Genomic DNA, 144,179 nt, shown 5'->3' with positions numbered 1-144,179 from the left:
AAAACGTTTAAAGAAGGAGCCTCAACTGCTTCACTGGGCAAGGAATTCCAGAGATTCACAACCCTTTGGGTGAAGAAGTTCCTCCTACACTCCGTCCTTAATCTACCTCCCCTTATTTTGAGGCTATGCCCCCTAGTTCTGCTTTCCCCGACCAGTGGAAACAACCTGCCCGCATCTATCCTATCTATTCCCTTCATAATTGTATATGTCTCAATAAGATCCCCCCCCCCCCCCCCGCATCCTTGTAAACTCCAATGAGTACAGTCCTAGTCTACTCAACCTCTCGTCATAATCTAATCTCCTCAACTCTGGGATCAACCTAGTGAATCTCCTCTGCACTCCCTCCAGTGCCAATATGTCCTTTCTCAGGTAAGGAGACCAAAACTGAACACAATACTCCAGATGCGGCCTCACCAACACCCTATACATTTGCAGCATAACCTCACTAGTCTTGAACTCCATCCCTCTAGCAATGAAAGACAAAACTCGATTAGCCTTCCTAATCACCTGTTGCATCTGCACACCAACTTTATGCGACTCGTGCACCAGCTCACCCAGGTCCCTCTGCACAGCAGCATGTTTTGCCATCTTACCATTTAAATAATAATCCATTCTGCTGTTATTCCTCCCAAAATGGATAGCCTCACACTTGGCAACATTGAATTCCATCTGCCAGACAATAGCCCATTCACCTAACCTATCCAAATCCTTCTGCAGACTTCCGGTATCCTCTGCACTTTTTGCTTTACCACTCATCTTAGTGTCGTCTGCAAACTTTGACACATTGCACTTGGTCCCCAACTCCAAATCGTCTATGTAAATTGTGAACAACTGCAGGCCCAACACTGATCCTTGAGGGACCCCACTAGTTACAGATTGCCAACCAGAGAAACACCCATTTATCCCCACTCTCTGCTTTCTGTTAGTTAACCAATCCTCTACCCATGCTACCACTTTACCCTCAATGCCATGCATCTTTAGTTTATGCAGCAACCTTTTGTGTGGCACCTTGTCAAAAGCTTTCTGGAAATCCAGATATACCACATCCATTGGCTCCCCGTTATCTACTGCACTGGTAACGTCCTCAAAAAATTCTACCAAATTAGTCAGGCACGACCTACCCTTTGTGTACACATGCTGCGTCTGCTCAATGGGACAATTTCCCTCCAGGTGCCCCGCTATTTCCTCCTCAATGATAGATTCCAGCATTTTCCCTACTACCGAAGTTAAGCTTACCGGCCTATAATTACCCGCTTTCTGTCGACCTCCTTCTTTAAACAGTGGTGTCACGTTTGCTACTTCCCAATCCTTTGGGACCACCCCAGAGTCTAGTGAATTTTGATAAATTTTCACTAGTGCATTTACAATTTCCCTAGCCACCTCTTTTAACACTCTGAGATGCATCCCATCAGGGCCAGGAGACTTGTCTGCCTTCAGCCCCATTAGCTTGCCCAATACTGCCTCCTTAGTGATTACAATCATCTCAAGGTCCTCACCTATCATACCTTTATTTCCATCAGTCACTGACATGTTATTTGTGTCCTCCACTGTGAAGACTGACCCAAAAAACCTGTTCAACTCCTCAGCCATTTCCCCGTCTCCTGCTATTAAATCTCCCTTCTCATCTTCCAAAGGACCAATATTTACCTATGCCACTCTTTTTTGTCTTATATATTTGTAGAAGCTTTTACTATCTGCTTTTATGTTCTGAGCCAGTTTACTTTCATAGTCTACCTTACTCTTCTTTATGGCTTTTTTAGTAGTTTTCTGTTGTCCCCTAAAGACTTCCCAGTCCTCTAGTCTCCCACTAATTTTTGCCACTTAGTATGTTTTTTCCTTCAATTTGATACTCTCCCTCGCCTCCTTAGATATCCACGGTCGATTTTTCCCCTTTCTACTGTCTTTCTTTTTTGTCGGTATGAACCTTTCCTGAACACTGTGAAAGATCACTCGGAACGTTCTCCACTGTTCCTCGACTGCTTCACCATGAAGTCTTTGCTCACAGTCTACCTTAGCTAGTTCTTCTCTCATCCCATTGTAATTGCCTTTGTTTAAGCACAAAACACTAGTGTTTGATTTTACCTTGTCATCCTCCAACTGTATTTTAAATTCCACCATATTGTGGTCGCTCCTTCCAAGAGGATCCCGAACTATGAGTTCATTAATCAACCCTGCCTCATTACACAGGACCAGATCTAGGACCGCTTGTTCCCTCGTAGGTTCCATTACATACTGTTCCAGGAAATTATCCCGGGCACATTCTATAAGCTCCTCCTCAAGGCTGCCTTTACCAACCTGGTTAAACCAATCGATATGCAGATTAAAATCTCCCATGGTAACCGCTGTACCATTTCTACATGCATCCGTTATTTCTTTGCTTATTGCCTGCCCTACCATCTTGTTACTATTTGGTGGCCTATAGACTACTCCTATCAGTGACCTTTTCGCCTTACTATTCCTGATTTCCACCCAAATTGATTCAACCTTGTCCTCTATAGAACCAATATCATCCCTTACTATTGCCCGTTTGCCATCCTTAAACAACAAAGCTACACCATCGCCCTTCCCGTCCATTCTATCCGTTCATATAGTCTGATACCCTTGGATATTTAACTCCCAGTCGTGACCATCTTTTAACCATGTTTCAGTAATGGCCACTAAATCATAGTTATTCATGATGATTTGCGCCATCAACTCATTTACCTTATTTCGTATACTACGAGCATTCAGGTAAAGTACACTTATGCTGTTTTTTATGTCTTTGTTATGGATCCTAACACCTTGATCAGTAACTTTGCGCAATTTATTTTTCCTCTTACCCTTTCTCCTAATTTTCCTTGTCTTTGAACCCATATCTCTGCATAATAACCTGTCACGTAACCTGCTGCCTTCATCTCCATTAACCATTATACTGTCCATAGTTTTACACTTCCCTTCCCCCCAACTTGCTAGTTTAAAGTCCTTGTGACCAACCTATTTATCCTATTCGCTAGAACACTGGTCCCAGAGTGGTTTAGGTGAAGACCGTCCCACCGGTTCAGGTCCCTCCTGCCCCAGTACTGATGCCAATGCCCCATGAAATGGAATCCCTCTTTCCCGCACCACTCCTTTAGCCACGTGTTAACTTCTCTAATTTTCTCAACCCTATGCCAATTGGCACGTGGCTCGGATAGTAATCCAGAGATTATAACCCTGGAGGACCTGTTCTTTAATTTAGTCCCTAGTGTTTGATAATCCCCAAACAGGTCCTCTTTCCTAGTCTTACCTATGTTGTTAGTCCCAACGTGGATCACAACAACTGGATCCTCCCCCTCCCTCTCCAAAATCCTTTCAAGCCGATCAGAGATGTCCCTCACCCTGGCACCGGGCAGGCAACATACCATGCGGGACTCGCGATCTGGCTTACAAAGGATGCCATCAATCCCCCTAATTATAGAATCCCCTACAACTACCACTTGTCTTTTTGCTCCCCCCTCTTGAATGCCTTCCTGTACCACGGTGCAGTGGTCAGTCAACGCATCCTCCCTACAGCCCTCTTCCTCATCCACAAAGGGAGCAAGCACCTCATACCTGTTGGACAAGGTCAAAGGCTGAGGCTCCTCAACTCCTAAACTCAGGATCCCCCTACCTGCCTCCCTTGCAGTCACACCACTCTGTCCCTGACCACTGTCCGAATTAACAGTACTTATTCTACCGGGTGTGACTGCCTCCTGAAACAAAGTGTCCAGGTAATTTTCCCCCTCCCTGATGTGCCACATTGTGTGCAGCTCGGTCTCCAGCTCATCAATCCTGAGCCGAAGTTCCTCGAGCAGCCAACACTTGCTGCAGATGTGGTCACTGACGGTCTCAATGGGATCCACCAGTTCCATCATCATACAGCAACCGCACATCACCTGTCCAGCCATATTCAACTAGTTAATTAATTTAAATATATTTTTTTCTTTATAGAACCTCAAGAATAAACCCGAACACAGCCCTCTCTCGCCACTCACCCGAACTCAGTTACTCACCTAAACTCAGATGCACTCTGTTCCAATCAGCACTCAGTCACTCACCTAAACTCAGATGCACTCTGTTCCAATCAGCACTCCGTGACTAAAGGCACTCCTGCCACACCGTTTGTGCACTCACCTCTCCCAGCACTGTCCCGGCTCTCTCCTCCCGCGATTTTTAAATCTCCCGGCTCTCTCCTCCGGCGCTGTTTTCGCTGTCCCGGCTCTCTCCTCCCGCGCATTTTAAATCTCCCGGCTCCCTCCTCCGGTGCTGTTTTCGCTGTCCCGGCTCTCTCCTCCCACGCTTTTTAAATCTCCCGGCTCTCTCCTCCGGCGCTGTTTTCGCTGTCCCGGCTCTCTCCTCCCGCGCTTTTAAAATCTCCCGGCTCTCTCCTCCGCCGCTGTTTTCGCTGTCCAGGATCTCTACTCCGGCGCTTTTAAAATCTCCCGGCTCTCTCCTCCGGCGCTGTTTTCGGGGCATATACGTTCACCCGTACCACCCACACCCCCTGCAACCTACCACTCACCATCACATATCGACCTCCATTATCCGCCACAATACTCAGCGCCTCAAACGACACCCGCTTCCCCACCAGTATTGCACCCGCCAGTGGAAACACCCTGCCCGCATCTATCCTATCTATTCCCTTCATAATCTTATATGTTTCTATAAGATCCCCCCCTCATCCTTCTAAATTCCAACGAGTATAGTCCCAGTCTACTCAACCTCTCCTCGTAATCCAACCCCTTCAGCTCTGGGATTAACCTAGTGAATCTCCTCTGCACACCCTCCAGTGCCAGTACGTCCTTTCTCAAGTAAGGAGACCAAAACTGAACACAATACTCCAGGTGTGGCCTCACTAACACCATATACAATTGCAGCATTACCTCCCTAGTCTTAAACTCCATCCCTCTAGAAATGGAGGACAACCTTCCATTTGCACTCTCTGTCCATAAAGCGGTGGAAACTCACTAATACAGCCCTTGGCGGCTCGTTGGCTTTGGGTCTCCTTGCCAGGACCCGATGAGCCCCATCCAGCTCCAGGGGCTTCGGGAAAGCCCCCGTTCCCATCAGCGAATTGAGCATCATGCCCATATATGCCCCGGCATCCGACCCCTCCACTCCTTCAGGGAGACCCAAAATCCGAAGATTCTTTCTCCTCGACCTATTCTCCAGGTCGTCAAATTGTTCCTGTCACCTCTTGTGCAGCGCCTCGTGCGCCTCCGCCTTCACCGCCAGGCCTAAGATCTCGTCCTCGTTCTCCGAGGCTTTTTGCCGCACCTCCCGGATCGCCGCCCCTTGGGCCTTGTGGGTCTCCACCAGCTTCTCAATCGATGCCTTCATTGGCGCCAGCATTTCTGCCTTCAGTTCCGCAAAGCAGCGTTTGAGGAACTCCTGCTGCTCCTGCGACCACTGCGCCCACGCTGCTTGGTCTCCACCCGCCGCCATCTTGCTTCTCCTCCCTCGCACTTTCCGCTGCACCAAACTTACTTTCTTAACCGCTCCACTCCTGGTCCAATCCATACAGTGCTAGGGGAACTTTAATGTCCCCTTCCCACACTGGGAGACGTCGAACAATTGCCGTTGGGCCCCTCTAAAGAGCCCAAAATTCCGTTCCTGGCGGGAGCTGCCGAACGTGCGACCTACCTCGGCATAGCCGCATCCGGAAGTCGCTCAGTACATTTCTGAACGTGACTGCACCTATTGGTTAAAGTCGAAAACACAGGTGGCATGTGGCACAGTGGTTAGCACTGCTGTCTATGGCACTGAGGACTCCGGTTCGAATCCCGGCCCTGGGTCACTGTCCATGTGGAATTTGCACATCCTCCCAATGTCTGAGTGGGTTTCATCCCCACAATCCAAAGGTGTGCAGGGTATGTGGATTGGCCACACTAACTTGCCGCTTAATTGAAAAAAATAATAATAATTAGATACTCTAAATTTATTTTTTTAAAGTAGTAAACACAATCTCTTTCAGTCATAACTGAGAAAGGATGAATTGTAGTTTGTATAGAAACATGGTCCTTCTTATTCAAAGGTTTAACTGCAGATAGCATTACATACACAGATACAAAGATAAAACGAAACATGGCCAGTACAATCATTACAAAGACAAGACCTAGGGTAACAAATGATGTTACAATGTTAAGTACAATGATAATTGAAGCAGGGCTCAGTGTAATACTGCGGAACACAATGTGTCATAAAATATAACTAAAGACGTAGTTTAACTACAGTAAAAACTCAAGTAGAGTAAATTACAGGGGGCACATGATCTAGTGTCTTTATAACTGTTATAATATCAAAAGATATAAACGCTGAGAGGGTATAATTTAGAGAGAAGTGAGAAAGGACCTATTTTATTTCAAACCGAGATATGGGGGAGTGCGGTAATAAATGAAATGCAACCCATTGCACTCTTAATAATGGCATTGTATCGCACAGTAATAATTAAAACAATCTGTAGCGCAACATTTACAGGCACAGAACTGGCATTAAATAAACAGAGCCGGAGGTGTACAGGAATTACTAAAACTGGGGGTTGATTAATACAAGTGGAGACAGTGTAGTGCAGTGTATACCGACAAACCAGGATTCATTACAACTGGGAAAGTGTTCTAATGCAGTGGTTACAATTGCAGGGTGTATATTCATAATAACTGAGACAGGGTGTGCAGCAATGATTAATGGAGGGAAGTCCAGAATAAGGGACACAGTCTAAGGATATCGGGCATACCATTTAGGACTGAGATGGGGAGAAATTCTCGATCACAGGAAGCAGTTGAGGCCTAAACATTGTATGGTTACAAGAAGGAATTATATATAGCTCTTGTAGCTATATGGATCATAGGATATGGAGGGAAAGCGAGAACAGTATGTTGAGTTGGATGATCAGCCATGTGATCATAATGAATAGAAGAGGGGGCCGAATGGCCCACTCTCGCACCCATTGATTATGTTTCTATGTAATGCCACAAATCCTAAAATATATCTAAACTGAAACAGGGACTAGTGCAGTAATTCCTCATACAGGGTCGATATTAATTTAAACTGAGACAGGGCCGAGGTCAGTGATTACTGATGGGGGAAGGGGTCTACATTAAGGTAGATTTGGACAGGAGTATAATGCACTAATTGCTGATACAGGGTCTAGATTAATATAAACTGAGTCAGAACCGGGTTCAGTGATTACTGATGGCGGAGAGGGGGGGGGGGGGTCTAGATTAATGTAAATTTAGACAGGGGTCTAATGCACTAATTGCTAATGCAGGGTCGAGATTAATACAAAGTGAGTCATATTCTATGTGGTAATTAATGCTACAGGGTCTAGATTACCGAAAACCGAGATGAGGGGCAAAATTCTCCCCCAACGGTGGGATGCCCGCCGACTGGCGCCAAAGCCGGCGCCAATCAGACGGGCATCGCGCCGGCCCAAAGGTGCGGAAGTCTCCGCATCTTTGGCGGCCTAGCCCCAACATTGAGGGGCTAGGCCGACGCCGGAGGGATTTCCGCCCCGCCAGCTGGCGGAAATGGCGTTTGTGGCCCCGCCAGCTGGCGCGGAAATGCGGCGCATGCGCGGGAGCGTCAGCGGCCGCTGTCAGTTTCCCAGCGCATGCGCGTGAGCGTCAGCGGCCGCTGTCAGTTTCCCGCGCATGCGCAGTGGGGAGAGTCTCTTCCGCCTCCGCCATGGTGGAGGCCGTAGCGGAGGCGGAAGGGAAAGAGTGCCCCCACGGCACAGGCCCGCCCGCGGATCGGTGGGCCCCGATCGCGGGCCAGGCCACCGTGGGGGCACCCCCCGGGGTCAGATCGCCCCGCGCCCCCCCCCCCCCCCCAGGACACCGGAGCCCGCCCACGCCGCCTGGTCCCGCCGGTAAATACCAGGTTTGATTTACGTCGGCGGGACAGGCAATTCCTGGGCGGGACTTCGGCCCATCCGGGCCGGAGAATCCAGCGGGGGCGGGGTACCGCCAACCGGCGCGGCTGGATTCCCGCCCCCGCCCAATCTCCGGGAGCGGAGACTTCGGCGGGGGAGGGGGCGGGATTCACGGCGGCCAACGGCCATTCTCCGACCCGACGGGGGTCGGAGAATGACGCCCGAGGTCTAATGCAGTGATTACTGATTCCCGGTATAGATTCGCACAAAACGAGACATGGTCGATTGAAGGGTCGGCCCAAGATTAATGTTGATCAATATAGGGCTGAGTGTTATGCTCAGCCTTACAGGGTTGAGATTATATATATGAAGACATATGTTGTCTTTTTCTGTGTGTTTGTGTGTGTGTGGACATTTTCACACCAAACTCCTGTAGAAACACACAAATAATTCCTGTGTTTTATACACCAATTAATGCGACGGAGTATGGGGAACTGAACTCTCTACATAACCCCGCGTTTTTCCTGCCCTGCAAGTATCTGATGGTGCGGCAAAGAGGAAGCTTTACTATGTTCCTTACATGTGCTTTACCTGTCCTTCACATGTTAGATAGCGGATGTTGCGAAGAGTGCTTTCCTCTGTGCTGTACCTGTCCTTCGCGTGTTTGAGGGGAGATTGTCAAGGGCAGTTTGCTCGGTAACTAAATCTTTACTGTTGGTGCCCTGGGAGTGTATAATGGGACAGGTTTCAGGAAGCGTTATTTTTGATCGAATCCTGTGATGTATTTGGCCTGAGAGTGTTTGCTGGTTCAGTGTGCAGGAAGCTTTGCTCTGTATACAACCGCGTGATGTACCTGGCCTGCGAGAATTTGACGCGATATTTTAGACAAGAAGAGCGTTACTAAATCTGCCCTTGGAATTTTGACGGGCGCGGGAAATGGAGAAGTCTGGGACCATTGCCTTAATGTCCGTGTCATATCTGAAAAGTGAGCAAAATTGATGTTCATGCGATTAAATGGACAGTGGAAGAATATGTACAAAAGTGGCAGGTATCCAACTTTGGGCACAGCAGAAAAGAGGACAAAATGAGAAGGGGATTGTCAACGCAGGACAGAGGGCGTTGTACCTAAATGTGTGCATCATACGGAACAAGGTAAATAAACTCATTGCGCACATTGAAATTAGCTGGTACAGTGTTGTGGACATCACAGAGACGTGGCTGCAAGGGGATCAGAGCTGGGATCTAAATATACAAGAATAGGTGTCCAAACGAAAGGAAAGGGAGACGGGCAGAAGGAGCAGGTTGCATTGTTAGTATGGAATGAAATTAACGCAATAGCAAGACGCAATATAGGGTCAGAAGGTATAGAATCTCTGTGGGTGGCGTTGAGGGATCGCAAAGGAAAAAATACCCTGTTGGGTGTTATGTACAGGTCCCCGAGCAGTAATCAGAATGTGGGGCAGAAAATAAATCAGGAGACAGAAAATGCATGTAAGAAAGGCAATATTACAATAATCATGGGGGACTTCAATATGCAGTTGGACTGGGGAAAATCAAGTTGGTAGAGGATCCCAAGTAAAGGAATTTTTGGAATGTTAAATAGATGGTTTTTTGGAGTAGCTTGTGACAGAGCCTACTAGGGAACAAGGAATTCTGGATTTGGCATTGTGTAATGAGGCGGACTTGGTTAGGGAACTTAAGGTGAAGGAACCTTTCGGGACAGTGCCCACAATATGATAGAATCTACCCTCCGGTTTGAGAGTGAGAAGTTGGAATCAGATGATTAAATGTCACTACGAAGTTATGAGGGTGGAGCTGACCAGAGTTGATTGGAAAATTAGCCGAGCAGGGAAGACAGATGAACAGCAATGAGAGGAGTTTGCGGGGATTATTAGCAAGGACAACATAAATTAATCCTAAAGCGGAGGAAGCATGCAAAGGGGACGACAAGGCATCCATGGCTGACGAGGGAAGTCAATGACAGCATGAAAGCAAAGGAAAAAGCATGCAATGTGGCGAAGATTATTGGGAAGCCAGAGGATTGGGAAACTTTTCAAAGCAATCAGAGGACAACTAAAAATCAATAAGGGGGGGGGGGGTGGAGATTAAATATGAGTGTAAGCTAGCTAATAATATATAATAATATTGCTGAAAGATTTTTTTCCGATACATAAAAGTTAGAAGCGAGACAAGAATGGACCACTGAGGCTGCAGATGTAGTAATTGGGAACAAAGAATTGTCAGGGGAACTGAATAGGTACTTTGCATTTTTCTTTACAGTGGAAGACACCAGTGGGATACCAGATCTTCAGCAGTCAGGGGGCAGGGGTGAATGAAGGGGCCATCACTAAGGAGCAAGTGCTGGGGAAACTGAAAGGTCTGAAAGTGGATAATTCATACGCACCGGATGCCCAGGGTTCTAAAATAGATCGCTGAGGACATCGTGGAGGCATTGGTGGTAAACTTTCAGGATTAACTGGCGGTAGGGACGGTCCCAGAGGATTGGAAAATGGTTATGTAACACCCCTGTTTAAGAAGGGAGGGAGGCAGGAGACAGGATATTATAAGCTGGTTAGCTTGAGTTCGGTTGTTGGTATGGTTTTAGAGTCTATTATTAAGGATGAGAGTGAGGGAACCACTGTGGCGTAGTGGTTAGCACTGCTGTATCATGGCACCAGGGACCCGTGTTCGATCCTGGGCCCGGGTTACAGTCCATGTGGAGTTTGCACATTCTCCCCATTTCTGTATGGGTCTCACCCCAATAAACCAAAGAGATGTGCAGGGTAGGTGAATTGGCCAAGCTAAATTGCCGCTCAATTGGAAAAATTAGGGATGAGATTTCGGAGTATTGAGAAATGCATGATGAAATAGGATTGAGTCAGAATAGATTCTTCAATGGGAGATCATGCCTCACAAATCAATTAGAATTCTTTGATAGGTAACAAGGAAGTTCGACAAAGGAGAACCAGTGGACGTGATCAATTGGGATTTCCAAAGGGCCTTTGACAATATGATACAGGAGGCTATTAAATAAGATAAGAGCCCATGGTGTTATGGGAAAGATACTGGCATGGAGAGAGGATTGGATGATGACAGAAGGTAGAGAGTGTGGATTCAGATGATACAAAGGTATGTAGAGGGACAGGTTGTGTTGAGGAAGCAGGGAGGCTGCAGAAGGACCTGGACACGCTCAGAAAGTGGGCAAAGAACTGACAGATGGAATGCAACGTAGAAAAGTGTGAGATTGAGGTTGTGCACTTTGGTTGGAAAAATATTGGCATAGACTATTTTTCAATTGGGAAAAGGCTTAGCAAATCAGAAGCACAAAGGGACTTAAGAGTTTTAGTTCAGGATTCTCTAAGGTTTGCCAAAGAGTCATTGGACTCGAAACGTTAGCTCTTTTCTCTCCCTACAGATGCTGCCAGACCTGCTGAGATTTTCCAGCATTTTCTCTTTCGTTTCAGATTCCAGCCTCGCAGTAATTTGCTCTTAAATTCTTAAGGTTAACATGGAAGTTCAATTTGCAGTTTTAAAGGAATATGCATGTTAGCATTCATGTTGAGTGGGCTAGAAAACAAGGGCAGGGATGCACTTCTGATATAAGGCTCGGGACACATCCCATTTGGAATATTGTGAGCAGTTTTGGTCCCCGTATCTAAGGAAGGATGTGATGGCCTTTGAGACGCTCCAGAGGAGATTCACAAGAATGATCCCCAAAAGAAGGACTTGTTATATGAGGAACGGCTGAGAACTCTGGGTCTGTACTGGATGGAGTTTCGAAGGATGAGGTTGGGGTGGCGGTGGGGGGAGGGGGGTGGCGTGGGGGGTGGGGGGGGGGGGGTCTGCTTGAAATTTACAGAATACCAAAAGGCCTAGAAGGAGAAACGAGAACTATAGGGCACGGCCTCAGATTTAAGGGAGGATCCTATAAACAGAGATGGGGATACATTTCTGCAGCCAGAATCTGTGAAACTCATTCCCGCAGAAGGCCGTGGAGGCCAAATCACTGAGTGTCTTTAAGACAAAGATAGATAGGTTCTTGATCAGTAAGGGGATCAGGGGTTCTGGGGAGAAGGCAGGAGAATGGGGATTAGAAACGTAACAATCATGATTGAATGCCGAGCAGACTCGACGGGCCGAATGGCCTAAGTTCAGCTCCTATGTCTTATGATTTTATGGTAGGAATACCATAATTGGATGATCTTAGAACAGATAGATGCTTGATTGCCATTGCAGATACGGTGGGTGGAAGGGCATCTTTCTGTACTGTAAAACTCTAAGAATCCATGACTCTATGACAGGGTCTAAAGCAATGATAACTGATGCAGGGTGTAGATTAACCTAAACTAAGATTGGATCTAGTGCAGTGATTACTGATAAGTGGTCTCTATTAACATAAACTGAGACAAGTTCTAGTGCAGCGATTACTGATACAAAGTTTGATTAACCTTAAATGAGATAGGATTGAGAGCAGTGATTATTGATGCAGGGTCTAGAATATTATAAACTGAGGCAGGGTCTATTACAGTCATTCCTGCGGCAGAGTCTCGATTAATATATGTGTAAAGAGTTATTAGGACAGATTATTAAAAACGTAGTCGACGAGGCCGGTTATGGGATGATTTTAATAAGGGAATTGAGCTACAGAGGAGTAGGGAGAAACTACGAGAGCTTAGGACTGAGACATATGAAGACATCGCAAAGTGAAACAAATAATTCTGAACATAACATTGCGTCTTGATCGATTGCAGTTCCAAACATTTAGAACAATGTTTTGTATATACACCTACACGAATGCGTTTTTGCAGTGATTTTAGTTGCTCTTCTTAACCAGATGAGTGTTTTATAGTTGGGCGGACATATATCCTATGTGTGCCCATCTGGCGATAATGTGAGAGCACTGTTCTGTCTAACACTGCCAGTGCATCAGGTGATTGGTTTTAACATAAAACGAGGCAGGAAAAAATCTTCACCGTGAAAAAAACTTTCCAATTGATAGTGTATAACATAAGAGTAAATTCGTAATTTTGAACAAAACAGAGATTTCCATTAACGTTTGGAAATTGCAGTGCACCGGTGTTCCCATGTATACCTGTCCCTCAAGCCCAGTTCATTACTGGGACGTTGGTAAAATATTCAACTCAATCTTGTCCACATGATAGCAGAGCAAATACAAATGTCATACAACTGATTAACAAGAATTAACATAATCTCCAAATCAACAAGGATTGCCCTTGTACAAACAAGCAAATATATACAATAATTTTAATATCGAGACAGACAACAGCAACATGGTCTGGTGTAATATGAACAGAGACAGGTCCTGGTGTGACGTAAAGAGACACATTCCTGTGGAATATAAAAGAGGCGGATTTAATGTAATATAATCCAATGTATGGTTTTAGCGTAGTATTAATTGAGTGTAGCACAAACAGAACAGCGTAGCATAGACAAGCACAGGGTTTACTTAAATATAAATAAAGACAGGGTCTCATTCAACATGAGAAGAAACAGATTTGATGTAATACAGTGCATAGAAAATAGAGCAGGAGTGGACCATTCTGCCCTTCGAGCCTGCTCTGCTGTTCATTCTGATCATGGCTGATCATCCACCTCAGTAACCTGTTCCCACTTTCCCCCATATCATTTGGTCCCTACAGAATTTTGATCCCCAAGAGCTTTATCGAACTTCCTCTTGAAAACATACGATACTTTGGACATAACTTCGTTCTCTGGTAGAGGATACCACAGATTCACGACTCCCAGGGTGAAGATATTGCTCCTCATCTCAGTCCTAAATGGTTTACCCCGTACCCTGAAACTGTGACCCCTGGTTCTAGCTCCCCCCCCCCCCTCCACATTTGGAACATCCTTTCTGCATCCGCCCTGTCTAATCCTGTTACAATTTGATAACTTTATAATCAGAGGGGGAAATTAATATTTCAGTAAATAGTATCTGCTGATTTCTGACCCTCCTGCCAGTGAACGACGTTTCTTCCTAATTAATCAAACAAAATCCTTCAGAATTTTGTACGTCTTTACCACGCCTGCCCATAAACTGCTCGGTTCTTAAGAAAACAATCCCAGCTTCCAACCGCTCTGACCGTGCAGCTGATGCAGTGGGAAGATCAAGTTGTATATATGTTTCTGCCTTGCTTGTGTTCAGATGCTATTTTTGGAATTACTGACATTTTATATGGAGCCAGTGGAATTCCCATTCACCATTACCATCGTGTCAGAACAAGACTAATAAAAGACCAGCCTCTGAAAATTAAATTAAAGAGTTTGAACTTTAGATACACTAAGCAATATTTCAGAATGTAATTTCAAAATGCAAACCATGATAGGTAAACAGTGTTCTTTTAGTAGAATCAATATCACCTCTCACAACAGGTTCTTAAGCCCATGATCCAGACCTGTGATCCAAAGCAGAAGGAGCGTTTTATGTTCAGTTGCTCCATCTTTTGGATGTGATGATATTACAATCTTAGGGATGCTTCGCAATATTATTACTAGACTGGTAATCTGGAGACCTGAGCTATTGCTCCAGAGGCAGGAGTACAAATTCCACCAGGGTATACTGCAATGATCTGAGCAGTTTTGGACTCCTTACCTAAGGATAGATATTTTGGAGGCAGTCTAGAGAAGGTCCATTTGGTTAATCTCGAATACGGATGGATTTTCATATGCAGCTGGAATTTCACAGCACAGAAAGGGGTCCTTCGGCCCATCGTTACTGCGCCTGTCATCAAACGGAGAAGAATCCGGCCCTAGATGGTCTTGAAGCACAGACCTTTCGGTTTACAGCCAAACACGTTGACCAATTGCACCAAAGAGACTAACATGAGGGGAGGTTAATTAGGTAAGGCCTACACGCATTGGAGTTTAGAAGAATGAGAGGCGAACTTACTGAGATATTTGGTATTCTCAGGGCGCTTGACAGTGTGGATGCTAGTGGTTGTTTCTGCTTGTGGGAGAGTCTAGGGCCAGAGGGCACAATCTCAGAGTAAGGTGTCACTCATTTCAGACGAGGATGAAGAGGAATTTATTCTCTCAGAGGGGAGTGATTCCATGGAATTCTTTCCACAGAGAATTGGAGAGGCCGGGTCAATAAATATGTTCAAGGCTGAGACAGTCAGATTTTTCATCAGTAAGGTAATCAAGGGTTATGCGGATAAGGCGGAAACGTGGAGTTGAGGATTTTATCTGATCAGCCACGATCTCATTGAATGCCAGATCAGATTCCATGGGCCGAAAGGCCAACTGAACATATAACATCCAGTGCAGAAGGAGACCATTCGGCCCATCGAGTCTGCACCGACCCATATTAAGACCTCACTTCCACCCTATCCCCGTAACCCAATAACCCCTCCTAACCTTTTTTGGACACTATGGACAATTTAGCATGGCCAATCCACCTAACCTGCACGTCTTTGGACTTTAGGAGGAAACCGGAGCACCTGGAGTAAACCCACGCAGACACGGGGAGAACGTGCAGACTCCGCACAGACAGTGACCCAGAGGGGAATCAGACCTGGGACCCTGGCGCTGTGAAGCCACAATGCTATCCACGTGTGCTACCGTGATGTCCCAACTGCTGCTCCTCCCTCTTATGGTTTTATGGCACCCGGGGGAACTTTCAATTAAATGAATTAATAAATCAGAAATAAAAATCGTCGTGTCATTCATAATGCTCATGAAGTTATCGAAATTTCCCAAAGCTCAGCAGGTTCACCAACATCCTTCAGGAGAAGAAATCTTCCCTCCTTACCCTGTCTGGCCTATATCTGACTAGTTCAGCAGTGATGTGGTTGACGCTTATCTACCTCTGGTATTGCCGAACAAGCAAGTCAGCCGAAGAGAAGCTGCTACATAAAGTCAAATGTGAATTCAACCGTCCAATGTGCCCCTTATCTAAAAGGTGGTTCACATCCGGCTTCTCAGGATGGACAGTTAATGCTGACTTTACCAGTAACAGTCATAGGCCGAGAATAGATGTTAAAAACTGGGCAAAGTGCTGCAGATTCCGGAAATCTAAAACAAAAACAACAAAAAAGGCTGCTCAGCAGGTCAGTGAGCATCAGCAGAGAGAGAAACAGATTCACATTTCAGGTGGATTACCTCATTGACATAATTCTAAAGAGTCGAGCTCATTTTCCCGGTATCCTCGACCAATGTCCGTTCTTGAACATAAATCACAGATTAGCTGGTCACTTATCACATCTCAGTATGTGGGAGCTTGCTGTGCACACATTCCCTGCTCTGTTTCCAACATTACAGCAGTGACTAAATTCAGCAAAATATATCAGTGAGTTTTAAGGGCGTTGGGGTGTCCTGAGGTCGGGTAAAGGGTTTTACAAAAGCAAGCTCTTCCCAAATGTTAACATTTTAAAATGCAAGTTGTAATATGTTGAAGGATCTGAGATTACTGTGACTATCGGACACTCCTCTGCCTGATGTTTTAATTTATCTAGTTTAAATCGGTTACTATTTCAATCAAATTAACATTCAGTGGAATAACAGCCTGGTTAAAGATGCTTCATTAATTGAGGCGTCAGAACTTTCAGAATTAATACTTAATTTAAATGTAGTTTTTATTTCAATTAAGTAACATCTGTTCTAATGGATGTTTCTATACATTTTAACCAACTGTCAATATTCTTAAAATAAACTACTATTTTGAGTTGAAACTAATCAATGTGACTGTGTTTATCTCGTTTTGCTGACATGAACATTTAATTGTGACTAGTGAGGTGTTTATGTAAATAAACACAGAAATAGAAGTCTCAGATTAGATTATAGACTGACAAAAACATAACAACTATTTCCCCACCGACACAGCACAGAAATAGAGATAAAGATGTAAATAGATCAACGGATTCCAGTAGTGATTGTTTTTGGACATTTGTTTCTTTATCAGTTATATGAGAAAAAATTCATGATGATATCCATGTTCAGAATTAGGAAAGTGTCCCTCTAATCTCGAAATATAATGACATGCGAAATGTGTTCGTAGAGTTTTCCTGTCTCTGATACCTGTGTCTTTCTCCTAACTGGTTCTGTCTCATGTCTCTCCACAATGGGCCATTGCCTTTAATCGACAACTTGAAGTCAACATGTGCCCAATATATTCTCTCAGCCCAATCTCACCCCATTGGCTTCCAACTAAATGGATCGAATCCAATTAATTGGAATATATAGAGGGAGTTTTACTCTAAAATGTGGTTGGAGTATTCAATTACTTTGTAGGGTTTAATGAGAACTGTAGAGAAAAAATTACCCTGTATCTAACCTGAGCTGCACAGAGTGGTGAGCATTTGATGTGGCAGTGCCGAGGGATCTTTCCCTTTATCTAACCAGTCTGACAGAGATAGATATTTTTTTGATTAATTAGGGGATCTGGGGTTATGGCGAGAAGGCAGTAGATAGGCTATGAGAAACATAACAGTCGTGATTAAATGCGGAGCACACTCGATTGGTCTAATCGTCGAATTCTGCTCCTGTGTCTTATGGTTTTATGGTAGGAAGACCATCTATGGATGATCTTAGAATAGAAAGGTGCTTGATTGCCATCGCAGATATGGTGGGTGAAGGGCAGCCTTCTGTATTGTAAACCGCTAATTCTCCATGACTCTGTGAAAAGGTCTAAAACGATTATCACTCATATAGGGTGGAGATTAACCTAAGCTAATCCAATAATATTTTTGTCACAAGTAAGGTGACATTAGCACTGCAATGAAGTTACTGTGAAGAAATTCTAGTCGCCACATTCCGCCACCTGTTTGGGTACGCAGACAGAGAATTCAGAATGTCCAAATTACCGAACAGCACATCTTTCGGGACTTGTGGGGGGAAACCGGGGCACCCGATGGAATCCCACGCAGACACGGGGAGAACGTGCACAGTTGGGACTCTGGCGCTGTGAAGCAACAGTGCGACTGCGATTGGATCTATTGCAGTGATTACTGATGCAAGGTCTAGACTAACATAAACCGAGACAGGTTCTGGTGCAGAAATCACTGATACAAAGGTTGATTACCCTTAAATGATATAGGATATAGAGCAGTGATTATTGATTCAGTGTCTGGAATATTATAAACTGAGGTAGGGTCTATTGCAGTCATTGATGCTGTAGGGTCTGGATTAATATATGTGTAAAGACTTATTAGGTCAGATGATTAAAAACTTGGTCGACGAGGCAGGTTATATGGGATGATTTTATTAAGGGAATTGAGGTAAAGATGAGTACGGAATTCATACCAGAGATTAGGGCCAAGATGCATGAAGACATCGCAAAGTGAAACAATTAATTCTGAAGATAACATTACGCCGTGATCGATTACAGGTGCAAAACTTAAGAACAATATTTTATATAAACACCTACACGAACGGTCAATACCTTTTTGCAGAGAATTCACTTTCTCTTCTTAGCCAAATGAGTGTTCTATGATTGGGTGGACATTTATCCTGTGGGTGCCAATCTGGGGATTCTGTGAAAGCACTGATCTGTCTAACACTGCCAGTGTATCAGATGATTGGTGAATATAAAACGAGGCAGGAAAATAATCCTCGCCATAAAACAACTTTCCAATGGATAGAGTGTAACACAAGAGTAAATTCATCATTTTGAACAAAACAGAGATTTCCATTAACTTTTGGAAAGTGCTGTGCACCGGTGTTCATATGTAGACCTGTCCCTCAAGCCCAGTTCATTACTGGGACGTTGGTAAAATATTGAACTCAATATTACCCACATGATAGCAGAGCAAATACAAATTTCATAGAACTACTTATAGGTATTAACAAGAATGAATATAATCTCCAAATCAACAATGATTGTACTCGTACAAACAAGCAAAAATATACAATCATTCGTTATATCGAGACAGGCAACAGGAACATGGTCCGGTAAAATATCAATAGAGTTAGGCCCTAGTGTGATGTAAAGAGACAAATTCCTGTGGAACATAAAAGAGGCGGAACTTAATGTAATATAATCCTATGCATGGTCTAATGTAGTATTAAATGCGTGTAACAGAAACAGAACAGTGTAGTATAGACAGGGACAGGGTTTACTTTAATTTAAATAAAGACAGGGTCTCATTCGGCTTGAGAACGGATTTGATGTAATACAGTGACATAAAAAATAGAGCAGGAGTAAACCATTCTGCCCTTCGAGCCTGCTCCGCTTTTCCCCGTTTCATTTGGTCCCTTTAGAGCTTTGATCCCCAAGAGCTATGTCTAACTGTTTCTTTAAAACATGCAATACTTTCGACTCAACTTCGTTCTGTGGTAGAGAATTCCACAGATTCACGGCTCCCAGGGTGAAGATATTGTTCCTCATCACAATCCTAAATGGTTTACCTCGTATTATTAGATGGTGACCCCTCGTTCTAGCTTCCCTAACCATCGGGACCATCCTTTCTGTATCCGCCCTGTCTAGACATGTTGCAATTTGATCGGTTTAGAATTAGAGGGGGGGGGGGAATTGATTAATATCTAATTAATCAGTGTCCTCTTTTTCTGACCCTCCTGCCAGTGAATCAAGTTTCTTCCTAATTAATCAAACAAAACAATTCTTAATTTTGAACATTTTTACCAGGCCTTGCCATAACCTGCTCGGTTAAAGGAAAACAATCCCAGCTTCCAACCGCTCTGATCGTGCAGCTCATGCAGTGGGAAGATCAAATTGTACTTATGTTTCTGCCTTGCTCTATTTTTGGAATAACTGATATTTTGTATGGAGCCAATGGAATCCGATTCACCATTAGCATCGTGTCAGCATAAAACCCAAGACTAATAAAAGACCAGCCTCTGAAAATTAAATTGACCCATGTAAGACTGGACCCTGAGTTTGAACTTTAGATTCCTCGAGCAATATTTCAGAATGTCAAAAAGCAAACCATGATAGGTTAACAGCCTTGTCTCAGTAGAATCAATATCACCTCCCACAACAGATACCTGAGCACATGATCCAGACCTGTGATCCAATGCAGGAGTGTTCAATGTTCAATTGTTCCACCTTTTAGATGTGATGATATTACAGTCTTTGGGATAGTCTCGCAATATTATTACAAAACTGGTAATCTGGAGGTCTGAACTAATACTCCAGACACAGGAGTACAAATTCCACCAGGGCATATTGTAATGTTGTGAACAGGTTTGGTCTCCTTATATAAGGATAGATATTTTGGAGGCAGTCCAGAGAAGGTTCTTCAGGTTAAGCCCGAGTATGGAGGGATTTTCAAAGCTAGGTAGCATTTCACAGCACAGAAAGAGACCTTTCGGCCCATCGTTACTCTACCTGTCAGCAGAAAAAGAAGAATCTGGTCTTGAATCACAGGCCTTTCTGTAAACAGCCAAACACGCTGACCAATTGCACTTCAGAGACTGACATGGGCAGAGCTTAAGTCGGTTAGGCCGACACGCATTGGAGTTTAGAAGAATGAGTGGTGAACTTTCTGAGATATATAGTGTTCTTAAGGGGCTTGACAGTGGAGACTATTGGGGTTGTTTCGGCTTGTGGGTGAGTCTAGGGCCACAGGTCACAATCTCAGAGTAAAGTGCAGCTCATTTCAGACGCGGATGAAGAGGAATTTCTTCTCTCAGAGGGTAGCGATTCTATGGAATGTGTTGCTGTAGAGAGTTGGCCTGATCAATAAATATGTTCAAGGCTGAGACAGGCAGATTTTTCATCAGTAAGGCAATCAAGGGTTATGGGGATGAGGCGGCAAAGTGGAGTTGTGGATTTTAAAAAAAATATATATTTATTAAAGTTTTTTAACACACTTTTTCTCCCTTCCAAACAATAACAATAAGCATTCCATAGAATCACTACCCTCTGAGAGAAGAAATTCCTCCTCATCCTCGTCTGAAACGACCGGCACCGTACCCCGGTAACTAAAGAGCAAGAAATCACACGGAGCAAGATATACAGGACACGATGATATATTTACATAGCTTTGTACACTGGCTCTCTCCCGTACGTGCCAGTTTCCCCAACCCTTCATGTTAACTCTTGCTCGTCCACCCTCCCAGGCAGTCCCCCCTTCCTCCACGCCCCGCCCCCACCCCCCAGGTTGCTGCTGCTGCTGACCGACCTTCCTCTAACGCTCCGCGAGATAGTCTAGGAACGGTTGCCACCGCCTGTAGAACCGCTGCGCAGACTCTCTCAAGGCAATCTTAATTCTATCCAACTTTATGAACCCAGCCATATCATTTATCCAGGCCTCCACGCTGGGGGGCTTCGCCTCCTTCCACATTAGCAAGATCCTTCGCCGGGCTACTTGGGATGCAAAGGCCAGAATGCCGGCCTCTTTCGCCTCCTGCACTCCCGGCTCGTCCACTACTCCAAATAGTGCTAGCCCCCAGCTTGGCTTGACCCGGACTTTCGCCACCTGAGATATTGCTCCCACCACTCCTCTCCAGAACCAATCCAGTGCCGGACATGACCAAAACATATGGACATGGTTCGCCAGGCTCCCCGAGCACCTTCCACATCTGTGCTCTACCCCAAAGAACCTGCTCAACCTCGCCCCTGTCACATGAGCTCTGTGAACCACCTTAAATTGTATCAGGCTGAGCCTGGCACACAAGGAGGAGGAATTAACCCTACCTAGGGCATCAGCCCACAAACCTTCCTAGGTCTCTTCCCCCAACTCCTCCTCCCATTTACCCTTCAACTCTTCTACCAGCACTTCCCCCTTTTCTTTCATCTCCTGGTGTATTGCCGACACCTTGCCCTCCCCAACCCATACACCCAAGATCACGCTGTCTTGAATTTCTTGTGCCGGGAGCAACGGGAACTCCCTCAACTGTCGCCTCACAAAAGCCCTCACCTGCATATATCTAAAGGCGTTTCCCGGGGGTAACTCAAACTTCTCCTCCAGTGCCCCTAGACTCGCAAACGTCCCGTCAATGAACATGTCCCCCATTCTTCTGATCCCCACCTGATGCCAGCTCTGGAACCCCCCCCCCCCCCCGTCCATCTTCCCCGGGACAAACCGGTGGTTGCCCCTGATCGGAGACCACACCGCTGCTCCCATTGCACCCCTGTGCCGTCTCCACTGGCCCCAGATCCTTAGTGTTGCCGCCACCATCGGGCTCATGGTATACTTTGACGGCGAGAGTGGCAGCGGTGCCGTCACCAACGCCCCCAGGCTCGTTCCTTTACAGGACGCCATCTCCATCCTCTTCCATGCCGTCCCCTCTCCCTCCATAACCCACTTGCGGATCATCGCCACATTTGCTGCCCAGTGGTAGCTCCCCAGGTTTGGCAGCGCCAACCCTCCTCGGTCCCTACTGCGTTCCAGGAACCCTCTCCTTACTCTCGGGGTCTTGTTCACCCACACAAACCCCATAATACTCCTACCTACTCTCTTAAAAAAGGCCTCAGTGATCACGATGGGAAGGCACTGAAACACAAACAGAAACTTCGGAAGGACCACCATTTTGACCGACTGCACCCTACCCGCCAGCGAAAGCGGTAAAATGTCCCATCTTTTGAAGTCTTCCTCCATTTGCTCCACCAGCCTCGTCAGATTCAGTTTAGGTAGGGCCCCCCCAACTCCTGGCTATCTGGATACCCAGATACCGAAAACTCCCCTCTGCTCTCCTCAGCGGTAGGTCCCCTATCGCTCTTTCTTGGTCCCCCGCCTGTAATTCAAAGAGCTCACTCTTCCCTACATTGAGCTTACAGCCCAAAAAGTCCCCAAACTCCCTTAGAGTCTGCTTGACCTCCACCATCCCCTCCATTGGATCCGCCACGTACAGCGACAGGTCATCCGCATATAGCAAGACCCGATGCTCGTCTCCACCTCGGACCACCCCCCTCCATTTATTAGACTCCCTCAATAACATGGCCAATGGTTTGATCGTCAATGCGAACAACAGAGGGGACAGGGGGCACCCCTGCCTCGTCCCTCGGTACAGTTGAAAGTACTCCGACCTCCGCCGGTTCGTCACGACACTCGCCACCGAGGCTCTGTAAAGGAGCTTAACCCAACTGATAAACCCTCCCCCGAATCCAAAGCTATGCAGCACCTCCCAGAGGTACTCCCACTGTACTCGGTCAAAGGCCTTCTCTGCGTCCATAACTACCACTATCTCCGCCTCTCCCTCCACCGATGGCATCATCACCACGTTTAAGAGCCGCCGCACGTTACTGTTTAATTGCCTGCCCTTTACGATTCCCGTCTGGTCTTCATGGATCACCCCCGGGACACAGTCTTCGATCTTCGTGGCCAGCACTTTTGCCAGCAACTTTGCATCCACATTAAGGAGCGAGATCGGCCTGTATGATCCACATTGCTGTGGGTCCTTGTCCCGCTTTAGGATCAAAGAAATTGTTGCTTCCGACATTGTCGGAGGCAGTGTCCCCTCCTCTCTTGCCTCATTATAGGTCCTCACTAATAGCGGGGCCAACAGGTCTACGTACTTCCTGTAGAAGTCCACCGGGAACCCGTCCGGTCCCGGGGCCTTCCCTGCTTGCTCAGCTCCTCCAACCCAAATCGGCCTCCCCAAACCCTTGATCAGCTCCTCCAACCCAATTGGTGCCCCCAAACCAGCCAACTCTTGCTCCTCCATACTCTGGAATCTCAGCCAGTCTAGGAATTGTCTCGTCCCCTCTTCCCCCGCTGGGGGATGGGATCTGTACAGCTCTTCATAGAAGGCCTTAAATACCTCGTTTATTTTCGTCGCACTCCGAACCGTGGCACCCCTTCCATCTCTGACTCCCCCTATTTCCCTCGCTGCCATCCTCTTACGGAGCTGGTGTGCCAGCATCCGACTAGCCTTTTCCCCATACTCGGAGGTCGTCCCCTGCGCTTTCCTCCACTGTGCCTCCGCCTTCCCTGTGGTCAACAGGTCAAACTCCGCCTGGAGCCGTCGTCTTTCCCCAAGTAATCTTTCCTCCGGGGTCTCTGCGTATCTCCTGTCCACTCTCAAAATCTCCCCCACTAACCTCTCCCTTTCCATGCCCTCTATCTTCTCCCTATGGGCCCTAATGGAGATTAGCTCTCCCCTGATCACCGCCTTCAACGCCTCCCATACCACCCCCACCCGCACCTCCCCATTGTTGTAGGCCTCCAATAACCTTTCGATACACCCCCTCACCTTCCCACACACCACCTCGTCCGCCAGCAGTCCCACATCCAGCCGCCACAGCGGGCGTTGGTCCCTCTCCTCTCCCAGCTCCAGTTCCACCCAATGCGGGGCATGGTCCGAAACGGCTATGGCCGAATACTCCATCCCCTCCACCCTCGGGATGAGCGCCCTACCCAGAACAAAGTAATCTATCCGGGAGTGGACTTTGTGTACATGGGAGAAGAAAGAAAATTCCCTGGCCTGCGGCCTTGCAAACCGCCATGGGTCCACTCCCCCCATCTGATCCATAAACCCCTTAAGTACCTTGGCCACCGCCGGCCTCTTTCCAGTCCTTGATTTGGAGCGGTCCAGTGCTGGATCCAACACTGTATTGAAGTCCTCTCCCATTATCAGGCCTCCTATCTCCAGGTCCGGAATGCGCCCCAACATGCGCTTCATGAATCCTGCATCATCCCAGTTCGGGGCGTATACGTTTACCAACACCACCCACGTCCCTTGCAGCCTACTGTTCACCATTACATATTGCCCTCCATTGTCCACTACAATAGTCTTGGCCTCAAATGACACCCGCTTTCCCACCAATATTGCCACCCCTCTATTCTTCGAGCCCAGTCCCGAGTGGAATACCTGTCCTACCCATCCCTTTCTTAGCCTGAACTGGTCCGCCACCTTCAGGTGTGTCTCTTGGAGCATGACCACGTCCTGGAGCATGACCACGTCCGCCTTCAGTCCCTTTAAGTGCGCGAACACTCGAGCCCTCTTCACCGGCCCATTCAGGCCCCTCACATTCCACGTTATCAGCTGGATTGGAAGGGCTCTCACCCCCCCCTCCCCCCCGCCGACTAGCCATCTCCTTTTCTGAGCCAGTCCCGTGTCCACACCTCCCTCACCCTCAAGTCCCCCAGATGGGGACCCCCGCCCCGACAACCTCTTCTGTGTCCCATTCCCTTTCGGCCAGTGCAGCAGCAACCCTTTCCCCCCACCCCACTTCCCCCTCTCCCCTCCCCCCCGCTAGACCCCTGTCTAGCTTTTTTGCTCCCCCCATGTCACTCCCGTAAGTCAGCTGACACCTGCTGACCCCGGCTTCCCCCGGTGTCCCATTGACCTCCCCGTGTGGGAGCCCCCCAATCTATCTGCATTCCTTCGTTCCCCTTCCCGCCTTTCTTCCCAACACCCCGCTTTCCACAGCCCACTCCGCCCCCTCTGGCGCATCTCCTGTCGCGGCCTTGTCTCTCTCCCCCAGACCATGTAACATACCTGCGCGTGGTTGACCCCCTATATACACCAACCATTACACATCAAACCTCAAACGTCCCCCCCCCACCCTCACAAACCCTCAGTTAGAGTCCAACTTTTCGGTTTGAATAAAGGTCCACGCCTCTTCAGGCGTTTCGAAGTAATAGTGTTGGCCCTTGTATGTGACCCACAGTCACGCTGGCTGCAGCATTCCGAATTTCACTTCTTTCCGGTACAACGCCGCTTTTGCCCTGTTGAAACCTGCTCTCCGCTTTGCAACCTCCGTGCTCCAGTCCGGGTATATTCGGATCTCTGCATTGTCCCACTTACTGCTTCGCTCCTTCTTGGCCCATTTCAGGACCCAATTTCTGTCCGTGAACCGGTGAAACCTCACCACCATCGCCCTTGGCGGCTCATTTGCCTGGGGCTTCCTCGCCAGCACCCAGTGTGCCCCGTCCAACTCCAGCGACCTCGAAGGGGCCTCCTTGCCCATCATCGCCCCGAGCATCGTGCTCGCATATGCCCCAGCATCGGCCCCCTCCAATCCTTCAGGGAGACCCAGGATCCGCAGATTCTTTCTCCTCGACCTGTTCTCCAGGTCTTCGAGTCTTCCCGCCTACCTCTTGTGTAGCGCCTCATGCTGCTCCACTCTCACCGCCAGGCCCAAGAGCTCGTCCTCGTTCTGACTGACTCTTTTCTCTACCTCCTGGATCTTAACATCGTGGGCCTTCTGGGTGATCCCGAGTCCTTCAATTGCCGAAAGCATAGGCGCCAGCATCTCCTTGCGCATCTCCTCGCGCTGCTCCTCGAAGCAGCGCTTGATGAACTCCTGCAGCTACCCTTTGTCTCTGGCCGCCGCCATTTTGTTTTCTTTCCCTCGCTTCTCCCGCTGCTCCAGTGCCGATTTTTTGGCCGTTACACTTCTGGTCCCTTTCATAGAAGTTGGAGGGGGACCTCTCTCTTCCCTTCCCCACGGGTTGACGTCAAAAAAAGTTCCGTTGGGGCTCCTCTAGCGAGCCCGAAAGTCCGTGGTAGCGGGAGCTGCCGAATCGTGCGGCTTAGCTCCGCATAGCCGCAACCGGAAGCAGTTGTGGATTTTATCAGATCAGCCACGATCTCATTGAATGGCAGATTATATTCCATCAGCTGAATGGCCAACATCTGCTCCCCCCTCTTATAGTTTTATGGTAGCTGGGGGAAATAGCAATTGAATGAATTAATAAATCAGAAATAAAAATCATCGTGTCATTCATAATACTCATGAAGCTATCGAAATTTCGCCAAGTCCAGCAGATTCACCAATGTCCTTCTGGAGAAGAAAGCTTCCCTCCTTAATCTCTCTGCCCTATATGTAACTCTAGTTCAACAATGATGGGTTGACTATTAACTATCTCCGATATTGCCGAGCAAGCAAGTCGGTTGATGGGAAGATGCTACAGAAAGTCAAATGTGAATTAAACCGCCCGAAGTGCACCTTATCAAAAAGGTGGTTCACATCCGGCTCCTCGGGGTGGACAGTTAATGCTGACTGTGTCATTGATGGCCTTATGGCGGAAATGAATCCAAAACTGTTCAAAGTGCTGCAGATTCTGGAAATCTAAAACTAAAACAACAAAAAAGGCTGCTCAGCAAGTCAGTGAGCATCAGCAGAGAGAGGAACAGATTCACATTTCAGGTGGATTACCTCATTGACATAATTCTAAAGAGCAGAGCTGCTTTTCCCAGTATGCTAGACCAATTTCCGTTCTTCAACTAAATTCACAGATTAGCTGGTCACTTATCACATCTCAGTTTGTGGGAGCTTGCTGTGCACAAATTCCCTGCTCTGTTTCCAACATTACAGCAGTGACTAAATTCAGCAAAAATATATCAGTGAGTTGTAAGGGCGTTGGGATGACCTGGTAAAGCGTTTTACAAAAGCAAGCTCTTTCCAAATGTTTACATTTTAAACTGCAAGTTGTAACATGTCGAATGATCTGAGATTAATGTGACAATAGATCACTCCTCTGCCTTACGTTTTAATTTAAATACTTTAAACTGGTTAATATTTCAATCAAAGTAACATTCAGTGGAAAAGTAGCTGGTTCAAGGTGCTTTATTAATTGAGGCTTCATAACTTTCAGAATGAATACTTAATTTAAATCTATTTTTCTTTCAATTAAGTAACATCTGTTCTAATGGAAGTTTCTATTCACTTTAACCAACTGTCAATATTCTTAAAATAAACCACTATTTGGAGTTGAAACTAATCAATACGTGAATATGTTTATCTCGTTTTGCTGAAATGCACACTTAATTGTGACCAGTGAGGTGTTTAGGTAAATAAACACAGAAATAGATATCCCAGTTTAGATTGTGGACTGAGAAAAACAAAACAAATATTTCCCCACCAACACAACACTGAAATAGAGGCAAGGATGCAAATAGATCAACGGATTCCAGTAATGCTTGTTTTTCCACATTTTGTATTCATCAGTTATATGAGAAAAATTTCATGATGATATCCATGTTCAGAATTAGGAAAGATTCCCTCTAATCTCTAAATATAAGGACCTGTGAAATGTGTTCGTAGAGTTTTTCTGTATCCTATCTCTTTCTCTGCCTTTCTGATAACTCTCCACGATGGGTCATTGTGCTTAATCGACAACATGAAGTCAACATGTGGCCAATACATTCTCTCAGCCCAATCGCACCCCATTGGTTTCCAACTAAATGGATTGAATCCAATGAATTGGAATACGTAGAGTGAGTTTAACTCTAAAATGTGGTTGGAGCATTCAATGATCTTGGAGTGTTTAATGAGAACTGTAGGACAATTTTACCCTATCTGGGCTGGGCCTGGTGGCGAGGATTTGATGTGGCAGGGCCGGAGAATCTTTCCTTGTACTTCACCAAGCTGCCGTGACCTTGGAGCATTTGTTTACCCAGGGTGGAGCCAGCTTTACTTGCATGTAACCTGCACTAAACCTGCCCTGTGAGTGTTTGTTATGAATGTGCACAGGGAGATTTACTCCGTATCTGAACTCTGCTGGACCTGACCTGGGTGAGTTTGATGGAAGAATGCAGAGGTTTCTTTACCCCGTAACTAACCCCACTGTCAACCTGGCTTGGGGATCTCGGAAGGAAGAGTGCAGAAGAGCTTTTACCTGGTATAGAACCCTTGATTTCCAGGCCTTTAATGTGTCTAAGCGAGTTATGTAGAGGGAATTTCATTCCACATAATAATAATCGCTTATTGTCACAAGTAGGCTTCAACTAAGTTACTGTGAAAAGCCTCAAGTCGCCACATTCCACCGCCTGTTGAGAGAGGCCAGTATGGTAATCGAACCCGCACTGCTGGCATTGGTCTGCATTGCAAACCAGCTATTTAGCCCGCTGTGCTAAACCAGCCCCTCATGCAATCTGCAACTGCTCTGGGAATGTTTGATGGGGACAGTATGATTGAAGAAGTCCTGGCGACATCTTGCCTCCAACCAATGATGCAACTGTCCTGCGAGTGTTTGAAGGGTCAGTAGGCCTTGCCTCTGTATTGTACCAGGCCGTGAACCCACCTCTGTTTATATTATACTACCTCGTACCCGTGTCAGTTGATATTCAATAAGGATCTGTTTCTGATTGTTCATATTAAACTAGGCCACCAATTAGAGGACATGCCTTGATCAATAAGGAGTTCAGGGGTTATTGGAAGAAGGCAGGAGAATGGGGATTTGGAACATATCGGCCAGGATTTAATGGCGGGGCAGTCTTGATGGGTCGAAAGGCCTAATTCTGCTCCTATATCTTATGGACACATGGAACCTGTTTGTCTCTGTTTACATTAACCTAGAACCTGACTCTGTTTCTATTAATTTAAACCTGTCTCTGTATTAAATTAGACACAGCCTCAGTTCTGCATTGGGCCATATCTCTGTTCATATTACATTGGGCCCGGCCTCAGTATTTGCTGCGGTAAACTATGCACAATAATGTCGAAAGTGGCTGGGGTGGAAATTGTGAAGATAAAGAAAAACTGAGGTAACAGTAATAATGTAAAATTCTTCAGCGAGCAATGCTGATCTATGCCCAGATAAACGTTGCCATCTGTCTTGTCAGCACCCTAGTTGTGTGCACATACAACCGCAGATCTCCCTGATCTTCTTGCAGCCATTTCAAATTGTGCAACTTAACTTCTATTGCCTGGGCCTAGTGCAATAAACTAAGGGAATGGACCAGTTGTAATTGTGCAACATAAGCAAAGGACCATTAGATAAATAACTGAGTACTTAATGTTACAGCAACATTCATTCTCTTCACAACGGCCACACAGTAGCTGCAGTGTGTAACATCGACGGGATGCACTGCAACAACTCGCCAAGAATTCTTCAACAGCACCTTCCATACCCGAGACCTCCGAGAATCACAAGGGCAGCAAGCACATGGGAACACAATGCTCTGCATCCTCCTACACATACAGCTCTCTGGGGCAGAAATTGGTCTTGGGCATTGGCAAAGAAGAAATTCCAACTGAAATCTAATTCCGCTAACTGCACTGAAAATGAATATCAAATGTTGCATCGCACACACTGTAGACAATATACATCCCGTTTCAGGCTGTTGCCATATACTGATTTCTTGTCCAAAATATGTATTTAATATATTATATTTCCATCTCAAAGACATGTGGAATAATGTGCCCATAGTTAAAAACAGAGGCATCATCTGGTGCATTAATAAAAGTGAGCAGGTCTCGGAAAAAATAGGCAGATTCAGGATCAAATATAAAATCCCTATAGGGCAGAAGGTCACTCGGTCCATAGCATCTGCACCTACCTATGAAAGATCACCCTCCCCATCCCCTGCCCTTGCACCATGACCTGCGCAATGTAGAATGGCCAATAAACTTAACCGACTCATCTTTGGACTATGGGAGGAAACCGGAGCACCCGGAGGAAAGCCACTCAGACACAGGGAGAAAGTGCAATCTCGGCACGATAGTCAAGAATTGAACCCTGGAGCTATGAGGCAGCAGTGCTAACCTCTGTGCCACCATGCTGCCGGCACCATCAGCAGAGACTGGGTCTAGTGCAATCTAAACTGAGTTCTGGTCTAGCGGAGTGTCGACTGATACAAATTGAGACATAAACAATGCAGCAATAAGAAGGATATTGTACAATACAAGAATAACAGGCAGGGCCTAGTGTTATATAAACAGGGACATGGGCAGGTGTAGCATTAACTAAGGCAGGATTGACTTTATTAGAATCTAACTATCTAGTAGAGTAATAACTGAGACAGAACCACATGTGATGCAAACAGAATGTTGTTCCAGTTTATGATGCACAGATAAACGTTCTGATGCAGTAACGATTGTGACGCATTTCTTGCCAGATTAACCTAGACATGGGTCAGTGCGTCATAATTAATGATTTGTAATATAAACAGGGTGTGAGCTGGTATATTAACAACTGATATTCAGCCGAGTGCAGGAAAACTGAGACAGAGCCTGTTGCAATATGATAGAGACACGGCCGAGTGTAATGTAAACAGAGGCGGGGGCTGGGTGAATGTAAGCTGAGAGATATGTTTAAAATGATTTAATAGGATCTTGGCGTCACCAGTAACGTCAACATTTGATGCCAATTCCTAATTGCCCTTGAGAATGAGGTGCTGAGCCCTCTTATTGAACCACTGCATTCCATCCTGAGCAAGTGCACCCACAGAGCTGATAGGAAAGGATTCCAGGATTTTGACCAGTGACAGTGAAGGAACAGAAACATAGTTCCCATCGAGATGGTTCCCATCAAAAAAAAAAAAAAAAAAATTCTATGGTGTGTGGCTTGGCGGGGAACTTGCAAGGCCTGCTGTTGCAATGCATCAGTCGGGCCTGGTCCTTTTAGATGGCTGGGTTTGTGGGTTTGGAAGGTGCTATAGAAGGAGGCAGTTGCTGCAGTAGATCCTTGAATATCGTTCACGCTGCTAGAATTGTACACCCGTGATTCACGGAGTGAATGTTTAAGCTGGTTGATGGGGTGTTGTCGAGATGGCTGCTTTGTCCTGGATGGCGTCGCGATTCTCTCGTGTTGCTTGAGGGGCACATGTGAGACAAATGGAGGACATTCAGTTAAACTCCCGACTTCTGCCTTACGATGATGGATCTGGGTTAGGAAGTCAGGAGGTGAAATACTCACCGCAGAATTTCCAGCCACTGAGCTGCTCTTGTAGCCATATTATTTAAAAGAGTCTTCCAATTCAGTTATTAATCAATGAAAATCCAGAGGATGTTGATAGTGGGGGATTCAATCACGGTAGTGTCATTTAAAATCCAGGGGGGATGGTTAGAATCTCCCTTTTTGGGATGGTCATTGCCTGACACTTGTCAGCCCAAGCCTGAATGTTGTCCAAGTCTTGCTGTATATGAAGACAGACTGCTTCAGCATTAGAGGAGTCGAATATGGTGCAGAACATTTAGTAATCATCAGCGAACATCCCACTTCTGACCTTATGATGAATTGAGAAGCTAGGGCCGGGAACATTATGCTATGGAGACTATATGTGACAGGGTGATCCTTGACACTTCTCATGAAGTTGCTGATGATCGAATGCGGACTGACAGGGAAATAATTAGCCGGGTTGGATTTTTCATGCCTTTTGTGGACGGGTCATGTTTGGCAATGTTACACATTGTTGGGTGCATGCCAGTGCTGTACCTGTACTGGAGCAACTTATCTGGGGCGCAGCCAGTTCTGGAGCACAAACCTTCAATATTGCTGCTGGAATGTTGCCAGGGATAATGCATTTGCAGCGCCGTCTGCCATTTCTTGATATCGTGTGGAGTGAATCAAATTTCCTGAAGACTGACACCCATGATGATGCGGACCACCGGAGGAGGCCGAGATGGATCATCCTCTCGGCACCTCTGGCAGAAACTTTCAGTCTTGCTTTTTGCTCTGACCTGCTGGGGTCCCCCATCATTGAAGAGGGGGATTTTATTGAGGCTCCTATGCTGGCTTTTTGTTTATTTATTCAATAATATTCAGGACTGGATGTGGCAAAACTGCAGAGATAGATCCTGTATATTGAAAATAGGATCACATTGATTGTGTGATATAAACATTGACAAGTACTGGTGCAGTATTAATTTAAACAGACTGTTGTGTATTATAAACAAAGACAGAGTCTAGTCTGAGAAAAATACAGATGAAGTCCAATTTAAAATTAGCAGAGACAGCAGTAATTATTGAGGCAATGTCTGCTTCATGTAATGCAAGGCATCTCGATTTAAATTCCATCTGCTGGCCAAAATTTGCAATTTCAGTTACTGTGAAAATGTCGCTGTCAGGTATAATCTATGATGTTGATGTATCCATAATCCATTTCCACAAATGTAATATCACATCGCCTTCTGCGGGAGGTGCCAACATTTAAAGTGTAACTAATTGCAGGTGTCGCTGACTGATTCTCCCACATTGAGATCAGCACCAGAGCAAAGCGGCTCAATTCCTGGTCATGCATTTTTGTTCATCTTTGTTAAATAGAGAAATGTTTACCTGGGTGCTGGATGGAGTCTATGGGAAATGTAACATTCATCTGACAAACATAGTGTTGGGGAGAGTTTATTGATTCATTATACCACCTGGAAAATGGTTGGGGTCATTGTCTCCGAAGCTTCCCAGGAAGTTAACATGGGATTTTAATTTTAAAGGGGAAATGTGGGTGTGCGTGTAAGACAGAGAGAATGCGTGTGTGAGAGACTGTGTGTGTGTGTGTGTGTGTGTGTATTTGTGTGAAACACATGTTGCGTACAACTAAATTTCACAAAGGCCACGGCATACTTCTATTTCCAATAGATACACAGCAAATAGTTCCACAAATGTTGCACCTGAAGCTCCCAATTGTCGTTCTGGGTTGTCATTTTCTCGGTTTGTGTCTATTTTAAAGCTGCTAAATCCACTGGTCCTGGTGGTTCACACCAGCCCGCCGGAGGTGTCGCCATTATTTTCAGTTTGCAGCTGGTGACACCCAAGTGTGATGATCAATGTTTAGGTTTAGGGACATTATGTCACACTTGGAAGAATCATTGAAGCGGAATATCGGGCTTCCCACTGGGTGCGTAGCTCCGGCTACTTCGCAAAGTGGAAATTCCTTGGTCGTGTGACCATGTCACATTTAGGGACCATACTGGAAATGTGCAAACCACCTATTTTTAATTGTCTTGGAGAGACTTGGAAGCTCTGTCTTTGAGAGAACTGCTGCATTTCTGATTTTGTCCCGCCAGTAAATACCTATCATGCATTGCGGACAACAAAGATTAAACTGGCTGAGCTATTTTTCTTGACAGCTGTAAGTCGTTGTTTCACAGTCATACAACAAGGTTCTGCGAGCTCGGGCCTTATAAACCATCAGCTTGTTCCAAAGGGTCAGCTTGATGTTATTCCATGGACATTCAATAAGTAAAACAAAGGTCGGATCTGCTTTCCCCATGACAGCATCACATTCTACTTCAAGGCAGCCTCTCAGCGCGGAAATTCGGCAGCAGAAATTGCTCGCCTGCTCTTATTTTGCGTGACCATTGGCGAAAGTGCAACACCTTGTCCCAAGACCACGGTTTTCCTCATACTACTCATTGGTAAGGAAGAACAAGTTACAGGCACCGGAGACATAGTTTCTGTCGATGATGTTTTGTTTGGATGATTCCGCGTAGAGGAATTCTCTGTTGAGGATGTATTGTGATTATGTCTCCGTTTGATGACTGGCAGGTTGTAGAGGTTGCAGCCTGGCCTAGTGTGCAAGTGGACTTCATCCATATCTTCAGGGAAGACGAAGATCAGCAGGATGCTGCCAATAAAGTTGGGTGTGGGACACGGTCCTCTTTCATTCAATTATTCACTTAGAATCTGTCGGAAGTGGAATCATCAATCTGTACAGTGTTTTGCCAGGGAAAGAGTGAATGAAACAGTGGAGCTTTAGCAGACAGCCAAATGTCTCCAAATCGTATAGTCCCTGCTCTGCTGTCGAAAGTTTATTAAGATTGATGAAAGTAAGGTGAAGAGGTAGACGTGTGGCAGAGGGAGCAGATCATGTCCAGAGTAAATCTTGCGACATGAATACCGCACCTTGCTTCCAGCTACATCCGGCCTGCAAGCAGATGAAGTATTTAAAGTGTGAAACTAGCAATGGCCTTCCCAGTGCTGCTATGAGTGAGATATGTCAATAGTTGCTGCAGTTTCCTCTGTCCACTTTGCTTTCAGATATTGGTTATGATTTTGCATCATGAATCTCCTGTGGGATGGTTTATATTTTCCAGCAGAGAAGGAGAAGGCCATAAATGTTCAGAAACATAGTAATTATATTCACAGTTTTTCATTTATTTATGAACATAAATAATTAGATTCACCAACTACCATCGTTTCACAAAGATTACAACAGTTTTAAATTAAGTTATACGGTGTGGCCGTCGCAGGCTCGCCATGATTTATTGTCCATCGCTAATTACCCTTCACAAAGTGGCGGTGAACTGCGTGTTTGAACCTCTGCCGTCACTCTAGTGCAGGCACACCGACGATGCTGTTAGGGAGGGAGTTCCAGTCATTTGAACCAGCGACAGCGAAGATTCGGCGATATATTTCCAAGTCAGGGTAGTCAGTGATTTGGAGCGGAATTTCCAGGTGGTGATGGTAGAAATGAAAATGTCTGTACCTAATGTGACGTTAATGCACCTTTCAATCCCGATTTGTTATTACACTGTTTTGGAAAGTAATTCAAAGTCTGCAGCTGTCCACTGAGTTTCACGGTATTTCTGTTTTCACATTAATATATTTTTAGTCTGGTGTCTTCATTAATTTGGGTGAGGACATCTTGAGTGACTTATTGTACATGAAATGACCACATGTTCCAAATATTACCGTCCCTCCTCAACGTAATCATGTGCCCGCTTTCTGTCATTGAGATGAAGATTCACCATCAGCAGAGAATAACACCAGCACCACAGGAGTATCTCCAGTTTCCTCCTAGTAACGTCCAGCTGGTCTGTTCCCAATAGTCTGGGGATGGAATTCACCCAGAAAATCTTCAGCCACCGATTGTATCATTCTGACGCAATTTATAAAGGACCAGCTTTAATTTGTGAAGTCATAAAGCGCAAAACTGAGAATGTAGAACAGCATCTTTCAGGACCATCTATCCATCCATCCATCAACCCCATTCACTGATTCCTCAATCAACATATTTAGGCATCCAACCAACATCCATCCCTACATCAAAGCAGTAATCCTTTTATCTTTTGGTTGGGTGGTGGGGGAGTATTAATGCCATTGAACCAATAATGCAAAGGCTCAGGCTAATTCTGTGGGAACTCGCGAACAAATCCTACCATGGCCGGTGGGGGAATTTGAGTTCAATTAATAAATCTGGAATATAGACTAACTGTGTCCATGGAATCCCCTCCGCTTCACCAATGAAGGAAATGTGACATCCCTCCCTGGTCTCACCTACATGTGGCTCCAGTCAGACAGCAACATGTCTGACCCTTCAGTTCCTTCTGAGCTGCCCCAGCAAACCACTCAGTTCAACAGCAATTAGGGACAGGGAATACATGGTGGTCTGGCCAGTGAGTCCCACATTCCATGGAAGCATGTAGGAAAAAATAAAGAATATCCATGTTGATCTGTTACAAATGTCTGATAGTCTAATTGTATTTCTATCCATCATCACAATGTTATGAGATGTGGGAGAGATCTCCAGCCGGCTGTTGTTGCTAAGAGGGACAAGAAAAGCTGGATAACTCTCCTTTCCTGAGATGGGAACAGTTCAGATAGGTTCGCAATTTAAAACGTAAAATGATCTCCAGTACTGTTGCTGGGTAGATGTGTTTATAAATAGTCCTCATTGACAATGTTAAGAGTTTGAAGTTGGCTTGCAGCCAAACGGTCAGTACTGAGGAAACAGATCTCTGAAAAAAAATCCAGATGCTTCCTGCAAACAACTTTGAACATTCGAGCCTCCCTGCTGCAAGCGGCTGGATTGCTGCCAAATACTGTGTGGGGTAGATTAGCCTGAATATGAATGGATAAAATGGGATTTATCCATTTAAACAATAAATGTTTCAGTCGCACATGAAGTAAACGTTTTAAATGGTGATCCATCGAAATAAATATATTCAGTGAATGCTGTGATCACGCTGAGGTTAGACGCGATCGGAACATTGTAAACTGACCAGATGCTATTTAATTTATATTAGTTCTGAGTAAAGGTCACTGTAGTTATTGAAGTCCGTTTGTTAAGAACCTAATGAAGTGAGAGTGAGTGGTGTTGATGGACCCAATCCACAAGCCCAATAAGACGAGGTACTTAAATAAAATCATAAAACTGCCTTGAACCCGCCTGGATTCCTGGAATATTCTCGGAGTAGTTCACTTCATATAAACGGAGGCGTCTCTTATACCTGATTAACACCGTGTTCTGTACAGTTTAATTTGTGCTGATTTCCATTATTTAACAGTCCCTCTCATTTCTGCCAATGAGTGGAGAAATGACCAGTTCATGACCTGCTTCAGTGGAAGATAAAACATTTATTCTTGTTATATTGTGTAATATTCCGCAAAATCCTGATATCCTGTGTTCCCAACATAGCGAATGTTAGACAGCCGGTCGTCAGTGAAATTAGCGGCATTGATTTGGATGCTGAAGGATAACTTTGCTGATCGCCCTGTCCGTTCTGATTCATTCTGTCAAATGTTAATGTCAATTTTATGTTTGCAAGCGGGTTTCTTTTACCGCTAATTTTCAAAGGACTGTCTGAGGCTCAGGGGCAGTTCCAGAAATGTAAGGAGAGACGTTGTGTAATGTTAGGAGTCTGCCTTGTCTGCAGACCCGCAATGCTCAGTGATAGCCATCCGCATTGGAAATGGAATCACCTTGTTCATTCCCGCATTCCGACATAAACCGTCACCAATTAGAATCATAGAATCATAGAAGTTTACAGCATGGAAACAGGCCCTTCGGCCCAACCAGTCCATGCCGCCCAGTTTTTACCATTAAGCTAGTCCCAGTTGCCCGCACTTGGCCCATAACCCTCTATACCCATCTTACCCATGTAACCATCTAAATGCTTTTTGAAAGATACAATTGTACCCGCCTCTACTACTACCTCTGGCAGCCCATTCCAGACACTCACTACCCTCTGAGTGAAGAAATTGCCCCTCTGGGCCCTTCTGAATCTCTCCCCTCTCACCTTAAACCTATGCCCTCTAGTTTTAGACTCCCCTACCTTTGGGAAAAGATGTTGACTATCTACCTTATCTATGCCCCTCATTATTTTATAGACCTCTATAAGATCACCCCTAAGCCTCCTACGCTCCAGGGAAAAAAGTCCCAGTCTATCCAGCCTCTCCTTATAACTCAAACCATCAAGTCCCGGCAACATCCTAGTAAATCTTTTCTGCACTCGTTCTAGTTTAATAATATCCTTTCTATAATCGGGTGACCAGAACTGCACACAGTATTCCAAGTGTGGCCGTACCAATGTCTTGTACAACTTCAACAAGACGTCCCAACTCCTATATTCAATGTTCTGACCAATGAAACCAAGCATGCCGAATGCCTTCTTCACCACCCTGTCCACCTGCGACTCCACCTTCAAGGAGCTATGAACCTGTACTCCTAGATCTCTTTGTTCTATAACTCTCCCCAACGCCATACCATTAACTGAGTAGGTCCTGGCCTGATTCGATCTGCCAAAATGCATCACCTCACATTTATCTAAATTAAACTCCATCTGCCATTCGTCGGCCCACTGGCCTAATTGATCAAGATCCCGTTGCAATCCTAGATAACCTTCTTCACTATCCACTGTGCCACCAATCTTGGTGTCATCTGCAAACTTACTAACCATGCCTCCTAAATTCTCATCCAAATCATTAATATAAATCACAAATAACAGTGGACCCAGCACCGATCCCTGAGGCTCACCACTGGTCACAGGCCTCCAGTTTGAAAAACAACCCTCTACAACCACCCTCTGCCTTCTGTCGTCCAGCCAATTTTGAATCCAATTGGCAACCTCACCCTGGATCCCGTGAGCTTTAACCTTCTGCAACAACCTACCTTGCGGTACCTTGTCAAAGGCTTTGCTAAAGTCCATGTAGACAACGTCTACTGCACTGCCCTCATCTACCTTCTTGGTCACTCCCTCAAAAAACTCAATCAAATTTGTGAGACATGATTTTCCACGCACAAAGCCATGCTGACTGCCCCGAATCAGTCCTTGCCTCTCTAAATGCTTGTAGATCCTGTCTCTCAGAATACCTTCTAGCAACTTACCTACTACAGACGTTAGGCTCACCGGTCTGTAGTTTCCAGGCTTTTCCCTGCTGCCCTTCTGAAACAAGGGCACAACATTCGCCACTCTCCAATCTTCAGGCACCTCACCTGTGGCTGCCTATGATTCAAATATCTCTGTTAGGGGACCCGCAATTTCCTCCCTAGCCTCCCACAACATCCTGGGATACATTTCATCAGGTCCCGGGGATTTATCTACCTTGATGCGCTTTAAGACTTCCAGCACCTCCTCCTCTGTAATATGCACACTTCTCAAGACATCACTATTTATTTCCCTTAGTTTCCTAACATCCATGCCTTTCTCCACCGTGAATACCGATGAGAAATATTCATTCAGGATCTCACCCAACTCTTGTGGCTCTGCACATAGATGCCCTTGTTGATCCTTAAGAGGCCCTACTCTGTCCCTAGTTACTCTTTTCCCCTTTATGTATCTGTAGAATCTCTTTGGATTCTCCCTTGCATTATTTGCCAAAGCAATTTCATGTCCCCTTTTTGCCCTCCTGATTTCCCTCTTAACTCTATTTCGACAATCTCTATACTCTTCAAGGGATCTACTTGATCCCAGTTGCTTATGTACGTCATATGCCTCCTTCTTCTTTTTGACCAGAGTCTCAATATCTCGAGTCATCCAGGGTTCCCTACTTCTACCAGCCTTGCCCTTCACTCTAAAGGGAATGTGCTTACCCTGCACCCTGGTTAACACATTTTTAAAAGCCTCCCATTTACCAGCCGCCCCTTTGTCTGCCAATAGTCTCCCCCAATCTACCTCTGCAAGTTCCTGTCTGATACCATCAAAATTGGCCTTGCCCCAATTAAGAATTTTAACTCTTGGGCCAGACCTATCATTCTCCATAGCTATCTTAAAACTAATTGAATTATGGTCACTTGTCCCAAAGTGATCCCTCACTAGCACTTCTGTCACTTGCCCTTCCTTATTTCCCAAGACGAGGTCAAGTTTTGCCCCCTCTCTAGTCGGTCCATCCACATACTGAATGAGAAATTCCTCCTGAATACACTCAACAAATTTCCCTCCATCCAAGCCCCTAATGCTATGGCTGTCCCAGTCAATGTTGGGAAAGTTAAAGTCCCGTACTACTACCACCCTATTATTCTTGCAGCTATCTGTAATTTCCTTACATATTTGCTCCTCAATTTCCCGCTGACTATTTGGGGGCCTGTAGTACAGTCCTACCAAGGTGATCTCTCCCTTCTTATTTTTCAGTTCCACCCATATAGACTCAGTGGGCGAACCCTCGGATATATCCCCTCTAAGTACTGCTGTGATGTTCTCCCTAATCAAAAACGCCACTCCCCCTCCTCTCTTACCTCCTGTTCTATCCTTTCTATAGCATCTGTACCCCCGGAACATTGAGCTGCCAGTCCTGCCCCTCCCTTAGCCATGTTTCAGTCATAGCTATAATATCCCAGTCCCATGTGCCCGTCCATGCCCTGAGTTCATCCGCTTTGCCCGTCAGGCCCCTTGCATTGAAATAAATGCAGTTTAATGTAGAACTTCCTTGCTCTCTGCCCTGCTTTCTCTGGTCATGCTTTACACACTCTCCCTTCCTGCCTTTTGTCTCTGTCCCCACTGACTTCCTACATCGGTTCCCATCCCCCTGGCACATTAGTTTAAACCCTCCCCAACTGCACTAGCAAACACCCCCCCGAGAACATTGGTTCCGGTCCCACCCAGATGCAGACCGTCCGATTTGTACAGGTCCCACCTCCCCCAGAATCGGTCCCAATGTCCCAGGAATTTGAAACCCTCCCTCTTGCACCATCTCTCAAGCCACGTATTCATCCTAGCTATCCTGTCATTTCTACTCTGACTATCACGTGGCACTGGTAGCAATCCTGAGATTACTACCTTTGAGGTCCTACTTTTTAGTTTAACTCCTAACTCCCTAAATTCAGCTTGTAGGACCTCATCCCGTTTTTTACCTATATCGTTGGTGCCTATATGCACCACGACAGCTGGCTGTTCACCCTCCCCCTCCAGAATGCCCTGCAGCCGCTCCGAGACATCCTTGACCCTTGCACCAGGGAGGCAACATGCCAACCTGGATTCTCGTTTGCGTCCGCAGAAACGCCTGTCTATTCCCCTTACAATTGAATCCCCTATCACTATAGCTCTGCCACTCTTTTTCCCGCCCTTCTGTGCAGCAGAGCCAGCCACGGTGCTATGAACCTGGCTGCTGCCACCTTCCCCTGGTGAGCCATCTCCCCCAACAGTTTCCAAAACGGTAAATCTGTTTTGGAGGGAGATGACCGCAGGGGATCCCTGCACTGCCTTCCTACTCTTCCTCTGTCTGTTGGTCACCCTTTCCCTATCTGCCTCAGTAATTTTAATCTGCGGTGTGACCAACTCACTGAATGTGCTATCCACAACTTCCTCAGCATCGCGGATGCTCCAAAGTGAGTCCATCCGCAGCTCCAGAGCCGTCAAGCGGTCTAACAGGAGCTGCAGTTGGACACACTTCTTGCAGATGAAGGAGTCAGGGACACCAGAAGGGTCCCTGACTTGCCACATCTCACAAGAGGAGCATGACACGGGTCTGAGCTCTCCTGCCATGACTTAAACCTGAAGTTAAATTTGAACTACACTACACAGCTAAGAGAAAGTCAAAGAGAGAGAAATCACTTACCAGTTACAAGCCAATCACTTACCTGCTGGCTGTGATGTAATTGCTCCAGAGACTCCCTCACAGGTCTGCTTCTCTGCACCTCCTTCAGGTGAGCACCAAATTCCCTTAACTAGTTAATTAATTTACTTAATTAATTTGATTTTTTTTTTGTCACTCCCCTCTTACCCGAACTCAGCCTTACCCAAACTCAGATACACTCTGTTTGCCTTCAGCACTCTGTTTCTATAGGCACTTCAGCCACACCCTTTGTATCCTTCCTGATTTACAGTCAGCCAATAGGCCTGCTCCCAAAACTGATCTCTCTCCCAAACAGCTGACCTGCAAGGTAAGGAAGTGGTTAAGCAGTACTTACCTCACCCACGGCGCGCCCTTTTAAACTGTCCCCTCTGCCTCGCAGCTCCCGCGCTTTTTGAAACTCCCGCGCTGTTTCCAAGGTCCTGGCTCCCTCTCTCTCCCGAACAGCTGACCTGCAAGGTAAGGAAGTGGTTAATTCCTCTGATAAATGATACATTTTTACAAATGGAATAGAGACCCGGAGTGTTGCAAATCAGACTGACATACAACCTATTCCCTGACAAAATAATTAGTCTTTTTAAGCTCATCTCAATATATTGGAGTAGAAATAAAGGGACTGAATTTGCAATGGAATCGTTATTTTCTTAACAGATGAGCAGACGTAATTTCGCAATGGGGACATTATAAAGAATCAATTCAGACAAACAAATATCCCGATACAGATAAATGTCTATTTTAACAATAACCTATAGTAAATCTCCGGGTCCATCCTGTTGGGGTGGGGGGTGGGGTGGAAGGTGGATCCAGTCGCCGCCTCCACCAGGGAATCAACAGGCGGCGCCTGGAAACCCGCCCCTTCTGCCGGGTATTTAAATGCCGCTCACTGGGACCCGAATCCAACAGTCCGGGAGCTGGTTTGTTCACTGAGTTCCTGACACAACCATTTCCCCCAAATGACCAGAAGGATGAGGTGGGCCATTTCTCTCAGTTTGTTGCTGACTTTCTTATCCCGTGAGTAGTTTTTATTGTCCAAGTCTCTCACTGTTACTGTCTCAGTGTTAGTTTCTCTCTGGAATGTTCCAGAGTCACCAATCATTTCACCAGCATTAATCCTCGGCCTTTTTGATATATTTTTACAGGTGTCCAGTCGGATGTTGTGTTGACTCAGCCCGAGGCAGAGAGCGGGCGTCCCGGAGGCTCCCTGAGACTGACCTGTAAAACCAGCGGCTTCGATCTTGGCAGCAAGAGCATTTACTGGGTCCGCCAGGTTCCCAGGCAGGGGCTGGAGTGGTTGCTTCAGTACTATAGTTCATCCAGCAACAACTACGCTCCAACAATTAAAGATCGATTTACTGCGTCCAAAGACACTTCAAACAACATCTTCTCTTTGGCCATGACGAGCCTGAAGACCGAAGACACCGCCATCTATTACTGCGCAAGAGGGTCACAGCGAGAGGAACCAGGGCTGGACCCGCACAAGAACAGCTCGAGAGGGAATTCAGCAACTTGCACCTTAACCTGAAGGTCAGTACTTGATTCAAATGTAATATTGATGTCAGTGATCAGAGTCAAAACACAAGCTGCCTCTTACATAACTGACACAGGGAAAATTAAATAGTGAAACCGAACAAACAAATCGATCTGAAAATATTAGCTTTTGTCTGTTGATGTTTACTGTTAACAGTTTCAGTAATTACAGACCTGGATATACTCATCGTTGTATTATTTCTGATACTTGGAGAAAGTCTATGTACATTGCGTTTTATGAACTGCTGTCTAAATTGTAAATTCGATCAGATGTAATCGTCTATTTGAAGTGAATATTGAGCGGCAGGACTGAACAGAGAGTGAGTGCAGTTTTTGTGCGGGTGTCTGTCACTGTGACTACACCAGCGGGTCACAGTGCTGTCCAAAGCGACATCCTCATACAAAAACCTCAGTGAAAGAGTTTGCTCAAATTGGTGATCAGGGCCACAGCAGGATTGTCAACGTAAATGAGGCTTAAATAAAACACAATATTAGTTTGTAAAAAGGTATAAAAATCTTCCACTTTATCATTGTTGACCGACACGCTAAATGTGCCCAGAGGGTTTATAAGTGTTCCGATCCTCTTTATAAATGTAATGACCAGGACAAGCTGAAATAACTCACAGATTCGCTCTTGGAAGAGACAGAGTTAGTTTTTGAGTGAACAGTGAAATTAAATCTCTGTATTTTACAGTTAACAGTCTGCCGCAGTATTTGACACGCTGTGTCTCACTGTGATAACTGGAAGTATGAGCGACTGGGGACAAGGCACCATGGTGACGGTGACTGCAGGTAAGAACCATTCCATTATTTATGAACTGTTTTATTTCAGACTTTGTTTTATTGTTTTCTATTTTAACAATTCAGTTGTTCAGTGAAACCTGAGTTTGATGGATTCTGTATTGTGATTTTGTTGCAATGTTTCATGTGATTCTGCTGAAAAGGGTTATAGAATTACTCTGTCTCTTGACAAAAGGTTCTGCTGAGGGATTCAGTCCCTGGGTGTTGTGATTTGATGTTTATTTGCTGAGGATACTGTGTGGCCCGGTTACTTTAAATATCTAGTGTCTGTTAAACAGTTTGGCGTTTCTGAAATGTTTAATCTCGGTGACATCTGGTGGCTGTGCCTTTTACCTGCACATGTGTTAGAAATCGAACCCAACATTCACAAACTATGCTATAGTTTATGTGTTAATTTATTGAACACTTTCTGCTTATCCACAATGCTGATGATATTCTTCCATATTTCTGTTTGGTTTAATTTTTCATTCATTTGATGAAAAGCCGACTTGGTGAATTCTAAATTGAGATTTTATTGAAATGTTGTTTGTTTTTGTTGGAAGTGTTTCTTAATGGAGCTACTTCTCCATAAAATGAGTTCAGCCCCTCGATGATGTGATTTCGTGTTTTTCTGCTGAGTAGATGGTGTCTGGGTGACTGAATGAGTAACATTTGTGAAACTGTGCTGGCGTTTCTATATTCTTTATACTCGGTGATACTGAGCGGTTCCATGTTTTGTGATTGAATGAAAGCAAGACGTTTGACGCACGAGTGTAGGTAGAAAACAGTCAGGATTTCAGAATGGTTCTTAAAACGTGATAATTACATTTTAACTAAACCACGGTTTAAGACGCTCTTTCCGAACATAATTTGTGACTGCAGAAAAGCCAAGCTGTGATTGTAATGTTTCATCTCAGCGACATCTCTTGGTTGCAGCTTTTACCATCTACTGCAAACATTAAGTGTTTAAATATGTTTGAAATATGTTTGAAACGTGGTCAAATATGAATAAAATGGGGTAAAATGTTAATATTATTCTGGACAGACCCCCACCTCCACACTATACTTGCTGTTCTTCCATACTTCTATTTAGTTTGATAATTCATATATTTGGTGGCGAACTGGTTTGCTGGATTCTATATTCAGATGTTTTAGAAATGTTAGGTTCCTGCTGAGGGGATTGTGTGCCTGGGTGACTTTGAATATGTACAATTTGTGAAGTGGTTTGTTGTTTCTGCATTGTTCCTGCATCATTTCTGCATTGTTTCTGCATTGTTTCTACATTGTTTCTGCATTGTTCCTGCATTGTTTCTACATTGTTTCTGCATTGTTTCTACATTGTTTCTGCATTGTTTCTGCATTGTTCCTGCATTGTTTCTGCATTGTTCCTGCATTGTTTCTGCATTGTTTAAATTCGGTGACGTTGAGCGGTTACACGTTTTCTGGTTAAATGCAAAAAGTTTACGTGTTTGAAACTGCTTAAAACACAACTGTTAGGGGAAAAGAGGCAGTCTTCGAAAATAAAGAAAGGAATTAAAGATGTAATAGACATTTTAAAATTTTACCTGATAATTACTGATTAAAATAAACCGTGGTTTCATTCAGAACTCAATTCGTTACTGTAATCTGAAATTATTTAATTAAACCGTTTTCAAATTGGTGAGTAAATTAATATAATTTATCTAATTGAAATACAACCCCGTATTAATCCAAGATGTTTTTATATTAGTATCATTAATCACCTTCCACAATTCTGCTGTGCTCTGCACACCATTAGCATCACCGGAAAAGTTTCCAGGCTGGAAATAGTTTGTGATTATGCCTGAAACTGTTTTAATAATAACATACCGATTGTACAGCAGTGCTCAGTTGCACAAGGGATTTTAAAATTATTTTTTATTTCTCTGATTACGTTTGCAGTTACTTAATTCGGAGTTTAATATTGCAGTTTGGCAATTTATGTATCCGGTTATTAGATTCTTTCTGTGCAGCAGCAACAATATTATTTCTTTAACGTCATTTGCAGTTTGATAGTCAGATATGTGTCTCTCATCTAATCATAAAGAGTTTTCTCCGAGGTGGAAGTCGCTGACAGTGCAGGAATTGTTCTTCTGATTTTATCTAAATTGTAGGAATGTTCAGACTGCACAGGGCTGGAGATTGACAAGTAAAAGCTTGAAATTCAAAGAGATTAATTTAATTACAAAAGGAGAATATTAGCTTTGCAATAATAATAACATCCTGTCTCGCAGAGCTGTGCTGTACACAATGTAACATTATAGAAATAAAACAAATTATACAATAGAATAACAGATTATATCTGAGCCTCAAGCTTATTTCTTATTAAATCGTAAATCGAACAAGAACATTTCTACATCATTTTCTCACAATGTTTCAGGGCTGTGGCGGATCTGACTGAATTGTTTTCATTATTTTCTGCACTGATTACTTTGGATCTCCTTTTCTTAAGCAATATTTTCAATAATAAAGTTAATCGAATTGTTAGAATGATTAAATCTCGGAAACATTTTTATTGATCACAAACTACCAAGGACTTTATTGTTATATATATTGTTTCGAGTTACAACAGTTTATCAATTCGGGAATACCGCTTTAACAAACAGATGAGATATTACACATGCCTGAATTATTCCATCCGATAATTTGAAGATTAATATTTAATTAAATCCAAATTATTTATCAAATTTCAGGCAGGAGCAGGTTTTGAATTACAGAGAACCATGTTTTATTATTTATATTATAGAGTACAAATCAGCTGACAGGTCAACTAATTGACAATTGGCAATAACTTGCAATGCGACATTAGTACTAACTAATTCAACATAAATTAACAGCTACAATTGAGTAGCATATTGGCGTGTGATATCAAAGCTATTGGAGAATGTTTAATTGTACTGAAAATAATTTAGAAAACAATACATTTATTTGCTCCGGTTGATGAGGTGGCCCGCCTCCATTGTTTTGTTGATTGTATTTAATTAAGACATTGGATCAAATCAGGTAATCAGTTTCCAATGTGAATGTTTCCTGGTTTGTTTATTTCTTATCAAACACTGGATCTCTGTCACAGACATGAAACTCCCCTCAATCTGTTATATTTAATGTGTTCATTCTCAGTGAAAATACATTCTGCCCAGTTCAGACAGGAGAAATAGCTGAAAGGCGAAAGGAGTTTGAAATTAATATCAGTTTAATTTCAAAGAGGTTATTAATTTCATTTGTCGTAAGTTGACCATTTATCAATTAGAATCAAGCAGTTTGAATGATTCGTTCCCCTGTGTTTCAGAGTGAAATTTGACACACTAGGTAGGCTCTCATCCGCACACTGTTTCTCCCTCACACACTCCCTCTCTCCCAGAAACCTGGACTATTCCTCAAACACACAGACACTCTCTCTCACAGAGACTCTCACATACACAATAGCTCTTCAAAAATACACAGTCTCTCTCACACACACACTCGGTCACACGCACACTGCCTCACACACTCATTCTCTTACATACTCTCTGTCTCCAACTTTCTCTCTCTCCAACTCTCCCTCACACACCAACAGACTGTCACGCGCTCTCTCTCATACACAGGCACATTATCACTCACTCTCTCACACACACTCTCTCTTACACGTTTTACCAATCTCACTCACATACACAATCATTCACAGACACACACTCTCACACATATGCACTCTCGCACACATTATCTCTTGCACACACGCTCGTTCACACACATGCCCTGTCACACACATCTCTCCAACAAAAAAACGCTCTCTCACATACAGGCTCTCTCACATATCCGTTCTCTCACACATACACTCTCTCTGACATGCATGGTCTCTCGCAGGCATGCTCTCTCATGCTCTCTCACACACATGCTCTCACACACACGCTCTCTCACACACATGCTCTCTCACTCACACATGCTCTCTTGTACGCCTGCTCGCTCACACATATATCCTCTCTTGCATACATGCTCTCTCATACACATGCGCTCTGATACTCACACTCTCTCGCACACACTCTCTCACTCACTTGCTCACTTACACTCATGCTCGTTTACACACATGCTCTCTCACGCACATGCTTTCTCACACATTTGCTCTGTTGCACACATGCTCTCACACCTATGTACTCTCCCACACATGCTTTCTCACACACACGCTCTCAATCACATATCTCTCACACTCACGCTCTCTTGCACACACGCTCCCTGACACACATGCCCTCTCACTCTCATGCTCTCTCATACACTTGCTCTCTCACATACACACTCTCTCACACACACACACTCTCTCATTCTCTCTTGCACACACGCTCTCTCACACACCTCATGCTCTCTCTCGTACTCATGATTTCTCGCACACATGCTCTCTCACACATGCTGCCTCGCAGTCATGCGCTCTCACACACATGTTCTTTTGCACACATGCTGTCTCATGCACACGTTCTCTCCAACACACATGCTCTCTCACACATATGCTCTCTTACACACATGCTCTCTCACACATATTGTCTGTTACACACTCACACACATGCGCTCTCACACACATGATCTCTCACACACATGCTCTCTCACATACATGCTGTCTCACTCACATGCCTTGGTGCATACATGCTCTCTCACACACATGCTCTCTTGTGAAAGCACTCTTTCACAACATGCTCTCTCATACACACAATTTTGCACATGCAGTCTCTCTCCTGTGCACACTATATTGCTGCCTCACACACACAGATATCCTCTCGCTCGCACAGATACACACAATCGCGCTCTCACACACAGATACTCTCTCACACACAGATATTCCCTCACACACAGATACTCTCTCGCACACACACACTCACGCGTGTACTCTCTCTCTCTCCCACTCTCTTGATCTATCTCTCACAGAATCACACGCATGCATACAGACACATACATAGACACAGACACATGCTCTCAGACACATACCCACATTCTCCCTCACACGCACACTCACACAGACACGCACACACTTTCAGATACACAGGTGAGAGCGACTGAACTAACATCAATAATAATAATCATTATTATTGTCACAAGTAGGCTTACATTAACACTGCAATGAAGTTACTGTGAAAAGCCCCCAGTCACCACACTCTGGCGCCTGTTCGGGTACACAGAGGGAGAATTTGGAATATCCAAACCACCTAACAGGTCGATTTTCGGGACTTGTGGGAGGAAACCGGATCACTCGGATAAAACCCACGCAGACTCCCGGGAGAATGTGCAGACTCTGCACAGGCAATGACCCAAGTGGGAATCGATCCCGGGTCCCTGGTGTTGTGAAGCAACAGGGTTAATCACTGTGCTGCCGTGCCGCCAAATCAAGGCAGCATTGAAACGTGTGACCTCAAGCAGCCCAACCAAAGAATGAATGGATGGGAATCGGGGGAAGAATCTCCGCTGGTTGGAGTCACAACTAGCACCAAGGTGGATGGATTCCATTGCTGGAGGCCAATCAGCTCAGTTCCAGGACATCACTGCGAGACTTCTTCAGGGCAGTGTCCCAGGCCCAGCCATCTTCAGCTTGTTCATCAATGACCTTCTTTCCATCATCAGGTCTGAACAGGGGTTGTTGGCAGATGATTGCACCATGCTCAGCACAATTTGCAACTGTGCAGTCACTGAATAAACCTGTAAATAAAGCAACATGGAGGCTCTATGCGGTTCTGGCTGACAAGTGGTAAGTAACAGTCAAGTCACCCAATTGAAGGCAATGTCCACCTCCAGTAAGAACTGATCTAACCACCGCCCCTTGACATTCACTGGCATTACCATCATTGAATCCCCACTAACAACCTCCTGGGGATTAACATGGACCAGAAATTGGTCTGGGCGAGTCATATAAATTTTGAGGCCAGAAGAACAGATCAAAGCTGAAAAACCCATCTTCTGACTCCCCAAAGCCTGTCTACTATCTAAAGATCCGCTGCAGAAGCTCATCGTGTCTCCGTAGGCAGCATTTTCCAAACCGATGACAGCAGCCATTTGGACAAGGACAATAGACACATGGGAACATCACCAACTGAAGTTCCCCTCCTCGCTATTCGCCATCATGACTGTAAAATATATCACCGTTCCTGCCCTGCCGCTGGTTCAAAATCATGTATCAGACTCGGGGAAACACCACATGGACTGCAATGGTTAAAGAAGGAAGCTCAGCACCTTCTCAAAGTCAATGAGGGATGGGAAATAAATGCTGGCCGAGCCAGAGACGCCTACATCACAAGAATGAATAAACACAACACACTCTCTCTGACACAATATGACAAGACGTTTACGGGCACAAAAATCCCATTTGCAAAATGAAAATCCGTTAAGTCGCAGGAATGTTCATTGTCCCAGTTCTAAATTGTTTTGTGGAAAATGAAATTACATCGGCATTAAAGCAGCTGCCCAGTGATCTACACTGCTGTCTGACTGTACACAGCCGGTGTTACTGAAAGTATTAATGCAGCTGCCCAGTGATCTACACTGCTGTCTGACTGTACACAGCCGGTGTTACTGAAAGTATTAAAGCAGCTGCCCAGTGATCTACACTGCTGTCTGACTGTACACAGCCGGTGTTACTGAAAGTATTAAAGCAGCTGCCCAGTGACCTACACTGCTGTCTGACTGTACACAGCCCGTGTTACTGAAAGTATTAAAGCAGCTGCCCAGTGATCTACACTGCTGTCTGACTGTACACAGCCGGTGTTACTGAAAGTATTAAAGCAGCTGCCCAGTGATCTACACTGCTGTCTGACTGTACACAGCCGGTGTTACTGAAAGTATTAAAGCAACTGCCCAGTGAGCTACACTGCTGTCTGACTGTACACAGCCGGTGTTACTGAAAGTATGAAAGCAGCTGCCCAGTGATGTACACTGCTGTCTGACTGTACACAGCCGGTGTTACTGAAAGTATTAAAGCAGCTGCCCAGTGATCTACACTGCTGTCTGACTGTACACAGCCGGTGTTACTGAAAGTATGAAAGCAGCTGCCCAGTGATCTACACTGCTGTCTGACTGTACACAGCCGGTGTTACTGAAAGCTGATCAATGTGGATAATCAGGACAGGATCGATGGAGAGGAAGAGGAGGAGGTGGGGGTGGTGGACCCGAATGGAGGATCCCGCAGCTCGGCTGTGGACAACTGGCAACAGAAAGCTGAGCCTGAGCGGAAAATCAGCCAGAGAAATATCGTCCTAATGGGCGGGGAGCACTTGGGAATGATCACTCACCCACACTCACTCACTCTCACTCACTCAGTCTTACTCACTCACACACACCCTGTTTCACACACCCTCACTCACTCACCTACCCTCACTTACTCGCCCTCCCTGAATCTCTCTCACCCACCCACCCTCGCTCACACTCACTCACCCTCTTTCCGCAACCCGCACTCACTCACTCTAACTCTTCAACCCTCAATCAGACACCTTCACTCACACACCCTCACTCACACCATCACTCACACCCTCACTCATACACACACCCTCATACACCCTCACTCACACACCCTCGTACACACACTCACACACACCCTCACTCACACACCCTCACTCACACACCCTCACTCACACACCCTCACTCACACAGCCTCACTCACTCACACACCCTCACTCACACACACTCACTCACACACCCTCATACACCCTCACTCACACACCCTCACTCACACAGCTCACTCACACACCCTCACTCACACACTCTCACTCACACACACCCTCACTCACACACCCTCACTCACACACCCTCACTCACATACCCTCACTCACACAGCTCTCTCACACACAGACCCTCATACACCCTCACTCACACCCTCACTCACACACCCTCACACACACACCCTCATACACCCTCACTCACACACCCTCGTACACACACTCACACACACCCTCACTCACACACCCTCACCCACACACCCTCACTCACACACCCTCACTCACACACCCTCACTCACGCACCCTCACTCACTCACACAGCCTCACTCACTCACACACCCTCACTCACTCACACACCGTCACTCACATACCCTCACTCACACAGCTCACTCACACACCCTCACTCACACACCCTCACTCACACACCCTCCCTCACACAGCTCACTCACACACCCTCACTCATACACCCTCACTCACACACACCCTCACTCACACAGCTCACTCACACACCCTCACTCACACACCCTCACTCACACATCCTCACTCACACACACTCCCTCACACAGCTCACTCACACACCCTCACTCACACACTCTCACTCACACACCCTCACTCACATACCCTCACTCACACAGCTCACTCACCCACCCTCACTCACACATTCTCACTCACACACCCTCTCTCACACACACCCTCTCTCACACACCCTCTCACACACACCCTCACTCACACACTCTCACTCACCTTTTTTCAGCACCGCGCACTCACCCACTCTAACTCATCAACCCTAAAACATACATTCTCACTCACTCACCCTCTATCAGCAAAGTGCAATCACCCACTCTAACACATCAACCCTCACTCACACACCGTCACTCACACACCCACACTCACACACCCTCACTCACACACCCTCTCTCACACACCCTCACTGACACACCCTCACTCACACACCCTCACTCACACACCCTCACTCACACACCCTCACTCACACTCTCACTCACACACCCACACTCGCACAGCCTCACTCACACACCCTCACTCTCACACCCTCTCTCACACACCCTCACTCACACACCGTCACTCACACACCCTCACTCACACACCCTCACTCACACACCCTCACTCACACACCGTCACTCACACACCCACACTCACACACACCCTCACTCACACACCCTCACTCACACACCCTCACTCACACAGCTCACTCACATAGCCTCACTCACACACCCTCACACACACACCCTCACACACACACCCTCACTCAGACACCCTCACTCACACACACCCTCACTCACTCACATACCCTCACACACCGTCACTCACACACCCTCACTCACACACACCCTCACTCACACACTCTAACTCACACACTCTCACTCACACACCCTCACTCACACACCCTCACTCACTCACCCTCACTCACATACCCTCACTCACACAGCTCACTCACACTCCCTCACTCACACACCCTCACTCACACACCCTCACTCACTCACCCTCACTCACATACCCTCACTCACACAGCTCACTCACACTCCCTCACTCACACAGTTCACTCACTCACCCTCACTCACATACCCTCACACACTCACACAGCCTCACAAACACACCATCACTCACACACCTTCACTCACTCACACACCCTCACTCACAAACCCTCACTCACACACCTTCACTCACACACCCTCACTCACTCACCCTCACACACATACCCTCACTCACACAGTTCACTCACACACCCTCACTCACACACCCTCACTCACACACCTTCACTCACACACCCTCACTCACTCACCCTCACACACATACCCTCACTCACACAGTTCACTCACACACCCTCACTCACACACCCTCACCCACACAACCTCACTCACACACCCTCACAAACACTCCGTCACCCACACAACCTCACTCACATACCCACACTCACACGGCTCACTCACACACTCTCACTCACTCACTCGCCTTCACAAACACACAGTCACTCACTCACCCTCACACACATACCCTCACTCACACAGTTCACTCACACACCCTCACTCACACAGCTCACTCACACAGCCTCACTCACACACCCTCACGCACACACCCTCACTCAGACACCCTCACTCACAGACACTCACTCACATACCCTCACTCATTCACCCTCACTCACACACCGTCACTCACACACCCTCACTCACACACCCTCACTCACACACCCTCACTCACACACACCCTCACTCACACACTCTCACTCACACACCCTCATTCACACCCTCACTCACACAGCCTCACTCACATACCCTCACTCACACAGCTCACTCACACTCCCTCACTCACACACCCTCACTCACACATTCTCACTCACTCACCCTCACTCACATACCCTCACACACCCACACAGCCTCACAAACACACCATCACTCACCCACCTTCACTCACACACCCTCACTCACTCACCCTTACACACATACCCTCACTCACACACCCTCACTCGCACACACTCACTCACACACCCTCACTCACCCACACACCCTCACTCACACACCCTCACTCGCACACCCTCACTCACACACCCTCACTCACACACCCTCACTCACACACCCTCACTCACCCACACACCCTCACTCACCCACACACCCTCACTCACATACCCACACTCACACGGCTCACTCACACACTCTCACTCACTCACTCGCCCTCACAAAAACACCGTCACTCACTCACCCTCACACACATACCCTCACTCACACAGTTCACTCACACACCCTCACTCACACACCCTCACTCACACACCCTCACTCACACACCCTCACTCACACACCCTCACAAACACACCGTCACTCACACACCCACACTCACTCACACACCCTCACTCACATACCCTCACTCACACAGCTCACTCATACACTCTCACTCACACAGCCTCACAAACACACCATTACTCACCCACCTTCACTCACACACCCTCACTCACTCACCCTTACACACATACCCTCACTCACACAGTTCACTCACACACCCTCACTCACACACCCTCACTCACACACCCTCACTCACTCACACACCCTCACTCACCCACACACCCTCACTCACATACCCACACTCACACGGCTCACTCACACACTCTCACTCACTCACTCGCCCTCACAAAAACACAGTCACTCACTCACCCTCACACACATACCCTCACTCACAATGTTCACTCACACACCCTCACTCACACACCCTCACTCACACACCCTCACTCACCCACACTCACTCACACACCCTCACTCACATACCCTCACTCACACAGCTCACTCACACACTCTCACTCACACACCCTCACTCACACACCCTCACTCACACACCCTCACAAACAGACCAACACTCAAACACCCTCTCACACACACTCTCATAGATCACACTGACTCACCCCCCCCCACATTCATTCGCGCTCACTCACGTAGCCTCACTCACACACCGTCACTCACACACCCTCATACACCCACACTCACTCATACCCTCACTCACTCACACACCCTCACAAACACACCGTCACTCACACACCCTGACTCACTCACACACCCTCACTCACACACCCTCTCACACACGCACACCCTCACTCACACACCCTCACTCACTCACCCTCACTCACATACCCTCACTCACACAGCCTCACTCACACACCCTCACTCACACACCCTCACTCACTCACACACGGTCACAAACACACGGTCACTTACACACCTTGACTCACTCTCACACCTTCACTCACACACCCTCTCACACAAGCACACCCTCACTCACACACCCTCACTCACACACCCTCACTCACTCACCCTCACTCACATACCCTCACTCACAGCTCACTCACACTCCCTCACTCACACACCCTCACTCACACACCCTCACTCACACACCCTCACTCACATACCCTCAATCACACAACCTGACACACACACCCTCTCACAGTCGCACACCCTCACTCACACACCCTCACTCACACACCCTCACTCACACACCCTCACAAACACACCCTCACTCACACACCGTCACTCACACACCCTCACAAACACACCCTCACTCACACACCCTCACTCACTCAGACACCCTCACTCACACACCCTCACTCACACACCCTCACTCACACACCCTCACTCACACACCCTCACTCACACACCCTCACTCACACACCCTCACTCACACACCCTCACTCACACACCCTCACTCACACACCCTCACTCACACACCCTCACTCACACACCCTCACTCACATACCCTCACAAACACACCCTCACTCAGACACCCTCACTCACTCAGACACCCTCACTCACACACCCTCACTCACACACCCTCACTCACACACCCTCACTCACACACCCACACTCACACACACCCTCACTCACACACACCCTCACTCACACACACCCTCACTCACACACCCTCACTCACACACCCACACTCACACACACCCTCACTCACATACCCTCACTCACGCACCCTCACAAACACACCCTCACTCACACACCCTCACTCACACACCCTCACAAACAGTCCAACACTCAAACACCCTCTCACACACCCTCTCACACACACTCTCATAGATCTCACTCACTCAGCCACCCACATTCATTCGCCCTCACTCACACAGCCTCACTCACACACCCTAACTCACACACCCTCACTCACACACCCTCACTCACTCACACACCCTCACTCACACAGCCTCACTCACACACCCTGACTCACACACCCTCATACACCCACACTCACATACACTCACTCACATACCCTCACGCACAGACCCTCACTCACACACCCTCACACACACACCCACACTCACATGCCCTCACTCACCCACCCTCACTCATCCACCCTCACTCAGACACCCTCACTCACACACCCTCACTCATACACCCTCTCACACACGCACACCCTCACTCACACACCCTCACTCACACACCCTCACACCACTCACTCACACATCCTCACTCACACTCCCTCACTCACTCACCCTCACTCACACACCCTCACTCACACACCCTCACTCACTCACGCTCACTCACACACCCTCACACACACACCCTCACTCACGCACCCTCACTCACGCACCCTCACTCACGCACCCTCACTCACACACCCTCACTCATGCACCCTCACTCACACACCCTCACTCACACACCCTCACTCACTCACTCACACACCCTCACTCACACACCCTCACTCACACACTCTCACTCACACACCCTCACTCACACACACTCACTCACACACCCTCACTCACACACCCTCACTCACACAGCTCACTCACACACCCCCACTCACACACCCTCACTCACACATCCTCACTCACACACCCTCACTCACACACCCTCACTCACACACCCTCACTCACTCACACACACTCACACACACACACTCACACACCCTCACTCACACACCCTCACTCACACACCCTCACTCACTCACCCTCACTCACACACCCTCACTCACACACCCTCACTCACACAACCTCACTCACACACACCCACTCTCATAGATTTCACTCACACACCCTCACTCACTCACCCACACTCACACACCCTCACTCACACCCTCACTCACACACCCTCACTCACACACCCTCACTCACACCCTCACTCACACACCCTCACTCACACACCCTCACTCACTCACACACCCTCACTCACACACCCTCACTCACACACCCTCATTCACACACCTTCATTCACACACCCTCACTCACACACCCTCATTCACACACCCTCACTCACACACCCTCACTCACACACCCTCATTCACACACCCTCACTCACACAGACTCACTCACACACCCTCACTCACACACCCTCACTCACACACCCTCACTCACACACCCTCTCACACACACCCTCTCACACACACCCTCATTCACACACCCTCACTCACACACCCTCTCACACACCCTCACTCACACACCCTCACTCACACACCCTCACTCACACACCCTCACTCACACACCCTCACTCACACAGCTCACTCACACACCCTCGCTCACACACCCTCACACACACACCCTCACTCACACACCCTCACTCACACACCGTCACTCACACACCCTCACTCACACACCCTCACTCACTGACCCTCACTCACACACCCTCACTCACACACCCTCACTCACACACCCTCACTCACACACCCTCACTCACGCACCCTCACTCACGCACCCTCACTCACGCACCCTCACACACACACCCTCACTCACAACCCTCACTCACACAGCTCACTCACACACCCTCACTCACACACCCTCACTCACACACCCTCACTCACACACCCTCACTCACACACCCTCACTCACACACCCTCACTCACTCACACACCCTCACTCAAACACCCTCACCCACACACCCTCACTCACAACCCTCACTCACACAGCTCACTCACACACCCTCACTCACACACCCTCACACACGCACCCTCACTCACGCACCCTCACTCACGCACCCTCACTCACGCACCCTCACTCACACACCCTCACTCACACACCCTCACTCACACACCCTCACTCACTCACACACCCTCACTCACTCACACACCCTCACTCACTCACACACCCTCACTCACACACTCTCACTCACACACCCTCACTCACACACACTCACTCACACACACACACTCACACACCCTCACTCACACACCCTCACTCACACACCCTCACTCACTCACCCTCACTCACACACCCTCACTCACACACCCTCACTCACACAACCTCACTCACACACACCCACTCTCATAGATCTCACTCACACACCCTCACTCACTCACCCACACTCACACACCCTCACTCACACCCTCACTCACACACCCTCACTCACACACCCTCACTCACACACCCTCACTCACACACCCTCACTCACACACCCTCATTCACACACCTTCATTCACGCACCCTCACTCACGCACCCTCACTCACACACCCTCACTCACACACCCTCACTCACACACCCTCACAAACACACCGTCACTCACACACCCACACTCACTCACACACCCTCACTCACATACCCTCACTCACACAGCTCACTCATACACTCTCACTCACACAGCCTCACAAACACACCATTACTCACCCACCTTCACTCACACACCCTCACTCACTCACCCTTACACACATACCCTCACTCACACAGTTCACTCACACACCCTCACTCACACACCCTCACTCACACACCCTCACTCACTCACACACCCTCACTCACCCACACACCCTCACTCACATACCCACACTCACACGGCTCACTCACACACTCTCACTCACTCACTCGCCCTCACAAAAACACAGTCACTCACTCACCCTCACACACATACCCTCACTCACAATGTTCACTCACACACCCTCACTCACACACCCTCACTCACACACCCTCACTCACCCACACTCACTCACACACCCTCACTCACATACCCTCACTCACACAGCTCACTCACACACTCTCACTCACACACCCTCACTCACACACCCTCACTCACACACCCTCACAAACAGACCAACACTCAAACACCCTCTCACACACACTCTCATAGATCTCACTGACTCACCCCCCCCCACATTCATTCGCGCTCACTCACGTAGCCTCACTCACACACCGTCACTCACACACCCTCATACACCCACACTCACTCATACCCTCACTCACTCACACACCCTCACAAACACACCGTCACTCACACACCCTGACTCACTCACACACCCTCACTCACACACCCTCTCACACACGCACACCCTCACTCACACACCCTCACTCACTCACCCTCACTCACATACCCTCACTCACACAGCCTCACTCACACACCCTCACTCACACACCCTCACTCACTCACACACGGTCACAAACACACGGTCACTTACACACCTTGACTCACTCTCACACCTTCACTCACACACCCTCTCACACAAGCACACCCTCACTCACACACCCTCACTCACACACCCTCACTCACACACCCTCACTCACTCACCCTCACTCACATACCCTCACTCACAGCTCACTCACACTCCCTCACTCACACACCCTCACTCACACACCCTCACTCACACACCCTCACTCACATACCCTCAATCACACAACCTGACACACACACCCTCTCACAGTCGCACACCCTCACTCACACACCCTCACTCACACACCCTCACTCACACACCCTCACAAACACACCCTCACTCACACACCGTCACTCACACACCCTCACAAACACACCCTCACTCACACACCCTCACTCACTCAGACACCCTCACTCACACACCCTCACTCACACACCCTCACTCACACACCCTCACTCACACACCCTCACTCACACGCTCTCATTCACACACCCTCACTCACACACCCTCACTCACACACCCTCACTCACACACCCTCACTCACACACCCTCACTCACACACCCTCACTCACACACCCTCACTCACACACCCTCACTCACATACCCTCACAAACACACCCTCACTCACACACCCTCACTCACTCAGACACCCTCACTCACACACCCTCACTCACACACCCTCACTCACACACCCTCACTCACACACCCACACTCACACACACCCTCACTCACACACACCCTCACTCACACACACCCTCACTCACACACCCTCACTCACACACCCACACTCACACACACCCTCACTCACATACCCTCACTCACGCACCCTCACAAACACACCCTCACTCACACACCCTCACTCACACACCCTCACAAACAGTCCAACACTCAAACACCCTCTCACACACCCTCTCACACACACTCTCATAGATCTCACTCACTCAGCCACCCACATTCATTCGCCCTCACTCACACAGCCTCACTCACACACCCTAACTCACACACCCTCACTCACACACCCTCACTCACTCACACACCCTCACTCACACAGCCTCACTCACACACCCTGACTCACACACCCTCATACACCCACACTCACATACACTCACTCACATACCCTCACGCACAGACCCTCACTCACACACCCTCACACACACACCCTCACTCACATGCCCTCACTCACCCACCCTCACTCATCCACCCTCACTCAGACACCCTCACTCACACACCCTCACTCATACACCCTCTCACACACGCACACCCTCACTCACACACCCTCACTCACACACCCTCACACCACTCACTCACACATCCTCACTCACACTCCCTCACTCACTCACCCTCACTCACACACCCTCACTCACACACCCTCACTCACTCACGCTCACTCACACACCCTCACACACACACCCTCACTCACGCACCCTCACTCACGCACCCTCACTCACGCACCCTCACTCACACACCCTCACTCATGCACCCTCACTCACACACCCTCACTCACACACCCTCACTCACTCACTCACACACCCTCACTCACACACCCTCACTCACACACTCTCACTCACACACCCTCACTCACACACACTCACTCACACACCCTCACTCACACACCCTCACTCACACAGCTCACTCACACACCCCCACTCACACACCCTCACTCACACATCCTCACTCACACACCCTCACTCACACACCCTCACTCACACACCCTCACTCACTCACACACACTCACACACACACACTCACACACCCTCACTCACACACCCTCACTCACACACCCTCACTCACTCACCCTCACTCACACACCCTCACTCACACACCCTCACTCACACAACCTCACTCACACACACCCACTCTCATAGATTTCACTCACACACCCTCACTCACTCACCCACACTCACACACCCTCACTCACACCCTCACTCACACACCCTCACTCACACACCCTCACTCACACCCTCACTCACACACCCTCACTCACACACCCTCACTCACTCACACACCCTCACTCACACACCCTCACTCACACACCCTCATTCACACACCTTCATTCACACACCCTCACTCACACACCCTCATTCACACACCCTCACTCACACACCCTCACTCACACACCCTCATTCACACACCCTCACTCACACAGACTCACTCACACACCCTCACTCACACACCCTCACTCACACACCCTCACTCACACACCCTCTCACACACACCCTCTCACACACACCCTCATTCACACACCCTCACTCACACACCCTCTCACACACCCTCACTCACACACCCTCACTCACACACCCTCACTCACACACCCTCACTCACACACCCTCACTCACACAGCTCACTCACACACCCTCGCTCACACACCCTCACACACACACCCTCACTCACACACCCTCACTCACACACCGTCACTCACACACCCTCACTCACACACCCTCACTCACTGACCCTCACTCACACACCCTCACTCACACACCCTCACTCACACACCCTCACTCACACACCCTCACTCACGCACCCTCACTCACGCACCCTCACTCACGCACCCTCACACACACACCCTCACTCACAACCCTCACTCACACAGCTCACTCACACACCCTCACTCACACACCCTCACTCACACACCCTCACTCACACACCCTCACTCACACACCCTCACTCACACACCCTCACTCACTCACACACCCTCACTCAAACACCCTCACCCACACACCCTCACTCACAACCCTCACTCACACAGCTCACTCACACACCCTCACTCACACACCCTCACACACGCACCCTCACTCACGCACCCTCACTCACGCACCCTCACTCACACACCCTCACTCACACACCCTCACTCACACACCCTCACTCACTCACACACCCTCACTCACTCACACACCCTCACTCACTCACACACCCTCACTCACACACTCTCACTCACACACCCTCACTCACACACACTCACTCACACACACACACTCACACACACACACTCACACACCCTCACTCACACACCCTCACTCACACACCCTCACTCACTCACCCTCACTCACACACCCTCACTCACACACCCTCACTCACACAACCTCACTCACACACACCCACTCTCATAGATCTCACTCACACACCCTCACTCACTCACCCACACTCACACACCCTCACTCACACCCTCACTCACACACCCTCACTCACACACCCTCACTCACACACCCTCACTCACACACCCTCACTCACACACCCTCATTCACACACCTTCATTCACGCACCCTCACTCACGCACCCTCACTCACGCACCCTCACTCACGCACCCTCACTCACGCACCCTCACTCACACACCCTCACTCACACACCCTCACACACACACCCTCACTCACACACCCTCACTCACACACGCTCACTCACTCACACACTCTCACTCACACACCCTCACTCACACACACTCACTCACATACCCTCACTCACTCACACACCCTCACTCACACACTCTCACTCACACACCCTCACACACACACCCTCACTCACACACCCTCACTCACGCAACTCACTCACACACCCTCACTCACACAGCCTCACTCACACACCCTCACTCATACACCCTCACTCACACACCCTCACTCACACACCCTCACTCACACACCCTCACTCACTCACACACCCTCACTCACACACTCTCACTCACACACCCTCACTCACACACACTCACTCACATACCCTCACTCACACACCCTCACTCACACAGCTCACTCACAAAGCTCACTCACACACCCTCACTCACACACCCCCACTCACACACCCCCACTCACACACCCTCACTCACACACCCTCACTCACACACCCTCACTCACACACCCTCACTCACACACCCTCACTCACACACCCTCACTCACTCACCCTCCCTCACACAACCTCACTCACACACACCCACTCTCATAGATCTCACTCACACACCCTCACTCAATCACCCACACTCACACACCCTCACTCACACACCCTCACTCACACACCCTCACTCAAACACCCTCACTCACACACCCTCACTCACACACCCTCACTCACACACCCTCACTCACACACCCTCACTCATACACCCTCACACACACACCCTCACTCACACACCCTCACTCACACCCTCACTCACTCACACACCCTCACTCACACACCCTCATTCACACACCCTCACTCACACACCCTTACTCACACACCCTCACTCACACACCCTCATTCACACACCCTCACTCACACAGACTCACTCACACACCCTCTCACACACACCCTCTCACACACACCCTCATTCACACACCCTCTCACACACCCTCACTCACACACCCTCACTCACACACCCTCACTCACACACTCTCACTCACACACTCTCACTCACACACCCTCACTCACACACCCTCACTCACACACCCTCACTCACACACCCTCACACACCCTCACTCACACAGCTCACTCACACACCCTCACTCACAAACCCTCACACACACACCCTCACACACACACCCTCACACACACACCCTCACTCACACACCCTCACTCACACACCCTCACTCACACACCCTCACTCACACCCTCACTCACACACCCTCACTCACACACCCTCACCCACACACCCTCACTCACACACCCTCACTCACACACCCTCACTCACACACCCTCACTCACGCACCCTCACTCACGCACCCTCACTCACGCACCCTCACTCACGCACCCTCACTCACACACCCTCACTCACACACCCACACTCACACACCCTCACTCACACACCCTCACTCACACACCCTCACTCACACACCCTCACTCACACACCCTCACTCACACACCCTCACTCACTCACACACTCTCACTCACACACTCTCACTCACACACCCTCACTCACGCACCCTCACTCACGCACCCTCACTCACGCACCATCACTCACGCACCCTCACTCACACACCCTCACTCACACACCCTCACTCACACACCCTCACACACACACCCTCACTCACACACCCTCACTCACACACCCTCACTCACACAGCTCACTCACACACCCTCACTCACACACCCTCACTCACACACCCTCACTCACACACTCTCACTCACACACCCTCACTCACACACCCTCACTCACTCACCCACACTCACACACCCTCACTCACACACTCACTCACACACCCTCACTCACACACTCACTCACTCACACACTCTCACTCACACACCCTCACTCACACACCCTCATTCACACACCCTCATTCACACACCCTCATTCACACACCCTCACTCACACACCCTCATTCACACACCCTCATTCACACATCCTCACTCACACACCCTCACTCACACACCCTCATTCACACACCCTCACTCACACACCCTCACACACACACCCTCACTCACGCACCCTCACTCACGCACCCTCACTCACGCACCCTCACTCACGCACCCTCACTCACGCACCCTCGCTCACGCACCCTCGCTCACGCACCCTCGCTCACGCACCCTCACTCACGCACCCTCACTCACACACCCTCACGCACACACCCTCACACACACACCCTCACTCACACAGCTCACTCACACACCCTCACTCACACACCCTCACTCAAACACCCTCAGCCACACACCCTCACTCACACACCCTCACTCACACACCCTCACACACACACCCTCACTCACGCACCCTCACTCACGCACCCTCACTCACGCACCCTCACTCACACACCCTCACTCATACACCCTCACTCACACACCCTCACTCACACACCCTCACTCACTCACACACCCTCACTCACTCACACACTCTCACTCACACACCCTCACTCACACACACTCACTCACACACCCTCACTCACACACCCTCACTCACACAGCTCACTCACACCCCCCCACTCACACACCCTCACTCACACATCCTCACTCACACACCCTCACTCACACACCCTCACTCACACCCACTCACTCACTCACACACACTCACACACACACACTCACACACCCTCACTCACACACCCTCACTCACACACCCTCACTCACTCACCCTCACTCACACACCCTCACTCACACACCCTCACTCACACAACCTCACTCACACACCCCCACTCTCATAGATCTCACTCACACACCCTCACTCACTCACCCACACTCACACACCCTCACTCACACCCTCACTCACACACCCTCACTCACACACCCTCACTCACACCCTCACTCACACACCCTCACTCACACACCCTCACTCACTCACACACCCTCACTCACACACCCTCACTCACACACCCTCATTCACACACCTTCATTCACACACCCTCACTCACACACCCTCATTCACACACCCTCACTCACACACCCTCACTCACACACCCTCATTCACAAACCCTCACTCACACAGACTCACTCACACACCCTCACTCACACACCCTCACTCACACACCCTCACTCACACTCCCTCTCACACACACCCTCTCACACACACCCTCATTCACACACCCTCACTCACACACCATCTCACACACCCTCACTCACACACCCTCACTCACACACCCTCACTCACACACCCTCACTCACACACCCTCACTCACACACCCTCACACACCCTCACTCACACAGCTCACTCACACACCCTCGCTCACACACCCTCACACACACACCCTCACTCACACACCCTCACTCACACACCCTCACTCACACACCCTCACTCACACACCCTCACTCACTGACCCTCACTCACACACCCTCACTCACACACCCTCACTCACACACCCTCACTCACACACCCTCACTCACGCACCCTCACTCACGCACCCTCACTCACGCACCCTCACTCACGCACCCTCACTCACACACCCTCACTCACACACCCTCACTCACACACCCTCACTCACACACCCTCACTCACACACCCTCACTCACACACCCTCACTCACAAGCCTCACTCACACAGCTCACTCACACAACCTCACTCACACACCCTCACTCACACACCCTCACTCACACACCCTCACTCACACACCCTCACTCACACACCCTCACACACACACCCTCACTCACAACCCTCACTCACACAGCTCACTCACACACCCTCACTCACACACCCTCACTCACACACCCTCACTCACTCACACACCCTCACTCAAACACCCTCACCCACACACCCTCACTCACACACCCTCACTCACACACCCTCACACACACACCCTCACTCACGCACCCTCACTCACGCACCCTCACTCACGCACCCTCACTCACACACCCTCACTCATACACCCTCACTCACACACCCTCACTCACACACCCTCACTCACGCACACACCCTCACTCACTCACACACCCTCACTCACACACTCTCACTCACACACCCTCACTCACACACACTCACTCACACACGCACACTCACACACACACACTCACACACCCTCACTCACACACCCTCACTCACACACCCTCACTCACTCACCCTCACTCACACACCCTCACTCACACACCCTCACTCACACAACCTCACTCACACACACCCACTCTCCTAGATCTCACTCACACACCCTCACTCACTCACCCACACTCACACACCCACACTCACACCCTCATTCACACACCCTCACTCACACACCCTCACTCACACCCTCACTCACACACCCTCACTCACACACCCTCACTCACTCACACACCCTCACTCACACACCCTCACTCACACACCCTCATTCACACACCTTCATTCACACACACTCACTCACACACCCTCATTCACACACCCTCACTCACACACACTCACTCACACACCCTGATTCACACACCCTCATTCACACAGACTCACTCACACACCCTCACTCACACACCCTCACTCACACACCCTCACTCACACACCCTCACTCACACACCCTCTCACACACACCCTCTCACACACACCCTGATTCACACACCCTCACTCACACACCCTCTCACACACCCTCACTCACACACCCTCACTCACACACTCTCACTCACACACTCTCACTCACACACCCTCACTCACACACCCTCACTCACACACCCTCACTCACACACCCTCACTCACACAGCTCACTCACACACCCTCGCTCACACACCCTCACACACACACCCTCACTCACACACCCTCACTCACACACCGTCACTCACACACCCTCACTCACACACCCTCACTCACACACCCTCACTCACTGACCCTCACTCACGCACCCTCACTCACACACCCTCACTCACACACCCTCACTCACACACCCTCACTCACGCACCCTCACTCACGCACCCTCACTCACGCACCCTCACTCACACACCCTCACTCACACACCCTCACTCACACACCCTCATTCACACACCCTCACTCACACACCCTCACTCACACACCCTCACACACACACCCTCACTCACAACCCTCACTCACACAGCTCACTCACACACCCTCACTCACACACCCTCACTCACACACCCTCACTCACACACCCTCACTCACACACCCTCACTCACTCACACACCCTCACTCACACACCCTCACACACACACACTCACTCACACACCCTCACTCACACACCCTCACTCACACGCTCTCACTCACACGCTCTCACTCACACACCCTCACTCACACACCCTCACTCACACACTCACACTCACGCACCCTCACTCACACACCCTCACTCACACAGCTCACTCACACAGCTCACTCACACACCCTCACTCACACACCCCCACTCACACACCCTCACTCACACACCCTCACTCACACACCCTCACTCACACACCCTCACTCACACACCCTCACTCACACACCCTCACTCACGCACCCTCACTCACGCACCCTCACTCACGCACCCTCACTCACACACCCTCACTCACACACCCTCACTCACACACCCTCATTCACACACCCTCACTCACACACCCTCACTCACACACCCTCACACACACACCCTCACTCACAACCCTCACTCACACAGCTCACTCACACACCCTCACTCACACACCCTCACTCACACACCCTCACTCACACACCCTCACTCACACACCCTCACTCACTCACACACCCTCACTCACACACCCTCACACACACACACTCACTCACACACCCTCACTCACACACCCTCACTCACACGCTCTCACTCACACGCTCTCACTCACACACCCTCACTCACACACCCTCACTCACACACTCACACTCACGCACCCTCACTCACACACCCTCACTCACACAGCTCACTCACACAGCTCACTCACACACCCTCACTCACACACCCCCACTCACACACCCTCACTCACACACCCTCACTCACACACCCTCACTCACACACCCTCACTCACACACACTCACTCACACACACTCACACACCCTCACTCACACACCCTCACTCACACACCCTCACTCACTCACCCTCACTCACACACACCCTCACTCACACAGCTCACTCACACACCCTCACTCACACACCCTCACTCACACACTCTCACTCACACACCCTCACTCACAAACCCTCACTCACTCACACACCCTCACTCACACACCCTCACTCACACACCCTCATTCACACACCTTCATTCACACACACTCACTCACACACCCTCATTCACACACCCTCACTCACACACCCTCACTCACACACCCTCATTCACACACCCTCATTCACACACCCTCACTCACACAGACTCACTCACACACCCTCACTCACACACCCTCACTCACACACCCTCACTCACACACCCTCTCACACACACCCTCTCACACACACACTCATTCACACACCCTCACTCACACACCCTCTCACACACCCTCACTCACACACCCTCACTCACACACTCTCACTCACACACCCTCACTCACACACCCTCACTCACACACCCTCACTCACACACCCTCACACACCCTCACTCACACAGCTCACTCACACACCCTCGCTCACACACCCTCACACACACACCCTCACTCACACACCCTCACTCACACACCGTCACTCACACACCCTCACTCACACACCCTCACTCACACACCCTCACTCACTGACCCTCACTCACGCACCCTCACTCACACACCCTCACTCACACACCCTCACTCACACACCCTCACTCACGCACCCTCACTCACGCACCCTCACTCACGCACCCTCACTCACACACCCTCACTCACACACCCTCACTCACACACCCTCATTCACACACCCTCACTCACACACCCTCACTCACACACCCTCACACACACACCCTCACTCACAACCCTCACTCACACAGCTCACTCACACACCCTCACTCACACACCCTCACTCACACACCCTCACTCACACACCCTCACTCACACACCCTCACTCACACACCCTCACTCACACACCCTCACTCACTCACACACACTCACTCACACACCCTCACTCACACAATCTCACTCACACACCCTCACTCACACACCCTCACTCACACACCCTCACTCACTCACCCTCACGCACACACACCCTCACTCACACAGCTCACTCACACACCCTCACTCACACACCCTCACTCACACACTCTCACTCACACACCCTCACTCACACACCCTCACTCACACACCCTCACTCACACACCCTCACTCACACACTCTCACTTACACACCCTCACTCACACACCCTCACTCACACACTCTCACTCACACGCTCTCACTCACACACCCTCACTCACACACCCTCACTCACACACTCACACTCACGCACCCTCACTCACACACCCTCACTAACACAGCTCACTCACACAGCTCACTCACACACCCTCACTCACACACCCCCACTCACACACCCTCACTCACACACCCTCACTCACACACCCTCACTCACACACCCTCACTCACACACCCTCACTCACTCACACACACTCACACACCCTCACTCACTCACCCTCACTCACACACACCCTCACTCACACAGCTCACTCACACACCCTCACTCACACACCCTCACTCACACACTCTCACTCACACACCCTCACTCACACACCCTCACTCACACACCCTCACTCACACACCCTCACTCACACACCCTCACTCACACACTCTCACTCACACACCCTCACTCACTCACACACCCTCACTCACTCACACACTCTCACTCACACACCCTCACTCACACACACTCACTCACACACCCTCACTCACACAGCTCACTCACACACCCTCACTCACACCCTCACTCACACACTCTCACTCACACAATCTCACTCACACACCCTCACTCACACACCCTCACTCACACACCCTCACTCACACACCCTCACTCACACACCCTCACTCACATACCCTCACTCACACAGTTCACTCACACACTCTCACTCACTCACCCTCACTCACACACCCTCTCTCACACACCCTCACTCACACACCCTCACTCACACACCCTCACTCACACACCTTCACTCACACACCCTCACTCACACACCCTCACTCACACACCCTCACACACACACCCTCACTCAATCACCCTCACTCACACACCCTCACTCACACACCCTCACTCACACGCTCACTCACACACCCTCACTCACACACCCTCACTCACACACCCTCACTCACACACCCTCACCCACACACCCTCACTCACTCACCCTCACTCACACGCCCTCACTCACACAGCTCACTCACACACCCTCACTCACACACCCTCACTCACACACCCTCACTCACACACCCTCACTCACACACCCTCACTCACACACCCTCATACAGCCTCACTCACACAGCTCACTCACACACCCTCACTCACTCACATACCCTCACTCACATAACCTCACTCACACACCCTCACTCACACACCCTCACACACACACCCTCACTCACACAGCTCACTCACACACCCTCACTCACTCACACACCCTCACTCACACACCCTCACTCACACACCCTCACTCACACACCCTCACTCACACACCCTCACTCACACACCCTCACTCACACACCCTCACTCACACACCCTCACTCACACACCCTCTCACACAGCCTCACTCACACACCCTCACTCCCTCACCCTCACTCACACAGCTCACTCACACACCCTCACACACACACCCTACTCACATCCTCACTCACACCCCCTCACTCACTCACACACCCTCACTCACACACCCTCACTCACACACCCTCACTCACACACCCTCACTCACACACCCTCACTCACACACCCTCACTCACTCACACACCCTCACTCACACACTCTCACTCACACACCCTCACTCACACACACTCATTCACACACCCTCACTCAGGCACCCTCACTCACACAGCTCACTCACACACCCTCACTCACACCCTCACTCACACACTCACTCACACACTCTCACTCACACACCCTCACTCACACATCCTCACTCACACACCCTCACTCACACACCCTCACTCACACACCCTCACTCACACACCCTCACTCACACACCCTCACTCACATACCCTCACTCACACAGCTCACTCACATACTCTCACTCACTCACCCTCACTCACACACCCTCTCTCACACACCCTCACTCACACATCCTCACTCACACACCCTCACTCACACACCCTCACTCACACACCCTCACTCACACACCCTCACCCACACACCCTCACTCAATCACCCTCACTCACATACCCTCACTCACACACCCTCACTCACACCCTCACTCACACACCCTCACTCACACACCCTCACTCACACACCCTCACTCACACATCCTCACTCACCCACCCTCACTCACACACCCTCACTCACACACCCTCACGAACACACCCTCACTCACTCACCCTCACTCACACGCCCTCACTCACACAGCTCACTCACACACCCTCACTCACACACCCTCACTCACACACCCTCACTCACACACCCTCGCTCACACACCCTCATACATCCTCACTCACACAGCTCACTCACACACCCTCACTCACTCACATACCCTCACTCACATAACCTCACGCTCACACCCTCACTCACACACCCTCACACACACACCCTCACTCACACAGCTCACTCACACACCCTCACTCACTCACATACCCTCACTCACACACCCTCACTCACACACCCTCACTCACACACCCTCACTCACACACCCTCACTCACACACACTCACTCACATACCCTCACTCACACACCCTCACTCACACACCCTCACTCACATAACCTCACTCACACAGCTCACTCACACACCCTCACTCACACACCCTCACTCACACACCCTCACTCACTCACATACCCTCACTCACATAACCTCACTCTCACACCCTCACTCACACACCCTCACACACACACCCTCACTCACACAGCTCACTCACACACCCTCACTCACTCACACACCCTCACTCACACACCCTCACTCACACACCCTCACTCACACACCCTCACTCACACACCCTCACTCACACACCCTCACTCACACACCCTCATTCACATACCCTCACTCACATAACCTCACTCACACAGCTCACTCACACAGCTCACTCACACACCCTCACTCACACACCCTCACTCACACACCCTCACTCACACACCCTCACTCACACACCCTCATTCACACACCCTCACTCACACACCCTCACTCACACACCCTCACTCACACACCTTCACTCACACACCCTCACTCACACACCCTCACTCACACACCCTCACACACACACCCTCACTCAATCACCCTCACTCACACACCCTCACTCACACACCCTCACTCACACGCTCACTCACACACCCTCACTCACACACCCTCACTCACACACCCTCACTCACACACCCTCACCCACACACCCTCACTCACTCACCCTCACTCACACGCCCTCACTCACACAGCTCACTCACACACCCTCACTCACACACCCTCACTCACACACCCTCACTCACACACCCTCACTCACACACCCTCACTCACACACCCTCATACAGCCTCACTCACACAGCTCACTCACACACCCTCACTCACTCACATACCCTCACTCACATAACCTCACTCACACACCCTCACTCACACACCCTCACACACACACCCTCACTCACACAGCTCACTCACACACCCTCACTCACTCACACACCCTCACTCACACACCCTCACTCACACACCCTCACTCACACACCCTCACTCACACACCCTCACTCACACACCCTCACTCACACACCCTCACTCACACACCCTCACTCACACACCCTCTCACACAGCCTCACTCACACACCCTCACTCCCTCACCCTCACTCACACAGCTCACTCACACACCCTCACACACACACCCTACTCACATCCTCACTCACACCCCCTCACTCACTCACACACCCTCACTCACACACCCTCACTCACACACCCTCACTCACACACCCTCACTCACACACCCTCACTCACACACCCTCACTCACTCACACACCCTCACTCACACACTCTCACTCACACACCCTCACTCACACACACTCATTCACACACCCTCACTCAGGCACCCTCACTCACACAGCTCACTCACACACCCTCACTCACACCCTCACTCACACACTCACTCACACACTCTCACTCACACACCCTCACTCACACATCCTCACTCACACACCCTCACTCACACACCCTCACTCACACACCCTCACTCACACACCCTCACTCACACACCCTCACTCACATACCCTCACTCACACAGCTCACTCACATACTCTCACTCACTCACCCTCACTCACACACCCTCTCTCACACACCCTCACTCACACATCCTCACTCACACACCCTCACTCACACACCCTCACTCACACACCCTCACTCACACACCCTCACCCACACACCCTCACTCAATCACCCTCACTCACATACCCTCACTCACACACCCTCACTCACACCCTCACTCACACACCCTCACTCACACACCCTCACTCACACACCCTCACTCACACATCCTCACTCACCCACCCTCACTCACACACCCTCACTCACACACCCTCACGAACACACCCTCACTCACTCACCCTCACTCACACGCCCTCACTCACACAGCTCACTCACACACCCTCACTCACACACCCTCACTCACACACCCTCACTCACACACCCTCGCTCACACACCCTCATACATCCTCACTCACACAGCTCACTCACACACCCTCACTCACTCACATACCCTCACTCACATAACCTCACGCTCACACCCTCACTCACACACCCTCACACACACACCCTCACTCACACAGCTCACTCACACACCCTCACTCACTCACATACCCTCACTCACACACCCTCACTCACACACCCTCACTCACACACCCTCACTCACACACCCTCACTCACACACACTCACTCACATACCCTCACTCACACACCCTCACTCACACACCCTCACTCACATAACCTCACTCACACAGCTCACTCACACACCCTCACTCACACACCCTCACTCACACACCCTCACTCACTCACATACCCTCACTCACATAACCTCACTCTCACACCCTCACTCACACACCCTCACACACACACCCTCACTCACACAGCTCACTCACACACCCTCACTCACTCACACACCCTCACTCACACACCCTCACTCACACACCCTCACTCACACACCCTCACTCACACACCCTCACTCACACACCCTCACTCACACACCCTCACTCACATACCCTCACTCACATAACCTCACTCACACAGCTCACTCACACAGCTCACTCACACACCCTCACTCACACACCCTCACTCACACACCCTCACTCACACACCCTCACTCACACACCCTCATTCACACACCCTCACTCACACACCCTCACTCACACACCCTCACTCACACACCCTCACTTACACACCCTCACTCACACACCCTCTCACACAGCCTCACTCACACACCCTCACTCCCTCACCCTCACTCACACAGCTCACTCACACACCCTCACACACACACCCTACTCACACATCCTCACTCACACCCCCTCACTCACTCACACACCCTCACTCACACACCCTCACTCACACACCCTCACTCACACACCCTCACTCACACACCCTCACTCACACACACCCTCACACACACACACCCTCACTCACACACACCCTCACTCACACACACCCTCACTCACACACCCTCACTCACACACCCTCACTCACACACCCTCACTCACACACCCTCACTCACACACCCTCACTCACACACCCTCACTCTCACACCCTCACTCACACACCCTCACTCACACACCCTCACTCACACACTCTCACTCACACACCCTCACTCACACACCCTCACTCACACACCCTCACTCACACACCCTCACTCACACACCCTCACTTACACACCCTCACTCACACACCCTCTCACACAGCCTCACTCACACACCCTCACTCACTCACACACCCTCACTCACACACCCTCACTCACACACCCTCACTCACACACCCTCACTCACACACACTCACTCACATACCCTCACTCACATAACCTCACTCACACAGCTCACTCACACACCCTCACTCACACACCCTCACTCACACACCCTCACTCACACACCCTCACTCACACACCCTCACTCACACACCCTCACTCACACACCCTCATTCACACACCCTCACTCACACACCCTCACTCACACACCCTCACTCACACACCCTCACTCACACACCCTCACTCTCACACCCTCACTCACACACCCTCACTCACACACCCTCACTCACACACTCTCACTCACACACCCTCACTCACACACCCTCACTCACACACCCTCACTCACACACCCTCACTCACACACCCTCACTTACACACCCTCACTCACACACCCTCTCACACAGCCTCACTCACACACCCTCACTCACTCACACACCCTCACTCACACACCCTCACTCACACACCCTCACTCACACACCCTCACTCACACACCCTCACTCACACACACTCACTCACATACCCTCACTCACATAACCTCACTCACACAGCTCACTCACACACCCTCACTCACACACCCTCACTCACACACCCTCACTCACACACCCTCACTCACACACCCTCACTCACACACCCTCACTCACACACCCTCATTCACACACCCTCACTCACACACCCTCACTCACACACCCTCACTCACACACCCTCACTCACACACCCTCACTTACACACCCTCACTCACACACCCTCTCACACAGCCTCACTCACACACCCTCACTCCCTCACCCTCACTCACACAGCTCACTCACACACCCTCACACACACACCCTACTCACACATCCTCACTCACACCCCCTCACTCACTCACACACCCTCACTCACACACCCTCACTCACACACCCTCACTCACACACCCTCACTCACACACCCTCACTCACACACCCTCACTCACACACACCCTCACACACACACACCCTCACTCACACACACCCTCACTCACACACACCCTCACTCACACACCCTCACTCACACACCCTCACTCACACACCCTCACTCACACACCCTCACTCACACACCCTCACTCACACACCCTCACTCACACACTCTCACTCACACACCCTCACTCACACACCCTCACTCACACACCCTCACTCACACACCCTCTCACACACCCTCACTCACTCACCCTCACTCACTCACCCTCACTCACACACCCTCACTCTCACACCCTCACTCTCACACCCTCACTCACACACTCTCACTCACACACACCCTCACTCACACACCCTCACTCACACACTCTCACTCACCTTTTTTCAGCACCGCGCACTCACCAACTCTAACTCATCAAACCTAAATCACACATCCTCACTCACTCCCCCACTGTCAGCAAAGTGCATTCACCCACTCTAACACATCAACCTCACTCACATATGCTCACTCACCCTTTCGCACACACAAACTCACACACCCTCACTCACTCACACACCCTCACTCACTCACACACCCTCACTCACTCACCCACACTCACTCTCCTACCCTCACTCAGTTACTGACTCACCCGCACTCACTCTCCTACCCTCACTCAGTCACTCACACACACTCACTCACTCACCCACACTCACTTTCCTACCCTCACTCAGTCACTCACACACCCTCACTCACTCACCCACACTCACTTTCCTACCCTCACTCAGTCACTCACACACCCACACTCACTCTCCTACCCTCACTCAGTTACTGACTCACCCACAGTCACTCTCCTACCCTCACTCAGTTAATCACTCACCCGCACTCACTCTCCTACCCTCACTCAGTTACTCACTCACCCGCACTCACTCTCCTACACTCACTCAGTTACTCACTCACCCACACTCACTCTCCTACCCTCACTCAGTTACTCACTCACCCGCACTCACTCTCCTCCCCTCACTCAGTTACTCACTCACCCACACAAACTCTCCTACCATCACTCAGTTACTCACTCACCCACACTCACTCTCCTACCCTCACTCAGTTACTCACTCACCCGCACTCATTCTCCTACCCGCACTCAGTTACTCACTGACCCACACTCACTCTCCTACCCTCACTCAGTTACTGACTCACCCACACTCACTCGCCTACCCTCACTCAGTTACTCACTGACCTGCACTCAGTCTCCTACCCTCACTCAGTTACTCACTCACCCACACTCATTCTCCTACCCTCACTCAGTTACTCATTCACCCACACTCACTCTCCTACCCTCACTCAGTTACTGACTCACCCACACTCACTCGCCTACCCTCACTCAGTTACTCACTCACCCACACTCACTCTCCTACCCTCACTCAGTTACTCACTCACCCGCACTCACTCTCCTACCCTCACTCAGTTACTCATCCGCACTCACTCTCCTACCCTCACTCAGTTACTCACTCACCCGCACTCACTCTCCTACTCTCACTCAGTTGCTCACTGACCTGCACTCACTCTCCTACCCTCATTTAGTTACTCACTCACACGCACTCACTTTCCTACCCTCACTCAGTTACTCACTCACCCACACTCACTCTCCTACCCTCACTCAGTTACTCACTGACCTGCACTCAGTCTCCTACCCTCACTCAGTTACTCACTCACCCACACTCACTCTCCTACCCTCCCTCAGTTACGCTCTCGCCCACCTCATTCTCCTACCCTCACTCAGTTACTGACTCACCCGCACTCACTCTCCTACCCTCACTCAGTTACTCACTCACCCGCACTCACTCTCCTACCCTCACTCAGTTGCTCACTCACCCACACTCGCTCTCCTACCCTCACTCAGTTACTCACTCACCCACACTCACTCTCCTACCCTCACTCAGTTACTCACTCACTCACCCACACTCACTTTCCTACCCTCACTCAGTCACTCACACACCCACACTCACTCTCCTACCCTCACTCAGTTACTGACTCACCCACAGTCACTCTCCTACCCTCACTCAGTTAATCACTCACCCGCACTCACTCTCCTACCCTCACTCAGTTACTCACTCACCCGCACTCACTCTCCTACACTCACTCAGTTACTCACTCACCCACACTCACTCTCCTACCCTCACTCAGTTACTCACTCACCCGCACTCACTCTCCCCCCCTCACTCAGTTACTCACTCACCCACACAAACTCTCCTACCATCACTCAGTTACTCACTCACCCACACTCACTCTCCTACCCTCACTCAGTTACTCACTGACCCGCACTCATTCTCCTACCCGCACTCAGTTACTCACTGACCCGCACTCACTCTCCTACCCTCACTCAGTCACTCACACACACTCACTCACTCACCCACACTCACTTTCCTACCCTCACTCAGTCACTCACACACCCTCACTCACTCACCCACACTCACTTTCCTACCCTCACTCAGTCACTCACACACCCACACTCACTCTCCTACCCTCACTCAGTTACTGACTCACCCACAGTCACTCTCCTACCCTCACTCAGTTAATCACTCACCCGCACTCACTCTCCTACCCTCACTCAGTTACTCACTCACCCGCACTCACTCTCCTACACTCACTCAGTTACTCACTCACCCACACTCACTCTCCTACCCTCACTCAGTTACTCACTCACCCGCACTCACTCTCCTCCCCTCACTCAGTTACTCACTCACCCACACAAACTCTCCTACCATCACTCAGTTACTCACTCACCCACACTCACTCTCCTACCCTCACTCAGTTACTCACTCACCCGCACTCATTCTCCTACCCGCACTCAGTTACTCACTGACCCACACTCACTCTCCTACCCTCACTCAGTTACTGACTCACCCACACTCACTCGCCTACCCTCACTCAGTTACTCACTGACCTGCACTCAGTCTCCTACCCTCACTCAGTTACTCACTCACCCACACTCATTCTCCTACCCTCACTCAGTTACTCATTCACCCACACTCACTCTCCTACCCTCACTCAGTTACTGACTCACCCACACTCACTCGCCTACCCTCACTCAGTTACTCACTCACCCACACTCACTCTCCTACCCTCACTCAGTTACTCACTCACCCGCACTCACACACCCTCACTCACACACCCTCACTCACACACCCTCACTCACACACCCTCATTCACACACCCTCACTCACACACCCTCACTCACACACCCTCACTCACACACCCTCACTCACACACCCTCACTCTCACACCCTCACTCACACACCCTCACTCACACACCCTCACTCACACACTCTCACTCACACACCCTCACTCACACACCCTCACTCACACACCCTCACTCACACACCCTCACTCACACACCCTCACTTACACACCCTCACTCACACACCCTCTCACACAGCCTCACTCACACACCCTCACTCACTCACACACCCTCACTCACACACCCTCACTCACACACCCTCACTCACACACCCTCACTCACACACCCTCACTCACACACACTCACTCACATACCCTCACTCACATAACCTCACTCACACAGCTCACTCACACACCCTCACTCACACACCCTCACTCACACACCCTCACTCACACACCCTCACTCACACACCCTCACTCACACACCCTCACTCACACACCCTCATTCACACACCCTCACTCACACACCCTCACTCACACACCCTCACTCACACACCCTCACTCACACACCCTCACTTACACACCCTCACTCACACACCCTCTCACACAGCCTCACTCACACACCCTCACTCCCTCACCCTCACTCACACAGCTCACTCACACACCCTCACACACACACCCTACTCACACATCCTCACTCACACCCCCTCACTCACTCACACACCCTCACTCACACACCCTCACTCACACACCCTCACTCACACACCCTCACTCACACACCCTCACTCACACACCCTCACTCACACACACCCTCACACACACACACCCTCACTCACACACACCCTCACTCACACACACCCTCACTCACACACCCTCACTCACACACCCTCACTCACACACCCTCACTCACACACCCTCACTCACACACCCTCACTCACACACCCTCACTCACACACTCTCACTCACACACCCTCACTCACACACCCTCACTCACACACCCTCACTCACACACCCTCTCACACACCCTCACTCACTCACCCTCACTCACTCACCCTCACTCACACACCCTCACTCTCACACCCTCACTCTCACACCCTCACTCACACACTCTCACTCACACACACCCTCACTCACACACCCTCACTCACACACTCTCACTCACCTTTTTTCAGCACCGCGCACTCACCAACTCTAACTCATCAAACCTAAATCACACATCCTCACTCACTCCCCCACTGTCAGCAAAGTGCATTCACCCACTCTAACACATCAACCTCACTCACATATGCTCACTCACCCTTTCGCACACACAAACTCACACACCCTCACTCACTCACACACCCTCACTCACTCACACACCCTCACTCACTCACCCACACTCACTCTCCTACCCTCACTCAGTTACTGACTCACCCGCACTCACTCTCCTACCCTCACTCAGTCACTCACACACACTCACTCACTCACCCACACTCACTTTCCTACCCTCACTCAGTCACTCACACACCCTCACTCACTCACCCACACTCACTTTCCTACCCTCACTCAGTCACTCACACACCCACACTCACTCTCCTACCCTCACTCAGTTACTGACTCACCCACAGTCACTCTCCTACCCTCACTCAGTTAATCACTCACCCGCACTCACTCTCCTACCCTCACTCAGTTACTCACTCACCCGCACTCACTCTCCTACACTCACTCAGTTACTCACTCACCCACACTCACTCTCCTACCCTCACTCAGTTACTCACTCACCCGCACTCACTCTCCTCCCCTCACTCAGTTACTCACTCACCCACACAAACTCTCCTACCATCACTCAGTTACTCACTCACCCACACTCACTCTCCTACCCTCACTCAGTTACTCACTCACCCGCACTCATTCTCCTACCCGCACTCAGTTACTCACTGACCCACACTCACTCTCCTACCCTCACTCAGTTACTGACTCACCCACACTCACTCGCCTACCCTCACTCAGTTACTCACTGACCTGCACTCAGTCTCCTACCCTCACTCAGTTACTCACTCACCCACACTCATTCTCCTACCCTCACTCAGTTACTCATTCACCCACACTCACTCTCCTACCCTCACTCAGTTACTGACTCACCCACACTCACTCGCCTACCCTCACTCAGTTACTCACTCACCCACACTCACTCTCCTACCCTCACTCAGTTACTCACTCACCCGCACTCACTCTCCTACCCTCACTCAGTTACTCATCCGCACTCACTCTCCTACCCTCACTCAGTTACTCACTCACCCGCACTCACTCTCCTACTCTCACTCAGTTGCTCACTGACCTGCACTCACTCTCCTACCCTCATTTAGTTACTCACTCACACGCACTCACTTTCCTACCCTCACTCAGTTACTCACTCACCCACACTCACTCTCCTACCCTCACTCAGTTACTCACTGACCTGCACTCAGTCTCCTACCCTCACTCAGTTACTCACTCACCCACACTCACTCTCCTACCCTCCCTCAGTTACGCTCTCGCCCACCTCATTCTCCTACCCTCACTCAGTTACTGACTCACCCGCACTCACTCTCCTACCCTCACTCAGTTACTCACTCACCCGCACTCACTCTCCTACCCTCACTCAGTTGCTCACTCACCCACACTCGCTCTCCTACCCTCACTCAGTTACTCACTCACCCACACTCACTCTCCTACCCTCACTCAGTTACTCACTCACTCACCCACACTCACTTTCCTACCCTCACTCAGTCACTCACACACCCACACTCACTCTCCTACCCTCACTCAGTTACTGACTCACCCACAGTCACTCTCCTACCCTCACTCAGTTAATCACTCACCCGCACTCACTCTCCTACCCTCACTCAGTTACTCACTCACCCGCACTCACTCTCCTACACTCACTCAGTTACTCACTCACCCACACTCACTCTCCTACCCTCACTCAGTTACTCACTCACCCGCACTCACTCTCCCCCCCTCACTCAGTTACTCACTCACCCACACAAACTCTCCTACCATCACTCAGTTACTCACTCACCCACACTCACTCTCCTACCCTCACTCAGTTACTCACTGACCCGCACTCATTCTCCTACCCGCACTCAGTTACTCACTGACCCGCACTCACTCTCCTACCCTCACTCAGTCACTCACACACACTCACTCACTCACCCACACTCACTTTCCTACCCTCACTCAGTCACTCACACACCCTCACTCACTCACCCACACTCACTTTCCTACCCTCACTCAGTCACTCACACACCCACACTCACTCTCCTACCCTCACTCAGTTACTGACTCACCCACAGTCACTCTCCTACCCTCACTCAGTTAATCACTCACCCGCACTCACTCTCCTACCCTCACTCAGTTACTCACTCACCCGCACTCACTCTCCTACACTCACTCAGTTACTCACTCACCCACACTCACTCTCCTACCCTCACTCAGTTACTCACTCACCCGCACTCACTCTCCTCCCCTCACTCAGTTACTCACTCACCCACACAAACTCTCCTACCATCACTCAGTTACTCACTCACCCACACTCACTCTCCTACCCTCACTCAGTTACTCACTCACCCGCACTCATTCTCCTACCCGCACTCAGTTACTCACTGACCCACACTCACTCTCCTACCCTCACTCAGTTACTGACTCACCCACACTCACTCGCCTACCCTCACTCAGTTACTCACTGACCTGCACTCAGTCTCCTACCCTCACTCAGTTACTCACTCACCCACACTCATTCTCCTACCCTCACTCAGTTACTCATTCACCCACACTCACTCTCCTACCCTCACTCAGTTACTGACTCACCCACACTCACTCGCCTACCCTCACTCAGTTACTCACTCACCCACACTCACTCTCCTACCCTCACTCAGTTACTCACTCACCCGCACTCACTCTCCTACCCTCACTCAGTTACTCACTCGCCCACACTCACTCTCCTACCCTCCCTCAGTTACGCTCTCGCCCACCTCATTCTCCTACCCTCACTCAGTTACTGACTCACCCGCACTCACTCTCCTACCCTCACTCAGTTACTCACTCACCCGCACTCACTCTCCTACCCTCACTCAGTTGCTCACTCACCCACACTCGCTCTCCTACCCTCACTCAGTTACTCACTCACCCACACTCACTCTCCTACCCTCACTCAGTTACTCACTCACTCACCCACACTCACTTTCCTACCCTCACTCAGTCACTCACACACCCACACTCACTCTCCTACCCTCACTCAGTTACTGACTCACCCACAGTCACTCTCCTACCCTCACTCAGTTAATCACTCACCCGCACTCACTCTCCTACTCTCACTCAGTTACTCACTCACCCGCACTCACTCTCCTACACTCACTCAGTTACTCACTCACCCACACTCACTCTCCTACCCTCACTCAGTTACTCACTCACCCGCACTCACTCTCCTCCCCTCACTCAGTTACTCACTCACCCACACAAACTCTCCTACCATCACTCAGTTACTCACTCACCCACACTCACTCTCCTACCCTCACTCAGTTACTCACTCACCCGCACTCATTCTCCTACCCGCACTCAGTTACTCACTGACCCACACTCACTCTCCTACCCTCACTCAGTTACTCACTCACCCACACTCACTCTCCTACCCTCACTCAGTTACTCACTCACCCGCACTCACTCTCCTACCCTCACTCAGTTACTCACTCACCTGCACTCACTCTCCGACCCTCACTCAGTTACTCACTCACCCGCACTCACTCTCCTACCCTCACTCAGTTACTCACTCTCCCGCACTCACTCTCCTACCCTCGCCCACTCACTCTCCTACACTCGCCCACCTCATTCTCCTACCCTCACTCAGTTACTCACTAACCCACACTCACTCTCCTACCCTCACTCAGTTACTCACTCACCCGCACTCACTCTCCTACCCTCACTCAGTTACTGACTCACCCACACTCACTCGCCTACCCTCACTCAGTTACTCACTGACCTGCACTCAGTCTCCTACCCTCACTCAGTTACTCACTCACCCACACTCATTCTCCTACCCTCACTCAGTTACTCATTCACCCACACTCACTCTCCTACCCTCACTCAGTTACTGACTCACCCACACTCACTCGCCTACCCTCACTCAGTTACTCACTCACCCACACTCACTCTCCTACCCTCACTCAGTTACTCACTCACCCGCACTCACTCTCCTACCCTCACTCAGTTACTCATCCGCACTCACTCTCCTACCCTCACTCAGTTACTCACTCACCCGCACTCACTCTCCTACTCTCACTCAGTTGCTCACTGACCTGCACTCACTCTCCTACCCTCATTTAGTTACTCACTCACACGCACTCACTTTCCTACCCTCACTCAGTTACTCACTCACCCACACTCACTCTCCTACCCTCACTCAGTTACTCACTGACCTGCACTCAGTTACTCACTCGCCCACACTCACTCTCCTACCCTCCCTCAGTTACGCACTCGCCCACCTCATTCTCCTACCCTCACTCAGTTACTGACTCACCCGCACTCACTCTCCTACCCTCACTCAGTTATTCACTCACCCGCACTCACTCTCCTACCCTCACTCAGTTGCTCACTCACCCACACTCGCTCTCCTACCCTCACTCAGTTACTCACTCACCCACACTCACTCCCCTACCCTCACTCAGTTACTCACTCACCCGCACTCACTCTCCTACCCTCACTCAGTTACTCACTCACCCACACTGACTCTCCTACCTTCACTCAGTTACTCACTCACCCACACTCACTTTCCTACCCTCACTCAGTTACTCACTCACCCACACTCACTCGCCTACCCTCATTCAGTTACTCACTCACCCACATTCACTCTCCTACCCTCACTCAGTTACTCACCTACCCGCACTCACTCTCCTACCCTCACTCAGTTACTCACTCACCCACACTCACTCTCCTACCCTCACTCAGTTACTCACTCACCCACACTCACTCTCATACCCTCACTCAGTTACTCACTCACCCGCATTCACTCTCCTACCCTCACTCAGTTACTCACTCACCCGCACTCACTCTCCCACCCTCACTCAGTTACTCACTCACCCACACTCACTCTCCTACCCTCACTCAGTTACTCAGTCACCCACACTCACTCTCCTCCCCTCACTCAGTTACGCACTCACCCGCACTCACCCTCCTACCCTCACTCAGTTACTCACTCACCCACACTCACTCTCCTAGCCTCACTCAGTTACTCACTCACCCACACTCACTCTCCTACCCTCACTCAGTTGCTCACTCACCCACACTCACTCTCCTACCCTCACTCAGTTACTCACTCACCCACACTCACTCTCCTCCCCTCACTCAGTTCCTCACTCACCCGCACTCACTCTCCTACCCACACTCAGTTACTCACTCACCCACACTCACTCTCCTGCCCTCACTCAGTTACTCACTCACCCACACTCACTCTCCTACCGTCACTCAGTTACTCACCCACACTCACTCTCCTATTCTCACTCAGTTACTCACCCGCACTCACTCTCCTACCCTCACTCAGTTACTCACTCAACCGCACTCACTCTCCTAGCCTCACTCAGTTACTCACTCACCCGCACTCACTCTCCTATCCTCACTCAGTTACTCACTCACCCACACTCACTCTCCTATCGTCACTCAGTTACTCACTCACCCACACTCACTCTCCTACCCTCACTCAGTTACTCACTCCCCCGCTCTCACTCTCCTAGCCTCACTCAGTTACTCACTCACCCACACTCACTCTCCTATCCTCACTCAGTTACTCACTCACCCACACTCACTCTCCTACCCTCACTCAGTTACTCACTCACCCGCACTCACTCTCCTACCCTCACTCAGTTACTCACTCACCCGCACTCACTCTCCTACCCTCACTCAGTTACTCACTCACCCACACTCACTCTCCTACCCTCACTCAGTTACTCACTCACCCGCACTCACTCTCCTATCCTCACTCAGTTACTCACTCACCCGCACTCACTCTCCTATCCTCACTAAGTTACTCACTCATCCACTCTCAATCACGGTCAGGATTTGGTAAGTGAGTGTCTGCAACGAGAGAGGAAGAGAGAATTGGAGCGTGGCGCCCCAATGTGGCTCCATGACACGGGAGTGGCGGGAGCCGCTGGAAAGCGCTGGATCTGGGAGAAAGACCAACGAGGCAGGGAACAGGCTGAGTTGGGGCGAAGCACGAAGATCCGGGGGAAACGGTAGAGATGCAGTGGAACGCACAGAAAGCCGTACAGAAGAACAGAGAGTTGGAAGAAATGGGAGAGAGCAAGGAATGTGCAGCGAGCCTTGGAAGGTGCAGAAAACCGGGGGAAGTGCAGAGAGCCGATGGAAGCCGTAAATATCCGGAGGAAAGTCCGTGGAGTGGACAATAAGTGATAAGAATCGGGGTGAGGGGCAGAGTGATGGCGAAAAGTGCAAAGAGCTAGCAGAAAGCGCCTGGAACAGGGAAAAACCTCAAGGAACCGGGAAAAGTGCAGAGCACGTGAACACAGAGAGCCGGAGGAAAGCGCAGAGTTGAGGGAAAGCGCAGAGATGCGAAGGAAAACAAAACAAACCATGAAAAATGGCATAAATCTGACAGAAAGCGAAGGGAGCAGGCGAATGGTGCAGAGAACCAGCGGGAACCGCAGAGAGATGGGGAACGCACAGGGTGCGCGGGGCGGGGAGCGGGGGGATTGCAGACAGCCCGGTCTCAGTGACAGGCGGAATGCGGAGTTAACACCACAATCAGCACAGCCAGGAGCTTATTGAATGGGGGAGAAGACTCGACGGGCCGAATGGCCGCCTCCTGCTGTTAATGTGCATGATCCTAAAATTAGTGAAAGTTATTATTACTCAAATTTACAGTTTTATTGAAATTACGTGAGTGTGCATTCCGAAGGCAATTTTGAAGCAAAGCTTTGGGCGTGGTTGGCAGTGAGGTGGAGAGAGGAGGGGGCATCAGGCAGCTTGAAAACAGGGAATTTCCCAAACTGCAATGAGAGAAATAAAGAGACAATTTCTTTATAATCCCTATTATTGTCACAAGTTGGCTTACATTAACACTGCAATAAAGTTACTGAGAAAACCCCCCAGTCGCCAAATTCTGGCGCCCGTTCGGGTACACTGAGAACTCAGAATGTCCAATCCAGCTACCCAGCACATCTTTGGACTGTGGGAGGAAACCGGAGCACCCGGAGGAAACCCACGCAGACACGTGCCATCTCCGCACAGGCAGTGACCCAGCTGGGAATTGAAGCTGGGATCCAGGCGCTGTGAAGCAACAGTGCCAACACTGTGCCGACCATCACGAAGTGCTGTTAACTGTGAAATACACAGCTCAGTGAGCTGGATTGTGATGTACACAGCTCAGTGAGCTGGATTGTGACGTACACAGCTCAGTTAGCTGGATTGTGACGTACACAGCTCAGTGAGCTGGATTGTGATGTACACAGCTCAGATAGCTGTATTGTGACGTACACAGCTCAGTTAGCTGGATTGTGACATCGACAGCTCAGATAGCTGGATTGTGACGTACACAGCTCAGTTAGCTGGATTGTGACATCGACAGCTCAGATAGCTGGATTGTGACGTACACAGCTCAATTAGCTGGATTGTGACGTACACAGCTCAGATAGCTGCATTGTGATGTACACAGCTCAGTTAGCTGGATTGTGACGTCCACAGCTCAGTTTGCTGGATTGTGGTGTACACAGCTCAGTTAGCTGGATTGTGACGTACACAGCTCAGTTAGCTGGATTGTGACATCGACAGCTCAGATAGCTGGATTGTGACGTACACAGCTCAGTTAGCTGGATTGTGACATCGACAGCTCAGATAGCTGGATTGTGACGTACACAGCTCAGTTAGCTGGATTGTGACGTACACAGCTCAGTTAGCTGGATTGTGACGTACACAGCTCAGTGAGCTGGATTGTGACGTACACAGCTCAGTTAGCTGGATTGTGATGTACTCAGCTCAGATAGCTGCATTGTGATGTACACAGCTCAGTTAGCTGGATTGTGACGTACACAGCTCAGTTAGCTGGATTGTGACGTACACAGCTCAGTTAGCTGGATTGTGACGTACACAGCTCAGTGAGCTGGATTGTGACGTACACAGCTCAGATAGCTGCATTGTGATGTACACAGCTCAGTTAGCTGGATTGTGACGTACACAGCTCAGTTAGCTGGATTGTGACGTACACAGCTCAGATAGCTGCATTGTGATGTACACAGCTCAGTTAGCTGGATTGTGACGTACACAGCTCAGTTAGCTGGATTGTGACGTACACAGCTCAGATAGCTGCATTGTGATGTACACAGCTCAGTTAGCTGGATTGTGACGTACACAGCTCAGTTAGCTGGATTGTGACATACACAGCTCAGTTAGCTGGATTGTGACGTACACAGCTCAGTTAGCTGGATTGTGACGTACACAGCTCAGTGAGCTGGATTGTGACGTTCACAGCTCAGTTAGCTGGATTGTGACGTACACAGCTCAGTTAGCTGGATTGTGACATCGACAGCTCAGATAGCTGTATTGTGACGTACACAGCTCAGTTAGCTGGATTGTGACATCGACAGCTCAGATAGCTGGATTGTGACGTACACAGCTCAGTTAGCTGGATTGTGATATCGAAAGCTCAGATAGCTGGATTGTGACGTACACAGCTCAGTTAGCTGGATTGTGACGTACACAGCTCAGTGAGCTGGATTGTGACGTTCACAGCTCAGTTAGCTGCATTGTGATGTACACAGCTAAGTTAGCTGGATTGTGACGTACACAGCTCAGTTAGCTGGATTGTGACGTACACAGCTCAGTTAGCTGGATTGTGACGTACACAGCTCAGTTAGCTGGATTGTGACGTACACAGCTCAGTTAGCTGGATTGTGACGTACACAGCTCAGTTAGCTAGATTGTGACGTACACAGCTCAGTTAGCTGGATTGTGACATCGACAGCTCAGATAGCTGGATTGTGACGTACACAGCTCAGTTAGCTGGATTGTGATATCGACAGCTCAGATAGCTGGATTGTGACGTACACAGCTCAATTAGCTGGATTGTGACGTACACAGCTCAGATAGCTGCATTGTGATGTACACAGCTCAGTTAGCTGGATTGTGACGTCCACAGCTCAGTTAGCTGGATTGTGATGTACACAGCTCAGTTAGCTGGATTGTGACGTACACAGCTCAGTTAGCTGGATTGTGACATCGACAGCTCAGATAGCTGGATTGTGACGTACACAGCTCAGTTAGCTGGATTGTGACGTACACAGCTCAGTTAGCTGGATTGTGACGTACACAGCTCAGTTAGCTGGATTGTGACATCGACAGCTCAGATAGCTGTATTGTGACGTACACAGCTCAGTTAGCTGGATTGTGACATCGACAGCTCAGATAGCTGGATTGTGACGTACACAGCTCAGTTAGCTGGATTGTGATATCGACAGCTCAGATAGCTGGATTGTGACGTACACAGCTCAATTAGCTGGATTGTGACGTACACAGCTCAGATAGCTGCATTGTGATGTACACAGCTCAGTTAGCTGGATTGTGACGTCCACAGCTCAGTTAGCTGGATTGTGATGTACACAGCTCAGTTAGCTGGATTGTGACGTACACAGCTCAGTTAGCTGGATTGTGACATCGACAGCTCAGATAGCTGGATTGTGACGTACACAGCTCAGTTAGCTGGATTGTGACGTATACAGCTCAGTTAGCTGGATTGTGACGTACACAGCTCAGTGAGCTGGATTGTGACGTACACAGCTCAGTTAGCTGGATTGTGACGTACTCAGCTCAGATAGCTGCATTGTGATGTACACAGCTAAGTTAGCTGGATTGTGACGTACACAGCTCAGTTAGCTGGATTGTGACGTACACAGCTCAGTTAGCTGGATTGTGACGTACACAGCTCAGTGAGCTGGATTGTGACGTACACAGCTCAGATAGCTGCATTGTGATGTACACAGCTCAGTTAGCTGGATTGTGACGTACACAGCTCAGTTAGCTGGATTGTGACGTACACAGCTCAGTTAGCTGGATTGTGACGTACACAGCTCAGTTAGCTGGATTGTGACGTACACAGCTCAGTGAGCTGGATTGTGACGTTCACAGGTCAGTTAGCTGCATTGTGATGTACACAGCTAAGTTAGCTGGATTGTGACGTACACAGCTCAGTTAGCTGGATTGTGACGTACACAGCTCAGTTAGCTGGATTGTGATGTACACAGCTCAGTTAGCTGGATTGTGACGTACACAGCTCAGTTAGCTGGATTGTGACGTACACAGCTCAGTTAGCTAGATTGTGACGTACACAGCTCAGTTAGCTGGATTGTGACATCGACAGCTCAGATAGCTGTATTGTGACGTACACAGCTCAGTTAGCTGGATTGTGACATCGACAGCTCAGATAGCTGGATTGTGACGTACACAGCTCAGTTAGCTGGATTGTGATATCGACAGCTCAGATAGCTGGATTGTGACGTACACAGCTCAATTAGCTGGATTGTGACGTACACAGCTCAGATAGCTGCATTGTGATGTACACAGCTCAGTTAGCTGGATTGTGACGTCCACAGCTCAGTTAGCTGGATTGTGATGTACACAGCTCAGTTAGCTGGATTGTGACGTACACAGCTCAGTTAGCTGGATTGTGACATCGACAGCTCAGATAGCTGGATTGTGACGTACACAGCTCAGTTAGCTGGATTGTGACGTACACAGCTCAGTTAGCTGGATTGTGACGTACACAGCTCAGTGAGCTGGATTGTGACGTACACAGCTCAGTTAGCTGGATTGTGACGTACTCAGCTCAGATAGCTGCATTGTGATGTACACAGCTCAGTTAGCTGGATTGTGACGTACACAGCTCAGTTAGCTGGATTGTGACGTACACAGCTCAGTTAGCTGGATTGTGACGTACACAGCTCAGTGAGCTGGATTGTGACGTACACAGCTCAGATAGCTGCATTGTGATGTACACAGCTCAGTTAGCTGGATTGTGACGTACACAGCTCAGTTAGCTGGATTGTGACGTACACAGCTCAGTTAGCTGGATTGTGACGTACACAGCTCAGTTAGCTGGATTGTGACGTACACAGCTCAGTGAGCTGGATTGTGACGTTCACAGCTCAGTTAGCTGGATTGTGACGTACACAGCTCAGTTAGCTGGATTGTGACATCGACAGCTCAGATAGCTGGATTGTGACGTACACAGCTCAGTGAGCTGGATTGTGACATCGACAGCTCAGATAGCTGGATTGTGACGTACACAGCTCAGTTAGCTGGATTGTGACGTACACAGCTCAGATAGCTGGATTGTGACGTACACAGCTCAGATAGCTGCATTGTGATGTACACAGCTCAGTTAGCTGGATTGTGACGTCCACAGCTCAGTTAGCTGGATTGTGATGTACACAGCTCAGTTAGCTGGATTGTGACGTACACAGCTCAGTTAGCTGGATTGTGACATCGACAGCTCAGATAGCTGGATTGTGACGTACACAGCTCAGTGAGCTGGATTGTGATGTACACAGCTCAGATAGCTGCATTGTGATGTACACAGCTCAGTTAGCTGGATTGTGACGTACACAGCTCAGTTAGCTGGATTGTGACGCACACAGCTCAGTTAGCTGGATTGTGACGTACACAGCTCAGTTAGCTGGATTGTGACGTACACAGCTCAGTGAGCTGGATTGTGACGTTCACAGCTCAGTTAGCTGCATTGTGATGTACACAGCTAAGTTAGCTGGATTGTGACGTACACAGCTCAGTTAGCTGGATTGTGACGTACACAGCTCAGTTAGCTGGATTGTGACGTACACAGCTCAGATAGCTGCATTGTGATGTACACAGCTCAGTTAGCTGGATTGTGACGTCCACAGCTCAGTTAGCTGGATTGTAATGTACACAGCTCAGTTAGCTGGATTGTGACGTACACAGCTCAGTTAGCTGGATTGTGACATCGACAGCTCAGATAGCTGGATTGTGACGTACACAGCTCAGTTAGCTGGATTGTGACGTACACAGCTCAGTTAGCTGGATTGTGACGTACACAGCTCAGTGAGCTGGATTGTGACGTACACAGCTCAGTTAGCTGGATTGTGACGTACTCAGCTCAGATAGCTGCATTGTGATGTACACAGCTCAGTTAGCTGGATTGTGACGTACACAGCTCAGTTAGCTGGATTGTGACGTACACAGCTCAGTTAGCTGGATTGTGACGTACACAGCTCAGTGAGCTGGATTGTGACGTACACAGCTCAGATAGCTGCATTGTGATGTACACAGCTCAGTTAGCTGGATTGTGACGTACACAGCTCAGTTAGCTGGATTGTGACGTACACAGCTCAGTTAGCTGGATTGTGACGTACACAGCTCAGTTAGCTGGATTGTGACGTACACAGCTCAGTGAGCTGGATTGTGACGTTCACAGCTCAGTTAGCTGGATTGTGACGTACACAGCTCAGTTAGCTGGATTGTGACATCGACAGCTCAGATAGCTGGATTGTGACGTACACAGCTCAGTTAGCTGGATTGTGACATCGACAGCTCAGATAGCTGGATTGTGACGTACACAGCTCAGTTAGCTGGATTGTGACATCGACAGCTCAGATAGCTGGATTGTGACGTACACAGCTCAGTGAGCTGGATTGTGATGTACACATCTCAGATAGCTGCATTGTGATGTACACAGCTCAGTTAGCTGGATTGTGACGTACACAGCTCAGTTAGCTGGATTGTGACGCACACAGCTCAGTTAGCTGGATTGTGACGTACACAGCTCAGTTAGCTGGATTGTGACGTACTCAGCTCAGTGAGCTGGATTGTGACGTTCACAGCTCAGTTAGCTGGATTGTGTCGTACACAGCTCAGTTAGCTGGATTGTGACATCGACAGCTCAGATAGCTGGATTGTGACGTACACAGCTAAGTTAGCTGGATTGTGACATCGACAGCTCAGATAGCTGGATTGTGACGTACACAGCTCAGTTAGCTGGATTGTGACGTACACAGCTCAGATAGCTGCATTGTGATGTACACAGCTCAGTTAGCTGGATTGTGACGTCCACAGCTCAGTTAGCTGGATTGTGACGTACACAGCTCAGTTAGCTGGATGGCTGGTTTGTGATGAAGAGCGATCCTAACAGCGTGAGTTGAATTGCTGCACCGGCTGAGGTTATTCATAAAGACCCCCATTCTCAACCTTGCCCCTCGCCTGAGGTGTGGTGACCCTCAGGTTAAATCACCACCAGTCAGCTCTCAGAAGGAAAGGGCAGTCTCCGGGACTATGACGACATTTCTATTTTATTTTACATGGTGGCTGAAATAATGGGGGAAACTCTCTGCTCCTCTCCTTCAATCCAATGACAGTTACACCATTCAGGCGGCATCAAATGTTATTTTGTGTCTGTGTTAGAAACGGAGAAAGGGATGCGAGTTTCTAATGAGGGGGCAAAGAGATGGTGATTCTCAAATCATAGAACTAATAGACGCTGAAATATGGATGTAACAGTTAATGAGAAAATGTTAGGATAAATGTATCGTCACATTTTGATGTGCTTGGTAACTTATAGATCACAAATAACAGAGTCTAACTTGTTGAACGGGCCATTCTCTCCCAGCAACACCGTCTCCGCCCACTCTCTACAGCCTGGTCTCCTCCTGTCAGCAACACAACAGCGACAACTCCGTGACCTTCGGCTGTTTGGCGATGGACTACTCCCCAGAAATCACCAGCCTTACCTGGAAGAAAGATGGGCAGCTGATCACCACTGGAGTTAAGAAATACCCGTCAGTAAGAAACAAGAAGGGAACCTACACCCTGAGCAGCCAGTTAACCATCAACGAATCAGAGGGAGCATGCAGCAACATCAGCTGTGAGGTTCGACACAGCGGCTCAGACAAGACCATTGGAATGAAATGTAAGTGTTGTGGAATCTGTGAGAAACAGACGCTTTGATTGCTTTATTTACATCTTTGGTCATAACACATTTATGGTTCTCTGCATAGTTCTGATTCCTGTGAGAAATAGTGACCACAGAGAAACTGTTCAAATATAATTAGTCATGTTATTCGTTACAACATCTTCTTCAAGAAATGTCTAACTTGTGTTTCTTGAAGGCCCTCCACCTGTCAACACACCAAATGTTCTCCTCACCGTGAGTTCCAATGAAGAAATCTCAAGCAAGAAATTTGCAACCATGGTCTGTTCAATCAACGATTTCCAGCCAAAGTCAATGACGGTGAAGTGGCTGAAGAATGGACAACCCATGGGTTCAGGATTTGTCACCTCGCCCCCCTGTGAAGTGAACGGGAACTTCTCGGCGAGCAGTCGGCTGATAGTCTCCGCTGGGGAATGGTTCAGCAAAGCGGTCTATACCTGCCAGGTCACTCATCAAGGAGTCACCCAAAGTCAAAACATCACCGCGTCTGGTAAGAGACACAAACAGAGGAAACAATAAATCTGCACTCTGAAGTTAATCCAAATCAGGAATTTATTGAAGTTAGTACAAAGCACAGAACAACTTCTAATTTACTGCCATGTAGTTTGTGTTTCATTCTGATGTAAGAGCTGCATGAGGGTTGCTTATCATTCACGATTTTATGAATATAGAAATAAATGTATCCCTATAATTTGAAGTCATTTAGTGAGTGAGGTGAATTAATGAAATGAAAATCTCTTATTGTCACAAGTAGGCTTCAAATGAAGTTACTGTGAAAAGCCCCTAGTCGCCACATTCCGGCGCCTGTTCGGGGAGGCTGGTATGGGAATTGGACCCGCGCTGGTGGCTTGCCTTGGTCTGCTCTAAAAGCCAGCGATTTAGCCCTGTGCTAAACCAGCCCCTGGTGGACTTGATACCAGCTTTATCCTGAGACAGCTGATTATATTTGAGAGTCAGTGGGTGTCTCAAACACTTAACTGATAACAGCTCCGGGGGAAAGTGTTGGAAAGTTCATCCAACCTATTTATGGATCAGCCTCCAGTACTTCGTTCCTGAGATCAGGAATGGAATATTTGTATTGGGAATGCTGAAATACTGATTCGTTAGAATGATATCGGGGCTGACTGTATTTCACAATGAGAGTAGTTTTCACAAACCAAACTGATTTTCCATTGCGTAAAGAAAATTAAAGGCGGTCTTTAGAGGTTGATGTTTCGAAGTTGATTATTTAGAGGTTGATGTTTCGAAGTTGATATATTCCCATTTAGAGTTCAGGCTGAATACTGCTGTCCTGATTCTGAAGACCAAACTTGGGTTAATTTCCACTTTTTTCATTCACAGATACTTCCCTTTGCACTGATGCCTCAGTAACAATACTGCCACCACAAATAGAACAGGTCTTATTGGAGGCGACCGTAACCTTAACCTGCGTCATTTCGAATGCTCCTTATGGAGTCAACGTGTCCTGGAGTGAAGCGAAGAAGCCTCTGAAATCAGAGATTGCCGAGCAGCCTGGGGCAGATGCTGAGAGTCTGGTCAACAAATTAAACATCTCCACACAAGCCTGGCTGAGTGGGGCTGTGTTTGATTGTGTGGCGAGCCATCAGGACCTGCCAACTCCTTTAAGAATTTCAATCCACAAAAAAATAGGTGAGCGGTGAGACTGAAGCAATAAGTGAGTCATTGTGTCTATTTCTAGTGTCAGTGCAGCGGTCAGTAGTTAGTATTCAGTGTATTTATGGTCCATTCTGATTGGTAATTCCACTAACTAAATACTCTGGGCGTTTAGAGTTTAAGGGGGAAATTGATATGCAGATGAATGAACAATGAAACCCAACAGTGATATTGGGTTTAGATGGAGCGAGACCATAGACCACAAGACTTAGGAGCAGACGTAGGCCATTGGGCCCATCAACACCGGTCCAGCCGGCAGTGAGGTCATGACTGATCTGATGTGATAACCTTCAATTCCTCTTTCCCGACTTATCCCTATATCTCTTGATGCGTTCACTGATTTAAAATATGTCTCCCTCAACCTTGAACATACTGAACAACCCAGAATCTACAGCCCCCTGCGTTAAATAATTCCACAGCTTCACTCCCCTCTGAGAGAGGAAATTCCACCTCATCTCTGTGTTAAATCGGTGAACCCTTACATTGTGATCCTGCGCTCTGGTCCTAGATGCTCCCACAAGGGAAAACAACCACTCAGCGTCTATCCTAAGGAGCTCCCTGAGAATCTTTCATGTCTCAATTAGGTCGCCTTCATTCCTCTAAACTCCAATAAGTACAACCCAGCCTACTTAACCTCTCCCCATAAGAAAATCCCTCCATACTCGCGATCAACCTCGTGAGCCTTCTCTGGACTGCCTTCAAAACCAATCTGCCTTCCTTAGATAAGGGCACCAAAACGATTCAAAGTATACCAGGTGTAGACTAACTAGTGCCTTGTATAGTTTTAGCCAGACTTCCCCATGTTTATATTCTATTCCCTTTGAAATAAATGTCAACATTCAATTTGTCTCCATATTACCTGCAGAACTTGCTTTGTGTGGTTTCTGCACGAGGACCCCCAATTCCCCAGTTACTTCAGCTTTCTCCATCTAAATAATATTCCGTTATGTTCCTCCTCTACCAAATGTATAACCTCACATTCTCTGTCCCTCTGTGGATTTTCTGTAATCCTCACCACTTGCCTTTCTACCAATTTTTTGTCATCTGCAAACGTGGGAATAGAACATTCATTTATTAAACACAGTTTTGAAATTCATGTATATTACTCCTCCTGGCTCCCCTCTCTCTCGCCTTCTCGTTATCACCTCAAATAAGGGCAATAAATTTGTCAGGCATGATTTCCCCTTCAAGAGGCCGCGCTGACTCTGTTGATTATATTGTGTATTTCTAAATGCTCAGCTATTGGATCCGTTATAATGGACTCGAACCGTTTCCCACTGACAGATGTTAAGGTCACTGGCCTATAGTTTCCTGTTTTTGACTCCCTCCCTTTTGAATAAGGGAGTTACATTGGCAGTTTCCCAATCCTCTAGGGATAAGGTGGGAGGAGCCTGGAGTGGAGCTTATACACCAGCACAGAACAGGTGGGCCGAATGGCCTGTTTCCCTGCTGTACACTTTCTGAAACTTTCGAATCCAATATCCATAAATTCTCAGGGTAAAGGCTTGTGTCCACCTCAGCTCCGAGCTGGGAAACCGGACAGATCCCAAACTGGGAAATGGAAACCTTTAAAATCCAACACAAAACACAATTCTCTCACATCTGACCTGCGGTTCCATTGCCTCCAGAATTCCCCATTTTATTTACATTTATTGTACATTTTCTGCAGATCCCAATCCGCGGGAACCGTCCGTCTCTGTCCTCCTGCCCTCGGCTGAAGACGTCTCCGCTCAGAGATTCGTCTCCCTCAGCTGCTTAGTGAGAGGTTTCTCCCCCCGAGAGATCTTCGTCAAGTGGACCGTCAATGACAAGCCGGTGAATCCCGGGAACTACAAGAACACCGAGGTGATGGCGGAAAACGGCAATAGCTCCTTCTTCATGTACAGCCTGTTATCCATTGCAGCGGAGGAGTGGGCCAGCGGCGCTTCTTACTCCTGTGTGGTGGGACATGAAGCCATCCCCTTGAAGATCATCAACAGAACGGTTGATAAATCCAGCGGTAAACCCAGTTTTGTGAACATTTCCCTCGCTCTGATGGACACCGTTAATTCATGTCAATGAGAATCTATCTATTGCATTTCGAACTAAAATAAAAATAATAAAGGTTTTTTCCTCTAATTGTGATTTAATTGCACAGCCGCTTAATTAATGGAGCTTCCACTTTGCTGATATTAGATCTGTTCAATGAGACCCGGATTTCTACAGGTCTCGGCCCCAAGTCTGATACAACCAGTGCTCCCATCTCAAATACACCCTGGGTTGGAGACAGAGTAAAACTCATTGATTCCAGGATTCAACAAAATATTGACTTTCCTCCCGCTGAGAAGAAATCTGTCAATTTCCCATTTCAGACAAACAAACCCATCACATTTAAATCTCGGTGTTCCTGCTTCTCCCATTATCCATCCGTTTAAAGATGATGTCAGATACAAGTTGCTGCATCACCCCCAGTGGGAACTGAATTGAGGGTCACACAGAAACATGGACCAACAATCCCCCATCAAAGAGAGGGGAAAGGGAAATTGTTACTCCACTGTACCCCACTTCCCCAACAGAGAGAGGGGAGGGGAATTAGTTAACTCACTGTCTCCCACTTCCCCAACGAAGAGAGGGGAGGGGCATTAGTTAATCCTTGTACCCCCACTTCCCCAATAAAGAGCGAGGGGGAGGGGTATTAGTTAACCTACTGTCACCCACTTCCCCAACGAAGAGAGGGGAGGGGCATTAGTTAATCCACCGTTCCCCCACTTCCCCAACAAAGAGAAGGTGGGGGCTTTAGGTAACACACTGTACTCCCACTTCCCCAACAAAGAGAATGTGGGGGCAAAGAACAAAGAACAAAGAAATGTACAGCACAGGAACAGGCCCTTCGGCCCTCCAAGCCCGTGCCGACCATGCCGCCCGACTAAACTACAATCTTCTACACTTCCTGGGTCCGTATCCTTCTATTCCCACCCTATTCATATATTTGTCAAGATGCCCCTTAAATGTCCCTATCGTCCCTGCTTCCACTACCTCCTCCGGTAGCGAGTTCCAGGCACGCACTACCCTCTGCGTAAAAAACTTGCCTCGTACATCTACTCTAAACCTTGTTCCTCTCACCTTAAACCGATGCCCCCTAGTAATTAGAACATAGAACATAGAACAATACAGCGCAGTACAGGCCCTTCGGCCCACGATGTTGCACCGAAACAAAAGCCATCTAACCTACACGATACCATTATCATCCATATGTTTATCCAATAAACTTTTAAATGCCCTCAATGTTGGCGAGTTCACTACTGTAGCAGGTAGGGCATTCCACGGCCTCACTACTCTTTGCGTAAAGAACCTACCCCTGACCTCTATCCTATATCTATTACCCCTCAGTTTAAGGCTATGTCCCCTCGTGTTAGCCATTTCCATCCGCGGGAGAAGGCTCTCACTGTCCACCCTATCTATCCCTCTGATCATTTTGTATGCCTCTATTAAGTCTCCTCTTAACCTTCTTCTCTCCAACGAAAACAACCTCAAGTCCATCAGCCTTTCCTCATAAGATTTTCCCTCCATACCAGGCAACATCCTGGTAAATCTCCTCTGCACCCGTTCCAAAGCCTCCACGTCCTTCCTATAATGCGGTGACCAGAACTGTACGCAATACTCCAAATGCGGCCGTACCAGAGTTCTGTACAGCTGCAACATGACCTCCTGACTCCGGAACTCAATCCCTCTACCAATAAAGGCCAACACTCCATAGGCCTTCTTCACCACCCTATCAACCTGGGTGGCAACTTTCAGGGATCTATGTACATGGACACCTAGATCCCTCTGCTCATCCACACTTTCAAGAACTTTTCCATTAGCCAAATATTCCACATTCCTGTTTTTCCTTCCAAAGTGAATCACCTCACACGTCTCTACATTAAACTCCATTTGCCACCTCTCAGCCCAGCACTGCAGCTTATCTATATCCCTCTGTAACCTGCTACTTCCTTCCACACTATCGACAACACCACCGACTTTAGTATCGTCTGCAAATTTACTCACCCACCCTTCTGCGCCTTCCTCTAGGTCATTGATAAAAATGACAAACAGCAACGGCCCCAGAACAGATCCTTGTGGTACTCCACTTGTGACAGAACTCCATTCTGAACATTTCCCATCAACCACCACCCTCTGTCTTCTTTCAGCTAGCCAATTTCTGATCCACATCTCTAAATCACCCTCAATCCCCAGCCTCCGTATTTTCTGCAATAGCCTACCGTGGGGAACCTTATCAAACGATTTGCTGAAATCCATATACACCACATCAACTGCTCTACCCTCGTCTACCTGTTCAGTCACCTTCTCAAAGAACTCGTAAAGGTTTGTGAGGCATGACCTACCCTTCACAAAGCCATGCTGACTATCCCTGATCATATTATTCCTATCTAGATGATTATAAATCTTGTCTCTTATAATCCCCTCCAAGACTTTACCCACTACAGACGTGAGGCTCACCGGTCTATAGTTGCCGGGGTTGTCTCTGCTCCCCTTTTTGAACAAAGGGACCACATTTGCTATCCTCCAGTCCTCTGGCACTATTCCTGTATCCAATGATGACATAAAAATCAAAGCCAATGGTCCAGCAATCTCTTCCCTGGCCTCCCAGAGAATCCTAGGATAAATCCCATCAGGTCCCGGGGACTTATCTATTTTCAGCCTGTCCAGAATTGCCAACACCTCTTCCCTACGTACCTCAATGCCATCTAATCTATTTACCTGGAGCTCAGCATTCTCCTCCACAACATTATCTTTTTCCTGAGTGAATACTGACGAAAAATATTCATTTAGTATCTCGCCTATCTCTTCAGACTCTACACACAACTTCCCATCCCTGTCCTTGACTGGTCCTACTCTGTCCCTAGTCATTCGCTTATTCCTGACATACCTATAGAAAGCTTTTAGATTTTCCTTGATCCTTCCTGCCAAATACTTCTCATGTCCCCTCCTTGCTCGTCTTAGCTCTCTCTTTAGATCCTTCCTCGCTACCTTGTAACTATCCATCGCCCCAACTGAAACTTCACACCTCATCTTCACATGGGCCTCCTTCTTCCTCTTAACAAGAGATTCCACTTCTTTGGTAAACCACGGTTCCCTCGCTTGGCACCTTCCTCCCTGCCTGACCGGTACATACTTATCAAGAACACGCAGTAGCTGATCCTTGAACAAGCTCCACTTATCCAGTGTGTCCAAAACTTGCAGCCTACTTCTCCAACTTATCCCCCCCCAAGTCACGTCTAATGGCATCATAATTTCCCTTCCCCCAGCTATAACTCTTGCCCTGTGGTGTATACTTATCCCTTTCCATCCTTAACGTAAACGTCACCGAATTGTGGTCACTGTCCCCAAAGTGCTCACCTACCTCCAAATCCAACACCTGGCCTGGTTCATTACCCAAAACCAAATCCAATGTGGCCTCGCCTCTTGTTGGCCTGTCAACAAACTGTGTCAGGAAACCCTCCTGCACACACGGTACAAAAAACGACCCATCTAATGTACTCGAACTATATCTTTTCCAGTCAATATTTGGAAAGTTAAAGTCTCCCATAATAACTACCCTATTACTTTCGCTCTTATCCAGGATCATCCTCGCCATCCTTTCCTCTACATCCCTAGAACTATTTGGAGGCCTATAGAAAACTCCCAACAGGGTGACCTCTCCTTTCCTGTTTCTAACCTCAGCCCATACTACCTCGGAAGATGAGTCCCCATCTAGCATCCTCTCCGCCACCGTAATACTGCTCTTGACTAGCAGCGCCACACCTCCCCCTCTTTTGCCTCCTTCTCTGAGCTTACTAAAACACCTAAACCCCGGAACCTGCAACATCCATTCCTGTCCCTGCTCTATCCATGTCTCCGAAATGGCCACAACATCGAAGTCCCAGGTACCAACCCATGCTGCCAGTTCCCCTACCTTATTTCGTATACTCCTGGCATTGAAGTAGACACACTTCAAACCACCTACCTGAACACTGGCCCCCTCCTGCGACGTCAAATCTGAGCTCCTGACCTCTATACTCTCATTCTCCCTTACCCTAAAACTACAATCCAGGTTCCCATGCCCCCTCTACCCTGGGGAAAAGCCTCTGACTATCCACTCTGTCTATGCCCCTCATAATTTTGTATACCTCTATCAGGTCTCCCCTCAACCTCCTTCGTTCCAGTGAGAACAAACCGAGTTTATTCAACCGCTCCTCATAGCTAATGCCCTCCATACCAGGCAACATTCTGGTAAATCTCTTCTGCACCCTCTCTAAAGCCTCCACATCCTTCTGGTAGTGTGGCGACCAGAATTGAACACTAGACTCCAAGTGTGGCCTAACTAGGGTTCTATACAGCTGCAACATGACTTGCCAATTCTTATATTCAATGCCCCGGCCAATGAAGGCAAGCATGCCGTATGCCTTCTTGACTACCTTCTCCACCTGTGTTGCCCCTTTCAATGACCTGTGAACCTGTACACCTAAATCTCTTTGCAAAATGAAGTTACTGTGAAAAGCCCCTAGTCACCACATTCCGGCACCTGTTCAGGGAGGCTGGTACAGGAATTGAACCCGCGCTGCTGGCCTGCCTTGGTCTGCTTTAAATGCCAGCTATTTAGCCCAGTGTGCTAAACCAGCCCCTGAATTAGTTAACACACTGTACTCCCACTTCCCCAACAAAGAGAAGGTGGGGGCTGAGTTAATCCACTGTACACCCGTTTCCAACAATGATTGGAGCGGCATTATTTAATCCACTTTACCCACACTTCCCCAGCAAAGAGGCAATACTAACTCATTTTACCTCCACTTTCTCGACCAAAAGAGAGGAAGGTGATGAGTGAATTCTCTGTCTTTCCACCTCCAGCAGGGAGAACCCAAAGGCAATTTGCTGAGCTGACCAGAGAGAGGGAGATTATTAACTCAATATCCTCCCAGTCCCCAAGCAGGGAGTTTGAAAGGAAACGGTTCTCTAGACTAAGAACTCAGTTATTGACATTACAAGACGTCATGGAGCTTACTGGCTGAAGGGTTTAAAAGACCATCATGATCAAGATGTTCTTAAAATATCTATTTATGCAACAGAATTCCTTCAGCACCCTTGTTCCTCTTATCCGTCTGCTAAAACTGATTCCCCATAATCTAAATCCAGACTGGTGATTGAATTCTCTCTGGGGTTTCACTGTTCTCTCCTGAGGCACCGCCTTGTATTTTTGCATTAGGTCACCTGATGTCAGCTTGCAACTCACAGAAAACACATTTATAAGCAGAAAGTTCAACATATTCTACATCGGTATCAATAATACCCACAACTGGCAAAGCTACAGGCAGCTGATACAAACACACAGACAGATAAAGACACAGACTCCACACACACATGCACAGAGACCCACAAACGTACACACACTCACACATAGACACAAACACACGCCTAGACACACACATAGAAACACATGCATAAACATACATCCAGGCACAACAAACCACACATATTTTGACACAAAAACACACGCAAACGTGCGCAAAAATTCACAGACATGCACATAAACACAAAAAAAGCACACGTTTAGACACGCACATACACACGTGCACATACACAAATCCACACACGAGCGGCTGCACAAATGTATACAAACAGACACATACAACCACATGTCCACACAGATACACAAACATATGAAACGAGACAAGCAGATTGACTGAAGAATATGAAACACAAATGCAACCAATAACATATACATTAGCAGAATTTCACGATGACTGAAAGATTTCCATTCAAACAGAGACAATAATCCACACTAACACACTTTTGGGCACACGTGGACACATATTAGCATACTCATACACATGCTAGCACAAACACACGTTAGTGCACATAGAGGCATCAATACACATCAATAGATAGTTATAAACAATCATCAACGCATAAATAGCACTGCTGCCTCACAGCACCATAAACCCGGGTTCAATTCCAGCCTCGGGTGATTGTCGGTGTGGAGTTTCCACGTTCTGCCGCGTCTATTCCTGTTTCCACTGCGTGCTCCAGTTACCTCCCACATTCTAAAGATGTGCAGGTTAGCTGGATTGGTCATGCTATATTACCCCTTAGTGCCCACAACGTTAGGTGGGGTTACGAGGTTCTGGAGATAGGGCAGGGGCATGCGTCCAGTTGGAGTGCTCTTTCGGAGGGTTGGTGCAGACTCAATGGGCCGAATAGCCTCGTTTGGCACAGTAGGGATTATATGATGATGATTCCATGATGAAATACACATATCAACAAACACACGCACACACAAATGCACTTATCCAGACACAAACATTAAGACACTGACATGCATGTTGAACGTATAAAGACACATTAACACTTTTATTACTGGGCAGGGAAGTATAAACTTATATTGACACAGGTATTAATAGATAAACATAGACTTCAACACACAAACACACACTAAAACACTCATACATACAGATTGACAGAAGATAAACAAAGTTTGCATACAGACGCTGACACACAAATACACAGATCAAGACTAACTGACACAGGAACACACACAATGACACTTATAAAGACATCGGGACACACAAAAGACTAAAGCAAAACACGAATTTCGCATCTACACAGACACAAAAGATAAGGAACAAACACAAACATCAGGCAATGGCGGCACGGTGGCATAATGGTTAGCACTGATGCCTCACGCCACCATGGACCTGGGGTTCATCCCGATCCTGGGTCTCTGTCCCAGTGGAGTTTCCTCGTGACCTGTGGGTCTCACCCCCACAACCCAAAGATGTGCAGGGTAGGTGGATTGGCCATGCTAACTTGCCCCTTAATTGGAAGAAAAAAGTTAAGGAGATCGATTTCTGAGTGTCATGAACTCAACAATAGATATGCAATGGAAATATATTGAAGAATTAATTAGCAGCGGGAGAAAATGAAGCGAGAATATTAAAAACATATCCTGGATTAATAAACAATCTAATTATATTTATTTGCTCTATCCCCGTAGATACCACAGAGCGCATCTGGACTGAAGACAATGAGGATGATAACGGCAACATCTGGACAACTGCTTCCACATTCATCACCCTGTTCATCCTGAGCATTTCCTACAGCGCTGCAGTCACTCTGGCGAAGGTGAGAAGATTCAATCCACTCACACTTCAAACTGACAGAAGCCGTTTAAAAAATCTCTAAATGTTTTATTGATTCAAAACTGTAACATCAATGTCCCCAATCATAAACATCTGCTTCATCATTCTCTCTCTCTTTTACAGATCAAGTGATCGGTTGACGTTCGGACGCTGTAGATTTTCCTCAGCTGTTTATTATGGTCTGTGTGTGACACAAATACAATATTTCCTCTTGGTGACTCTAACAGTAAAATCCTCTCAGTTTATTATTCTGCATCTGTAACTGAGACAATCTTGGACAATATTTCTGTTTTCCGTTTAAAATGTACGAGATAATTTTGGCTGTAATGTAATTGTAGCTAGTAATTTCTCTCAATCTCATGTCTAAGTAAATAACTTATCTCGTACCTTATTTACAACAGTTGCCTTCCCTTTATGTTGAGCTCCCGTTCTCTCTTTCTTGTGTCTGTTACAGTTGTACATACATTTGGCAGCTCAGAGGGCATGTGTTCTGTTCTCACTGTGACCCTCAATCATTATGTTCCCTTTTGTTAACTTCAAAATTAACTTTTCTGTAATATTTTCTCTGAATTTTTAATAAATATTGAATGAAAAATGAAGAAATAAAGACTTTGCTGAACTCCTTTCTCTCAGGTCCATCGGCACCGCACCATTTTCCCGATTATACAGTTGTCTCCCCTTTCCCAGACAGATATTTCTCACCAGTCCTGCCTGGGATGTGTCTGAACTCAAGGCCCCTCAGTGAAAGAGCCACTGCGCCACCAAGCGGCCCATCTGGGTTATGCCGCCTTCACCTTTGCCTTATTTTGTTAAACTCCAGAGCCAGCTAAAGAATTCCACAGATTCACTACCCTCTGAGAGAAGAAATGTCTCCTCATCTCTGTCCTAAATTTGAGATCCCTTACTCTGAGATTATGCCCTTTGGTCCTAGACTCTCCCACCAGAGGAAACACGATGATTTTTCAGGTTGTGTAACTGGTTAAAGCTCTTTCCACAGTCAGTTCACTGGAACACACTCACTCAGGTGTGTGTGTGTCTCGGGGCTTTTCCAGTCACACTGATATTTGAAATCTCTTCCCACAGTCAGAACAGACAAGCACATTGACAGTTTGTGATATTTACATCCTAATGAATTGAGTGACTGTCAGATCTCGATGTTATATTTGGCTCGAGTTGCCAGGCTGCCAATCCTCCCGTTCTAATGCCTGAAAAAGGTTACAAAACTGATCACTCTAAGAATCGGATAGAAATTCACAATAGATCATTCTAGTTTCTATAGAACCTTCTTTCCTCTCTTGCTTTCCCCAAACATGTGGTCCAGTCAAAATAAAAGACCAAAATCAGCGAGTCCCAACAAAACTGTCACTGCCTGTGCGGAGTCTGCCCGTTCTCCCCGTGTCTGCGTGGGCTTCCTCCGGGTGCTCCGGTTTCCTCCCACAGTCCAAAGATGCGCAGGTTAGGTGGATTGGCCATGCTAAATTGCCCTTATGTTAGATGGGGTTGTTGGGTTATAGGGACAGGGTGGAGGTGTGGGCTTAAGTAGGGTGCGCTTTCCAAGAGCCGGTGCAGACTCGATGGGCCGAATGGCGTCTTGCTGCACTGTAAATTATATGATTGTACCTCTATGATTATTGGACAATCAGTGAGTCAGCCTGAGCCTGTGGCCGATCTCACCAATCGTAACCGTCACAATGCCCGGGTGATTGACGGCAGATCCGGACCAATACGAAGCGGAGGGGCGGGGCTGGAGGACCGACCGGGAGCAGCTCGTCCTCCAACCAATCGGAGTGAATGAGGGGCGGGCCCGTTGTGATTTAAGCATGCGCAGTGTGGGTAATGGCGATGCAGAAGAACGTTTTTTTCTGATCAGAAATTGGTGAGAGGCGTTTAACAATATGGAGGGAGCGAGAGATCGCGGGGGTGGGCAGAAATGTTGTGTAAAGCTGTTGAAATCGCAAACCTCGGAAAGGTTTACGGCACCATATTTGTACCGAGCGGAGCTGCAGCGCCTCATCTTCGGCTCGGGTTAACGGCCGCCATCTTTATTGGATGTGCATCAGGGCGCATGCGCATCTGTTGTCTTTGTCAGGGCGATGTTTCAACGAGTGGGAGGAGCTTGTTCTCCATTGGTCAGAAAGGAGATAACTTGTCCATCAAACTGGATTAGTCTTTGAGTCCCAATGTCTTATTGATGATACAAACTTTCAGAATTGGAGCCGGTGGGTGGCCGGGGAGCGATAGAAGCTGTGGAGTGAGCTGGGAGGCTTCATAAATACCCCGTGGAGGCTTCAACTCCCGAGGAAAATGTTAACGGTCCCGTCTTAAACAGCACCAAACAGAGTGAGAGCTGAGCGGTGACAGACCCGGAATACCGGCCGCCATCTTTACAGAGGACAATGTGCCGCAGGGAAGGGGCTGGTTTAGCACAGTGGGCTTAAGACAGCTGGCTTGTAATGAAGAACAAGACCAGCAGCGCGGGTTCATTTCCCGTTCCAGGCTCCCCGAACAGGCGCCGGAAAGTGGCGACTAGGGCCTTTTGACAGGAACTTCATTGAAGCCTCCTTGTGACAATAAGGGATTATTATTATTATTTTGCGCTGCATGTCTGCACCGGATGCCAACTCTTCCAGATTGACTGACTGGAATCGCCGGTATTTTATTTTAATCATTTGTGGGAGTCACTGGCTGGGCCAACATTTATTGCCCATCCCTAATGTTCCTTAAACCGAGTGGCTTGCTCGGCCATCTTGGAGGACATTTAAAGAATCAACCATATTGCTGTGGTTTGGAATCGTGTCGGCCAGACCAGGTAAGGATGGCAGATTTTCTTTTCTATTCATTCACGGGATGTGGGTGTCACTGGCTGGGCCAGCATTCACTGCCCATCACTAATTGCCTTGAACTGAGGGCATCTCGGAGAGCATTTTAAGGGTCAACCAGCTGACTGTGGATCTGGAATCACCTGTAGGCCAGACCAGGTAAGATAAGAAGATTTCCTTCACTGAAGGACATGAGTGAACCAGTTGGGTCTTTGCAACAATTGACAATGGTTTCATGGTCATCAGTAAACTTTCAATGAGGGCAGCACGGTGGTGCAGTGGTAGCCCTGCAGCCTCACGGCGCCGACGACCCAGGTTCGATCCCGGCTCTGGGTCACTGTCCGTGTGGAGTTGCCACATTCACGCTGTGTTTGCGTGGGTTTCGCCACCACAACCCAAAAGATGTGTAGGGTAGAGAGATTGGCCATGCTAAATTGCCCCTTAATTGGAAAGAATGAATTGGGTACATTAAATTTTTTTTTTTTAAAGTAAACTTTCAACGAATTCAAATTTTACCTTCTGCCTTGGTGAGATTCATGTCTGGGTGTCTGGAAAATCATTGGGACAGTACAAAATATTTTTGTGACACTGGAACGTGATTAGGACAGTAAAAATATTAATTTTGGGTCTCTGGAAAATCATTAGGGCAGTAAAAAATATTTTTGAACATTTCTCTTCAGCGGATATAAAAATATTGAAAATGGGATGAAGGTTGTTTGGCTGACAGTCAATCACTGTCCTTTTTAAAAATAAATTTGGAGTGCCCAATTCATTTCTTCCAAATAAGGGGCAATTTAGCCTGTCCAATCCACCTAATCTGCACATCTTTGGGTTGTGGGGGTGAAACCCACGCAAACAATGTGCAAACTCCACACGAACAGTGACCCAGAGCCGGGATCGAACCTGTGACCTCGGCGCGGTGACACAGAGTGCTAACCACTGTGCCACCGTGCTGCCCCAGTCAAACACTGTCCTGTAAGGTAATGAGTCCTTTTGCTTCCAATTGGCCGAGGAAGGCAGTGTGTCACAAGGATGGATGTGTTGACCGATTAATGGCTGGAGGATGAGGGCAGGTCATGTGATCGAACCTCCAGGAATACATTTAATCAAATTTGGCGAGGAGAGAATGTTGTGAATTTCTATCCTAAACTGACAGTGAGGTTTCTGTAAATTTACAGGATACTGGAAGAGGACGTTTAACAGAAGGGAAACGCAAACCAAACGTCACATTGCAATCTGAGAGTCACTCGGTTCATTAGAAGCTGAATTTCAGCAGCATCTGGGTGTGGAAGGTAAAAGGTTTGTCTGTTCTGTCTGTGAGGGACGATTTCAGGTCTCAGTGTGACTGGAAAAGCCCCGAGATTCACAAACCCTGGTTTGACCAAACCTGGAGAACTGTATTCAGTTCTGGGCAACAAACCTGAGGAAGGATAGAATGGCCTCGGAGGGAGTGTAGCACAGATTTACCTGAGTGATATCTGAACCCTCCGGGGTTAAAATACAAGGCGAGATTAGACAAAAATGCCAGAGTCAGCTGGCAGCACGGTGACGCAGTGAGCAGCACTGCTGCCTCACAGAGCCGAGGTCCCAGGTTCGATCCCGGCTCTGAGTCACTGTCCATGTGGAGTTTTCACATTCTCCCCGTGTTTGTGTGGGTTTCGCCCCCGCAACCCAAAGATAAAAGATGTGCAGGGTAGGTGGATTGACCACGCTAAATTGTCCCTTAATTGGAAATAATGAATTGGGTACACTAAATTTATTATAAAATATATATATTTTAAATTATGGGCAGAGAAGGGCATTCAGTCCATTGAGTCCATGCTAGCTCTCTAATCGGCACGGTGGTTAGCACTGTTGCTTCCCAGCGGCAGGGACCCGGGTTTGATTCCCGGCTTTGGTCACTGTCTCTGCGGAGTCTGCACGTTCTCCCCGTGTCTGCGTGGGTTTCCTCCAGGTGCTGCGGTTTCCTCCCACAAGTCCCGAAAGACGTGGGTGTTAGGTGAATTGGACATTCTGAATTCTCGCTCAGTGCACCCGAACAGGCGCCGGAGTGTGACGACCTGGGGATTTTCACAGTAATTTCATTGCAGTGTTAATGTAAGCCTACTTGTGACACTAATAAATATTATTATTATTATCTGGAGCAATCCAGTCAGAGTCATTCTCCTGCTCTGTCTCTGTATCCTCACAGCTTTATTTCTCTCAGGGATCTATCCAATTTAAAAAAAAATCATTTATTGTCTATTTTCAAACTCCATCATAGGCAGCAGGTTTACGGTCATTGCCACTGGTTGTGTAAAAACATTCTTCCTCATACCTCCTGGACCATTTACATGCATAGATACGGAGCAACGTAGAAAATAGGAGCAGGAGGAGACCATTCGGCCCTTCGAGCCTGCTCCACCATTCATTACGATCAGAGCTGATTAGGCTCAATAGCCTAATCCTGCTTTCCCCCCATATCCTTTGATCCCCTTCACCCTCAGTGCTGTATCTAACTACTTCTTGAAAACATGCAATGTTTTGGCCTTAATTAGTTCCTGTGCCGATGAATTCCATCGGCTCACCACTCTCTGGGTGAAGAAATTTCTCCTCTTCTCCGTCCTAAATGGTCTACCCAGTATCCTCAGATTGTGATCCCTATTTCTGGACACACGCACTATCGGGAACATCCTTCCTGAATCTACTCTGTCTCGCCCTGTTTTTTTTTCAACATTAATTTGGAGTGCCCAATTCTTTTTTTGCAATTAAGGGGCCTATTTAGAGTGGCCAATCTACCGACCCTGCACATCATTGGATTTGTGGGTTTTTTTTTTTTTAAATATGTTTTATTGAAATTTTTTTCCCAAATAACAATTTTTCCCCTCTTACAAAGAAAACGCAACAATAACAATACAGAAATTTTTAACAATACACAAGTAACAAAACCCCTTTATCTTTGACCTAAACTAAACTAAACCCCCCCCCCCCCTCCCCCTGGGTTACTGCTGCTGGTCATCTGTCTTCCCTCTAACGTTCCCCTAGGTAGTCGAGAAATGGCTGCCACCGCCTGGTGAACCCGTGAGCCGATCCTCTCAGGGCAAACTTTATCTGCTCCAGTTTAATGAACCCTGCCATATCATTTACCCAGGCCTCCAGTCCGGGGGGTTTCGCCTCCTTCCACATGAGTAGGATCCTGCGCCGGGCTACTAGGGACGCAAAGGCCACAACGTCGGCCTCTTTCGCCTCCTGCACTCCCGGCTCTTCCGCAACTCCAAATAAAGCTAACCCCCAGCCTGGTTTGACCCGGGCCTTCACCACCCGCGAAATCACTCCCGTCACTCCCTTCCAATACCCTTCCAGTGCCGGGCACGCCAAAAACATATGTGCGTGGTTTGCCGTGTTCCTGCCACACCTCCCACATTTGTCCTCCACTCCAAAGAACCTGCTCAATCTTGCTCCCGTTATGTGTGCTCTATGTAGCACCTTAAATTGAATCAGGCTAAGCCTGGCGCATGAGGAAGAGGAATTTACCCTGCTTAGGGCATCAGCCCACATACCCTCCTCTATCTCCTCCCCTAGTTCTTCTTCCCACTTTCCTTTAAGTTCGCCCACCGACTCCTCCCCCTCTTCCCTCATCTCTCGGCAAATCTCTGACACCTTGCCCTCTCCGACCCACACCCCTGAAAGCACCCTGTCCTGTATCCCCTGTGTCGGGAGCAACGGAAATTCCCTCACCTGTTGTCTAGTAAACGCCCTCACCTGCATATGTCTCAAGAAATTTCCCCGGGGCAACTTATACTTTTCCTCCAATGCTCCCAAGCTCGCAAAAGTCCCATCTATAAATAAATCTCCCACCCTCCTAATTCCCAACTGGTACCAGCTCTGAAATCCTCCATCCATTCTTCCTGGGGCGAACCTATGGTTGTTCCTGATTGGGGACCCCACCAGGGCTCCCCGCACCCCTCTCTGTCGCCTCCACTGTCCCCAGATATTCAATGTTGCCGCCACCACCGGGTTTGTGGTAAACTTTTTAGGTGAGATCGGTAGCGGCGCCGTCACCAGCGCCTCTAAACTCGTCCCTTTACAGGACTTCCTCTCCAGTCTTTTCCACGCCACTCCCTCACCCTCCATCATCCATTTACATATCATTGCCACATTGGCGGCCCAATAGTAATGGATTTGTGGGGTTGAGACCCACACAACTACAGGGAGAATGTGCAAACTCCACACAGACAGTGACCCGGAGCTGTGATCGAACCCGGGTCCTCGGCGACAGGAGGTAGCTGTGCTAGCCACTGTGCCACCCACTTTGTATAGGTTTCTATGAGATCCCCCTCATTCTTCTGAACTCCAGCGAATATGGGCAGCACGGTAGCAAAGTGGTTAGCACAATTGCTTCATAGCTCCAGGGTCCAAGGTTCGATTCCCAGCTTGGGTCACTGTCTGTGCAGAGCCTGCACGTTCTCCCCGTGTGTGCGTGGGTTTCCTCCGGGTGCTCCTGTTTCCTCCCACAGTCCAAAGATGTGCAAGTTAGGTGGACTGGCCATGCTAAATTGTGCTTGGTGTCCAAAATTTCCCTTAGTGTTGGGTGGGGTTACTGGTTTATGGGGATAGGGTGGAGGTGTGGGCTTGGGTGGGGTGTTCTTTCAAAGAGCCGGTGCAGACTCGATGGGCCGAATGGCCTCCTTCTACACTGTAAATTCTATGATATATGAATACAATCCTAACCAATTCAATCTAATCTGTACATCTTTGAACAGTGGGAGGAAACCGGAGCACCCGGAGGAAACCCACACAGACACGGGGAGAAAGTGCAAACTCCACACAGTCAGGGTGGGAATTGAACCCTGGTGTTTTATGGCAGCAGTGCTAAGCACTATGCCACCCCCTGTCTTGCAACCCTCAAACGAAAAATAATTCCTTATCCCCGTCTGAATTGGGTGACCCCCTTGTTCCAGATTCTCCCACAAGAGGAAACATCCTCTCCACATCCACCCTGTCAAGACCCCTCAGGATCTTATATAGTTCAATCCAGGTTTTACCCCAACCTTTAAATCTGTGTCCCGACTGCTTGTACGATCACTGAATGGAAACAGAGTTTCTTTGTCCACCCAATGGAAATCTGGTATAATCTTGTGTTCCTGAATCAAATCTCCCCTCAACCTCCTTTGCTGGAACCATTCTGGTAAATCTCCTCTGCACCTTCTTCAAGAACCTTCACATTCTTCCTGCAGAGTGGTGACCAGAGCTTTATAAAGATTCAGAGAATAGAATTAGAACCATAGAATTCCTGCAGTGCAGAAGGAGGGCATTCGGCCCATCAAGTGTGCACTGATTCACTGAAAGGGCACCCTGCCTAGGCCCACCCCCCTACCCTGTCCCTGTAACCCCATAGCCCCACCAAACCTGCACATCCCTGGACACTAAGGGGCAATTTATCAAGGCCAATCGATCTAACTTGCTCCCCTATCAGCCTCCCCAAACAGGCGCCGGAATGTGGAACTAGGGGCTTTGGGGCTGGTATAGCACAGTGGGCTAAGACAGCTGGCTTGTAATGCAGAACAAGACCAGCAGCGCGGGTTCAAGTCCCATACCGGCCTCCTCGAACAGGCGCCAGAATGTGGCGACTAGGAGCTTTTCACAGTAACTTCATTGAAGCCTACTTCCTGGAAGTGTGCACTGATTCACTGAAAGGGCACCCTGCCTAGGCCCACACCCCTACCCTGTCCCTGTAACCCCATAGCCCCACTGAACCTGCACATCCCGGACAATTTATCAAGGTCAATCCACCTAACTTGCTCTTCTTTGGAGTGTTGGAGGAAACCTGAGCACCGGGTGGAAACCCACGCAGGCACGGGGAAAAAGTGGTGTAACCTCCACACACAGTCACCAAGGCCAGAATTGAACCCCGGTCACGGCACTGTGAGGCAGCAGTGCTTACCACCATACCACCAGAAGCATAGTTTTGGTATCTATATTGCTGTTTATGAAGCTCAAGATCGAATTTGCTTTGCCAACTACTCTCTCGATATGTCTTGTGAGTATACAAAATCCGTCTTCACCTCTTTCTCTCTCCTCCCAAAGAGGCCAGTTGGGTTTTTACAACAAACGAGACGTTTTCATGGTCACTTTTTCCCAGTGCCGGCCCCACAAATGACCAGATTCATTCAGCTCAATTTCACAACCTGCCTTTGTGTTTTTGTGGGTTCTCTCACTCCCTATTTTCTGTTTTGAATCCGTTTCACAGGGTGTTCGAAGGGGACGCTTCAAAATCCGGAAACTCAAAGCAAGCATCACATCAGGATCTGAGAGAGTCCTCAATTTATCATATCCTGAATATCATCGTACTTTGACATGGAAGGAAAAAGCACCGTTCACAGTGAGGAGAAATCGTACGCGTGTTGTGTGTGTGGACGAGGATTCAGTCGATCATCAGGCCTCACAAGCCACAAATGCAGTCGCACTGAGGAGAAACCGTGGAAATGTGCGGACTGTGGGAGAGGATTCACTTACCCATCCAAGCTGGAAACTCATCGACGCAGTCACACTGGGGAGAGACCATTCACCTGCTCCAAGTGTGGGAAGGGATTCACTCAGGCATCCAACCTGATGAAACACAAGCGAGTTCACACTGGGGAGAGGCCGTTCACCTGCTCTCAGTGTGGGAAAGGATTCATTAATTCAACCAATCGGCTGACACACCAGAGAATTCACACTGGGGAGAGACCATTCACCTGCTCCGAGTGTGGGAAGGGATTCACTCATGTAGCCAACCTGCTGAGACACCAGCGAATTCACACTGGGGAGAGACCATTCACCTGCTCCAAGTGTGGGAAAGGATTCACTCAAACATCTGACCTGCAGGAGCACCAGCGAATTCACACTGGGGAGAGACCATTCCAATGTCCCGACTGCGGGAAGTGCTTTAAAAGTTCTGGGGAACTGATGCTCCATCAACGTGTTCACACTGACGAGAGACCGTTTAGATGCTCTCACTGTGGGACTGGGTTCAGGCGATCAACTCAGCTCACTGTACATCAGCGAATTCACACTGGGGAGAGGCTATTCACCTGTTCAGAGTGTGGGAAGGGATTCACTCAGTCATCCGTTCTGCTGAATCACCAGCGAATTCACACTGGAGAGAGACCGTTCACCTGTTCAGTGTGTGGGAAGGGATTCACTCAGTCATCCTCTCTACTGAGACACCAACGAGGCCACAAACCACAGTGAATGGGTTTTGCTGTTAACTCACATTCAGGACTGAACCATGTTCATTTGGGTCTCTTTCTGCTGATAACAAACTCCAGCCCACTTACAGGGGCTAATATTCTGGCTGAATGTCAAATAAATTAGATTTGTGTTAAATACACAGTGTGCTGAAACATTTTAATATCTCTGACAAAAGTTATTTCCTTTGAAGTTCTCTCGCTCTCCCCTGTCTCTTCCATCCTCACCTCCAACAAGAAGTGTGAGGAGCTTGTGGAGCTTCTTTGTGACTGACATTGAGTAAATCCGATCAGCTGCCTCTGCTGCTTCCCTCCCTTCCACGAGCCCACCGGACCAAACTGTCTCTAAATGTCATCCTTTCCCGAGCACTGAACCCACATCTTTCTCTAGTTTCTCTCCCATCTCCCGTTATTTTATCTGGTGTATTATGATTTGAATGAATACTCAACTTCTATATTCATGAAAGAAAATTAATCTGACTAGCTTGCTGCAGGGCAATGAATTTTGAATTTTGTATTAAAAACAAGTTTTCCAGTGGCACAGCTGACAAATAAAGTTCAACTGGACTTTACCAAAAAGCACAGACTGACCTCTGTTATTTGGGAGCTGAGAAGGGATAACGCATATCCAGGGTTCCGAATAGACACCGAGATCTGTTGTCCCCCTTCCACTCCCAATCCTCTGCGAATTATTTTAAATCTAAACCCTTTGGTTATTGATCTGTTCATGAAATAGATCCTTCTTATCCATTCTATTCGGGCACCTCATAATGTTAAACACCTCAGTTAATCTCTCCTCAGCGTTCTCTGTTCCACAGAAAACAACCTCGGCCTCTCCAATCTTTCCTCATTATTAAAATTCTCCATTTGTGTCAACATCCTGGTCAATCTCCTCTGCATCCTCTCTGGTATGAACACATCCTTCCTGTAATGTGGTGACCAGAACTGTACTCAGTAATGCAGCTGTGGTTTAACTAGTTATTTGGACAGTTCCAGTATAACCTCCCTGATCTTATAATAAAAACCGAAAATGCTGGAAATACTCAGCAACTCTGGCAGCATTTGTGGAGAGAGGGGTTTCAGGTCTTTCCTCCAATAGAAATTGCTGGGAATATTCCCTGCTCCAGTACTCTATGTCACCGTGAATAACAAAGTATCCTCTCTGCCTTTACAATCACTGTATCTACCTCAAGGGGCTGGTTTAGCACAGGGCTAAATCATTGGCTTTGAAAGCAGACCAAAGTAGGCCAGCAGCACGGTTCAATTCCCATACCAGCCTCCCCGAACAGGCGCCGGAATGTGGCGACTAGGGGCTTTTCACAGTAACTTCCTTTGAAGCCGACTTGTGACAATAAGCAATTTTCATTTTATTTCATTCTCCCGTCACCTTCAGGGATCTGTGGACATGAACTCTAATGCCCCTCTGTCCCTCTACACCTCACTATCAAACCATTCATACTGTTTCCCTTTGCCGTGTTTGTCCTCCCCAAATGTAATTATTACCCCGCGCTTCTCTGGATTGACCTCAGTTTACTACTTTTCTGGCCCGCTGATCAGTCTATTGATGTCTTCCTGCAGTCATTACAGCATTGGTTCAAACATGCACAAAAGCGCTGAATGCCAGAGGTGAGGTGAGAGTGTCTGCCCTTGACATCAAGGCAGCACTTGACCGAGTATGGCATCAAGGAGCCCTAGCTAATCTGGAGTCAATGGGAATCAGGATGAAAACTCTCTGCTGGTTGGAGTCGGACCTGGCACAAAGCAAGATGGTTGTGGTGGTTGGAGGCTAACCATTTCAGCTCCAGGACATCACTGGAGGAGTTCCTCAGGGTAGTGTCCTCGGCCCAACCATCTTCAGCTGCTTCATCAATGATCTGCCTTCATCATAAGGTCAGAAGTGGGGATGTTTGCGGAACACTGTACAATGTTCAGCACCATTCGCGACTCCTCAAATAATGAAGCAACCCTTGTCCAAATGCAGCAAGACCTGGACAATATCCAAGCTTGGGCTGATCAGTGGCAAGTTACATTCGTGCCACACAAGTGGCAGACAATGACCATCTCCTCCAGGGACATGTCCACTGTCCCTGGCTCCTTCACGTGCAAGAACTGTGTCCAGTTGCAACTTCTGTTAGACCGCTTGACAGCTCTGGAGCTGCGGATGGACTCACTTTGGAGCATCCGCGATGCTGAGGACGTCGTGGATAGCACGTTTAGCGAGTTGGTCACACCGCAGGTGAAAGGTACTCAGGGAGATAGAAAATGGGTGACCAAAACACAGAGCAAGAGTAGGAAGGCAGTGCATGTGTCCTCTGCGATCATCTCCCTGCAAAACAGATATACCGCTTTGGATACTGTTGAGGGAGATGGCTCACCAGGGGAAGGCAGCAGCAGCCAGGCTCATGGCACCATGTCTGGCTCTGCTGTGCAGCTGGGCAGGAAGAAGAATGGCAGGGCTATAGTGATAGGGGACTCAATTGTAAGGGGAATAGACAGGTGGTTCTGCGGACGCAATCGAGACTCCAGGATGGTATGTTGCCTCCCTGGTGCAAGGGTCAAGGATGTCTCGGAGCGGTTGCAGGACATTCTGGGGGGGGGGGGGTGAACAGCCAGCTGTCGTGGTGCACATAGGCACCAACGATATAGGTAAAAAATGGGACGAGGTCCTACAAGCTGAATTTAGGGAGTTAGGAGTTAAACTAAAAAGTAGGACCTCAAAGGTAGTAATCTCAGGATTGCTACCAGTGCCACGAGCTAGTCAGAGTAGGAATGTCAGGATAGATAGGATGAATGCGTGGCTCGAGAGATGGTGCAAGAGGGAGGGATTCAAATTCCTGGGACATTGGAACCAGTTCTGGGGAGGTGTGACCAGTACAAACCGGACGGTCTGCACCTGGGCAGGACTGGAACCGATGTCCTGGGGAGCTGTTGGGGAGAGTTTAAACTAATGTGGCAGGGGGATGGGAACCGATGCAGGAAGTTGGAAGGTAGTAAAACAGGGACAGAAACAAAAGGCAGTAAGGGGGAAAGTGTAAGGCAGAGAAGCCACAGTCAAAAATCAAAAAGGGCGACAGTACAAGGTACAGTGACTGAGGAGGGGAGGGGGGAGGGGGGGGGGTGCTCGGCTCAGTGAATAGGACCAGGAATACTAAAAGGAATAAAACGGGAAGTGAAAACATTAATGGTAAATGACGCCGCAGGTTGTTACATGAAGATATGGGTTGAACGACAAGGAAAATTAGGAGAAAGGTTAAAAAGAAATATAACTTAGGAGAGATTACTGATCGAGGTGTTAAGATTCAGAATAGAGGTAAAAAAGCCAACATAAGTGTACTTTACCTGAATGCTCATAGTATTCGGATTAAGGTAAATGAGTTGATGGCGTAAATCATCGTGAATGACTATGATTTAGTGGCCATTACTGAAACATGGTTAAAGGATGGTCACGACTGGGAGTTAAATATCTGAGGGTATCAAACTATTCGGAAGGACTGAGTGGATGGTAAGGAAGGTGGTGTAGCTCTGTTATTTAAGGATGACATCCGGGCAACAGTAAGGGATGACATCGGTGCTGTGGAGGATAAGGTTGAATCCATTTGGGTGGAAATCAGGAATAGTGAGGCGAAAAAGTCACTCATAGGAGTAGTCTATAGGCCACCAAATAGTAACATTATGGTGGGGCAGGCAATAAACAAAGAAATAACCGATACATGTAGAAATGGTACAGCAGTTTCATGGGGGATTTTAATCTACATGTCGATTGGTTTAACCAGGCCGGTCAAGGCAGCCTTGAGGAGGAGTTTATAGAATGTATCCGCGATAGTTTCCTAGAACAGTGTGTAATGGAACCTACAAGGGAACAAGCGGTCCTAGATCTGGTCCTGTGTAATGAGACAGGATTGATACAGGATCTCATAGTTAGGGATCCTCTCAGAAGGAGCGATCACAATATGGTGGAATTTAAAATACAGATGGAGGGTGAGAAGGTAAAATCAAGCACTAGTATTTTGTGCTTAAACAAAGGAGATTACAATGGGATGAGAGAAGAACTAGCTAAGGTAGACTGGGAGCAAAGACTTTATGGTGAAACAGTTGAGGACCAGTGGAGAACCTTCCAAGTGATTTTTCACAGTGCTCAGCAAAGGTTTATACCAACAAAAAGGAAGGACGGTAAAAAGAGGGAAAATCGACCTTGGATATCTAAGGAAATAAGGGAGAGTTTCAAATTGAAGGAAAAAACACACAAAGTAGCAAAAATCAGTGGGAGACTAGAGGACTGGGAAATCTTTAGGGGGCAACAGAAAGCTACTAAAAAACTATCAAGAAGAGTAAAATAGATTATGAGAGTAAACTTGCTCAGAATATAAAAACAGATAGTAAAAGTTTCTACAAATATATAAAACAAAAAAGAGCGGCTAAGGTAAATATTGGTCCTTTAGAGGGTGAGAAGGGAGATTTAATAATGGGAGATGAGGAACAGGTTTTTTGGGTCGGTCTTCACAGTGGAAGACACAAATAACATGCCAGTGACTGATGGAAATGAGGCTATGACAGGTGAGGACCTTGAGAGGATTGTCATCACCAAGGAGGTAGTGATGGGCAAGCTAATGGGGCTAAAGGTAGACAAGTCTCCGGGACCTGATGGAATGCATCCCAGAGTGCTAAAAGAGATGGCTAGGGAAATTGCAAATGCACTAGTGATAATTTACCAAAATTCACTAGACTCTGGGGTGGTCCCGGCGGATTGGAAATTAGCAAACGTGACACCACTGTTTAAAAAATGAGGTAGGCAGAAAGTGGGTAATTATAGGCCAGTGAGCTTAACTTCGGTAGTAGGGAAGATGCTGGAATCTATCATCAAGGAAGAAATAGCGAGGCATCTGGATGGAAATTGTCCCATTGGGCAAACGCAGCATGGGTTCATAAAGGGCAGGTCGTGCCTAACTAATTGAGTGGAATTTTTTGAGCACATTAACAGTGCGGTAGATAACGGGGAGCCAATGGATGTGGTACATCTGGATTTCCAGAAAGCCTTTGACAAGGTGCCACACAAAAGATTACTGCATAAGATAAAGATGCATAGCATTAAGGGGAAAGTAGTAGCATGGATAGAGGATTGGTTAATTAATAGAAAGCAAAGAGTGGGGATTAATGGGTGTTTCTCATAGAATTTACAGTGCAGAAGGAGGCCATTCGGCCCATCGGGTCTGCACCGGCTCTTTGAAAGAGCATCCTACCCAAGCCCACACCTCCACCCTATCCCCATAACCCGACCCAACACTAAGGGCAATTTTAGACACTAAGGGCAATTTAGCATGGCCAATCCACCTAACCTGCACATCTTTGGACTGTGGGAGGAAACCGGAGCAGCCGGAGGAAACCCACGCACACACGGGGAGAACGTGCAGACTCCGCACAGACAGTGACCCAAGTCGGGAATCGAACCTGGGACCCTGGAGCTGTGAAGCAATTGTGCTATTCACAATGCTACCGTGCTGCCCAAGTGTTTCTCTGGTTGGCCATCAGTGTTTCTCTGGTTGGCAATCAGTAGCTAGTGGTGTCCCTCAGGGATCAGTGTTGGGCCCACAACTGTTCACAATTTACATAGATGATTTGGAGTTGGGGACCAAGGGCAATGTGTCCAAGTTTGCAGACGACACTAAGATAAGTCTTAAAGCAAAAAGTGCATAGGATACTGGAAGTCTGCAGAGGAATTTGGATAGGCTAAGTAAATGGGCTAGGGTCTGGCAGATGGAATACAATGTTGACAAATGTGAGGTTATCCATTTTGGTAGGAATAACAGCAAAAGGGATTATTATTTAAATGATAAAATATTAAAACATGCTGCTGTGCAGAGAGACCTGGGTGTGCTCGTGCATGAGTCGCAAAAAGTTGGTTTACAGGTGCAACAGGTGATTAAGAAGGCAAATGGAATTTTGTCCTTCATTGCTAGAGGGATGGAGTTTAAGACTAGGGAGGTTATGCTGCAATTGTATAAGGTGTTAGTGAGGCCACACCTGGAGTATTGTGTTCCGTTTTGGTCTCCTTACTTGAGAAAGGACGTACTGGCACTGGAGGGTGTGCAGAGGAGATTCACTAGGTTAATCCCAGAGCTGAAGGGGTTGGATTACGAGGAGAGGTTGAGTAGACTGGCACTGTACTCGTTGGAATTTAGAAGGATGAGGGGGGGATCTTATAGAAACATATAAGATTATGAAGGGAATAGATAGGATAGATGCGGGCAGGTTGTTTCCACTGGTGGGTGAAAGCAGAACTAGAGGGCATAGCCTCAAAATAAGGGGAAGTAGATTTAGGACTGAGTTTAGGAGGAACTTCTTCACCCAAAGGGTTGTGAATCTATGGAATTCCTTGCCCAGTGAAGCAGTAGAGGCTCCTTCATTTAAAAAAATTTTAAGATAAAGATAGATAGTTTTTTGAAGAATTAAGGGTTATGGTGTTTGGGCCGGAAAGTGGAGCTGAGTCCACAAAAGATCAGCCATGATCTCATTGAATGGTGGAACAGGCTCGAGGGGCCAGATGGCCTACTCCTGCTCCTAGTTCTTATGTTCTTAAGAGAGGATCTAACGATCGCCCCTTGACATTTGTTGTAATCTGCCTGCTTACCATTGGCTGGGGACTAATGACAATCCCACAATCCTGTGGGAGTATGAGCTTCCCCAATGAGGGGGGCAGAGAAACCATTAATAAACTCCAAGGAAAAAAAGCTGGCCAGTTTGGAACCAGCAGGAAGCAGTGTGCAGCAAGGGAAGTTGCTGCTGCTGTTATATATATATATATATGTTATTGTAAATAAATGTTATTACATTGTATCCTTAAAACTCGTGCTGGATTCTTTGTGGCCCTCACAAAACATTAAATTACATTACCATCGCTGAATCCCCCACAATCAACATCCTGGGGGGTACCATTGATCAAAATCTGAACTGGACGAGCCACAATAATACTGCGGCTACCAGGGCAGGTCAAAGACTAGGAATCCTGCAAAGGGTAACTCATGTCTTCCCCCCACCCCCGCCCCGCCCCCACCCCAAAGCCTGCCCCCCCCGCCCCGCCCCCACCCCAAAGCCTGTCCACCATCTGCAATGCACAAGTCAGGTGTGTAATGGAATACTCTCCACTTGCCTGGATGAGTTCAGCTCCAACAACATCAAGAAGCTCAACAGCATCCAGGACAAAGCAGCCCGCTTGATTGCTCCTCCTCCACAAACATTCAAACCATCCATCTCCGATGAACAGTGACAGCCGTGTGCACCATATACAAGATGCACTGCAGTAACTCACCAATGTTCCTTAGTCAGCACCTTCCAAACCCATGACCACTACCATCTAGAAGGCCAAGAGCAGATCACTAGGAACCCCACCACCTGGAGGCTCCCCTCCAAGTCACTCACCACCCTGACTGGGAAATATATCACCGTTCCTTCGCTGTCGCTGGGAGAAAATCCTGGAACTCTCTCCCTAACAGCACAGTGGGTGTACTGACACCTGAAGGACTGCAGCGGTTCAAGAAAGAACCTCCCCACCACGTTCTGAAGGGCATCTAGGGATGGGCAATAAATGCTGGCCTAACCAGTGAAGCCCACGTCCCATAAATTAATAATAAATGTCTGCAGCTTTCTTTCTCACTGTCAAAAACAGGACCACAAATGACATAATCCTGTCCTCATGTTAAAGTCTAAAGCATTGATACATAACTCAAGAAGCACGGAATCATGTCCTGAGAAATCTAGAATCCCACTGGAAATACCCCACCAATCACAAACATACCTCTCGACCACTGCCTTGCTCGCTGCTCCAGCTGATGTCACTTCCTGCACTTGTGATTGTTCTGGACATGAGAAGTATCCTGGTTTACTCAAGTGGAGCAGGACTGGAATCCCCGGCCAGGTCTTTAGTTATTTGATTAGTTGACTTAAGCAAAATAAACTTAAGATTAAAATAAATAAAGATTCATCAGCTTCTCACCAATCAGTTTCTTCCATTGAGCTGAAGTTACCTTTTATCTGGAATTAACTGAAATGTTTTTGATAATTGTTTTTTTACATAAATTTAGCATATCCAATTCTTTTTTTTTCAATTAAGGGGTAATTTAGCGTGGCCAATTCACCTACCCTGCACATCTTTGGGTTGTGGGGGTAAAACACACGCAGACACGGGGAGAATGTGCAAACTCCACACGGACAGTGACACGGGGCCGAAACCAGGTCCGCAGCACTGTGAGGCAGCAGTGCTAACCAGTGTGCCACCGTGCTACGCATTTTTGTTGACTGTTAATATCTAAACCTCTCAAGGCGGCATGTAGCGCAGTGGATAGCACTGGGATTGTGGCGCTGAGGACCCGGGTTTGAATCCCGACCCTGGGTCACTGACTGTGTAGAGTTTGCACATTCTCCCCATGTCTGCATGGGGTCACCCCCACAACCCAAAGATGTGCAGGTTAGGTGGATTGGCCTTGCTAAATTGCCCCTTAATTGGAAAAAAAAAATTGGATACTCTCAATTTAAAAAAAAAATATCTAAACCTCTCAAATGATTAATTGACTGAAAAATGCAGACGTCTTCGCTCTTACAATGCCAACTTCATCTGTATCCCCTAGATTTGATTAACGGACCACGTACCGTAATTCTATGAACGATGATCAGATTGATTTCAGTTTTGTGATAATTAATGAATCATCTCACTTTATAATTGACCAGTCCACTGATATCTTCCTGCAGTCCATGGTTTTCTCCCGCAATGTCAACCATGCGCAGAATTGTTGTATCATCTGCAAATTTCATAATCATTCATATGTACCAGAGAACTGTGGAACCCCACTGGAAACAGTCATCCAGACATCATTCAGTCCTGGATGTGATTCACAGCAGGAATAACAGCAGAATCCATCCCCTGCTGTCGCCTGTGAACTTGCTGATGTCTCAGCAGGTTGTTTGACTGAGCGAATCCCCTCCCACACACACAGCAGGTGTACGGCCTCTCCCCATTGTGAACCATGTGTCAGCAGATTCCATTTACTTTTAAATCCCTTCTCGCAATCAGAGCATTTGAAAGGTCTCTGATCAGTGTGAATACGTTGGTGTGTTGTAAGGTGGGATGACTGAGTGAATTTCTTGTTACACGAGTGGCAAGTGTATAGTCTCTCCCCAGTGTGAACCTGCTGGTGTATCAGAAGGTCGGAAGAATCAATGAATTCCTGCCCACACACAGGGCAGATGAACAGTCTCTCCCCAGTGTGAATTCGATGGTGGCTCAGAAGGTGAGGTAATCGGGTGAATTCATTCCCGAACTTGGAGCAGGTGAATGGCCTGTCCCCAGTTTGAGTGTGCTGGTGTTACAGAAGATCCTTTTTGCTTTTAAATGTTTTCTCACAATCAGAACAATTAATTGGTCTCTGATCAGTGTGAACAAATTGGTGAGTCAGAAGGTGGGAGGGACAAGTGAATCTCTTCCCACACTTGGAGCAGGTGAATGGCCTCTCCCCAGTGTGAGTGCCTTGATGTATCAGTAAATCCTTTCTGCTTTTATAGTTCTTCTCACATTTAAAAGGTCTCTGATCAGTATGAACAAGTTGGTGTGTCAGGAGGTGCGATGACTGAGTGAATCCCTTCCCACACGCAGAGCAGGTGAACGGCCTCTCCACATTGGCTGAAACTCTGCATCATGTCTCAAACTCCAGGAGAAAAATGGACCTTTCTGTTTGTGGCTTTAAACAGATGAAACCCTGTGGGTGTGGAGCAAACATTTCAACATTTGTTGTTGAAATATGGCAGCAGGATGAAACAATCCACCAACAATTTAGGGCTTGATTTAAAGGAATAACTAGGCAGACAGGGAATGTCACCCTGAGGTCAAGGAGTCTCTGGTTTCAGTTGGCGAATGGACAGAAGGATTAGGACAGGTTAGGGAGAAGGTTAATACTGTCATCATTCAGAACAACACAGACTTTCAAGCAACAACTGAGGAACTTTATTGTCCAATTTAATATTCACATAATATATTTGTAGATCAGAGACAGAAGAACAGGAATTTGCAATTAGTTTGGAGATAACTCTGATATTTTCCATTCTTAAACATTTTGTCTTGAAAGATACCAAATGGGATGAAGCCAAATCTTGAAAAGGCAAAGTCTTTAGTTTAAATCATCACCGTGCTGTCAGTGGAAAGGGTTAACTTCTCTGCTCTCAAAGGTGTTGGAGCAAACATGCTCAAATGCGCACAACTGTGTTGACTTTACGTAACTTTATTTTCAGATATGAAATGAATCAAACACCATTTTAAACTTTGTATTCTCAATTCATTTGTCAACTTTTTCAGAGTTGCCCAAATTTGTTTTTTCCCCTCTTTCTTCAGGCACTTTTCCAAGTGACTCAAATAAAACAAAAGAAAAATAAAAGTAAAACGATCAGCTTTCACAGGTAACCAAAGCTTCAACGTTCTTAGACCAAAAAGACTTAAAGAGGTGGAGCTTCCAAAAGATTGTGAAATCCAATGCACAACATTAAGGCTGAAGATTAACTTCAGTGAATCCAACTTTTCACTACCTTTTACAATTGTACAAGTAAATTGCAATTCATACTTAAAGATTTACTTTCACTCAGTAATTAGAACTTCACTTTTCTCAGCACAGACTCTTTAGATTAAACACCAATTGTTCACTTTGGGCGGCACGGTAGCACAGTGGGCAGGTTGCACTGTTGCTTCACAGCGCCAGGGTCCCAGGTTTGATTCCCGGCTTGGGTGACTGAATGCGCAGAGTCAGCACGTTCTATTCATGTCTGCGTGGGTTTCCTCCCACAAGTCCCGAAAGAGGTGCTGTTGGGTAATTTGGACATTCTCAATTCTCCCTCTGTGTACCCAAACAGGTGCTGGAATGTGGCGATAAGAGGCTTTCACAGTAACTTCATTGCAGTGTTAATATAAGCCTACTTGTGACAATGCAGATTATTATTATTATCAGCTGGTGTGTGGAGAAGATCATGTTCCTGTCGATCTGTCAGCACAGAAACTGCACTGTGCTTTTGTATCCACTCAGTCTGCAAGTAGATGAATCTTTTAAACATGACCCTAGTGAAGGTCTTCCCGGTGCTGCTAAGGAGTGAGACATTCCTGTAGTTGCTGCAACCTCCTCTGTCCCTGCTATTTTTATCAGTTGTGATGATTTTAGCAACATGCACATGGAATGGTTCCGACCTCCCAACAGAGGAGGAGGTCGTGAAGGTGTGACAGTCGATGGGACTTTGTGTTTGAGCAGTTCAGCTGGTATTCCATCCTTGCCAGGCACCTTTCTGCTTGTTGAGCAATCAATGGTCTTGTCCAACTGAACCATGACAGGAAGCTGCAGGAGAGTCAGACAGCGACTGGGAGATGTCCGTCTGACGGAGCACAGCTGACAGTCATGTTCAACCCAGCGGGACATCTGTTTACATCTGTCAGGATGTCACCATCTGGGATTTCAGCGAACGTCATTGGTGATGGTCAGACCCAGAGCCCTCTTCTTCCCATCACACACAGCACATAGATTTCTGTTATCACAGGCCGTTTGGAGTTATTGACGGTGGCTGATCCAGTGTTTATTTGCACAGTCTCTCCGTGTTTTACATAACTGTCTTGACTACTTTCAAGTGATGCCATGTTCTCGGTGTTGGGTTTATGTTGTACATCAGGTCGGCTTTGCTTTTTGCTTCAATGACAGATGTCATCTCTGCTGAGTGGCTCTCAAACCAATCTGTGTTGTGGGTTCCACCTTTACCTTCGAATCCTGTCGGATCTTTCCAGTGCAGACGGAGGCCATTTGGCCCATCGAGTCTACAGTGACCCTGTGAAAGAGCACTCAACCTCGGCCCACTCCCCCGCTCTATCCCCTAACCCTGGCTGCTGCTGCTGTGTCAGAAATCATTGAACTCAGTGACTTCCAAGTTTCATCAATATCAATATTGATTGATGAAGTTTTTATTGATGTGCCTGTGAAATATTTCACAGTTTAGTTTAATGCTCCTTGATAATGTAATTTCACAATGGACATGTTACTGTGAGGAATGTGTGAGTGACAATCGTCAGCAATGATTAATCAGCACTTTCTAATTGGAGATGTCAATCAGTGGAACCTTTCAAACTCTGAATTGTAGATTTTGGATCAAACATCAATTTCGGATTGAAGTAAAAGTTCAGGATTGTCTTGTTCCTGTTCAGAGTTCCTGAATGAAGCTTCACCTTCCGCGGGACTCCTGACACCTGGAGCTTCTCAACTCCACTTCCCGCAGCCCCCCCCCCCCCCCCCCCGCCCCCACCCAAGCCCGCGCCCCTCCCCCTCCCCCTCCCTTCCTCCGCAACCCCCCCCCCCCCCTCCCCGCCCCTTTCTTGTTTGAAAAGCAACGGCCGCCGCGCGAGGGAGTGCGCGCGCCGCCGGCCAGCATCAGCTCAACAGCGAGGCCAAGCTTTCCTCAAACTCTCCCACAATCCCCCGCGCAGCCTCCTCGAGACAGCATGGCCCGGGCCCGGGCCAAGGGCAAGGAGGCAGGTGGAGACTGGAAGAAATTCCTCTGGGATTCCGAAATAAAAAAGCACTTTTTAGGCAGGACCGGCAGTCGTTGGCTCAAGATATTCTGGTTCTTCTTGATCTTTTATGGCTGCCTCGCTGGGATCTTCATTGGAACCATTCAAGCGCTGCTGCTCACGATTAGTCCATTTGAACCCAAACACCAAGACAGAGTTGCACCCCCAGGACTATCACAAACGCTGTATTTGTTCAAAACAGAAAGTTCCTTTAGTATGTCAGACCCAAACTCCTGCGAAAGTTTTGCGAAAAGTTTGAACACGTTCTTGGATCTTTACAATGACTCCAGTCAGGGTGGCAACACTCCTTTTGAGAACTGTGAAGAGATTCCTCCAGCCTACATTCATGCAGGCCCTCTGGACGATTCAGAAGGACAGAAGAGAGCGTGCAGATTTTACCGGACGTGGTTTAAGACTTGCTCTGGATTAAATGATCCTAATTACGGTTATGCTGAAAACCCCGCATTGTTCCGAAGCTCAACAGGATTCTTAACTTTTATCCCGGGCCTCCAAAGAATTCACCGAACTTGCAGAAGAGTTGCAAATCAATTATAATCCGTTTATTATTCCCATTCATTGTGCAGCAAAGAAAGAAGACTGAGATAAAGTTGGACCTGTGAAATAGTTTTCACAGAATTTACAGTGCAGAAGGAGGCCATTCGGCCCATCGAGTCTGCACCAGCTCTTGGAAGAGCACCCTACCCAAGGTTCACACCTCCACCCTATCCCCATAACCCAGTAAGCCCACCCAACACTACGGGCAATTTATCATGGCCAATCCACCTAACCTGCACATCTTTGGACTTGGAGGATTCAGCGGCTTTCCTTTGCAGTACTACCCATACATGGCAAGCGTCTGCAGGAAAAATACCTTCAGTTCTTTGTTGCTATTCAGTTTATAAACATCAAACAGAATACGGAAGTGCGCATTGAGTGTAAAGTGTATGGTGAAAATATTAACTATAGTGACAAGGACCACTTTGGGCTGGTTTAGCACAGGGCTAAATCGCTGGCTTTGAAAGCAGGCCAGCAGCATGGTTCAATTCCCGTGCCAGCCTCCCCGAACAGGCGCCGGAATGTGTCGACTAGGGGCTTTTCACTGTAACTTCATTTGAAGTCTACTTGTGACAAAAAGCGATTTTCATTTCCGGGACGTTTTGAAGTAAAATTTGAGATCACGAGCTGATAACTGCATAACACAATTTGCCCCTTTATTTCAAATTAGTCTAGAACAAACTGTCGTATATATGGGACTTACACTTAATCTATATGCTTTACACTAGCTTTCTGCATTTACCTAGGTACGTATCATAAAAGTAATAGTAGTACATATTTATTCCACTGTAAATGATAATACTTGAGCTATGGGTATGCCCATTACTGTAAATTATAATTCCACTAATGTGTAGCAGTGTTTGTGTTCTTGGGTATTGCTGCCTTGTGCCTTGTGTGAGTTTGAGTGTACATTACTGTAGAGCATTCACAGGTCCTTCAAATTATGTTGCCGTTTTTAAGCACACTTTGCTTTCCCAGTTGTAAATACTCTGAAAATTGCCATGGTATTTGATTTTGTTTCTGTTATGCCCATGTGTATGAATATACTGAACTCTGAGGTTTGTGTCGGGGAGGGAGGAAAAGTTGCATTTTTGGGGGGCAATGTTAAGTGTAGGGTGATGGGTTTTATTACACTTCCTTTTAGGTCTGTTTAATCTTCAATCCGTGTTGAGATCTGGGTCTGGCTATCAAGCTATTGTGATTAGTTATTAAAGTTGTTTGCTGGAACCATCACATGGTGGTGTCTAGAAATGTTTTAAACCATTTTCATGGAAGATTTTATATTTATGCAGTTGTAAAATCTTTTGCAAAGTGTAATTATAAAAGATACCAAAGTCACTGGTAAAATCATAATCTTTATTTTAAACCAATGCAGTAGGATGGCGTTCATGGTGTGCAATGTAACATCTGTAAACTTGTTGAGGGATCAATACTCCAACCGATTTAAAGCATCAACAAATAAAACTCATGAACCTAAAAAAGAGAGTTGGTGACTAAAGGAGAATATCACAGATGGTGCTTTTAAAATGGGTCGTTGTAGCTCTGAAAATCAGTGACATCTGAAAGTATTTAACTGTAGCCAGTTATAGGGCTTGTTAACATCAGCAGATATTGTCAGACCATCAATCCTGGATTTGATTAACAGCAGCACAAACAACAAAATCCAATCCCTGCAGGCACTTGACAACTTGCTGATGTATCAGCTCATACCATGACTGAGTGAATCCCTTCCCACAGCGTCGATGTTGATCTCGGCCCTTTGTGAACCTTCTCCTTAGTGTGACTTTGTTGGTGTCTTAACAGGCTGGATGACTGAGTGAAGGTAGCAAAGTTCAGGAGAAACTATTTCTCCCAAAGGGCTGAATCTGTGGACTTCACTGCCCCAGAGTGCGGTGGATGCTGGGACAGTGAGTAAATTTCAAGAGGAGTTAGACAGATTTTTAATTGGTAATGGGTTGAAGGGTTATGGAGAATGGGAAGGATGGTGGAATTACGGCCAGGATAAGATTAGACATGATTGAATGGCGGAGCAGATTCGATTGGCCAAATGGCCTAATTCTGCTCCTATATCTTATGAACTTAACAACACTTCCCTTGGAGGACTTCTGGTGACGGCGGGCGGGAGGCAGCCGCACAATGGAGAGCCCCCGCTCGGGAACGGCAATTTCGGGGCTTTAAGTCCGGTCCCAGGGTCCGCGGAGGCGGCAGAAGAAGGGAGAAGGCACCGAGAAGACACAGGAGGGGAAAAAAACCCAAAGCAAAATGTCGAGGGTGAGCAAAAAAACGGCCGAAAAAAAAACAGCTGGAGGTCCGTCGGGGAGTGGAAAGGTCACCGCGGGGTCACCAGGAAAAATGGAGGCTGGAGCACCAGGGAAGGCCGCACTGCTTATGGCTGAAGAAATAACCAAGGTGATGGCTGCGGAATTTGAAAAGCAGTTGGCGCAGATTGCGAAATGCATGGAGACGGTGAGGAAGGAGATGAGGGAGGTCTTGTGTGTGCTGGTGGAGGAGGCGGTTTCCCCGGTGAGGATGGAGGTGGCAAGCGCAGTGGCGGAGGTGCGAGAGCAAGGGGAGGCGCTGAAGGAAGTGAAGGAGACGTTTTTGCAGCACGGTGATCAACTTGCCTCGATGGGGAAAGAGATGTGGAAGGTGATGGATACTAACAAGGATCTGCGAGGAAAAATGGAAGACCTGGAAAATAGATCCAGGTGACAGAACTTGAGGATTGTGGGGCTGCCCGAAGGAGTTGAAGGACCGAAGCCGACTGAGTATTTTGCCGCGATGCTGGCAAAACTACTGCGGTAGGGGGAGGACCCCTCCCGATATGAACTGGATCAGGCTCATCGGTCGTGGAGGCCTGTACCAAAGGCGAGTGAGCCGCCAAGGGCAGTGACTCTGTGCTTCCGTAGGTAAAGGGTGAAGGAGAAGGTCCTGAGCTGGGCCAAGCAGAAGCGGGTGGTGCAGTGGGCTGGAGCTGGTATACGTGTATACCAGGACTTTACGGTGGAGCTGGCAAGGAGGCGGGCTGTCTTCAACCGGGTGAACAGGGACTGTACATTAGCAAGGTGCGGTGCGGCATTGTATATCCAGCGAAGCTGAGGGTGACTTACAAGCTCAGGGACTTTTATTTTGGAACGGCGGAAGCAGCGGAGGAGTTTGCGAAAGCAGAAGGACTGTGGCAGAACTGACAAATTGAGGGATGGCCATGTGCCGATGTAACCTCATGACTGTATTTTCTTCTTTTTTGTATCACTGCGCGCGGGTGTAGAGATTAAAGGAGCCAAGGTGGTATATATTTGGACAAGGGAAGGGACGGGACTTTCACTCAAAATGAGAGTTCTTTGGGGTGTAGGTGGATAGGCGGGGTTTGTGTGCTAAAAGGGGATCTTTGGGCTTTCCTGGGGCCGGGCAAGTGGGAAAGGGACCCGGGCGGGGGCCTCCACACTGGCCGGTTTGTGCCGGCCAGTGAACGGGAGTGAGGTGGGGGGAGGGGCTGCGGCCATCGGAGCCTGGCAGAACAGGGTCCGAGTGGTCTAGCCGGGGTGGAAAGTTGGGGGGGAAGAAACCGAGGGTAGGGGGAGGAGTTTTACAAGAGGCAGTGGACGGGAGGAGCTGGAGACCTGGGGTGGGAGGGGGGGGGGGGGGGGGGGGGGGGGGGGGGGAGCAGTGTAAGATTAAGGGTGGCTACAGGTAATCCCTGATTTATTTTTGTCATTTGTTTATGTAAACATGCGGGTTGAGGTTTGGGGGATGGTGGGTAGATGGGATCATTGTTGTTATTATGGGGACTGACATATCTTGCTGATTATTGTTTATTGTTTTATTTTTTGTAAATATTTTATTGAAAATTTTTGGTCAACCAACACAGTACATTGTGCATCCTTTACACAATATTATAACAACACAAATAACAATGACCTATTTTATAAACAAAAAATGAATGAATCAATAATAAATAACAAAAATGAAAACTAACCCTAATTGGCAACTGCCTTATCACAAGTAACACTCTCCAAAAATATAATTTAACAGTCCAATATATAATTATCTGTAGCAACGACCTATACATATTATACAGTATATATTAACAACCCTGAGAGTCCTTCTGGTTCCTCCCCCCCCCCCCCCCCCCCCCCCCCGCCCGATCCTGGCCTGCTGCTGCTGCCTTCTTTTTTCCATTCCATCTATCTTTCTGCGAGGTATTCGACGAACGGTTGCCACCGCCTGGTGAACCCTTGAGCCGACCCCCTTAGGACGAACTTAATCCGCTCTAGCTTTATAAACCCCGCCATGTCATTTATCCAGGTCTCCACCCCCGGGGGCTTGGCTTCTTTCCAGATTAGCAATATCCTGCGCCGGGCTACTAGGGACGCAAAGGCCAAAACATCGGCCTCTCTCGCCTCCTGCACTCCCGGCTCTTGTGCAACCCCAAATATAGCCAACCCCCAGCTTGGTTCGACCCGGACCCCTACTACTTTTGAAAGCACCTTTGTCACCCCCATCCAAAACCCCTGTAGTGTCGGGCATGACCAAAACATATGGGTATGATTCGCTGGGCTTCTCGAGCACCTCGCACACCTATCCTCCACCCCAAAAAATTTACTGAGCCGTGCTCCAGTGATATGCGCCCTGTGTAATACCTTAAACTGAATCAGGCTTAGCCTGGCACATGAGGACGACGAGTTTACCCTGCTCAGGGCATCTGCCCACAGCCCCTCCTCGATCTCCTCCCCCAGCTCTTCTTCCCATTTCCCTTTTAGTTCATTTACCATAGTCTCCCCTTCGTCCCTCATTTCCCTATGTATATCTGACACCTTACCATCCCCCACCCATGTCTTTGAGATCACTCTGTCCTGCACCTCTTGTGTCGGGAGCTGCGGGAATTCCCTCACCTGTTGCCTCGCAAAAGCCCTCAGTTGCATATACCTGAATGCATTCCCTTGGGGCAACCCATATTTCTCGGTCAGCGCTCCCAGACTCGCAAACTTCCCATCCACAAACAGATCTTTCAGTTGCGTTATTCCTGCTCTTTGCCACATTCCATATCCCCCATCCATTCCCCCCGGGGCAAACCTATGGTTGTTTCTTATCGGGGACCCCCCCAAGGCTCCAGTCTTTCCCCTATGCCGTCTCCACTGTCCCCAAATCTTCAGTGTAGCCACCACCACCGGGCTTGTGGTGTTGTTCCTCGGTGAGAACGGCAATGGGGCTGTCACCATAGCCTGTAGGCTAGTCCCCCTACAGGACGCCCTCTCTAATCTCTTCCACGCCGCTCCCTCCTCCTCTCCCATCCACTTACTCACCATTGAAATATTAGCGGCCCAATAATACTCACTTAGGCTCGGTAGTGCCAGCCCCACCCCCTATCCCTGCTACGCTGTAAGAATCCCTTCCTCACTCTCGGGGTCTTCCCGGCCCACACAAAACCCATGATGCTCTTTTCAATCCTTTTAAAAAAAGCCTTTGTGATCACCACCGGGAGGCACTGAAACACAAAGAGGAATCTCGGGAGGACCACCATCTTAACCGCCTGCACCCTCCCTGCCAGTGACAGGGATACCATATCCCATCTCTTGAAATCCTCCTCCATTTGTTCCACCAACCGCGTTAAATTTAATCTATGCAATGTGCCCCAATTCTTGGCTATCTGGATCCCCAGGTAACGAAAGTCCCTTGTTACCTTCCTCAACGGTAGGTCCTCTATTTCTCTACTCTGCTCCCCTGGATGCACCACAAACAACTCACTTTTCCCCATGTTCAATTTATACCCTGAAAAATCCACAAACTCCCCAAGTATCCGCATTATTTCTGGCATCCCCTCCGCCGGGTCTGCCACATATAGTAGCAGATCGTCCGCATACAAAGATAGCCGGTGTTCTTCTCCTCCTCTAAGTACTCCCCTCCACTTCTTGGAACCCCTCAACGCTATTGCCAGGGGCTCAATCGCCAGTGCAAACAATAATGGGGACAGAGGGCATCCCTGCCTTGTCCCTCTATGGAGCCGAAAATATGCAGATCCCCGTCCATTCGTGACCACGCTCGCCATTGGGGCCCTATACAACAGCTGCACCCATCTAACATACCCCTCTCCAAAACCAAATCTCCTCAACACCTCCCACAAATAATCCCACTCCACTCTATCAAATGCTTTCTCGGCATCCATCGCCACTACTATCTCCGTTTCCCCCTCTGGTGGGGCCATCATCATTACCCCGAACAGCCTCCGTATATTCGTGTTCAGCTGTCTCCCCTTCACAAACCCAGTTTGGTCCTCGTGGACCACCCCCGGGACACATTCCTCTATTCTCATTGCCATTACCTTGGCCAGGATCTTGGCATCTACATTTCGGAGGGAAATAGGTCTATAGGACCCGCATTGTAGCGGGTCCTTTTCCTTCTTTAAGAGAAGCGATATCGTTGCTTCAGACATAGTCGGGGGCAGTTGTCCCCTTTCCTTTGCCTCATTAAAGGTCCTCGTCAATACCGGGGCAAGCAAGTCCACATATTTTCTATAGAATTCGACTGGGAATCCATCCAGTCCCGGGGCCTTTCCCGCCTGCATGCTCCTAATTCCTTTCACCACTTCTTCTACCTCGATCTGTGCTCCCAGTCCCACCCTTGCCTGCTCTTCCACCTTGGGAAATTCCAGCCGATCCAAGAAGCCCATCATTCTCTCCCTCCCATCCGGGGGTTGAGCTTCATATAATTTTTTATAAAATGTCTTGAACACTCCATTCACTCTCTCCGCTCCCCGCTCCATCTCTCCTTCCTCATCCCTCACTCCCCCTATTTCCCTCGCTGCTCCCCTTTTCCTCAATTGGTGTGCCAGCAACCTGCTCGCCTTCTCCCCATATTTGTACTGTACACCCTGTGCCTTCCTCCATTGTGCCTCTGCAGTGCCCGTAGTCAGCAAGTCAAATTCTACATGTAGCCTTTGCCTTTCCCTGTACAGTCCCTCCTCCGGTGCTTCCGCATATTGTCTGTCCACCCTCAAAAGTTCTTGCAGCAACCGCTCCCTTTCCTTACACTCCTGCTTCCCTTTATGTGCCCTTATTGATATCAGCTCCCCTCTAACCACCGCCTTCAACGCCTCCCAGACCACTCCCACCTGGACCTCCCCATTATCATTGAGTTCCAAGTACTTTTCAATGCACCCCCTCACCCGTAGGCACACCCCCTCATCTGCCATTAGTCCCATGTCCATTCTCCAGGGTGGGCGCCCTCCTGTTTCCTCCCCTATCTCCAAGCCTACCCAGTGTGGAGCGTGATCCGAAATGGCTATAGCCGTATACTCCGTTCCCCTCACCTTCGGGATCAACTCCCTTCCCAGCACAAAAAAGTCTATTCGCGAGTAGACTTTATGGACATAGGAGAAAAACGAGAACTCCTTACTCCTAGGTCTGCTAAATCTCCACGGGTCTACACCTCCCATCTGCTCCATAAAATCTTTAAGTACCTTGGCTGCTGCCGGCCTCCTTCCAGTCCTGGACTTCGACCTATCCAGCCCTGGTTCCAACACCGTATTAAAATCTCCCCCCATTATCAACTTTCCCATCTCTAGGTCCGGAATGCGTCCTAGCATCCGCCTCATAAAATTGGCATCATCCCAGTTCGGGGCATATACGTTTACCAAAACCACCGTCTCCCCCTGTAGTTTGCCACTCACCATCACGTATCTGCCCCCGTTATCCGCCACTATAGTCTTTGCCTCGAACATTACCCGCTTCCCCACTAATATAGCCACCCCCCTGTTTTGCGCATCTCGCCCCGAATGGAACGCCTGCCCCACCCATCCTTTGCGTAGCCTAACCTGGTCTATCAGTTTCAGGTGCGTTTCCTGTAACATAACCACATCTGCCTTAAGTTTCTTAAGGTGTGCGAGTACCCGTGCCCTCTTTATCGGCCCGTTCAGCCCTCTCACGTTCCACGTGATCAGCCGGGTTGGGGGGCTTCCTACCCCCCCTTGTCGATTAGCCATCACCTTTTTCCAGCTCCTCACCCGGTTCCCACGCAGCTGTATCTCCCCCAGGCGGTGCCCACCCCCGCCCATCCCCTCCCATACCAGCTCCCCCCTCTCCCCAGCAGCAGCAACCCAGTAATTCCCCCCTCCCACCCCCCCCCCCCCCGCTAGATCCCCCGCTAGCGTAATTACTCCCCCCATGTTGCTCCCAGAAGTCAGCAAACTCTGGCCGACCTCGGCTTCCCCCCGTGACCTCGGCTCGCACCGTGCGACGCCCCCTCCTTCCTGCTTCTCTATTCCCGCCATGATTATCATAGCGCGGGAACCAAGCCCGCGCTTCTCCCTTGGCCCCGCCCCCAATGGCCAACACCCCATCTCCTCCACCTCCCCTCCTCCCCCCATCACCACCTGCGGGAGAGAGAAAAGTTACCACATCGCAGGATTAGTACATAAAACTCCTCTTTCCCCCCCTTTTTAGCCCCCCTCTTTGCCCCCCACATTCGCCCCACACTCTGTTCAAACGTTCTTTTTAATAACCCGCTCATTCCAGTTTTTCTTCCACAATAAAAGTCCACGCTTCATCCGCCGTCTCAAAGTAGTGGTGCCTCCCTCGATATGTGACCCACAGTCTTGCCGGTTGCAGCATTCCAAATTTTATCTTCTTTTTATGAAGCACCGCTTTGGCCCGATTAAAGCTCGCCCTCCTTCTCGCCACCTCTGCACTCCAGTCTTGATAAACGCGGATCACCGCGTTCTCCCATTTACTGCTCCGAGTTTTCTTTGCCCACCTAAGGACCATTTCTCTATCCTTAAAACGGAGGAATCTCACCACTGTGGCTCTGGGAATTTCTCCTGCTCTCGGTCCTCACGCCATCACTCGGTATGCTCCCTCCACCTCCAACGGACCCGCCGGGGCCTCCGCTCCCATTAACGAGTGCAGCATCGTGCTCACATATGCCCCGACGTCCGCTCCCTCCACACCTTCAGGAAGACCAAGAATCCTCAGGTTGTTCCTCCTTGCGTTGTTCTCCAGTGCCTCCAACCTTTCCACACATCGTTTCTGATGTGCCTCATGCGTCTCCGTCTTCACCACCAGGCCCTGTATGTCGTCCTCATTCTTGGCTGCCTTTGCCTTCACGACCCGAAGCTCCCGCTCCTGGGTCTTTTGTTCCTCCTTTAGCCCTTCGATCGCCTGTAGTATCGGGGCAAACAGCTCTCTCTTCATTTCCTTTTTGAGCTCTTCCACACAGCATTTCAAGAACTCTTGTTGTTCAGGGCCCCATGTTAAACTGCCACCTTCCGACGCCATCTTGGTTTTTGCTTGCCTTCCTTGCCGCTCTTCTAAAGGATCCACTGCAATCCGGCTACTTTCTCCTCCTTTTTCCATCCGTATCCAGGGGGGATTTCAGGGGGTTTAGCGCACAGTGTTTTTAGCCGTCAAAATTGCCGTTGGGGCTCCGATCAAGAGCCCAACAGTCCGTTTCACCGGGAGCTGCCGAAACGTGCGCCTCAGCTGGTCATCGCCGCACCCGGAAGTCCATTATTGTTTATTGTTGATGGATGTAAATGTGGGAGAAAATGTGAAAATGGAGGAGAATTTAAAAAAAAAATTTTTTTTAAAACACTTCCCTTGGAACAACATGAAGTGTCTGCTGCTTTCCAGATCCCTTCCTTTCAACTCACTTTTCAATTCGACTGCTTTGCATTATTCTCAACTCCAGAGAGAACAGACTCATCCCACAGAACCTCTCCTCCAAGGACAACTGCCTGATCTCAGGAATCAATCCAGTGAAACTTAGCTCCTCACTGGCATTGAGCGAATAGAGAGAAGAAAGAGCAGAAAGGGGGAAAGCGCTAGAGACACAGATAGGGAGAATGTAAGAGTGAAGGAGACTGAGCCAAATATAGAAACAAAGAGAGACAGAATGGGGTAGACATTAAAAGCAGCAGATACATTTCACCATTCCATATGATTGCTAACTTAGATTAACAGACAGAAAGAAGGAAAAAATACTTAGATTTAAACAGTGCCAGCAGAGAGTCAGGAAAAAGAGAGGGGCTGGGGAGGAAATAACAAATGATCTTATGATGGGATTGATAAATGGAGTGATTAAATGACAAAGAGGATGATGGTACCGGGCAATATTGTAATAATGAGAGAAGTACAAAAACTAATAGACCAAGAAAAGAACCAAAAGACAGGTCCGAATTTAAAATTATACCAGACGAACCACTATCAACATCTAATGTCTGAAAGATTGAATGATGGTTACGATCTGAAATTGTTGAAATGAATGTGCCTGATCAACAGATGAGTTCTCTGACCTACCATTCAGCTTCATTGGAACAGTGCAGGACATCCAGGGTACAGAGGTCAGACTAGGAGTGGAGCAGAGAATTCAAATGAATGCTCAGAATCACATTCATGGACTGAATGGTGATGTTCCACAAAGCAATCACAAAATCTGAATTTAGTTTCAGAATAATGCAAAGCAGTCGAATTGAAAAGTGAGTTGAAAGGAAGGGATCTGGAAAGCAGTAGACACTTCATGTTGTTCCAAGGGAAGTGAGGTCTGGTTGTGTCGATAAGTTCATAAGATATAGGAGCAGAATTAGGCCATTTGGCCAATCGAATCTGCTCCGCCATTCAATCATGTCTGATATTATCCTGGCCGTAATTCCACTGTCCTAAACTGTGTGGAGATCACATAGTGAGCAGCAAGTGAACATAACTAAATTGCAAGAAGTACAAGTATGTCCCGCGTCATCTGGAAAGTGTATTTTGGGATTTGAAATCCCTCTCTGGGCTGGAAACTCATGTGTAAATCTCACTGTAAAAAGATTGTTCACCAGTTGAAAGTGGAAAAGAGTTCACTCGGTCATGCCATTTACTGACTTGGCCACACAGTCACACTGGAGAGAGACCACTCAGATACATAATGTGTATGAGAGGGATTTACTCGGTTTCCCTACTCATTAACACTCCAGCTTTAAAGGTTCGAAAGGCTCTGATCCACAATTGCTGAATTCTTATTGGCAAGACAGAGTTTAAATATTCGGTGTATGGGGGAAATTCACTTGTTCACCCCACCTGCTGAGGCGCCAGTGAGTACATATCGAACTATTGGGGTTTATTCTGCAGTTAATTACACTGAGGACAGGACTATGCTTCCTGAGAAATTGGTTGATGCATCAATTAGTTTAATCATTTTACATGTTAACCCTATAGCTGCGATCATAATCAGACATGAAATACAATTTTCGTCAAACAATATCACCTTTCAATGGCGGGGGTGGTACCCAGCATTCCTGGCGAAAGTGAATATGCCCTATCATCAATAGCAGATGTGTGCACATGCGCAGCGGATGTTGGTGAATAGAGCATGCGCCGTGCGTGTTCAGCCTGATCATGCGCAGTTTGGGTGCTGGAGCTGCAGGGACGCGGCGGAGTGGATGCACAGGCTTCAGAAACACCCAGTGGAGGAGGCCTCGAACCCAGAACAAGAAGCTCCCCGTCCCCAATTTGCATCGACCCCGGTGGTAATTGCAGAACCTCTGTAACTGGGGAGATGGGGGTAATTCCAGTGGATCAGAGACCCAGGCCAATGGCCTGGGGACAGGGGCTCAAATCCCACCCTAGAGTTGGGGAAGTTTAAATTAAATTAATAAAGGGGGAGGAATCTGGAACATAAATCCACTTTCAGTAGGAATGACCATTACAGCTATCATCAATTGTAAACTGATGGGAACCTGTTGTCCTTCCCTAGTCTGGCCTACATGAGATTCAGACTCTCAACATCCCTCTGACAAGGGCAATAAGGGGTCAGAAACAAATCCAATGAAACCCACATCCCATAAAATAACAAAGGAAAAATTGATGGACTTGGGTTAATGACAGTCATCTTCCTCGGGGGGCAGGACATGTGCAGGGTCATCACTGACCCTGTGCGGTGGCACAGTGGTTAGCACCGCAGTCTCACAGCACTGGGAACACGGGTTTGATTCCGACTTTGGGTGACTGCGGGGAGTTTGCACCTTCTCCCATTGTCTGTGTGTCAGGCTTGCCTCCTGGTGCTCTGGTTTAGTCCCACAGTCCAAAGGTGTGCAGGTTCGGTGGATTGGCATCCCTCAGTTGCCCCTTCATGTCTAAAGGTCCGGTGGTGTTATGGGAATAGCGTGAGGGAGTGGGTCCTGTCGGGTGTTCTTTCGGAGGGTCAATACAGACTCTGGGCTGAATGGCCTCCTGCACTGTAGGGATTCTATGAAATATATATGTAAATGTTCTGAATTGCTATCCTGGACTGACAGCAATGGATTTTGGAACTCCTTTTATAGGGTGTAACACCGCTAACTCAAACCAAAAAATTTTTTGTCTCTGTTGAATTTTTAACCTTCGACATTGTGTTCACAGGATGTTGGAAAAGCAGGAGATGAAGGCAGGAAACTCAAACCAAACATCACATCAGGATCTGACGCGATTGCCTAAATTATTGTAATCTGAATATCATTTAATCTTGAACATGGAAGGAGAAAGCAATGGAGAGAAACCGTCCACGTGTTCTGTGTGTGGACGAGGATTCAGCCGATCATCTGGCCTCTTGAGACATAAATGCAAACATGCTGGGGAGAAACCATGGAAATGTGGGGACTGTGGGAAGAGGTACAGATACCCGTCTGAGCTGAAAACTCATCAACACAATCACAATGGAGAGAGACCGTTCACCTGCTCCGACTGTGGGAAGGGATTCACCACCTCATCCATCTTGCTGACACACCAGCAAGTTCACACTGGGGAGAGACCATTCACCTGCACCAAGTGTGGGAAGGGGTTCATCTGTTCATCCCACCTATTGAAACACCAATGGGTTCACACTGGGGAGAGACCGTTTAGCTGCCAGGAGTGTGGGAAAGGATTTACTACCTCATCCATCCTGCTGACACACCAACGGGTTCACACTGGAGAGAAACCATTCACATGCTCCGAGTGTGGGAAGGGATTCCCTACCTCGTCTATCCTGCTGAAACACCAGCGAGTTCACACAGGGGAGAGGCCATTCACCTGTTCGGATTGTGGAAAGGGATTCACTGATTCATCCGACCTGCTGAAACATCAGCGAATTCATAACGGAGAGAGGCCATTCATCTGCTCTGTGTGTGGGAAGGGATTTACTCAGTCAAAGACCCTACGAAAACACCAGCGAGGTCACACCGGGGAGAGACCGTTCACCTGCTCTGAGTGTGGGAAAGGATTCACTCAGTCATTCATCTTGTTGAAACACCAGCGTGTTCACACTGGGGAGAGGCCATTCATCTGCTCCAGTTGTGGGAAGGGATTTACTGATTCATCCACCCTGCTGAGACATCAGCGAGTTCACACTGGGGAAAGGCCATTCACTTGCTCCAAGTGTGGGAAAAGATTCACACAGTCATCCAACCTGCAGAAACACCAGCGAGTTCACACTGGGGAGAGGCCATTCACTTGCTCCAAATGTGGGATGGGATTCACTCAGTCATCTCACCTGCTGAAACACCAGCGGGTTCACCAGTGACTGTAGTGATTGGATTTTGCTGTTAATCACATCCAGGACCAAATCATTTTTATTGGCATCTGTTTCTGCTGAGGTTAATAGACCCCAGCACAGTTGTAGGACATGTTATGGATAAAAGTTTAAAAAAACAACTTTGTGTTGAGCAGTTTGGTGAATGTTTTTACTGTTTCTAACACAAATAAGTTCCGTTTGAATGCTCTCCCCCTCCCCAGTCTCCTCCATCTTCATCACTAACAACAAGTGTGAGGGGCTCTTGGAGCTTCTTTGTAACTAAAATTATGACAATCTGATCTGCTGCTTCCCTCCCTCCTACTAGCCCACCGGGATAAACTGACTCTTAATTTCCCCCTTGTCTGAGTCCTGAACTCCCATCTTCCTCCATCCAGCCCCCACACACACAGCAGTGAGTTCATACTGCAGAGAGAGGGTTTAAATGCTGAGACTGTGACAGGAGCTGTAAAACCCACATTCACTGATGGTTCACCAGTGCAGTCACTCTGGTTCCACTCTATTCATCTGCTCTCAGTGCAGGAAGAGGTTCAGCCGATTGTCCATCCTGCAGCAGCACCAGTGAGTTCACACCGGGGAGAGGTCATTCAGTCCAAAGATGTGCGGGTGAGGTGGATTGGACATGCTAAATTGCCTTAGTGTCCAAAAAGGTTAAGTGGGGTTACTGGGTTAAGTGGGGTTAGTGGGTTACGGGGATAGGATGGAGGTGTGGGCTTGGGTAGGGTGCTGTTTCCAAGGGCCGGTGCCTCCAATTGGCCGAATGGCCTCCTTAGCACTGTAAATTCTATGATTCTATGACCTGCTCCATGTGTGAGGAGGGATTCACTGAGTCATTCAACCTGTTAACACACCAGCGGGTTAATACTGTCGGAAGCTATTTTAAATGTGTTTTAAAATTTCTCTGGAGCAGATGTCCTATCAGCATGTTCACACTGACCATTCAGGATCTCACTGTGGGTTCAGGTGATCATGTGGACTCAGTGTCCGCCAGCGCACTCATACTGGGCAGAGACTGTGCATCTATTCCATATGTGGGAAGAGATTCACTCAGTTATCCCACCTCAACACACACCCACTTGTCCACACTTTTCAAAGTTCTGACTGTGAGCAGATTTAAAATCAATCGGATCTGCTGACAAACAAACACATTCACACGAGTAAGAGGCTGTTCACCCGCTCTGTGTGTGGCAAGAGATTCACTTGGTCATCTCACCCACTGAGACACCAGTGAATTCACGGTGGTTACAGGTATTGGATTCTGCTGTTATTGCTGCTGTTAATCACATCCAGGACTGAACCATGTTCATTCTGACAGTTGCAGTTTGTTTCTGCTGATAATAATTCCAGTAACTGGAATGAAGTTTAATGTTCTGGATAAATGTCAAATAAATCAGCTTTGTTTAAACCTGTTGTATATTTTTGTGTTTCCCATCTGAGCATTTAACATCACCTGTCTGGAGCTCAGAAAGGACAATCTGGGGGAGGCTCATACGGCAGCAACTGAACTTCAGGCTCACAATTTACTGACAGTCAGACCCATGCAGAAACTCTGGCTGTATTTCTTCAGAAGCTACTTCTCAGCTCGTTTCAGCTCACCTTCCAAACAAAAACTCAATTCAACTGTTTTTCTGCAAAATGCCTGGTACCACAGCTCCTCCCATTAATTACATCATCTTACAAAGATGAAACTTAATTATCTCCACAGGGAACCCCCTTAATACAAATAAAACTCCATTCGCCCAAACTTTTTACAATGCCATAATTACACCTCTGGCTGCCAAAATCTTTCAAACCAGGATTCTTTAAAAACACCACTGCAGCAGTCATACACACACTAACCCAGGCTTTAACCCTTACTGCACCAAATACCTATAATACAATATATCTGAAATCCCTCCATTCATCACAAGGCTCATTTCCCCAAATGTTTAGTTGACGTACAGAAATCCTTTAGTTCTCACTGGGACAGGCACCTATCAATATGTTTTGAAAAATAAACTGCTGGTTTATGTTTTCATAGTGGCTGCAAAAGCTTGGAACACAGTTAATGAAAAGGATACTAAGTGACACACAGCCTTAAACTAATACAGAAATTACAAAGTTATCTCACATACAATTTATAACAAGTGTGCATAAAATCAGTGCATAAAGGTGTCAGTGTGTAAATGTTGAGAGAGCAAAATATATTATAAAATACAGCATGACATATTCAAATAAAACATATTTGTATGTAATATGTGTTAAACTGACGAAAGAACTATGAAAACTGATTGGAGAACTTAAATTCTTTAAGTTCACAAACC

At 48.3% G+C, this 144,179-nt stretch overlaps 1 protein-coding gene, 1 pseudogene and 1 gene segment (V, D, J or C); all 3 read left to right on the top strand.

The window, feature by feature from the left end:
• The first annotated feature begins 43,434 nt into the window (after window positions 1-43,434).
• Window positions 43,435-105,728, top strand: LOC140418442 (Ig heavy chain C region-like). The segment is given in 7 exon segments: window positions 43,435-43,503; window positions 94,053-94,352; window positions 94,552-94,863; window positions 95,715-96,023; window positions 97,717-98,046; window positions 105,058-105,185; window positions 105,326-105,728. Coding segments are annotated over 7 exon segments (1,431 nt in total).
• Window positions 105,729-107,084: 1,356 nt separating this feature from the next.
• Window positions 107,085-141,998, top strand: LOC140418439 (uncharacterized). Its single transcript, XM_072501915.1, has 4 exons — window positions 107,085-108,011; window positions 109,200-109,313; window positions 114,251-115,216; window positions 141,101-141,998. Exons 3-4 carry the CDS (start codon window positions 114,358-114,360, stop codon window positions 141,865-141,867), a joined length of 1,626 nt encoding a protein of 541 aa, XP_072358016.1. The 5' UTR covers window positions 107,085-108,011; window positions 109,200-109,313; window positions 114,251-114,357; the 3' UTR covers window positions 141,868-141,998.
• Window positions 127,706-140,804, top strand: LOC140421349 (sodium/potassium-transporting ATPase subunit beta-1-like; annotated as a pseudogene).
• Window positions 141,999-144,179: the final 2,181 nt, after the last annotated feature.

This window comes from Scyliorhinus torazame, chromosome 5, assembly GCF_047496885.1.
Source record: "Scyliorhinus torazame isolate Kashiwa2021f chromosome 5, sScyTor2.1, whole genome shotgun sequence".
In the NCBI taxonomy this organism is placed as follows: Eukaryota; Metazoa; Chordata; class Chondrichthyes; order Carcharhiniformes; family Scyliorhinidae; genus Scyliorhinus; species Scyliorhinus torazame.
The sequence above is the reverse complement of the archived record's forward strand: the minus strand, read 5'-3'. Positions and strand labels throughout refer to the sequence as shown.

Excerpts from the sequence above, each read along its gene's own strand:
- LOC140418439 (XM_072501915.1), top strand. The coding sequence starts at position 114,358 with ATGGAAGGAAAAAGCACCGTTCACAGTGAGGAGAAATCGTACGCGTGT. Across the intron at positions 115,217-141,100 it reads TCTACTGAGACACCAACGAG|TTCACACTGGGGAGAGACCA; the intron begins GCCACAAACCAC and ends CACACCAGCAAG.